Consider the following 140,141-nt stretch of genomic DNA (forward strand, 5'->3'; position numbering starts at 1 on the left):
GACAGCTACATGCACGCACTGTGGTTCTGCACTCCTGTCAGGGCTCTCTGGCAGCAGGTATGTGCCGATTTATCAGTCTGGCTTAAGGTTTCAATCACTGCCTCACCGTCACTTTGTGTGCTTGGTGACATGAGTGCCATCGATATAGAAGAAGGATTAGCATCTATCATTTTCATAACCCTTTGTATTGCCAAAAAAACTATTTTAATAAATTGGAAAAACAAGAAAAATATAAACATAAGTCAACACAGAAATCTGCTGTTTGATCATATCAGCTTGGAAAAAATGTCAGCCCAAAGCTCAAGTAACTTTGAAAGAATTCAGTCTCTCTGGTCTCCTGTGGTTGACTCCATGACTTAGGGGGTGGAGGGCCTGGTCGTCGCTGCTCCTTGCCCTTCTGCCGTGGTTTGGGGTGGGGGTCGGGGCTTCCGGTGCCTGGCGGGGGCGGTGGGGGGCTCCGTTGGTCGGGGGGTCGGGTCCGGTGCCTGGGTGGGGCGGGCTGGGGCGCTGCGTGGTCCTCTGGGCTTGGGTGTGGGGGTGCGTGGTGGGGGGGTGGGGTGGTGGTCTGGCTTGGCTTGGGGGGTGGTCCCTTTGCCTGTGCTGGGGGGGGTTGGCGGGGGGCCCTGCTCGGGTGGGGGGGGCCCAGCGGCGCCGGATGGGCTGCCCATCTGCACCTGGGGCTGGGATCGGCCCTTCCCTGGCTCTGGGACGGGACGGGGCAACCCTCTCGGGGCCCCCGGTCACTCTGGGTGTCACCCGCTTCGGCTGCGGGGTCTGGGGTGGGGTGGGGTGGGGGGCTTGTCGGCCCTGTCCTGTGGGGGGGCGTTCTGGGGGGGAGGGGGGGCCCATTATTAGTACGGGTCGGGGGGGCTAGCGGGTCGGGGTCTCCGCTGAGGCAATCAGTGGTTGCCTCGGCCGGTTGGCCTCCTCGGTCCCGTCGAGGCCTGACCAGAGCTCTTCTAGGGCCGGCGTCTGGGGGTGGGGGCCTGGGCTTGCTCCGGGGGGGGGCGACGCTTTCTGGCTCCTCTCTCTCTGTGTGGGGTGGGTGGTGCCGGGCCTGGGGTGTCGGCGCCTCCGGGGGTGGGCCCCTGGGCTGGGTGGCCCTGGCCCCTTTGCTGGGGGTGGGCTGGGGGACGGCTGTTTGACCACCGGGGGACAGTCTACCAGCTGTCCCCAACTTACCCCCTTCCTTATATAACCTCATATTAGGGTGAGGGGGTGGGGGGTTTAGCCTGCGATGCGCCTTGGGGGGGGGCTACTTGGGAGTGGTCCCCCTCCTATGGTTGCCGTATGGAGTGGGCCCCCCCTCTTTCGGTTTTATTTGCACCTTAGACACGTAGGGTCCTTGGTAGGGGGGGTGCTTGGACATCACTGCCAGCAAGCAGCAGATGTCCTCCTGGCACCCTACCCGCCAATTTTAACCGCACCTTAGACATTTAGGGCCCCTTGGTGTGGAGGGTGAGGGGACATCACTGTGAGTAATCAGGAGATGTCCCCTTAGTGCCCTACTCGCCAATTTTAACTGCACCCCCCTTAGTACACACACCCCTCCCCCTTCAATATATACATTCAAACATAAACACACACACATGCACACAAACACCCTCTCAAACACCCATACACGCACACACATTTTACAAGGAAGGTGGGACCTGGGTCCATCTGTCCCCTACCCCGTCCCTGGTGGGGGGTGTGGGCCCCTTGGCGATGGCGGCCGTGTCCCTTGGGTGCCGGCTCCCTGGGCCCGGCGGTGCTCTCTCCGCACGGTGGGGGGGTTCATATTACACCTGAGCCGGGGGTGTTCGTGTCCCTGGGGGGTGGGTCCTGGTCCTTGCCCCTGGGCGCTGGGCCCCGCCAAACTTCCAACATGGCCGAGCCTGGTCGGGCCATATTTATAACATCCCTTATGGGCCGCCCTTTTTTCCCCGGGGTTCCCCCCTCCTGGGCGGGGGCGGCGGGCCCCTGCCTTGCTCCTACCTGGACCAACCGTGGGCCGGGTGGGTGGCTGCCTGGAGTGCGGAGCGGGTCTCCCTTGGGGGGTCCTGGCTCGTACCTGGGGTCGGGGCGGGGGGATGCCCGGAACTCCTGGGTGGTGGTGGGGTGCTCGTCTGGGGCTGTGGGCGTCCCTCTCCGGTGGGGCCCTGCGTTGGGCTCTTCCGGCGCGGCGGGGGGCTGCTTTCCTGGCTGGGCTGGGGCGGCGCTCTCTTTCCCTCTGCGCCTCCCTGCTCTCTGGCTCTGGGGGCCTCGCGGCGGTCCTGCTGGCCCTGGCCTGGGTGGCGGTCTTGGTCGCCCGGGGGGCGGTTGTTCCCTGCCTGTTCCCGTGTGGCGCTGGGGGAATTCCGGCTGCCGCTGCTGCTGCGGCGGGGGTATGGGTGTGGGGGTGGCTGGGCGCTCCTCCTCCTTCTTTTCACATTCCACCATCCATTTTAGAAGAACATAAACACTCACCTGAGCACAGGTGTTAGCTCACCTTTGCACTAATAGTTTGCATGATTGAATGAATGAAAGATTTCACACTAGTTGGTTTAAAGGCATAAGTATGCGTTCGTGAACACTATCTGTTTTGTGTGCATGTTGACATGTGGACATTTCTGCGGCTAGCAGGTGTGTTGATAATATTTGAGTGTGTGTGAACAGGCCCCGCCCTTTTTGTACTACATTTGAACCGTACCGTAACGATAAACAACCAGTAAACCTGCCTGCTCTATGCTGCTTCATGGTCTTACCCCCCTTCCCCTCCTATTATCACCCTCCTACCCCCCCCTCTCTCTAACGTCCCTCTCTCTTGTTCCCCTCTTTCCTTTTCCGTCCGGTCCAACACCAAAGATTTTCAAACATGATTGAAATTAATAAAGTTTGGCCTCAATTACAAAAGGGGTTTATTCAGACATACCTTTGGTTTGTCTGAAGATGAATAACCCCTCTTGTTAGAATAAAATATGTCCAACACAAGAGGCCCTCAGCTCTCATCTGTTTGCCTAGCTGTTGGACAGGACAAGTTAAAAAAAAAAAAAAAAAAAAAAAAAAATAAAATAAAAATCATGTGCACTAGAAATTTCCCAGAATTCTCTACGAAAAACCAGTGTGGATCGATGCTCACTCGATCGGCGAATATTGCCCAGAATGCACTGCGTTCATACCAGAATGCATTGCGTGTGACCCACAATACACTGCGTTTGAATTATTCAAAGATGGCGGACGGTTGCGCTAGAAAGAGGACTTAAAAATGTAAGTATTAAAAAGTATCTTGTAGATGTTGTAAAATATATGTGTAAATACGTAAGATGAAGTGTTTAATATGTTATATTCCTCAATCGACAACCTACATTGTTTTGAAGCTCATCAATTTCGGTAATGCTAAAGCTAACGCTAGCGCGAATTAGCATTGAAGGCTAAAAACAAACGCTGTTGATAGTACATCAAAAAGCAGTGAGTTCTAACCGTAGTCATAAGTTATTAACACATTTTTTAAATGTGTTTATATATGTAGGGACAGACGAGGATGAGGAAAATTTGATCCATCTGTGGATGGAGAAAGATAGCCTGTTTGTTATCAGGCAAGCTCGTGCCGGATGGGTCGGAGTGAGAGACACTTGATCAGATTTGTATTTATTTATCATTAAACTGTAATCGTTGTCATGTTGGGGTAAAGGTTGTTGTTGAAAGAGGAGAGGAGGAAAGAGCACGAAGGGACAAAGAGTGACAGGAGAGTCTGTTAAGCTTACCTGAGTTTAAAATATTGTTCACAAAATGTAACGTCGTCGTTGTTTTTGCAATTTGTTTAATAAATGCATGAACAAAAATGAATTATTTACATGTATTATTTAAATCTGAGACATTTTTAACAATCTCAAAATATAAATATAAAATGTACATATTTACATTTTTGTTTTATATGTTAACATTTATTTTTATACATCTTAACAATAATCCTGGTCTTCTAGAGTCATGTGTGTCACAGTTGGAGCTGAAAGGAATGCAGAGATCTGTCCTCGCAGACGGACGCCACTTTACCCGTCCTACTGGTTCCTGCTGTGGCTCCCAGCAGTCCCCTTCTCTGATGCACAGATTGTGCAGAACTGAAGGTTGGTTTTACTTCCAGTGCCGCCAGAAGTATTGCTCTCCTCCTCATCTTCATAATGCCAAATGCTCTCTCCACCACAGAGCGTGCCTTGGCGAGGTGCTGGTTGTAACGGGCCTGAACCGCATTCCTCATGGGTTCCCTGTAGGGTGTCAGCAGCGTGATGGGATGAGCAATGCAGGGATACCCACCATCACCCAAAAGGATCCTTCAGGTGGGTTTGTTTGATTTACATAAATTGGGCTTTTACGTAGAACCTGTGAACTGTGGACTGATCCTTGATTCCCAACAAAAATATCTCTAAATTTGGCATTAGTCACATACAGCCTGCAGTTGAATGGAATAAAAAAGCTTCCTGTTAAAATAACAAGCTGCACTTTCTTTTAGGGCCTTTATTCTTCAGTGGCAGCTATCAATGCTCCCCAGGACCTTTTGGAAGGTGGAAGACCAAGCAAGCTGCTATAAAACCAGAGTTGACTTATGGCAGTTCATTCCCACTGGATGCTGGGTGACCCTGCTCATCAGCTGGAGGATGCGGTCTGCCGTCCTGTGGACAACGTCGCTCACGGTGGACCGTGGCATGTCAAAGGCTCTGGCTACCACACTGTATGATGTGCCACACGCCAGCCAGAAAAGAAACACCAGGACCTCAGTCTCCTGTACCCCCCCCCCCAGAGTGTGAGGAACCCGAAGCTGCTCCACCAGATGCTCAATGGTCCTGCGGGTCAACCGATCTGCAAGTCTGCCGGTCTGGTCTTGTGTGGGACTGACCGTCAGCGTTAAGGGCCACGACAGACACCTTTATGTTGGCAAAGCAGTAGAGACGTGGAAGACCCTGTAAAATGGAACAATAATTATTTCATTGAGAAAATTAAATATGATTTTTTTGAATGTTTCATTTTATTCTGATGTCTTACATTTTAGTTTATGACGTATTTATAAATGCTGGAAAATCTCGTGTTTTTTTTTTGGCTGGGTTTTTGGATTTTTATATAAATATTTAAAAATTAAAGTATTTTTGTTTAAAACAAGTGATATGGTTTGACTCTGAATAAAAAATACTAAACTTTGATCTCACAAGTGTTTCATGTAGTTAGACTATACAACTCATAATCCAGTGTTGAAAAAGAATGTTAAACTCTTACCCAGCAGGCTGTGTAACCTTGAGCACAATTAGTGACAAATGCTTAAATTGAACTAATGAAAAAACTTTAAGTTTAACTCACAAGTTATTCTGTCTGGTCAGGGCATCCAGAGGAAATCTTCTGAGACGTCTGCTTCTCCTTGCCGTCCTGTGATGCTGCATATCTGCTCGTTTTTGGTTTAATACCATGAAAAACGGTTGAATTATTGCCAGGAACACGGACAGATTCATATATAAAGCTATTTTCAGTAAGGTAGAAGAGAAAACTACAGAAAAAAAATGCCTCCTCGCAAGAGCCCGTAAATCGTTCAGCAGCACAAAAATAAATATTGCCATGGAGTAATAACATGGGGGTTTATTTATCAACAAATACATAAAATCACCACCAATGTGTTTGTAATTTTATTATTTATAAATCAGCCACATTTTCCATGATCAGAACACAGCAGATTCATAAATAGTCTTCATAAAATGTTCATATTTATTATATTTTTAATTTGACAAATGGGTGTCATTCTCCGCGTTAAATAGAAGTAGTTCCCCTCCAGACCAGGTGGTGGCGGTAATGCGCCACTTTGTTTCCGTGCCAAGCGCCATTTAAAAACACCCGAAAGAGAAAACTAGTGAGCACGGGTGTCCGAATAGGCTATATGCACACTCACTTCCGCATTCCAAGTCGGCCAGCCAGGTTACATCCGGCGTCGACGGCGCACATAGCGTCAATAACAACTATGGCATTTTTCACTCGGTCCCTTCAAGATGTCCCAAAGGTAACGGTCAACGACGTGAGTCGAATCATACAAAAGTTATGTCACACTTCGACAACCAAGAAAGAGAAGGGCTTCAAATTGTATGTGTCAAGCTACATCCACAATTTTGAAGGTAAGATCTGGACGTGTTCTGTGTTTACATGCCCATAGCATGCATGCTATCTAGTGCTAGCGCAGCAGGTGCAGCGTAGGCTATGTTTACTATTATGTGTCAATCACAGCCAATTTTCCTAACGCCTTTGTCAATGTCAGTTTCAAACAAGGATTCAAGCACAGGAGAGGTAACGATTAGGGCTGAGTGCTACAGATCTATGAGGAAAAGCCAAAAGCCTCACAGCTTAAGCGTAAGAGAAAGTTATACTGCAGGTTCAGCGCAGATTGGTTCATGGTTCATGGTTCATGAGACAGGTTACGTTTGGCAGATCAAAGTTTCTGTGAATCATTGCATCTAATAATGCTAAAGGTTATTTTAAAGACAAATTTCATTTACCATACCATAAATAACACTGGTGTGTTGGAATATTTATCGATATTTAAATATGTACACTAATCACTGGGATTCACAGAAACTGAGTTCCGTTTTGTCACTGCATTGACACACGTTCTGTGTCCACTGTTGGGGATGATGAGTAAAGTGAGATAAATAATAATATAAATAATATTGTGGCTACAATTTTAGCTCATACAAATTGTTTAGTAGTTATTAATTGTTTTAGTAGTTAATAATTATATGTCGATGGTTCAAATTTGTTTGTTTTGTTAAACATTCTCACTGTACTCATGTATTCTCTTTTTAAAAAACTGCACTTTTATTCTATTATAACAGATTTGTGTATTTTTTTAGATTGTGCTTGGGGATGCCCGTCCTGTGCAGCTACTTTTGGCAAATCCAGGGCCAGATGTTGATTTCTGGTTTAGACTGGTGTGACTTTGTTGTCTACACACAGGAGGACATGTTTATTCAGAGGATTCCCAGAGACAATGAAATCACCAAAACAATGAAAGTAAAAATTGATTTTTTTTATTTTTATTGTTACCTCTTTGCTTCCCTAAATAATTAGATTCTGATTGCCTGTCACACTTCTTTATAGAGTGCTGTTAATTTCTCTTTTCTCCATTTCTCTTACTGGCAGTAACTCTTATTAGTTCAATCCATTTCAAAATATTTGTACATATATATTGATTCAAGTTTTTATATTTTTTCTTAATTGTATTACTATGTTTCTTGTTGTATTAATACTAATCTATTATTAAATTACATGTTACATGTTCTTCCGATTAATTTTTTTGATAATTGGTTACCTAAAAATATTATTTTATAACTGTTGTTTGTAAATTGGGAGCCCTAAATAAATGTTATTCAGTAAATAATTCACTGTGCATGAAAGTATTATTCTTATATTACAGATGGCTTAAAAGCATTGGTGAGGTAAAGTACATATAACATGCAAATAATTCAGTAGTTCTTTATTCAAAGAGTATGTGCAATGTACAGCAGTGCATACATAACATTAATTATAAAATTCAATTTATACAAAGTAATTTACAAAGGTACATTTAAAGAAAGTAGTTATACAAATGGTCATAGGTTATTAATTTTTATTTTTTTCTACTGCTGCTACTCTGGATTCTTTGCCCAAGCCTTTACAAGAGGCCCGTTTTCATAGTTCGTCAGAAGACATGCAACAGTATACAGCTGATTAATGTTGCCAAAAAGCCGAAGTGGAATCTCTGTGTCAAAGAACTTGTGTTCCTTAACACGCCGTATGAGGCGCTCAACATGCACCCTGAGGCGTGCAATTGCTTGGGTCTCCCTGACCTCACAGGCAGACATCTGGGATCTTCCAGAGAGAAATGCTGGCCTATAAATCTTGCAAGGTACAAGGTCATCAACCAGAAAACCTCGGTCGACCATGATGGCCATTCCAGGTCTCAAAAGGGAGAGAATTCCAGACTCACGCGTGATCTGTTTGTCACTGATGGAACCAGCGTACAGTTGAGAAATAAATGTGACCGCCCCATGAGGAGCCACTCCAAGCAGCCCTTTGAGAGTACAGTGGGACTTGTATGCTGAGAACATTTCACTTTGGAGAAGAGGTGATGAAGGGCACTGGCACCTTAGCTCTGTGCAGTCCAGGATGACTGTAGTGTCTGCATAGTCCTTAAACTCAGCTGGCAGATGTGCCCTTATTTTCTCCTCTGGTATCCAGATCCTCACAGACCCTAGCACAGTGTACAGAAAGTTGCTCCATGTTGTAATGATCCGACTGACTGTGGACTGGTGGACTCCATACCGGTCAGCAAGATCACGCTGTTTTGAACCCAGTGCCAGGTAATTGAGAAACATGAACATCTCATCAATGGGCTGCAGGAAACGAGTCTGTTCAAAAGAAAAACAATTTGCGTTATGTTTCTCTCAACCTCTATTAGCCCTGATCTTTGTTAAAGGGATAGTTCACTTCAAAATGAAAATCATATACTCAGTGAATTTCTTTCTTTCTTCAAAATATCTTCCTTTGTGTTCAGCAGAAGAAAGAAATTCATACAGGTTTGAAACAACTTGAGGGTGAGTATATGATGACAGAATTTTAATTTTGAAGTGAACTATCCCTTTAAGTTTTATTGTATGGGCCATGTAAATAACTACTTACTACAGTGGAACTTGGCTCTGTTAAGGTGCCTCTCTGTGCTTGTGTCACACTGACCATATTTGGCAGTGATGGCTCTATTAAGGCCCAGAATCTCATCAGCAGGTCATAGGATGCAAATCTAAATAAATACAATTCAGATATAATCATTTAAATATTATATCATTGTATACTATGATATTACTTGGAAGCATTTCAAATATACAACTCTGTTAGCCTTCCTCTCTCCCTCTCTCTCTCACACACACACAAACAACTATATCTGTTGTTGCAAAAGTAACGTTACTACAGAACAATCTGATATCTTACCTTGTGAAAAAACGTATGTCCTTGTCTCAGGCAGCAAAACGATGAATTCCAAAGCGCTGATTCATTGTCAGCTTCTCGACGTGTTCCCTCAGCTTGAGAATCTCATCTCTGAGAGACATGTTGTCATCAAGGGCTAAATCAACAACTGCAGGATCTGAAGCCGAAGCGTAGTCGTGGTCCATAGGGATATCAGCTTTCTCACCTGCGTCGCCGTCATCCTCCGTCATCGGAGGCGGACGCTCTCTCCTCTCCCACACCCCCGGTCGTGAAGTGGGAAGGGTGAAATTGTTCCACTCAAACAGTGCTGGGACAGCTCCCTTGTTTAATAGCCGCCTCCCCGTCTCTGATAAGGGCTCACGAACATCATCCTTGTTAAAATGTCGGCTACATACTCGGGTATGGGGAGTAACTGTGAATTTGTCCCTCCGGATAGCTACAAGCCATTTACGCCTGATTTCCGCGTCAGATGGAAATGTATGAAAACTAAGTAAACTGTTGTACTTGCTCGAAGCTTGACACAGAGGCACACAGCAATGCTCGGCTGTACTATAGATGGTTCGCTGAAATTTGAACGTTTTCTTACTAGTCATATTGTAGTTGCTGTTATATCGCTTTGTAAACAATCGCCTCAGCGCGAGCGGAAATGGCTTAGCAGGCTGAGATTTTAGCGGAAGTACGTCATCACCTCCGTGTGCATATAGCCTATTGCTTTGAAAATTCAGAGAACTATATAGAGAACTATATAGTGCCGCACTATATAGGGTTTTAGTAGTTAGGGGTTAGGGCGGTAATTCGGACACAGCCATACTGTTGCGCAAAGCATCTGACTGATCACGTGATATGGATTGAACAGCTGAGCGGGCTGCGTCATTTATTTAATGGCGACGCACGCACTTCATTCAGGAAAAAGCACCGGCGAGACACAAGCCTTGTCAGTCCGTGCATAAAGCTTGTTTCTTACCTGTGTGCAATTGAGTGGTCCATATTCATCTGTTGAAGAGGCAGCCGGTAAGAAGAGACTTTATCCGAGCGCTAAAATTGTGCGATCACTTGTTTCCTTGTTTGTTAGGTGTGTTGTGGGACCGGAGTGTGCGCTTCACAAATGTTTGTGTGTACTTCAGGTACCAGTGGGAATTTTCAGCATTAAGGATTAGATGTTTATTTCGTCGGTGTGCTTTGTAACTTTTGTAAATTTACACTGGGAAGTTTTTTATGAATGTGAATTTTTGCTAAATAATGAGATTTTAAAGTTATTCTTGAATAAATTTGGAATTAATACATGAACTTAAATAAGAATGTTATTAACGTAAATGAGTGATGTTGCTAATTAAGTGAGGCACTTTAAATTACATAAATGTTTGTTGTTGATGTGTATGTTGAATTTGTAAATATTTATTACTGTTATTGTGTGTGTTTAAGGTTTTTACCTATTGATTGCTGCCAGATCAAATGGAAATTAATTAAAGTTTGGAAATTGATCTCAAGTGGCAGTCTGAGTAAATCGATCTTCAACGTTGGACACTCAGCCCTTTTCAAGTGTGGGAAAAGTACACAAAAAAAGTAGAAACACTTGACAGATACCTATGGGAGAAATAGGATTTAAACCACTGGAGAGCAGATCCTCTGATCCCTATGTCCTGCTCTAATCTATGGAGTAATATACTGTGGTCGAGAGTGTCAAAGGCTGCACTGAGGTCTAACAGGACCAGAATAGAAAGTAGTCCCTTTTCTGAGGCCAATAACAAGTCATTAGAGACTCTAACTAGTGCAGTTTCCGTACTGTGGTGAGGTCTAAACCCCGACTGAAAATCTTCAAAGTGGCTGTTGTCCTGTAGGTGGCAGTAAAGCTGCTTAACTACAACTCTTTCTAGGATTTTAGAAATAAAGGGCAGGTTTGATATCGGTCTATAGTTGTCAAATTGAGATGACTATTGTTGTAATATTGGGCAACATAAATAAATTTGAATTGAATAACATTTGTTAAGTTTAAGAGTCTGTTTTGTTCTGCTCCTGTGTTATCCCATCCTGATCCTACAGCTCAGTTCATGGTGGAAGTGGACGCCTCAGAGTCTGGAGTTGGGGCAGTGCTCCCTCAGCGTTCATCCTCAGATCAAAAGATGCATCCCTGCGCTTTCTTCTCACGGTAGCTTTCTCCTGCAGAGAGGAATAACGACGTAGGAAATCGAGAGTTGTTGGCAGTCATGCTGGTTTTGAAGAAATGGTGCCAATATTTGGAAGGAACATCTCAACCTTTCATACCAGCTCTTTTACCAGCTAATTCAGAATTGACAAAGCCTATTGGATAAGAGGTGAAACGTCTTCTAACTTTAAAACCAAGTCCAGATGACAGCCCCTAAACCTGCTTCTATGATCCACCTCTCTTGGTATGGACAGATCATAAGAACTTATCTTTCCTCCGTTCTGCCTGCAGATCTCCCTGGGCTCTTTCAAAAAACTTTTAAATGAACGTGAGACAAAGCTTTCAAAGTGTAAACGCTTTATTTAAGACTTTTTATTGATTGAGTGTGAGTGTAAATGAGAAATGTGTGTTATTGTTGTGCTGCTGCCTCTTGGCCAGGAGGCTCTTGGAAAAGAGATTTTTAATCTCAGTGAGTTTTTTATCCAGGTTAGATAAAGTTAAAAAAAATGAATAAAAAATAAAAGACTGAATCCCCGTCAAGCCCCCTTTTCATGGGACGCTTTAATTTCAAGGATTATTTATTGTCATTTATAGTGAACAGGGCAGATTCACAGAATAGGACTCTGCTGTGATGTTAATGTGCGACAAAAACACTTAAGAATAACAAAACAAACAACAGTAAGCAAAAAACTTACACAAAAGTCAGAACAATAAATAGAAGTACAATAGTGAAAACAGTGCAAACAGAGGATGAAGAAGGTGCACAGGACAGTGTAGTGGACCGGTGACTGGACATATAAGTGAAAGTTTAAGGGGGGAAGAGTTAAAGTGTTCATGAGTCTGACTGCAGAGGGAAAGAAACTGTTCTTGTGTCATGAGGTTCTGGTACTGATGGACCTTAGCCTCCTGCCCGAGGGGAGTAGATCAAGTAGACCATGTCCAGGGTGAGAAGGGTCGGCTGCTATCCGACCTGCACGCCCCCGGGTTCTGGAGACGTATAGGTCCTGGACAGATGGGAGGCTGCAGCCCATCACCTTCTCAGCTGAGCGCACAATACGCTGCAGTCTGTTTATGTCCCTGGTTGGGGCTCTGGCCACACCTGGATTTTTCTCTCCGTGTATCACTTAACCGATTTAAATCTATATATTCGATGGGATTCTATTTATATTATGTCTGGGTGGATTTCTATCCAGCCATTCATTTGAAAATAGATTAAAATCACCATCTACCAATATACTGTATATGGTCTGAGTGATATAAATGTTTTTACTCTGTAAAGGAGCAGAGAGAGACCCATCTGGACCTCAGAGAAGAAACACTGACACACCCTTAGACCACTCCCTCTCACCTGTGTGGTTAGCTGATGGTCACAGTTGATGATGAGCAGCTCAGGTGGGGGTGGGGGATTGTTTACCTGACAGCTTCTGATCACCTCTCTGATCGAGTGACTCTCACAAGATGTTTCTGGTCTAAGACTCAGTTTGAAAGATTATTCAAAAGTCGCAGTGCATTATGGAGTTTGTAGTTTTAATGTTTGTGTTGCTCTTATATCTGAGCTTTCTGAGTAAGTGAATCTGAAACTCCGACCTGTAGCCCAGCGCCTGGTAAGAAAGCTCACCAAGACCTCGGGGTCCAGAGGAAACCAAAGACAACTAGACAAACACACTTGTTTTCTAATTGGAAAGCAAAGATTTATTGCAGACAATAGCAAAAGCAGCTAGCTCCAGCAAAGCACATAGCAGTAGAAATGTGTCCACTTCACAAAAACTTTGCCCAAGATAAATATCAAACAGAAAAACAAGTTTTAGAACAATGATTACATGACACTTCCAAAGAAGACATTGTCTGTCGTGGGCCAATGGGTGAATGAACATTGGGTCTCTAGTGACAGTGATCTACACACAAAACCCAGGACAGGAAAAGTCCAGAAGTAATTATCACAAATGTCACAGAGACGCCTTTGGGTGGTTACAGGGTCATGATATAGTGTGTACAGGTGAGGACAGAAAATGGCTGAATGACAAAAGGAAGTTAGCATGAGTAGCTAATCAGTGGGATTCACTTTTCTGTCACGATGGTTTTAGCGTTGGTGTAGGTGACGCCTTTGTAGATCCTGCTGGTGTTGAACTTGAGGGTTTTCCCGTTGTAGCAGTTTATCTTCACCTTTCCCATGTAAGGGAGATCCACAGTGGCTCTGCCAATGGTGACTTTCACATCCACCGTCTTCCCGGGAGGAACATTGACTGGGAAGGTGAACATCTCCTTCCTCTCATCGGTGTTCTCTAGACCGTAGGAGCTTTCTGTACTGACAGTGAAGCTGAAGCCAGTAGACGCTTCGACCATCTCTGGTATCCCTGCCTTGACCTCAAATTTGAAGGTCGCTTCCATTTTGTTTGACACGGACCAGGAGGATTTCTTGGTGATGGTTTTACTGGATTCAACTGTGTAGGACTGAGGCACGCCTGTGTTATTGGTGTAAGTGACAGCCTTGATCTCCTCTGTGGCCACCTGAGGGATCACCTGGTGGAGGGTGGGGTAGTAAACGTTCATCAGCTCAGTTGACTGGATGGTGTTGATGAACACAAACCCCAGACTATCTATGTCATAACCACACCTTCCTAAAACTCCCAAACAAATCCCAGACCCAACATCAATGGGGTACTCTGTTTTCAGACCCCAGTCGGTCATCTTTGGGAAGAATTCTTGTCCTGCTGTTGTCCTGATCCTGATGGCGCCTAGGCGAGTTCCTGCACCATTGCCCCACAGCGAGAGCGATTTAATCTGCTCGCCATCCTGAAATTCCATCTGTGAAAATCCTCCTTCAGGCTTTCCAAACTCCTCGACCTGACCATCAGTCAGCCAAACCTTGATGCCCCTCACCTGCCACTCTCCCACCCACACCCACAGCTTCTTTAGCGTGGCCCCATTGCTTTCCCCGGTGAAACTAAAAGAATGACCGCCGCTTCCCCCAATGACAAGCACAGGTGCCAGGTACGACATCTTTGTGGTAGAACCTGCAAGAAGAACAAGAACAACCTCCATTTCAGTCACAGACTCAAGGTTCAGCAACAATCGAAGAGATTTCAGAGAACCAGACCGGTACCATGAAGACTCTGAAGTCACAGGAACTGCTGAGTCAGCAACACTTCAAGTGTTTGGACTTATCTGTTATGCCCTTTTTCTGTTTAGGGGTTCTAGCGGAACTTAGCCTCCACTAACCTCCCTAGATTAACATAAACAGAAGAAAACATAAAAGAAAACAGCAGTTCACCCCTACAGCTTCACTGTAAAGTAGAAATCACACTCAGCAAAAGACTACACAGAGTGGGCCTGAACACTAAACGCTGCAAAGAGTACTACATGGTAAATAAAGAACACAAAACACAGAATAAACAGAAAATTCAAACTAAATGCGTCCACAGCCATAACAATGTTTTCAACTACAGACTATAAATGGACAATCACACCAAAGCATAAATCTTTTTCCAAAAATAAAATCTAGACTTTCCTCCAGACATCCAATCTGGTGATTCAAAGACAAACTTCTTACTGTGGGATTCCATCCCAGGTTCTTACAATACTCACAGCAAAGTTAGACCTTTGATTGGACCTTGGGTTCTGGTTCTGGGCGGTGTGGCTCCCTCCTCAGTGCTGCTCAGACTGAAGCTGCTCTCTCTTATATGGACCTGAGGGTGGGGCCCAGGATGCTCGGCCTCTCCTCCAGCTGTGGATTTTTCCAGCCTGACCTCCTCAGTTTCTATTCAAATCTGCTCTATACTCTGTTCTCTACCGGTCACAACAGCCAAGTCTGAAGTCAGTAGCATTATGGTCAGGTTTACAGCCCGTTTGTCAGACCAGAATGAAAGTCTGGGTTTAAATTTTTTAATTAAATTTTCAGAGATTTTTGCATAATTAAATACAAACAACAACATACAAGAAAGAGAAAAAGCTAAAACCAACTCACCCATCTGCCCTCCTCTCCATTCACACATCCCCTCCACACACAATGAATACAGGCACCAAAAAATGACTAATGTTAGTTTGTTTTCCTGTTTCTCTCCTTTTTTTTTAATGGTAAATGGCGTATACTTATATAGCGCCTTTCTTCCTACAAGAACAAAGCGCTTTACAGTCACGACCCATTTGCCCGCCTACCACCAGAGGCAAGGTGGGGTTCAGTGTCTCGCCCAAGAACACTTCGACTCATGGGCGTGCAGGGCGGGAATTGAACCTGCAATCTTATGATCATGGGTCAGCTGCCCTACCGCTGCACCACGGCCACTCCTTTTAACATTGTCCTGTCCAACATCTGGGCAGACAGATGAGAACTGAAGGCCTCCTGTGTTGGACATATTTTACTTAAACAAGAGGGGTTATGAATCTTCTGACAAACCAGAGGTATGTCTGAATAAACCCCTTTTGGAATTGAGGCCAAACTTTATTCATTTTAATCGTATTTGAAAATCTTTTGTGTTGGACCGGACGGAAAAGGAAAGAAGGGAAGAAGAGAGAGGGATGTTAGAGAGAGGGGGGTTGAAGGGTGATAATAGAAGGGGGGGATAAGACAATGAAGCAGCATAAAGCAACAAGTTTCTGGATGTTTATCATTACGGTGATGTTCAGATATAATTATGAATCTTCAGACAAACCAGAGGTATGTCTGAATAAACCCCTTTTGTAATCGAGGCCAAACTTTATTCATTTTAATTGTACTGTATTTGAAAATCTTTTGTGTTGGACCGGACAGAAAAGAAAAGTAGGGAAGAAGAGAGAGGGATGTTAGAGAGGGGGGGGGGGGGTAGAAAGGGGATTATAGGGGGTGTAAACCATGAAGCAGCATAAGAAAACAAGTTTCTGGATGTTTATAATTACAGTGAGGTTCAGACGTAATACAAATCTAGAAGGGGCGGGGCCTATCCACACACTCAAATGAATGTTATAAACATTCCTGTTGGCTGCAAAAATGTCCACGTCAACATGTACACAATACAGATAGTGTTCACACACGCATACTCATGCCTTAAAACCAACTAGTGTGAAATATTTCATTCAATCATCCAAACTATTAGTGTAAAGGTGAGCTAACACCTGTGCTCAGGTGAATGTTTATGTTCTTCTAAAATGGATGGTGGAATGTTAAAAGAAGGAGGGAGAGTGCCCAGCCATCCCCACACCCAGACCCCCACCGCAGCAGCAGCGGCAGCCGGAATTCCCCCAACGCCACAAGGGAACCGGCAGGGAACAACCGCCCACCGGGCGACCACATCCGCCACCCAGGCCAGGGCCAGGGGAGGCATGGGGGGGAAAGAGAGCACCGCCCCAGCCCAACCAGGAGAGCAGCCCCCCCGCCGCGCCGGGAGAGCCCAACGCAGGGCCCCACCCGAGAAGGGCGCCCACAGCCCCAGACGAGCACCCCATCACCACCCCTGCACTCCAGGCAGCCACCCACCCGGCCCACGGTTGGTCCAGGGAGGAGCAAGGCAGGGGAGCATCATTGGGATCTTCAGTATCTTTAGCTCTGTTCCAAACCAGAAAACTTATGAGGAGGCTGTTCATCGTCAGTTTAGGGAATCTGATCTGACCTGGGGTGTTTTCTTAGTCATTTTTGACGAGGGAAAAGTGACAAGAAAGAAACCCTAGGTGAAATCTGAACCCCGAAACAGACGAGGAGGAGACCCAGGACAGACCCGTTTCTTAGCAGAAACTTTTCACTTTGGCATCATGAAGGTTAGATTTACAAAACAGTTTCAGCCTCATAAGCTAAAGCTAGATTTTGTTTCATTAAGAAAAAGTTTCAACAATACAACCTGAATAACTTTAAATAAACCATAATTTGGAACTTCAAACAGATCAGAACACAGCAGCAACCAGAGATCAACGAAAGCATTGAAAAAACAAGGAAACATAAAGTATAATATTTCCTTTCTTTCTCGGTTCTCGGGGAAGATGCCACGGAGGCACAGAGCAGCGGCACTTCCCAACTCTATTTACTGCAAAATAGCGTAAATACAGCGAAAAGCAATTCCTAATCATGCCCCCGAAAAAAACCTGTGTTGGAGGAATCTGAGAATATCAAGAAGTTGCTTGATTTCTACGGAAGCATTTCTGTCTCATTATTAAAAATAAAAGTCAATGCCGAGAAGGCTTTTTCATTTTCAAAATGAAGCTCTGTTTGACTCAAAAGCAGTCCTCTGGGTTGAAGGAATGATTTCATCTTTCTGTATCCTGTGTTTGGGTAACTTAGGTAAATTTCTGCAATGATGGCATCCAGCTCTGCATTAGTCAGTACTGAGTTCATGTCTGACTTCCTGGAAGAAAAAAAAGACAAAATGGTCTGAAAATAAACACAAATGGTTTGTTTTGATGTCTACACTGCTGTCAAATTATTTCCTCCATCCTGTCAGGTACAGGGGTTGATGAAGGACCCAAAATGCAGAGACTGGAGGCACACGGTTCCAAGTAGAGTCGGCCCGTTTGACACGAACGCTCCGGGGCTTGTTTGACCTTCGTGAAACAGAGTGGTACGGCACAATGGTTCGGAGCATGTGTCAGCTAGCGTAGATCACGTGGTTGATGACGTATGAAGCGCCAAATGCATCGTTTGGACGAACCACGGTTCAGGTGTCATTTGTCCTCAGGATCGTTTCAACTCGGTTTCTCCTAATAAGACAATACACTAAGTACGCTATTTATAAAGAAAAAATTTCTATCAATCTATGATGGCAAGAGTGCATAGTGGCAGTAGGGATGGCTCAGTGGTAAAGTCATTGGCATCTGCATCCACAGGTCCAGGGTTAAAGACCGGTGTTTATCCATTTTTTTTGCCTTGCGTTTATTTTCCTCATGAATGTGTGTTTTTCTGTGTCAAGAACTTCTCACAGAAAATGTCACACGCTGTGTTGTTTTATGTTGTTTTTTCATCATCATTTCCACATTGAAGTGTTACAAGGAGCTCAGTTGAAGCATATATAAGTCCAGTCCGCCACCAGATGTCGCTGTTCTGTGTGGTTTCAAAGCCCTGAATGGTTGGTTCATTTATCCGTCACAATTACATGAATGCCGTGAAAGCTTCAAGGGGGTTTATTCCCATCCCCAGTTCCAAGGCAAGGGTTTTTTACCAATCAAAAGACACTGCCAAGCAGGGAAACCAAAAAAACCCAACTGTCGGGGTAAACAGGGAAGCAGCAGGACCAGCACAGAGGAAGGCAGTGACAAGACAAAGATGCAAACAGGACTACGAGACACAGGTGAAAACGATCGGGGCAGATTGGGACAAGGGAAGTCAAACATGGCAGGGAGAACCTTCAAAAATAAAACAGGAAACAGAAACAGAACCCTAATCACAGGTCACATCCATCTTTTAATCTAGTCTTGCTGGAGCCCATCCCAGCCAGTCAAAAGCGTTGGGCGGGGTTCACCCTGGACATTATTTCCTTCTCTATCTGTAATTGTCGTTGGGTTTGTAACATAGAGGTCTATATGATGGGGCATTGTTATTATACTGATGCTAGCCTACAAATACTTAATGGATGCATACCCTCCTCCATCAACTTCTGAATGTCTCTACTTTTGCAAACAACGGGATAATAATAAAAGTAGTTAAAGGAAGTTTACCTCAATCCATTATCGTTCATCTTCCGATGTATGGTATGGCGACGTACACCAAACAACTCAGCTATTTTCTGGATGTTGAGGCCATGCAACAAATATGCAACAACCACATGGAAAGAGATGGTGATGACTGGTCGTCCGCTTCCACGTGTGAAAGACAGAGCACGTTGGCCACGATTCTTCTTCTGCATTTCCGGCAGTATGACCAACAACACAGAAGAAGAAGCGTGAGTACTGACGTCATCGCCGTGGTGCAGCGGTAGGGCGGTCGACCCATGATCGTAAGATTGCAGGTTCGATTCCCGCTTTTCACGCTCATGAGTCGAAGTGTCCTTGGGCAAGACATTGAACCCCACCTTGCCTCTGGTGGTAGGCGGGCGCCTGTGTTTGGCAGCGGAGCCGCCACCAGTGTGTGAATGTGTGAGTGAATGTGTGTGTGACTGGGTGAATGGGGCTGTGACTGTAAAGCGCTTTGTCCTTGTAGGAAGAAAGGCGCTATATAAGTATACGCCATTTACCATTTACCTCCCCCCTGGAAATGCTGACTAGAATTGAATTATGCTGTGCTTTTCGTACAGTGGATGTGAAAAAAGAAAATGCTATCTCCTCTTTGCATTATCGCTTTAATTATGTCACAAAATGACACAGTGAAGCGAGTTTGGGAAATATTAAAAAACATCATTAAAAATAGGACAAAAAGCGAACGTATCCAGATTACTTTACAGATGAGAAGGGTCATAGCTTTAACATTAGTGAAGCAGCAAACGGCCTCAATAACTATTTTATAAATGTGGGTCCAGAGTTGGCAGCAGAAATTCCAAAATGCAAAACCAGCAAAGACTATAATCCACCATCAAGAGGTTCCCACACTCAATCTTTCTTTCGGATGTGAATGAAAATCAGCTGATATCAATTGTAAATAAATTCAAGAGTAAAAAATCAAAAGATTGTGAGTATATAGATATGAAGGTGGTGATAAAGGTAATTAATAGTGTATGTTAGCCTCTAACACACATATGTAACTTATCATTACAAACAGGGAGATTCCCAAACCAAATGAAAATAGTAAAAGTGATTCCTAGTTATAAGAGTGGAGACAAACACCAATTTACAAACTATAGACCTGTTTCTCTTCTTCCACAATTCTCAAAAAAATGTAGAAAAATATTCAATGATAAATTAGTTTTATTTATTGATAAATTTAAGGATTATAAATGGAAACCAATACGGTTTTAGAGAAAACAGATCAACCTCATTGGCTATCATTGATGCTGTGGAGGAAATCACAAATGCTCTGGACAAAAAGAAATATGCAGCTGGAATTTTCATTGACTTAAAAAAGCATTTGACACTTTCAATCATGACATCCTATTTGACAAACTGGAAGTGTATGGGATAAGAGGAATAGCGCTAACTTGGGTCAAAAGCTATTTAAAGGGAAGAAAACAATTTGTCAATATTGATGAATATACATCAGAAACAAAAGAGATAAGTTGTGGTGTCCCACAAGGATCAAGTCTGGGCCCGCTGCTATTCAATATTTACATAAATGATATATTCAATGTTTCAAAGCTTATGAAACTCATATTATTTGCTGATAACACATACATATTCTCTTCTACAGAAAATCATGGGGAACTTATATATGTGATAAACAGAGTTAACCAAAATAGAATTATGGATGGATTACAACAAATTATCTTTGAACCTAGATAAAACCAAAGTGATGTTTTTTGGTAACTACAACGCAAATAAAGAGCTCTGAATTAAAATAAATAATGTGTCAATAGAAAGCGTTGCAGAAATCAAATTCTTAGGGGATTTTATTGATGTTGGGAGCCACATATCAGACACATACAAACAAAAATCTCAAAAAGTATTTCAATCATAAATAAATCTAAACATATATTAGAATACAATAGTAGAAATTTATTGTACTGTTTCGTAATACTACCATATTTCACCTACTGTATAGAAATTTGGGGGAATAATTAAAAGAGCTAACTACATCCTCTCTGTTTACTTCAAAAACAAGCCGTCAGAATTGTACATGAAGCCAGATTTCTTGATCATACAAACAATTCATTTTATCAATCTAGACTTTTACAACTGTTTGACCTTGTTGATTTTTTACACTGACCGGCTGAGTAGCTAATTACCATATCAATAGCGAGCAGTTAACATCACTCAGTGAGGGTCCTTAGGCAAGACCCTCAACGCTACTGCCTCCCGAGCGCAGTTCACCTGCAGCTCACCGCTCCCCCAGGGGATGGGTCAAATGCTGAGAATCCGAAGAAAAAAAAAAGTTTTACACCAACAACTTTTATACAGTCAGTGGGAAATTGTTACCATTCAATATCCAGAAACAGTTCTTAGAAAATGAAGGAGGACCAAACTGAGGGGATGTAGGAACTTCAAGACCAAACTAATAAGAACCACAAAGAAAAGATTCTGTGTATAAACGCCACTGGTGGGAATTTCTCAAAATATCTAACTCGTCAATTCAACCGTGCAAAATGACACCCATCTGGAACCAGAAAGGTGGTATAGGTTCTGGTCTTTGTCCCGTAGTGCCGGGCCCTGCGAAATTTCCAACTGTGGCGGAGCCTGGTCGGGCCATGTTTACAGCTCCCCTTGTGGGCCCCCTTTTCTCCTGGGTGCCGCTCTTCCTGGCCGGGGACGGCCGGCCCCTGCCTTGTCTCTTCCTGGACCAACCGTAGGCTGGGTGGGTGGCTGCCTGGAGCGCGGAGCAGGTCTACCTTGGGGGATCCTGGCTCGTGCCTGGGGTTGGGGCGGGGGGATGCCCAAAACTCCTGGGTGGTGATGAGGTGCTCGTCTAGGGCTGTGGGGCCCTGCGTTGGGCCCTCCCGGCGTGGCGGGGGGCTGCTCTCCTGGTTGGGCTGGGGCTGCACTCTCTGTCCCCCCATGCCTCCCTGCTCTCTGGCTCTGGGGGCCGCATGGCGGTCCTGCTGGCCCTGGCTTGGGTGGCGGATGTGATTTCCCGGGGGGCGATTGTTCTCTGCCTGCTGCCATGTGGCGTTGGGGGGTTCTGGCTGCTGCGGTGGGGGTCTTGGTGTGGGGATGGCTGGGCACTCTCCCTTCTTCTTTTCATATTCCACCATCCATTTTAGAAGAACATAAACACTCAATTGAGCATAGCTGTTAGCTCACCTTTGCACCAATAGTTTGCATGATCGATTGAATGAAGTATTTCACACTAGTTGGTTTGAAGGCATGAGTATGCGTGTGTGAACACTATATGTATTGTGTACATGTTGACATGTGGACATTTTTGCAGCCAACAGGAATGTTTATAACATTCATTTGAGTGTGTGGATAGGCCCCGCCCCTTCTAGATTTGTATTACGTCTGAACCTCACTGTAATTATAAACATCCAGAAACTTGTTTTCTTATTCTGCTTCATGGTTTACACCCCCTATAATCACCTTCCTACCCCCCCCCCCCTCTCTAACATCCCTCTCTCTTCTTCCCTCCTTTTCTTTTCTGTCCGGTCCAACACAAAAGATTTTCAAATACAGTACAATTAAAATGAATAAAGTTTGGCCTCGATTACAAAAGGGGTTTATTCAGACATACCTCTGGTTTGTCTGAAGATTCATAACCCCTGTTTTTAAAGTAAAATATGTCCAACACAAGAGGCCTTCAGCTCCCATCTGTCTGCCCAGCTGTTGGACAGGACAAGTAAAAAAAAAAGAAGAAATTCGGGGAAATAATTCTAAGAGTTCTCTACATCTTCTCTGTTTATCAGAATTATACATAAACCCAGATATCCTGATCATACAAACGATTCAATTGATTTATCCAGACTTCTAAACTGTATGACCTTGTTGATTTTTACACCAACAACTTCTATACAGAGTCAGTGGGAAATTGTTACCATTCAATATCCAGACACAGTTCTTAGAAAATGAAGGTGGAATTCCAAATACATGTGTGAACTTGACTGTGGTGAAACAAGTATTACATTGTAAGGTCCCATGATGATTACTGAAATGTTTTCAATTACAACCAATAAGCTATTGATTTTCTTTACAATGTGTAGCAATAATTACTAATTTAATGTGATCATGTGGTCTAATGATAATCAATGATTATTACATATCGTACCGTTACTGTTTTCTGAAATTACGTGTGAATGTTTTCTGAAGATATTCAATCATTACTAGGCACTGGATTTTGTTACTGATCATTGTATTTAGTTAAGCAAATGTGATTTAAGTGACTTTTTTGTTTTATTTATTTTTCTGTCTTTTTTAATCTATGAATTTCATAATTTCTGTAATGCGTTTGATAAATATGTGTAAATTCTTTATTGCTTTGACTACAATGCTTGAAATAAATCAACAAATAAAATCAAGTCAAATCAAACCAACTATGGTCTGAGTGATATAAATGCTTTTGCTCTGAAAAAGGGGCAGGAGACCCACCTGGACCTCAGCCCAAAAACACTGACACACCCTTAGACCACTCCCTCTCACCTGTGCGGTTAGCTGATGGTCACAGTTGATGATGAGCAGCTCAGGTGGGAGTGGGGGATTGTTTACCTGACAGCTTCTGATCAACTCTGTGATCGAGTCACTCTCACGTGATGTCTATGGTCTAAGAGTCAATAGTTTGAAAGATTATTCAAAAGTCCCAGTTTGTAGTTTTAATGTTTGTGTTGCTCTCATATCTGAGCTTTCTGAGTCAGTCAATCTGAAACTCCGAACTGTAGTCCAGCGCCTGGTTAGAAAGCTCACCAAGACCTCATTAGTTGATGCCTGGGGTCCAGAGGGAACAAAAGACAACCAGACAGACACACTTGTTTTCTTATTGGAAAGCAAAGATTTATTGCAGACAATAGCAAAAGCAGCTAGCTCCAGAACAGCACTTAGCAGTAGAAACGTGTCCGCTTTACAAAAACTTTGCCCAAGATAAAGTTCACAGATAAGTACAAGGATTAGAACAATGATTACATGACACTTCCAAGGAAGACATTGCCTGTCGTGGGCCAATGGGTCTATGCTCTAAAGACTATGGAAGACACAGTAGACCACACTGTGAACATTGGGTCTCTAGTGACAGTGATCTACACACAAAACCCAGGACAGGAAAAGGCAATCAGTAAATATCACAAATGTCACAGAGTCATCTTTGGGTGTTTACAAGGTTATGATATAGTGTGTACAGGTGAGGACAGAAAATGGCTGAATGAGGAAAAGAAGTTAGCTTGAGTAGCTAATGGGTCGGATTCACTTTTCTGTCACGATGGTTTTAGCGTTGGTGTAGGTGACGCCTTTGTAGATCCCACTGGTGTTGAACTTGAAGGGTTTCCCATTGTAGCAGGTTATCTTCACCTTTCCCATGTAAGGGAGATCCATAGTGGCTCTGCCAATGGTGACTTTCACATCCACCGTCTTCCCAGGAGGAACATTGACCGGGAAGGAGAATGTCTCCTTCCTCTCATCGGTGTTCTCTAGACCGTAGGAGCTTTCTGTACTGGCAGTGAAGCTGAAGCCAGTAGTCGCTTCGACCACCTCTGGTATCCCTGCCTTGACCTCAAATTTGAAGGTCGCTTCCATTTTGTTTAACACGGACCAGGAGGATTTCTTGGTGATGGTTTTACTGGATTCAATTGTGTACGACTGAGCCACGACGGTGTTATTGGTGTAAGTGGCAGACTTGATCTCCTCTGTGGCCACCTGCGGGATCACCTGGTGGAGGGTGGGGTAGTAAACGTCGATCAGCTCGGTTGACTTGATGGTGTTGATGAACACAAACCCCAGACTATCTATGTCATCCCCACCCTTTCCTAGAACTCCCAGACAAATCCCAGACCCAACATCAATGGGGTACTCTTTTTTCAGATCCCACTTGGTCATCTTGGGGAAGAATTCTTGTCCTGCTGTTGTCCTGATCCTGATGGCGCCTAGGCGAGTTCCTGCACCATTGCCCCACAGCGAGAGCGATTTAATCTGCTCGCCATCCTGAAATTCCATCTGTGAAAATCCTCCTTCAGGCTTTCCAAACTCCTGGACCTGACCATCAGTCAGCCAAACCTTGATGCCCCTCACCTGCCACTCTCCCACCCACACCCACAGCTTCTTTAGCGTGGCCCCATTGCTTTCCCCGGTAAAACTAAAAGAACGACCGCCTTGTCCCCCAATAGTAAGCACAGGTGCTAGGTAAGACATCTTTGTGGTAGAACCTGTAAGAAGAACAAGAACAACATCCGTGTCAGTCAGAGACTCAAGGTTCAGCAACGATTGAAGAGATTTCAGAGCACCAGACCGGTACCAAGAAGACTCTGAATTCAAGGGAACTGCTGAGTCAGCAACACTTCAAGTGTTTGGAATTATCTGCTTATCTGTTATGTCCTTTTTCTGTTTAGGGGGATATAGAGGAACATGACCTCCACTAACCTCCCTAGACTAACATAAACAGGAGAAAATATATGAAAGAAAATAGCAGTTCACCCCTAAAGCTTCACTTTAAAGTTGAAATTACACTCAACTGGGCACACTGGGCGGCAGTGGCTCAGGGGGTTGAGCAGGTTGTCCAATGATCTAGGGGTCGGCAGATCGATCCCGCGCCCCCAATTAACTGTCGTTGTATCCTTGAGCAAGACACTTCACCTTCCCTGCTTCCAGTGTGGCTCCACTGGTGTGTGCATATGAATGTCCCGTTGATGTTCAGAGCAGCCGTAGGCGCGAACTGGCAGCCAACTGGTGCCTCTGTCAGTCTGCCCCAGTGCAGCTACAACAGTAGCTTACCATCACCAAGTATGAATGAGGGGTAAATGAATAATGGACACACTATAAGAACTTGGAGCATCTGGATAAATTTAATCCATTATTATTATTATTATTATTATTATTATCAACAATTGACTACACAGAGTGGGGCTGAACACAAAACACAGCAAAGAGCACTACAAGGTAAAACACACGAGTCAGCTCAACACAGGCATGGAGAGGAGAACTGAGCTGGAGACAGGTTGCAACACATCTGCATTCTCTGGCCTCCAGGTGAAAATGTTCAGAGACAGACACGCAAAGACAAAACGAGGTCCCACTCTGACAGAAATAAAGAACACAAAAAACAATGAATAAAAAGAAATTTCTAACTAAATGCGTCCACAGCCATAACAACGTCTTCAACTACAGACTATTAATGAACAATCACACCAAAGCACAAATCTTTTTCCTGAATAAAAATCTAAACTTTCCTCCAGACATCCAATCTGGTGATTCAAAGACAAACTTCTTACTGTGGGATTCCATTCCAGGTTCTTACAATACTCACAGCAAAGTTAGACCTTTGATTGGACTTTGGGTTTTGGTGCTGGGTGGTGTGGCTCCCTCGTCAGTGCTGCTCAGACTGAAGCTGCTCTCTCTTATATAGACCTAAGGGTGGGGCCCAGGATGCTCTGCCTCTCCTCCAACTTTGGATTTTTCCAGCCTTACCTCCAAAGGTTCTGTTCAACCTGAAAGCTGACAAGAAAGACACTCAAGGTCAAATTCAAACCCGTAAACCAATGAGGAAGACCCCAGATCCAAAAGTGACAAGAAAGACACACTAGGTAAGATCTGAACCCCAAAACAGACAAGGAATCGTTTCTTCTTCAGTGTTGCAGATGGACCTGGGGTCCCCTCCTTTATTTTCTCTTTTTACTAGTTTTATATGTGTATGTATAAACATTTATTTATTTATTTATTTATTTTTAATTTTTAGTCACACTTACCATTTCATATGTCTATTATGGTTTATGTAATTATTTGTTTCTTGTTCATGTTTTAAATATATTTCAATTTTAATTTTATTCCTTTTACATTTTATTTGTAACTCCAGTGTTTTCCTCTGAGGGAATCCTCCACATCGGTCACTGACCCTTCTCAGTGAACGAGGTCGCTGCAATGGCATCTCCCAGGTCTGACTCTTTTGATCGGATCTGGGGGGTTCTGTTGTAGTGTTCTCCGTGAACTTGGGTGGGGGTCACTGATGTGGACATGTCCCCAAAATATCGTTTCCCCACTTCAGGAGGTATCCAGGGGCCTGTTTCAGAGAGGAGGTTCAACCAACTCTGAGGTTGAACTTGAACTCTGAGTTGGTCAATCGGGAGATTAACAACTCTGAGTTTTCTGTTTCAGAGAAGCTGATGGGAGTTAGGTCAATCAACTCTGAGTGGACTGATTCGGAGTTAAGCGTGCGCACCGCGACTATAAGAAGCCATTATCAATGGAGCGCAGATATCACGAGTCACCATGGCAACCGTGAAAAAAAGAGGTCTGCGTATTTTTCGCCAGCTGAACTTGACGTGCTGCTGCAGAGTTACAGTGAATATGAGCACATATTCCAGAAGAAAAGCAACACCGCTGCATCTGCAAAACAGAGACAGTTAGCGTGGAAAACATAGCTGCTCAAGTTAATGCCTAAGTTTGCATTTAAATCACTGTTATAAAATATTGACTGTAATAACTTTCTAAATAGCGTCAGGTGTGAAATAAAAATGGCGATATTTAGGTGTACTTTTGAAGTGTTATTCCTGGTGTAATTGCATGAAATGCTGCATAGTGTACAGAACCAATCTGGGGGAAAATGCATTTAACGTCGGTAATGTTTAGAGGACTTTTTTGTTAACCTTCCCCTCTTGTAAACATTGGTCAGTTTAATATTAATACATGCAATTGTGTTTTTCAAAGTGAACTTTTGTCTACTGTTGAACCTTTCGCTGCGCGAAGACTTCTCCTTTCTTTTCTCTCGTCTTTCCGACCGTGGTCAGAAGCGCAGGGGAGATTTCCTTCAGGGCTGAAGGGAATTCTCCTTCGGGGTTCACTTCCCGTTGGAAACCCTCAACCTCCAGAGCGGATTAAGAATGACTCCAAAACAGTTATTCTGGGAATGACACCTTCTCTTTATTTAACTAAGTGCTCCGTCCTCCGAACACACAATATATACCAGGCACACACCTCTGCTCCGTGCTCACCCCCCCCCCCCCATCTGCACCTGCACCTGCAATCGCACCCCGCTCAGCACACACACGCTGCAACACTACCCTTGTATTGGTCAAGTGGTATAGGTTTATATGGGATTAAGAAAGTAAGCAGTGCTAGAAAATTGTGTTTCCAAAAAGTAATTGTTACAATTATCTAATTCAATGTCCCCGATTTCATTTTCATTTAGATGCAATCCTGCAGGAATTAAAAGAACATGGCAGCAGCTAAAAATGAAGTATAAAAACATAATTCAATCAGGTATAATGTGAGCATGTCATGGATGTAGGCTTTGTTGACAATATTTGACATATGAAACATTTACATAGCAATACATATCTAATGTTGTTTTCATATGTAATTGACTGCAACGAAAAACGGTAACGCTCAAACAAAAACATATGGGGAAATGACAAAAAATCGAGTCTTCTCAAAATCCTCGTACGAGGTAAATATAATTCTCTATGAATGAATGCAGCCTCCTCGTCTATTGGGTCCTCCAAAAAAGGACAAGCCATTCTTGTCACTTAGACCGTCTCTGTGTGACGGAAATGTGGACAATGAAGGTTAAAGCGAAACATACCACTTCGTCTTTAAAAAAGGGGAGGGGACCGGCAGAAACTTTGAGTTTGGAGAATAAAACCTGCTCCCAACCAGGTTAGGTTCACAGCGTAAGTAACCATGGACACTGACTCCGAGTATAAGTTACCTCTCTTTCAGAAAAGGGTTTGACCTACTCTGCTTTCTCTGGTTTAACAAACCTCCCATTCTGAAACAGAAAACCCAGGGTTTCCCTGATTTCAGGGTTAACGCACTCAGAGTTTACACTTAACCTCCTTTCTGAAACAGGCCCCTGGTCTCTACATTCCAGCATTTTATCACTTTTTTATCATGGTGTGCGTATGTGTGTCTGTGTGTGTGTTTGGCGGCGGGGGGGCGGCTGGGTGGCCCTGTCGGCACTGTTTGTATTGTCATTGTTTTTAAATATTATTATTTATTCTTTTTTAACTTGTCCTGTCCAACAGCTGGGCAGGCAGATGAGAGCTGAGGGCCTCTTGTGTTGGACATATTTTACTTAAACAAGAGGGGTTATTAATCTTCAGACAAACCAGAGGTATGTCTGAATAAACCCCTTTTGTAATTGAGGCCAAACTTTATTCCTTTCAACCATGATTGAAAATCTTTGGTGTTGGACCGGACGGAAAAGGAAAGAAGGGAAGAGGGAGGGATGTCAGATGGGGGGGGTGTGATAGTGAGGGGGGGGGTTGAGACCATGAAGCAGCATAGAGCAGACAGGTTTACTGGCTGTTTATCATTACGGTACGGTTCAAATGTAGTACAAAAAGGGCGGGGCATGTTCACACACACTCAAATATTATCAACACACCTGCTAGCTGCAAAAAATGTTCACATGTCAACATGTACACAAAACAGATAGTGTTCACGAACGCATACCTATGCCTTTAAACCAACTAGTGTGAAATCTTTCATTCATTCAATCATGCAAATTATTAGTGCAAAGGTGAGCTAACACCTGTGCTCAGGTGAGTGTTTATGTTCTTCTAAAATGGATGGTGGAATGTGAAAAGAAGGAGGAGGAGCGCCCAGCCACCCCCACACCCAGACCCCCGCCGCAGCAGCAGCGGCAGCCGGAATTCCCCCAACGCCACAAGGGAACAGGCAGGGAACAACCGCCCCCCCCGGGCGACCAAGACCGCCACCCAGGCCAGGGCCAGCAGGACCGCCGCGAGGCCCCCAGAGCCAAAGAGCATGGAGGAGCGGAGGAAAAGAGAGCGCCGCCCCAGCCCAGCCAGGAAAGCAGCCCCGCCGCCGCGCCGGAAGAGCCCAACGCAGGGCCCCACCGGAGAGGGACGCCCACAGCCCCAGACGAGCACCCCACCACCACCCAGGAGTTCCGGGCATCCCCCCGCCCCGACCCCAGGTACGAGCAAGGACCCCCCAAGGGAGACCCGCTCCGCAGTCCAGGCAGCCACCCACCCGGCCCACGGTTGGTCCAGGTAGGAGCAAGGCAGGGACCCGCCGCCCCCGCCCAGGAGGGGGGAACCCCGGGGAAAAAATGGGTGGCCCACAAGGGGTGTTATAAATATGGCCCGACCAGGCTCGGCCATGTTGGAAGTTTGGCGGGGCCCAGCGCTCAGGGGCAAGGACCAGGACCCACCCCCCAGGGACACGAACACCCCCGGCTCAGGTGTAATATGAACCCCCCCACCGTGCGGAGAGAGCACCGCCGGGCCCAGGGAGCCGGCACCCAAAGGGACACGGCCGCCATCGCCAAGAGGCCCGCACCCCCCACCAGGAAAGGGGTAGGGGACAGATGGACCCAGGTCCCACCTTCCTTGCAAAATGTGTGTGCGTGTATGTGTGTTTGAGAGGGTGTGTGTGTGCATTTGTGTGTGTTTATGTTGGAATGTATATATTGAAGGGGGAGGGGTGTGTGTACTAAGGGGGGTGCAGTTAAAATTGGCGAGTAGGGCACTAAGGGGACATCTCCTGATTACTCCCAGTGACGTCCCCTCACCTTCCCCACCAAGGGGCCCTAAATGTCTAAGGTGCGGTTAAAATTGGCGGGTAGGGTGCCAGGAGGACATCTGCTGCTTGCTTGCAGTGATGTCCAAGCACCCCCCCTACCAAGGACCCTACATGTCTAAGGTGCAAATAAAACCGAAAGAGGGGGGGCCCACTCCATACGGCAACCATAGGAGGGGGGCCACTGCCAAGTAGCCCCCCCCCCCCCCCCCCCAAGGCGCATCGCAGGCTAGACCCCCCACCCCCTCACCCTAATATGAGGTTATATGAGGAAGGGGGTAAGTTGGGGACAGCTGGTAGACTGTCCCCCGGTGGTCAAACAGCTGTCCCCCAGCCCCCCCCCCCCCCCCCCCCCCCCCCCAGCAAAGGGGCCAGGGCCACCCAGCCCAGGGGCCCCACCCCCGGAGGCGCAGACACCCCAGGCCCGGCACCTAAGAACCTAAGGGTGGTTCTTCAATCCCAGAGACAACCTGCAACAGATGTGAGTAACACTCCACGCTCAGCTTGGAGTGAGGCCTCCTTGTTGCCGCTCCCAACACCAGTGCCCCCACATTGTCGAGAAGATAGCGATGAAGTTGACATGGACATGACTGCTGCACCCTCCATGGTGCAACCACCGCCCTTCCGTCAGATGGACCCCAAGATGCTACCATATCGGCCTGAGGAAGATATTGAAAACGTTTTACTCCGTTCTGAGGGGATTGCAAAGACTTGGGGTTGGGCGTACACTGGATGGGCATACAGACTTGTACCTTTGTTAACTGGAAAGGCTCTAGCAGCCTACTCAGCGAGGGATGAGGACCTCTCAGACTCCTATCCTTATATCAAGCAGGCTTTGTCGGCCAAATTTAATGTTTCAGCTGAGACCTGCAGACAATGTTTCAGAGACACTAATGTCCCACCAAGGGAGTTGCCTACAGAGATTTATCATCGTCTTGGGGGTTTATATCATTGATGGATTCCCAGCTCGTGGCTGGAAATGGAAAGCATTTGACACTTTCAATCATGACATCCTATTTGACAAACTGGAAGTGTATGGGATAAGAGGAATAGCGCTAACTTGGGTCAAAAGCTATTTAAATGGAAGAATACAATTTGTCAAGATTGATGAATTTACATCAGAAACAAAAGAGATAAGTTTTGGTGTCCCACAAGGATCAAGTCTGGGCCCGCTGCTATTTAATATTTACATAAATGAAATATTCAATGTTTCAAAGCTTATTAACTCGTCAATTCAACCGTGCAAAATGACACCCATCTGGAACCAGGAAGGTGGGACCTTGGACCATCTGTCCCCTACCCCATCCCTGGTAGGGGGTACTGGGCCCTTGGCAACGGTGGCCGCGTCCCCTGGGTGCTGGTTTTCTGGGCCCGGTGGTGCTCTCTCCACGCAGGGAGGGGGATCCCTGAGCTTTCTGGTAAGGCCAGAAGCCGGGGATCACATCACACCTGAGCCGGGGGTGTATGTGTCGCTGTGGTATAGGTTCTGGTCCTTGTCCCTGAGTACCAGGCCCCGCGAAATTTCCAACTGTGGCCGAGCCCTCCCGGCGTGGCGGGGGGCTGCTCTCCTGGTTGGGCTGGGGCTGCACTCTCTGTCCCCCCATGCCCCCCTGCTCTCTGGCTCTGGGGGCCTCGTGGCGGTCTTGCTGGCCCTGGCTTGGGTGGGGGATGTGATTTTCCGGGGGGCGGTTGTTTTCTGCCTGCTGCCATGTGGCGTTGGGGGGTTCTGGCTGCCGCGGTGGGGGTTTTGGTGTGGGGATGGCTGGGCACTCTCCCTCCTTCTTTTCATATTCCACCATCCATTTTAGAAGAACATAAACACTCAATTGAGCATAGCTGTTAGCTCACCTTTGCACCAATAGTTTGCATGATCGATTGAAGTATTTCACACTAGTTGGTTTGAAGGCATGAGTATGCGTGTGTGAACACTATCTGTATTTTGTACATGTTGACATGTGGACATTTTTGCAGCCAACAGGAATGTTTATAGCATTCATTTGAGTGTGTGGATAGGCCCCGCCCCTTGTAGATTTGTATTACGTCTGAACCTCACTGTAATTATAAACATCCAGAAACTTGTTTTCTTATTCTGCTTCATGGTTTACACCCCCTATAATCACCTTCCTACCCCCCCCCCCTCTCTAACATCCCTCTGAAGATTCATAACCGCTGTTTTTAAAGTAAAATATGTCCAACACAAGAGGCCTTCAGCTCCCATCTGTCTGCCCAGCTGTTGGACAGGACAAGTAAAAAAAAAAAAAAGAAATTCGGGGAAATAATTCTAAGAGTTCTCTACATCTTCTCTGTTTATCAGAATTATACATAAACCCAGATATCCTGATCATACAAACGATTCATTTGATTTATCCAGACTTCTAAACTGTATGACCTTGTTGATTTTTACACCAACAACTTCTATACAGAGTCAGTGGGAAATTGTTACCATTCAATATCCAGACACAGTTCTTAGAAAATGAATGTGGAACAAACTGAGGGGATGTAGGAACTTCAAGATCAAACTGATAATGACCACAAAGAAAAGTTTCTGTGTGTCAGTGTGTGGCATTATACTTTGGAACAGGTTCAGTAATGAGCTCAAACATTGTTCAAATATCCAAATATTCATGAAAATGTAGAAAGAAACTCTTAAATATGAAGATACAGGGAGTTAAGGATCAACAGGTGTTTGAATAATTCCAAATACATGTGTGAACTTGACTGTGGTGAAACAAGTATTACATTGTAAGGTCCCATGATGATTACTGAAATGTTTTCAATTACAATCAATAAGCTATTGATTTTCTTTACAATGTGTAGCAATAATTACTGATTTAATGTGATCATGTGGTCTAATGATGATCAATGATTGTTACATATCGTACCGTTACTGTTTTCTGAAATAACGTGTGAATGTTTTCTGAAGATATTCAATCATTACTAGGCACTGGATTTTGTTACTGATCATTGTATTTAGTTAAGCAAATGTGATGTAAGTGACTTTTTTGTTTTATTTATTTTTCTGTTTTTTTTTATCTATGAATTTCATAATTTCTGTAATGCGTTTGATAAATATGTGTAAATTCTTTATTGCTTTGACTTCAATGCTTGAAAAAAATCAACAAATAAAATCAAGTCAAATCAAACCAACTATGGTCTGAGTGATATAAATGCTTTTACTCTGAAAAAGGGGCAGGAGACCCACCTGGACCTCAGCGCAAAAACACTGACACAACCTTAGACTACTCCCTCTCACCTGTGCGGTTAGCTGATGGTCACAGTTGATGATGAGCAGCTCAGGTGGGAGTGGGGGATTGTTTACCTGACAGCTTCTGATCAACTCTGTGATCGAGTCACTCTCACGTGATGTCTATGGTCTAAGAGTCAATAGTTTGAAAGATTATTCAAAAGTCCCAGTTGTTTCATCATGGCGACGGCGCGTGCACACGCAGCGGCTCGGCACTCGTCACCTTTTCGTGGATTTTTTATCGCGTTTGTCCGTTTGTTTGTCTTTTTGTTTTGTGTTATTACTGTGGAGGCTCACATTGAGTACAGCCGAGACGAACTACTCTGCTTAGGGAACACATATTGGACGTGCAAAGACTCGCTGCTTGCTTTGCCGGACGACATTCCACCAGAGATCAGGTTCCCAGGGGGCTCCTCGGCAACCTTCCCTCTCCCTCCCCTGAGACGCCGCAGGCGGCGCAGACAACGACGGCAGAAACGAGGCAAGAGAGGCGGCCTGCGGGCTTGGTTAAGAGCTAACCCACACAGACCAGCGCTCTCGAGTCTGTTCCTGTCCAACTGCCGGTCACTTGTCAATAAGATCGACGAAATAAGACTGAGGATATTCTCCGACAAGACCTGCAGGTGTGTGTCGGTGTTCACGAAGACTTGGCTGGAAAACAACGTTCCTGACGAGGCTATCGGGATTGCCGGCTGCACTGTTTACCGGGCCGACAGGACGGCCTGCTCCTGTAAGAAGAAAGGCGGAGGCGTGTGTGTGTACATAAAAAACAACTGGTGCACAGCTACGGATACAAACGGGATTTACTGCTCACCAGACCTGGAATATCTGGCAGTGAAATGTAGACCAGTCTACTTGCCGAGAGAGTTTTCAATCATCCAGATCATTGCTGTTTACATCCCACCACAGGCTAACGCTAAGCTAGCGCTAGAAGAGCTGCACGGCCTTGTGAGCAGCAAGCTAAATGCACATCCAGAGGGAGTAATTATTGTGGGAGGAGACTTAAATCATGTAGATCTTAAAACAGCACTGCCAAAGCTGCACAAATACATTGACTTCCCCACAAGAGACGGCAATATTCTGGATCAGGTGTACACAAAAATCAAGGGAGCCTACAAACCTGCAGCAGACCCCCACTTAGGTCTATCAGACCACATCTCTTTACTACTGACCCCATCCTACAGACCAGTGGCGTGCAGAAGCAGACCCACCATAAACACTGTACAGGTGTGGAGTGAGGAGGCCACCGCATCACTCCAACACTGTTTTGAAGTTACGGACGGGGATGTGTTTGCTGAGGGATCTGACCTGGAGGGCTACACAACTGCTGTGCTGGACCACATCAAGTTCTGTGCAGAGGAAGCAGTACCCAAAAAAACCATCAGAACATTCCCAAATCAGAAGCCCTGGTTTAATGGAACAGTTCGGGCACTGCTAAAGGCCAGGAACACCGCCTACAGGTCGGGAAATCAGCTAGAATACAGCACAGCCCGGAAAAATCTGACAAAAGGGATCAAGAAACCCAAAGACAACTACAGACAATGGATAGAGGAACACTTTAGGAACAACGACCCTCGCAGCATGTGGAAAGGAATCAGGACACTGACTGACTACAACAGAACCACCACACAGGTCAGTCAGGACAGGGATCTCCCAGACACACTGAACCTCTTCTTCGCCCGCTTTGACAAGCAGCAGGGAAGACTCCAGCCTGCTAACAGGAAGCAGCCTGAGGGGGAGCCAACACTCACGCTTGAGGTGCACCAGGTGAGATCCACCCTGAAAAAGATCAACGCCGCAAAAGCAGCTGGACCGGATGGGGTGACAGGCTGTCTATTGAAGTCCTGCGCTGACCAGCTGGCTGGCGTGCTTACAAATATTTTCAACCTCTCCCTTCAGCTCTCCATAGTCCCCACCTGCCTCAAATCCACAACCATTGTTCCTGTGCCCAAAAAGCCTGCTGTCACAACACTCAATGACTACAGTCCAGTTGCCCTCACCCCGGTGATAATGAAATGTTTTGAGAGGATTGTCTTAGAACACATCAAAGATAACATCCCTGCAAACCTTGACAAACATCAGTTTGCTAACCGGGCAAATAGATCTGCAGAGGCATTTCCACGAGAATCCACACAGCCCTGACCCACCTGGAGCAGCCAAAGACCTACGTCAGGATGCTCTTTGTGGACTTCAGCAGTGCATTCAATACTGTGATCCCCCATAAACTGGTTCACAAACTCCTCAATCTCGGACTCTCATCCACGCTTTGTTCATAGATTATGGACTTCCTGACCAACAGGCCTCAGAATGTCAGGATGGGGAGCCTGACATCTGACACCATAATCCTGAGCACAGGCGCACCACAGGGCTATGTGCTCAGTCCAGCCCTCTTCACACTCTACACTATGGACTGTACTCCCATCCACTCTTCCAACACTATAGTGAAATTTGCGGATGACACTACAGTGGTGGGCCTCATTACTGACAATAATGAGACCTGGTACAGGCAGGAGATCCAACACTTGGAAGAGTGGTGTTCAGCCAGCGATCTGGTCCTCAACCCCACCAAAACCAAGGAGGTCATCATAGACTTCAGGAGGACCAGGACAACGACTCAACCCCCACTTCACATCAGAGGTGAGGAGGTGGAACAGGCCGACTCCGTCAGGTTTCTTGGCAACCACATCTCCAAGAACCTGATATGGACACTGAACACCTCCAAACTGGTGAAAAGGACCCATCAGAGGATGTTCTTCCTGAGGAAGCTGAGGAAGGCGGGTCTGGCTCCGGGACTTCTCAGAAAGATCTACAGGAGCATCGTGGAGAGCATCCTCTGCCAGGGCTGTACAGTGTGGTACAGCAGCTGCACAGCAGAAGAGAGGAGAGACCTGTCCAGGGGGGGGGGGGGGACAGCGCAGAGGATTGTGGGAGCCAAGCTCCCAGACCTGGACGTTATCAATAAAGAGCGCCTACAGAGAAGAGCACGGGCCATAAGCATGGACAGTGGCCACCCTGGACACTCCCTGTTTGTGCCGCTGCAATCGGGCAAAAGATACCGGGTAGTCTCCATCACCCCCCCGCTTTCCATCTCCCATTGACTTAATCGTATCCATCAGAGACACCCCTCAGTACAACACACAACTATATGTGCAATAAAACTGTTTAATTTATTTATCATGACATCTTTATTTAAAGCTTCCTAACTTTTTTTACGGGTTTTTTATATTCTTATATTTCTTTTTTCTTTTACTAATCCTTGATGTTTACCTCTTTTTGACTGAGCTTGAATCTTGTAGTTTTATTGTTTGTGTTGCTTTAATTGCTGAGCTTTCTGAGTCAGTCAATCTGAAACTCCGACCTGTAGTCCAGCGCCTGGTAAGAAAGCTCACCAAGACCTCTGGTTCCAGAGGGAACCAAAGACAACCAGACAGACAGACTTGTTTTCTTATTGAAAAGCAAAGATTTATTGCAGACAATAGCAAAAGCAGCTAGCTCCATAACAGCACTTAGCAGTAGAAACGTGTCCGCTTCACAAAAACTTTGCCCAAGATAAAGTTCACAGATAAGTACAAGGATTAGAACAATGATTACATGACACTTCCAAAAAAGACTTTGCCTGTTGTGGGCCAATGGGTCTATGCTCTAAAGACTATGGAAGACACAGTAGACCACACTGTGAACATTGGGTCTCTAGTGACAGTGATCTACACACAAAACCCAGGACAGGAAATACAATCCCGAATACAAGCGGCTGAAATGAGCTTCCTCCGTAGGGTGGCTGGGCGCTCCCTTAGAGATAGGGTGAGAAGCTCGGTCACCCGCGGGGAGCTCGGAGTAGAACCGCTTCTCCTCCACATCGAAAGGAGCCAGCTGAGGTGGCTCGGGCATCTATTCCGGATGCCCCCTGGACGCCTCCCTCGAGAGGTGTTCCGGGCATGTCCCACTGGGCGGAGGCCCCGGGGAAGACCCAGGACACGCTGGAGAGACTACGTCTCTCGGCTGGCCTGGGAACGCCTCGGGAACCCCCCAGAGGAGCTGGAGGAAGTGGCTGGGGTGAGGGAAGTCTGGGCATCTCTGCTCAGTCTGCTGCCCCCGCGACCCGGTCCCGGATAAGCGGAGGAAGATGGATGGATGGATGGATGGATGGAGGATAAGGCAATCAGTAAATATCACAAATGTCACAGAGTCATCTTTGGGTGGTTACAAGGTTATGATATAGTGTGTACAGGTGAGGACAGAAAATGGCTGAATGAGGAAAAGAAGTTAGCTTGAGAAGCTAATCGGTGGGATTCACTTTTGTGTCACGATGGTTTTAGCGTTGGTGTAGGTGACGCCTTTGTAGATCCCACTGGTGTTGAACTTGAGGGTTTTCCCGTTGTAGCAGGTTATGTTCACCTTTCCCATGTAAGGGAGATCCATAGTGGCTCTGCCAATAGTGACTTTCACATCCACCGTCTTCCCGGGAGGAACATTGACCGGGAAGGAGAACGTCTCCTTCCTCTCATCGGTGTTCTCTAGACCGTAGGAGCTTTCTGTACTGGCAGTGAAGCTGAAGCCAGTAGTCGCTTCGACCACCTCTGGTATCCCTGCCTTGACCTCAAATTTGAAGGTCGCTTCCATTTTGTTTGACACGGACCAGGAGGATTTCTTGGTGATGGTTTTACTTGATTCAATTGTGTAGGACTGAGCCACGGCGGTGTTATTGGTGTAAGTGACAGCCTTGATCTCCTCTGTGGCCACCTGAGGGATCGCCTGGTGGAGGGTGGGGTAGTAAACGTCGATCAGCTCGGTTGACTTGATGGTGTTGATGAACACAAACCCCAGACTATCTATGTCATCCCCACCCTTTCCTAGAACTCCCAAACAAATCCCAGACCCAACATCAATGGGGTATTCTTTTTTCAGATCCCACTTGGTCATCTTGGGGAAGAATTCTTGTCCTGCTGTTGTCCTGATCCTGATGGCACCTAGGCGAGTTCCTGCACCATTGCCCCACAGCGAGAGCGATTTAATCTGCTCCCCATCCTGAAATTCCATCTGTGAAAATCCTCCTTCAGGCTTTCCAAACTCCTGGACCTGACCATCGGTCAGCCAAACCTTAATGCCCCTCACCTGCCACTCTCCCACCCACACCCACAGCTTCTTTAGCGTGGCCCCATTGCTTTCCCCGGTAAAACTAAAAGAACGACCGCCTTGTCCCCCAATAGTAAGCACAGGTGCTAGGTAAGACATCTTTGTGGTAGAACCTGAAAGAAGAACAAGAACAACATCCGTGTCAGTCAGAGACTCAAGGTTCAGCAACGATTGAAGAGATTTCAAAGCACCAGACCGGTACCATGAAGACTCTGAATTCAAGGGAACTGCTGAGTCAGCAACACTTCAAGTGTTTGGAATTATCTGCTTATCTGTTATGCCCTTTTTCTGTTTAGGGGGATATAGAGGAACATGACCTCCACTAACCTCCCTAGACTAACATAAACAGGAGAAAATATATGAAAGAAAATAGCAGTTCACCCCTAAAGCTTCACTTTAAAGTTGAAATTACACTCAACTGGGCACACTGGGCGGCAGTGGCTCAGGGGGTTGAGCAGGTTGTCCAATGATCTAGGGGTCGGCAGATCGATCCCGCGCCCCCAATTAACTGTCGTTGTATCCTTGAGCAAGACACTTCACCTTCCCTGCTTCCAGTGTGGCTCCACTGGTGTGTGCATATGAATGTCCCGTTGATGTTCAGAGCAGCCGTAGGCGCGAACTGGCAGCCAACTGGTGCCTCTGTCAGTCTGCCCCAGTGCAGCTACAACAGTAGCTTACCATCACCAAGTATGAATGAGGGGTAAATGAATAATGGACACACTATAAGAACTTGGAGCATCTGGATAAATTTAATCCATTATTATTATTATTATTATTATTATTATCAACAATTGACTACACAGAGTGGGGCTGAACACAAAACACAGCAAAGAGCATTACAAGGTAAAACACACGAGTCAGCTCAACACAGGCATGGAGAGGAGAACTGAGCTGGAGACAGGTTGCAACACATCTGCATTCTCTGGCCTCCAGGTGAAAATGTTCAGAGACAGACACACAAAGACAAAACGAGGTCCCACTCTGACAGAAATAAAGAACACAAAAAACAATGAATAAAAAGAAATTTCTAACTAAATGCGTCCACAGCCATAACAACGTCTTCAACTACAGACTATTAATGAACAATCACACCAAAGCACAAATCTTTTTCCTGAATAAAAATCTAAACTTTCCTCCAGACATCCAATCTGGTGATTCAAAGACAAACTTCTTACTGTGGGATTCCATTCCAGGTTCTTACAATACTCACAGCAAAGTTAGACCTTTGATTGGACTTTGGGTTTTGGTGCTGGGTGGTGTGGCTCCCTCGTCAGTGCTGCTCAGACTGAAGCTGCTCTCTCTTATATAGACCTAAGGGTGGGGCCCAGGATGCTCTGCCTCTCCTCCAACTTTGGATTTTTCCAGCCTTACCTCCAAAGGTTCTGTTCAACCTGAAAGCTGACAAGAAAGACACTCAAGGTCAAATTCAAACCCGTAAACCAATGAGGAAGACCCCAGATCCAAAAGTGACAAGAAAGACACACTAGGTAAGATCTGAACCCCAAAACAGACAAGGAATTGTTTCTTCTTCAGTGTTGCAGATGGACCTGGGGTCCCCTCCTTTATTTTCTCTTTTTACTAGTTTTATATGTGTATGTATAAACATTTATTTATTTATTTATTTTTAATTTTTTAGTCACACTTACCATTTCATATGTCTATTTAAGGTTTATGTAATTATTTGTTTCTTGTTCATGTTTTAAATATATTTCAATTTTAATTTTATTCCTTTTACATTTTATTTGTAACTCCAGTGTTTTCCTCTGAGGGAATCCTCCACATCGGTCACTGACCCTTCTCAGTGAACGAGGTCGCTGCAATGGCATCTCCCAGGTCTGACTCTTTTGATCGGATCTGGGGGGTTCTGTTGTAGTGTTCTCCGTGAACTTGGGTGGGGGTCACTGATGTGGACATGTCCCCAAAATATCGTTTCCCCACTTCAGGAGGTATCCAGGTCTCTACATTCCAGCATTTCATCACTTTTTTATCATGGTGTGCGTATGTGTGTCTGTGTGTGTGTGTGTGTTTGGCGGCGGGGGGGCGGCTGGGTGGCCCTGTCGGCACTGTTTGTATTGTCATTGTTTTTAAATATTATTGTATTTTATGCACAGCACTTTGAGTGACATGTGTTGTTGTAAAAGTGCTTTCTAAATAAAGGTTGATTTGTTTTGATCAGTTTTGACCAAGGACACGAGGTTTTTTGTAGGTTTTTTAAAGAAAAGTATGCCAGTGGTGAAAAAGAAACCCAGAAAGATTAGGATCTCTCACATAAATAAAGAAGGTGCTTCACTGTTTCTATACCATCACAGCAGAAGGTCCATGTGTTTGTGTGAATATTGAATTCATCGTGAAGATAATCATTTGATGGATACGATTCTAAAGTGATTTTATTTTGCTGCTGGTGCCTGCTGGTGTCAAAAAGTTTTGATTGTACTCTCTAAAATTGTCATAATTTTGATCTTTCTTTTTATTTAAGATGTGAAATGATGTTGGGTAAAATGACCAGAGAAGAGGGTTTGTTGGCTGAACTGAAGAACCTAAGGGTGGTTCTCCAATCCCAGAGACAACCTGCAACAGATGTGAGTAACTCTCCACGCTCAGCTTGGAGTGAGGCCTCCTTGTTGCCGCTCCCAACACCAGTGCCCCCACATTGTCGAGAAGATAGCGATGAAGTTGACATGGACATGACTGCTGTACCCTCCATGGTGCAACCACCGCCCTTCCGTCAGATGGACCCCAAGATGCTACCATATCGGCCTGAGGAAGATATTGAAAACGTTTTACTCCGTTTTGAGGGGATTGCAAAGACTTGGGGTTGGGCGTACACTGAATGGGCATACAGACTTGTACCTTTGTTAACTGGAAAGGCTCTAGCAGCCTACTCAGCGAGGGTTGAAGACCTCTCAGACTCCTATCCTAATATCAAGGAGGCTTTATTGGCCAAATTTAATCTTTCAGCTGAGACGTACAGACAATGTTTCAGAGACACTAATGTCCCACCAAGGGAGTTGCCTACAGAGACTTATCGTCTTAGGGGTTTATATCATTGATGGATTCCCAGCTCATGGAAGAGAGGCCGACACAGTTTCTACATTCAAATTTAGACTTGAACCCTTTCTCTTTAGACAGGCTTATTGTCAGACTAGCTAGTATTCAGAGAATATTTACTTTACTGTTAAATTGTTTAAATTAAACTTAACAATAACAATAAAGTTGTCACCAGGCTGCTAGAAATTTGAAGCTGGGGTAACTATGGTGCTCTGGGGTTCTGTCCTCTTTTCTCATCTACTTCTACCCTTCCTCTCTTCTCTATTTTTGATCATTTATTTATCATTTTGTTCCCCATGTCTCTGTTTGGTGCAGTGTGATTCTTGTACTTTCCCTCTTTTCCCACTACCCTCCTGACCAACGTGGTATAGAAGACATTGGACAAATCATCATCTTGGAACAGTTTCTTCACACCTTACCTCCTGATGTACGTACGTGGGTGAAGGTGTTCCTTTAAGTATTTTGTTAGACAGTGGCAGTTCTAAGTTTTTGGTAAAGAAATGTTATATAACAGACCATATTCTCGACTATAAGAACAAAACTGTAATTCAGTGTATCCATGGAGATGGCTGGACAACATGCCAGCTGATTGTGTAATTGGGAGGGATTGTCCTCTTTTGTGGAACTCACTCTGGGACAAAAGACAAACCAATGTTGTTGCTGTAATCCAATCCAATCCAATCTACTCTATTTATTTAGCACATTTCCCAAACATGCACTTTCCAAAGTGCTGTACAGTGACCAAAACCAGACAAAAGATTACCAAACAAAATAAAAACAAAAACAACACCAATGAAATGAAAAAAATGAAAATAAAAACACTGATAAAAATACAGATAGGAACACAGAGATCCACACAACTCACAGCGTTAAAAATTAGAGAATAAAAATGTGTTTTAAGATGGGACTTAAAACACTCCACAGAGGGCGCTGTTCTGACATGCGAAGGCAGGGCGTTCCACATCTTAGGGCCGACAACAGAGAATGCTCTGTCTGCTCTAGTTTTGAGCCTCGTTATGGGCTCCACAAGCTGGAGCTGGCCCTCTGACCTCATGGCACGAGCTGTAGTCACAATGTCACAGGTTAAGGCCGGTTTGGAACCTCTTTCAGAATTTTAAGGTGATCTTTGTGAGGGCAGCTACAGAGGCCAAAAGAAATCATGGCGCCAAACCCATCAGAGTACCACACAACTCATGCAGTGTTAAAAGCTAAAGAAAAAAAATGTGTTGTTGTTTTTACTTGTCCTGTCCAATAGTAAAGCAAACAGATGAGAGCTGAAGGCCTCTTGTGTTGGACATATTTTACTTTAACAACAGGGGTTCTGAATCTTCTGACAAACCAGAGGTATTTCTGAATAAACCCCTTTTGGAATCGAGGCCAAACTTTATTCATTTTAATCATATTTGAAAATCATTTGTGTTGCACCAGACGGAAAAGGAAAAGAGGAAGAGATAGGGGTGTTGGGGGAGGGTGTTCACACGTCAACATGTACACAATACAAATTCAGTTCACACTAGCATACCTATGCATTCAAACCAACTAGTGTGAAATATTTCATTTGATCACGCAAAATATTTGTGCTCAGGTGAGTGTTTATGTTCTTCTAAAATGGATGATGGAATGTAGAAAGAAGGAGGGAGAGTGCCCAGTAATCCAGTGGCTGCCAGAACCCCCCAACACCCGCACGGCAGCAGATAGAAAACAACCGCCCCCCGGGTGATCACATCCGCCACCCCGGCCAGGGCCAGCAGGACCGCCATGGGGGCCCCCTAAAGCCAGAGAGCAGGGAGGCATGGGGGGGACAGAGAGTGCAAGCTCCAGCCTAATCAGGAGAGCAGCCTGGTTAGGCTGGGGGGGATGAAGAGCGCCAGAAGCACCCACAGCCCCAGACAAGCACCCCACCCCAACCCCAGGAGTTCTGGGCATCCCCCCAACCCTAGGCACTAGCCAGGACCCCCAAAGTGAGACCCGCCCCACGCTCCAGGCAGCCACCTACCCGATCCTACCTTCACGATTGGTCCAGGAGAGAGCAAGGCAGGGGCCAGCCGTCCCCGCCCAGGAGGAGGACCCCCAGGGGAAGAGGGGGTCCACAAGAAGTGTTGTAACCATGGCCCAACCAGGCTTGCCCACAGTTGGAAATTTGGCGAGGCCCAGTGCTGAGGGACCAGAATCCACACCACAGGGACACGGACACCCCCCAGCTCAGATGTGATGTTATCCCCGGCTCTTAGTCTTTCCAGAGAACTTAGGGATCCCTCCCCATGTGGAGAGAGGACTGCCGGGCCCAGGAAGCCAGCACCCAGGGAACACGGCCGCCATTACCAAGGGCCTACCATGTGGTAGGGGGTATTGGATGGGGTAGGGGACAGATGGTCTGAGGTCCTACCTTCCTTATGAAATGCATGTGTGTGTGTTTGTGAGGGCGTGTGTGTGCATGCATGTGTGTTTGTGTTAGAGTGTACATTTTGAGGGTTAAAGGGTGTGTGTACTAAGGGGATGCAGTTAAAATTGACGGGTAGGGCACTGAGAGGACATTTCCTAATTACTCACAGTGATGTCAAATTACCCTCCCCACAGAGGGGCCCTAAATGTCTACGGTGCAGTTAAAATTGGTGTTAAGGCCGCTAAAGGACATCTGCTGCTTACTGGCAGTGATGTCCAAGCACCCCCCTTACCAAGAGTACTTCACATCTAAGGTGCAATTAATACCAAGAGGGGGGGGGGGCTATTCCATATGGCAACCATGGGAGAGGGACCTCTGCCAAGTAGCTCCTCCCCCCAAGGTACATCACAGACTGAACCCCCCCCCTCCATCACCCTAATAAGAGATTATATGAGGAGAGGGTAAGTCAGGGACAGCTGGTAGACTCTTACCCGGTGGTCAAACAACCCCCCCAGCATAGGGCCCAGGTCCCCTCAGCCTAGGGGGTCCCATCCCCCAAAGCGCTGACCCCCAGGCCCCACACCACCCACCCCACACAGAGAGATAGGAGCCAGAAAGCTCCGCCCCCCTTAGCAAGCCCAGGCCCCACCCCCAGGCACCGCCCCTGGGAGAGCTCTGGTCAGAACTTGACGGGACTGAGGCAGCCAATCAGCCGGGGCGACCACCGATTGCCTCAGCAGAGACCCTGACCCGTAAAACCTCCAAGGTCCGGCTCCATGGAGCCCAAAATTGCTTTTTTTTAGTTCTTCTTTAATCTATAAGTGGAGGTGTGCTCTTCAGGTCCCATTATGCAATTTCATAACGAGAAAACAAGTTTTACCATTTGGTGTGATCCAAGAAATTTGAGAAACTCCTGGATTTTTCTCTCCATTTATCACTTAAATGACTTGAATCTATACATTTGGTGGTATTCTTTTGATATTATGTCCAAGAGGGTCTCTATCCAGCCATTCATTTGAAAATAGATTAAAATAACCATCTACTAATATAAATGGTCTAAATCAGTGGTCCCTAACCACCGGGCATTTGGAAATTTTAACGCACAGAAAGAAAAAAATAATTTCCATTGTTTTCTTCGAAAGAAACGTTTTATTTTGAAAAGTGACCGGATTCTCTCTGTTACATCCGTAACACTTAACGCAAGTCAAAGTCGCGACATCAAACATCACGTGATACACACCTTGCGTTGCACCTCAGCCCCCCCCCCTACCTGTCCGCGGTAAACGTGCCTTGCGTTGTACCGGTCCGCGGTGACAAAAAGGTTGGGGACCACTGGTCTGAGTGATGTAAATGCTTTTACTCTGTAAAGCGGCAGGAGACCCACCTGGACCTCAGTGCAGAAACACCGACACAACCTTTGACCACTCCCTCTCACCTGTGCGGTTAGCTGATGGTCACAGTTGATGATGAGCAGCTCAGGTGGGTGGGGTTGTTTACCTGACAGCTTCTGATCACCTCTGTGATCGAGTCACTCTCACGTGATGTTTATGGTCTAAGACTCAGTAGTTTGAAAGATTATTCACAAGTCTCAGTGCATTATGGAGTTTGTAGTTTTAATGTTTGTGTTGCTTTTATTGCTGAGCTTTCTGCGTCAGTGAATCTGAAACTCCGACCTGTAGTCCAGCGCCTGGTAAGAAAGCTCACCAAGACCTCGGGGTCCAGAGGGAACCAAAGACAACCAGACAGACACACTTGTTTTCTAATTGGAAAGCAAAGATTTATTGCAGATGATAGCAAAAGCAGCTAGCTCCAGCACAGCACTTAGCAGTAGAAACGTGTCCGCTTCACAAAAACTTTGCCCAAGATAAAGTTCACAGATAAGTACAAGGATTAGAACAATGATTACATGACACTTCCAAGGAAGACATTGCCTGTCGTGGGCCAATGGGTCTATCCTCTAAAGACTATGGAAGACACAGTAGACCACACTGTGAACATTGGGTCTCTAGTGACAGTGATCTACACACAAAACCCAGGACAGGAAAAGTCAAGAAGTAATTATCACAAATGTCACAGAGTCATCTTTGGGTTGTTCCATGGTTATGATATAGTGTGTACAGGGGAGGACAGAAAATGGCTGAATGAGGAAAAGAAGTTAGCATGAGTAGCTAATCGGTCGGATTCACTTTTCTGTCACGATGCTTTTAGCGTTGGTGTAGGTGACGCCTTTGTAGATCCCGCTGGTGTAGAACTTGAGGGTTTTCCCGTTGTAGCAGGTTATCTTCACCCTTCCCATGTAAGGGAGATCCACAGTGGCTCTGCCAATGGTGACTTTCACATCCACCGTCTTCCCAGGAGGAACATTGACTGGGAAGGAGAACGTCTCCTTCCTCTCATCGGTGTTCTCTAGACCGTAGGAGCTTTCTGTACTTTCAGTGAAGCTGAAGCCAGTAGACACTTCGACCACCTCTGGTATCCCTGCCTTGACCTCAAAACTGAAGGTCTTTTCCATTTTGTTTGACACAGACCAGGAGGATTTCTTGGTGATGGTTTTACTGGATTCAACTGTGTAGGACTGAGCCACGCCTGTGTTATTAGTGTAAGTGGCAGACTTGATCTCATCTGTTGCCACCTGCGGGATCACCTGGTGGAGGGTGGGGTAGTAAACGTCGATCAGCTCGGTTGACTTGATGGTGTTGATTAACACAAACCCCAGACAATCTATGTCAATATCACCATTTCCTAAAACTCCCAAACAAATCCCAGACCCAACATCAACGGGGTACTCTTTTTTTAGACCCCACTTGGTCATCTTGGGGAAGAATTCTTGGGATGCTGTTGTCCTGATCCTGATGGCGCCTAGGCGAGTTCCTGCACCATTGCCCCACAGCGAGAGTGACTTAATCTGCTCGCCATCCTGAAATTCCATCTCTGAAAATCCTCCTTCAGGCTTTCCAAACTCCTGAACCTCACCATCGGTCAGCCAAACCTTGATGCCCCTCACCTGCCACTCTCCCACCCACACCCACAGCTTCTTTAGCGTGGCCCCATTGCTTTCCCCGGTGAAAGTAAAAGAACCACCACCGTTTCCCCCAATAATAAGGACAGGTGCCAGGTATGACATCTTTGTGGTAGAACCTGCAAGAAGAACAAGAATAACCTCTGTTTCAGTGAGAGACTCAAGGTTCAGCAACGATTGAAGAGATTTCAGAGCAACAGACCGGTACCATGAAGACTCTGAAGTCACAGAAACGGCTGAGTCAGCAACACTTCAAGTGTCTGGACTTATCTGTTATGCCCTTTTTCTGTCTAGGGGGATCTAGAGGAACATGACCTCCACTAACCTCCCTAGATTAACATAAACAGGAGAAAATATATGAAAGAAAATAGCAGTTCTGTCACGGGTCCTCCGTCAGCTGCCTCCCTCCTCCCTACTCTGCTCATTGGAACCAGCTGCACCTGATCACCTCATCACCAGAAGACCTTCATAAGGAGATCCATCCCAGCAGTCTACGCCAGTCCGTTACACTCTCTCCGGTGCTTATGCCTGGCTTCAAGCTAAGTCTCGTGTTTCCCAAGTCAAGTCACGCTCTTACCTTGTCTTGTCCTACGCCTTCAGGTTCTACTCTCCACGGATGCCGCTGGTCCCTCCACGCCTCAGGCCGTTCAAGCCACGCAGTCCTCCTCGCAGTGCTCAGGATCATCCGCCACTGCGCGTCCTCGCACTCACAGGATTCTCGCCGCTGTACCACAGACGCTCTTCTGGAAACCCCTCTGGAACTTCCTACCAGACTCTCGTGCTCTACGTTTATTCCTTGGAAGTTTAATATTAATTAAACTTACAACCAAGTCCCTGAGTCCTAGCCTCCTTCCGGGTTTCAGCGACTGGGTCTGTTTCGTCATCGCGACCATGACAAGTTCACCCCTAAAGCTTCACTTTAAACTAGAAATCACACTCAGCAAAAGACTACACAGAATGGCCTGAACACATAACTTTGGAAAACTTTTGTCCATCCATCCATTCATCTTCTTGACCGTTTGTCCCTTTCGGGGTCACGGGGTTGCCGGAGCCTATCCCGGCCACTTGGGCGTAGGCAAGGGATGCCCTGGACTGGTTGCCAGTCTGTCGCAGGGTAGAATATCCTCAATCACACATCCATTCACTCTCACACTCACACCTATGGACAATTTAGGGTTGCCAATCAACCTATGAAGCATGTTTTTGGACGGTGGGAGGAAGCCGGAGATCCCGGAGAAAACCCACGCATGCACGGGGAGAACATGCAAACTCCACACAGAAAGGTCCCCCATTGATGTTGTGTTTTTCATGTCCCCCAGCCGGGACTTGAACCGGGGGCCTTCTTGCTGTGAGGCAAGAGCGCTAACCACTGCGCCACCGTGCAGCCCGAAAACTTTTGTAGCATGATTAAAAATAAAAGCCAATACTAGAAATGCTTTTTCATTTTCACAATAAAGCTGTGTTTGTTGACTCAAAATTAAAATGAAAAAGCGATCCACCAAACTGCTTTTTCTTTTTCTTCTTCTACACCGCTCACTCTGTCACTTAATTAAAATGATGAAGAAAATAGTATTTGACATTTAATTTTCAAAAAGTTCTCTAGTAAATGTGTAGCAAATTTCAATGAGAAAACGTGGATGAACTTTAACTTGGTGCGGTCAATGCCGCAATGAGCATCATGGATGTAAATATTTGGGAATAACTTCAGCCTATATTTTGTCTGGACATGATTGGTGTAGGTGCCATTAATTAACTTGGGTTTTTATTAGGGTGAATTATTATTATTTTTGTTTATGTTTTGATTCTAGGTCATTGTGTAGGTAATCAGCTGGTGGATCACATGTTTGTGGGCGGAGGCATTAATGGATTGATTTTAACTCACCTGTGGTTTTTCCCTGTGTAAGATGGAAGGGGGGGGGTGGGCGGGGTTGTCGTATTTTTTGTTGACCGCTTTTTTCATTTTTGTGATTTTTCTTGATACTTTGCTTTTTCTCTTTTTGATCACAATATAATGAGTGGATTTAATTACCTTTTTCTTTTTTCCCTTTATTTAGAGTTCAGGATCTGTTATGCTTCATGGTTTTTTTCTGAGCGCGTCCTTCAATGACCGGACCCAGCATCAGCCTCTCATTGACTGTTTTTGAAGTCGCTCCAACTGGAAGCATGAATTCACATGATTGTTAAACGGTTTCTCAGGTCTGCATAGCTGCATTTCTGCCTTCTGGACCGGAACTTCCTAACGCAGCCAGTCTGCGGTCCGTCTGCGGCTTCAGACGATCTTTGTGTTAGCGGGTAGGGGAGGGTGTTTGGATGGGCGCTCCGTCCAAAGACGAAGGTAGTCCGGGGGAAGCATCTGGCTGGGCAGGGTGCTGGTCACACCGTAACAAAGCACCTTCCCCTGGCCGCTAACACGAAGCTACGAGCCTGTGTGAGTACTGACATCATCGCCACACCTCCCCCCTGGAAATGCTAACCGGAATTCAATTATGCTACACTTTTAACACGGTGGATGTGAAAAAATGCAATCTCCTCTTTGCATTATGGCTTTAATTATGACACAGAATAAGCGTTTTTTAAGTAAAGAATGAAAACGCATTTTGGAGGATTTATTTTTACATTTATTTATGAGTCATCTGATGCAGTTACATTGTGAAAATAAAAAAGCATTTCTGTTAATCTATTTTGTCAAATTAGATATTTCTAATTGAAATTTGCTACATATTTACTGTTTGAAAATGAAATGTCAAATACAACTTTCTTTATCATTTTTATTAAGTGACTGAATTACCTGTGTTGAAAAAAATAGAAGTTTGGTGGATTGCTTTTTCTTTTTAATTTTGACTAAACAAATGCAGCCTAATTTTGAGAATGAAACAGCATTTTTAGTATTGACTTTTAGTTTGAATTATGCTACAGAAATGCTTCCATACAAACACTCCAGAGAGCAACACACGGTAAAACACACGAGTCAGCTGAACGCAGTCATGGTGGAGAGAGCTGAGCTGGAGACAGGTTACAACACATCTGCATTCTCTGGCCTCCAGGTGAAAATGTTCAGAGACAGACACGCAAGAAAAAATGAGGTTCCACTCTGACAGAAATAAAGAACACAAAACACAGAATATAAAGAAAATTCAAACTCAATGCAGCCAAAGACAACAATGTCTTCAACTACAGACTATAAACAGACAATCACACCAAAGCACAAATCTTTTTCCTAATATCAAATCTAAACTTTCCTCCAGACATCCAATCTGGTGATTCAAAGACAAACTTCTTACTGTGGGATTCCATCCCCGGTTCTTACAATACTCACAGCAAAGTTACACCTTTGATTGGACCTTGGGTTCTGGTTCTGGGTGGTGTGGCTCCCTCCTCAGTGCTGCTCAGACTGAAGCTGCTCTCTCTTATATAGACCTGAGGGTGGGGCCCAGGATGTTCTGCCTCTCCTCCAGCTGTGGATCAGCACCAACCTCAGGGTTGTGGGTTTGATTCCTGACTGACTCTGAGCCCCTTAGTTTATACTGTGGGTTTAGTCATGGAGGTGTGTGAGTGAACAGATGGAGAATCTTCACTGTAGACCAGGCGTCAGCAACATTTACAACATGAAAAACCAATTCTAAATGTTTTCCTTCACAGTTTCATCATCAGTAAATGGAGTGGTGATCAGCTGTGGTTTTATTTCATACCTTGATCACATTTCATATTGATATTTGATGGAATATAAAGAAATTCTGGGTTTAATCTGACCTTGATTGGTTATTATCCAACAAACTGAACTCATCAATCAATCAAGCTTTATTTAAAAAAAAAGTACTTGTCATGCCTGCAGTTCAGAGTGTTTTACACAATTAAACACAAACAATAAAACACAAAAAGAAAAAGCTAAAACCAACTCACCCCTTAGCCCTCCCCTTCATTTCCTTCTAAAAATTTGAGCAGCATTTAGTATGACAAATAATCTCATGCGTGAAACTTTCTTTGGCTAATTTATGATTAATTAGAACTTTTGACTAGAACGATGAATTTAAGGAGGAATTTCAGGCCTTTTTTGGATTATGTTATTGTATTTCCTGCTCTGCTAAGATAACTGCAGCATTGTTAGAAGTAAGTGTTATGATGAAAGAATTCATGAAACGTCACTAAACTAAACTCTTATGCTTTTTTCAGCCTGGCTTGTATTGACAGTGTGATCAAATGTCAAACTTTCGTTGAATCAAACATCAAATGTTCCAGCCTTAGCACAAAGTTAGCATCAAATCGAGCATTTTAGCAGAAATGAATCCATCAGGCTTTCTGGATAGATTTTAATTTTAGTAAAGATTTCTGAGTTCCATCTGAGTCGTCCAGAATTGTCCTGCGTCAGCTTGTATGACCCCCCCTATCAGTGAGGGGGTGTGACACCTCTGTTTTTTTGGACGCTACCGGGTGTGGGATGAGGTGAACTCCTCAAACTTTCCATGGGAGAGCGAGGAGCAGAGGAGAACAGGTTTGCTGACTCTAAGGAGAACGTGTCGGTACAGAGAGCTTTGTCACTCATCCTAGTGATCTACCTTGTGAGACACCACAGGTCAGGCCACCCCATCAAATCTGCGTAGACTGGTTTTAAGCATCCACCAAGAAACAACAACAAGGTGCATGGACCTGTGAGGACCTGCAGGGTTTCAGAACCAAGTCAAGTTTCTCGAGAACCACGGTTTATGAATTTCCTGATTAAAAAGTTTGTCTAACATTAAAATTTGTTCTTCCTGATCAGCTTGTTCAGTCTGTTGGTGTCACTGACTGCAATGCTGCTTCCCCAGCAGACCACAGAGGAGAACAAGGTGCTGGCCACCACAGATTGGTAGAAGATCCCCAGCATCTTGCTGCTCACATTAAAGGACCTCAGCTTCCTTAGGAAGTAGTGTCTGCTGCAGGCCTTTCTGTACACAGCAGTACTGTAGCTCCTCCAGCTCAGTCTGCTGTCACAGTCACACCCAGGTATTTGTACTCCACCACCACCTCCACATCCCTGCCCAGGATGCAGAGAGGCTGCAGACTGTCCCCTTCCTTCTGAAGTCGATCACCATCTCCCTGGTCTCGTCCACGTTGAGCAGCAGGTGATTCTCTCCAGCCCACTCCAAAAATCCGGGAGGCTGAGGCACTCAGAGAGCTAAACCTGTTGAAAATGGTGTCAAACTCGTCTGCTCTCTACTTGCAGCCTGTGATGGGTCTGCTTCTCCTCCCACATCCTGTGATCTTCTTCATTCCAGACCACACCGCTCTCATGTTGTCCTGCTGGAGTTTGGATTCCAGCTTCGTCCTGTAGGAATTTCTCCCCTTTGAGTCTCCCCGTCGTTGGTTCTGTACTTTCTTCAGCTCCTCCCGATCTCCATATGTATGCATCCTTTGCATTTGCATACAGCGCATCCAGAGTTTTAATTTTCCCGAGAAGGACGGTTCACATACTGAGTGAAGTCCCAAGTGCTCTGTCCATGTTGATTTGGTCAAAGCAGTGGACCGCTATACTTACGTATCGTCGGCATAACAATAAAAAAAAATCTGTTTCCTGATTATGTTTCCTAATGGAAGCATGTATCATAAACAGGTGGGTCCTGAAACTGAGCCCTGTGGGGGGGTGGTCTGGCTTGGCTTGGGGGGGTGGTCCCTTTGCCTGTGCTGGGGGGGTTGGCGGGGGGCGCTAGATGGGCTGCCCATCTGCACCTGGGGCTGGGATCGGCCCTTCCCTGGCTCTGGGACGGAACGGGACAACCCTCTCGGGGCCCCCGGTCGCTCTGGGTGTCATCCGCTTTGGCTGCGGGGTCTGGGGTGGGGCGGGGTGGGGGGCTTGTCGGCCCTGTCCTGTGGGGGGGCGTTCTGGGGGGGAGGAGGGGCCCATTATTGGTACGGGGCGGGGGGGCTGACGGGTCGGGGTCTCCGCTGAGGCAATCGGTGGTTGCCTCGGCCAGTTGGTTGCCTCGGTCCCGTCAAGGCCTGACCAAAGCTCTTCTAGGGCCGGCGTTTGGGGGTGGGGGCCTGGGCTTGCTCCGGGGGGGGCAACGCTTTCTGGCTCCTCTCTCTCTGTGTGGGGTGGGTGGTGCCGGGCCTGGGGTGTCGGCGCCTTCGGGGGTGGGGCCCCTGGGCTGGGTGGGCCTGGCCCGTTTGCTGAGGGGGGGGGGGGGCTGGGGGACAGCTGTTCGACCACCAGGGGACAGTCTACCAGCTGTCCCCAACTTACCCCCTTCCTCATATAACCTCATATTAGGGTGAGGGGGTTGGGGTTCTAGCCTGCGATGCGCCTTGGCAGTGGCCCCCCTCCTATTGTTGCTATATGGAGTGCCCCCCCCCCCCTCTTTCGGTTTTATTTGCACCTTAGACATGTAGGGTCCTTGGTAGTGGGGGTGCTTGGACATCACTGCCAGCAAGCAGCAGATGTCCTCCTAGCACCCTACCCGCCAATTTTAATCGCACCTTAGACATTTAGGGCCCCTTGGTGGGGAGGGTGAGGGGACGTCACTGTGAGTAATCAGGAGATGTCCCCTTAGTGCCCTACTCGCCAATTTTAACTGCACCCCCCTTAGTACACACACCCCTCCCCCTTCAATATATACATTCCAACATAAACACACACACATGCACACACACACCCTGTCAAACACACATACACGCACACACATTTTCCAAGGAAGGTGGGACCTGGGTCCATCTGTCCCCTACCCCTTCCCTGGTGGGGGGTGCGGGCCCCTTGGCGACGGTGGCCGTGTCCCCTGGGTGCCGGCTTCCTGGGCCCGGCGGTGCTCTCTCCGCACGGTGGAGGGTTCACATTACACCTGAGCCGGGGGTGTTCGTGTCCCTGGGGGGTGGGTCCTGGTCCTTGCCCCTGAGCGCTGGGCCCCGCCAAACTTCCAAAAGTGGCCGAGCCTGGTCGGGCCATATTTACAACACCCCTTGTGGGCCCCCTTTTTTCCCCGGGGTTCCCCCCTCCTGGGCGGGGCGGCGGGCCCCTGCCTTGCTCCTCCCTGGACCAACCGTGGGCCGGGTGGGTGGCTGCCTGGAGTGCAGAGCGGGTCTCCCTTGGGGGTGTTCTGGCTCGTACCTGGGGTTGGGGCCGTGGGATGCCCGGAACTCCTGGGTGGTGGTGGGGTGCTCGTCTGGGGCTGTGGGCGTCCTTCTCCGGTGGGGCCCTGCGTTGGGCTCTCCCGGCGCGTTGGGGGGGCTGCTTTCCTGGTTTGGCTGGGGCGGCGCTCTCTTTCCCTCCGCGCCTCCCCACTCTCTGGCTCTGGGGGCCTCGCTGCGGTCCGGCTGGCCCTGGCCTGGGTGGCGGTCTTGGTCGCCCGGGGGGCGGTTGTTCCTTGTCTGTTCCCATGTGGCGTTGGAGGGATTCTGGCTGCCCCTGCTGCTGCGGGGGTCTGGGTGTGGGGGTGGCTGGGCGCTCCTCCTCCTTCTTTTCACATTCCACCATCCATTTTAGAAGAACATAAACATTCACCTGAGCACAGGTGTTAGCTCACCTTTGCACTAATAGTTTGCATGATTGAATGAATGAAAGATTATAGAGCACAAGATGGCGGCGCGCGTAGGCGCTGCGGCTCTCGGCTCCCCATTCAGTGCTTCCTTTTCTATATTTTCTTTATTCCTTTTCTATACATTCTCGTTTTTATTTTTATTCTTGGGCGTTGTTAACACCCACTACACTCGTCAGACGCTATTGGACATCGGAAACCGACATCAAGTCGCTGTTTCCAGCAACTTCCACCACGAGCACAACATTCCGAGCTACATAGCGAGACCCCCGGGCTCACCTTGGATTGTTGTCGGTACTGGCAGACGACGCAGGCGGAGGAGGGAGAGGAAGCAGAAGCGAGGCTGCAGGTCTGGCGTCGTGCTAAGACTACGGAAACAACCACACAAGCCCCCTCTACCGAGCCTTTTCCTCTCAAATGCCAGATCGCTGGTTCACAAAATGGACAACTTGAGATTACAGCTGGTCGGAAATTATCATGTCAACAACTGCTGTGCGCTCATCATCACAGAAACTTGGCTTCACCCAGACATACCCGACGCTAGCGTGCAACTCGAAGGCCGCACTCTGCTTCGCGGGGACAGAACAAAGGACTCCGGTAAGAGCAGAGGGGGGGGACTCTGTGTTTATGTGCACGAAAACTGGTGCAACAACAGAACGATCGTCGATCAGCTGTGCACCCCCGACGTGGAGCTCATGTCTGTTAGATGTCGGCCTTTTTTTCTTCCGAGAGAGCTGACTGTTGTTATCATCACGGCTGTGTACATCCCGCCGGACGCCAACGTAAACACAGCTCTCTCTCTCTCCTGCTGAGCGCCATAAACAAACAGCAGCGGGCTCACCCCGATGGCGTTCACATTGTGGCAGGAGACTTTAATAAGGCCAACTTAAAGACTGTTCTCCCGAAGTTCTACCAGCATGTGAAGTGTTCTACAAGGGGGGAGAACACTCTGGATCATGTTTACACTAACATCAAGCATGCATACAGAGCCTTCCCCCTCCCCCACCTCGGGCAGTCAGACCACCTTTCCCTTCTGCTTTTCCCGGCCTACACCCCCCTCATACGCCGATCCAGGCCCACCACAAAGACCATCACAACCTGGCATAAGGATGCTCTCCCCATGCTGCAGGACTGCTTCCAACAGACAAACTGGGACTTATTCCACCACCAGGAGCTGGAGACACTCACAGGAACAGTGTTGGACTACATACAGTTCTGCATTGGAAATGTGACTGTGGACAAAACCATCAGGGTTTTTCCAAACCAGAAACCCTGGATGACCAGCTAAGTCTGCTCCCTCCTCAGAGCTCGTGACGCTGCCTTCAGGTCAGGGGACGGAGCAGTATACAGTGCTGCCCGTGCTGACCTGAAAAGAGGAGTAAAAGCAGCAAAGGCAGACCACAGGATGCGCATGGAGGCCCACATTTCCAGCAACAACCTGCGAGAAGTTTGGCGAGGCATCCAGGACATCACCAACTTCAGGGGCTGTGATGTGTCCACAGCAGCTCCAGATGCTACACAGGCAGAGGAGCTCAACTGCTTCTTTGCTCGCCATGAAACAGTCCAACACCACCCCACCACGCCGGAACCACCCCCAACCCCCACCGGTCCCAGCACACCCCCACTCACTTTACAGGAGCACGACGTCAGACGGGTGCTCTTAGCAGTGAACCCCAAGAAGGCTGCTGGCCCCGACGGAGTTCCAGGCAAAGTGCTCAGGGCGTGCGCCCATCAGCTCGCCCCCACCTTCACAAAGATCTTCAACCTCTCCCTGGCCCAGGCAGTAATACCATCCTGCCTGAAATCAGCAACCATAATCCCTGTGCCAAAAACATCTACTACCACCAGCCTCAATGACTATCGCCCAGTGGCCCTCACACCAGTCATAATGAAGTGCTTTGAAAGGCTGATGCTCCAGCACATCAGAGACCACCTCCCTACTGACTTGGACACCCACCAGTTCGCATACCGCAAGAACAGATCCACAGAGGACGCCGTAGCCGTGGCTCTCCACTCCGCACTGAAACACCTGGAGCAGCAGCAGAGCTACGTCCGGATGCTCTTTGTGGATTACAGTTCTGCTTTCAACACAATAATCCCGGACAGACTCTGCAATAAACTGCTCACTCTCAGCCTCCCACCCCTCACATGCAACTGGATTAACAACTTCCTCACAAACCGAACACAAACTGTGAGACTTGGCCCCCACCACTCCTCCACCCGCACACTGAACATTGGGGCCCCACAGGGCTGTGTGCTGAGCCCCCTGCTGTACTGCCTCTACACTTATGACTGCAGTCCGGCCCACAACAACAACTGCATCATCAAGTTTGCCGACGACACCACGGTGGTCGGACTCATTCCCAGGGGGGAGGAGTCTGCCTACAGAGTTGACAACCTGGTCCTCAGAGAACAACCTCACCCTTAACACCAACAAAACCAGGGAGATCATAGTCGACTTCAGGAAACATGGTGCGGACCCAGCCCCCCTCCTTATTAATGGGGAGCATGTGGAGAGGGTCCACACCTTCAAGTTCCTCGGCATCACCATCTCTGCAGACCTTTCCTGGACAGCCAACACCACCGCCATCATCAAGAAGGCTCAGCAGCGTCTGCACTTCCTGAGGGTCCTCAGGAAGAACAAAATTAGCACCAACCTGCTGCTGACCTTCTACCAGTCATCCATCCAGAGCCTGCTCACATACTGCATAACTGTTTGGTTCGGCAGCTGCACGGCCGCGGATAAAAAGAGACTGCAGAGAGTCGTAGAGACAGCTCAGAAAATCATTGGGTGCCCTCTCCCCACCCTGATGGACATCTACTCCGCGCGCTGTCTCACTAGGGCTCAAAACATCATTAAGGACAGTTCACACCCCGGTTCAGACCTGTTCAACCTGATGCACTCTGGGAGGCGCTACAGAGGAATCAGAAGCAAAACGAACAGACTAAAAAACAGCTTCTTTCCAAAGGCAATAACCATCCTCAATTCCCAAATGCACAGATGAAAAAAAAAACAAAAAAAAAACACATTCCTGTTTACTCCAACTATCTACCTCATTGCCACCTCTGCACTTTGACATGTCTACGCACAGTTTTTTCATACGCAATTTTTGCACAATTATCTCGGCACTCTTCAATACAGTTTACAGCTTATATTGCACACTTGTATATACTGTTTGTTTGCTTTTTTGATTTTATTATATTACAATGTTTTATTTACTACCTTTCCCTCCCTTACTGTTCTTGCACTGATGGTGATGCTTAAATCTCATTGTACTATGCACAATGACAATAAAGCTATTCTATTCTATTCTATTCTATTTCACACTAGTTGGTTTAAAGGCATAGGTATGCGTTTGTGAACACTGTTTTGTGTACATGTTGACATGTGGACATTTTTGCAGCTAGCAGGTGTGTTGATAACATTTGAGTGTGTGTGTAGACAGGCCCCGCCCTTTTTGTACTACATCTGAACCTCACTGCAATGATAAACATCCAGTAACTTGTTGCTTTATGCTGCTTCATGGTTTTACCCCCCCTCCTATTATCACCCTCCTACCTCCCCCCCCTCTCTAACATCCCTCTCTCTTCTTCCCTTCTTTCCTTTTCCGTCCAGTCCAACACCAAAGATTTTCAAACATGGTTAAAATTAATAAAGTTTGGCCTCAATTACAAAAGGGGTTTATTCAGACATACTTTTGGTTTGTCTGAAGATTAATAACCCCTCTTGTTAAAATAAAATATGTCCAACACAAGAGGCCCTCAGCTCTCATCTGCCTGCCTAGCTGTTGGACAGGACAAGGTAAAAAAAAAAATAAATAAATAAAAAAAAATTCTCTAACTAGAGCAGTTTCCGTACTGTGGTGGGGTCTAAACCCCGACTGAAAGTCTTCAAATGGTAAATGGCGTATACTTATATAGCGCCTTTCTTCCTACAAGGACAAAGCGCTTTACAGTCACAGACCCATTCACCCAGTCACACACACATTTACTCACACATTCAGACACTGGTGGCGGCTCCGCTGCCAAACACAGGCGCCCGCCCACCACCAAAGTGGCTGTTGTCCTGTAGGTGGCAGTAAAGATGCTTAACTACAACTCTTTCTAGGATTTTAGAAATAAAGGGGAGGTTTGATATTGGTCTATAGTTGGCCAAGATGCTAGGATCCAAACTGGGCTTTTTCAGAGGAGGTTTAACAACTGCATATTTAAAAGACTGTGGCACGTAACCCGTTTCCAGAGAGGTATTTATCATTGTTAATATGGAATCATTAATTAGGGGAAAAGTTTCTTTAAAAAGTCTAGTGGGAATTGGGTCTAACAGACACGATGAAGATTTGGAGGACGTAATAACTGATGTTAAGAGTCCTGTTACATGGCCTATCCGTCCTGGGGGAGGATTGCTCCTTTATGTGGACACCCCGAGGTCTCTTTTTTTCCGGAATTCGTTTTTCTTTTAGGGGTTTTCCTTACAGAGAAGTAGGGTCTAAGGCAGAGGTGGGTACTGAGGGTCGCATTCCTGCATGTTTTCTAACATACCCTGCTCTGGCATGTTCTGATTGGCTGGACACACCTGAACCAGGTAATCAGCCATGAGTAGGGCACAAATATCTGGAAATCATGCAGACACACCGGCCCTCGGGGCCTGGAATTGCCCACCTCTGGCCTAAGGGCATGTTAGTTGTCCAGTTTAGGTTTCTCTGTTTAGTTAGCTCGCAAAGGTCAAGGATATAAAACCATCTCTAAGCTGCTTGAAGTTCCTGTGACGACAGTGGCACATATCATTCAGAAGTTTAAGACCCACAGGACAGTAGCCAACCTCCCTGGACATGGCCGGAAGAGGAAAATTGACGACAAATTGAGGAGACGGATAGTTGGAACTGTATCCAAAGAGCCCAGAACAACCTCCAAAGACATTAAAGGTGATCTCCTAGATCAAGGTACATCAGTGTCAGATCGCACCATTCGTCGTTGTTTGAGCCAGAGTGGACTTCATGGGAGACGACCATGGAGGACACCACTGTTGAAAGGAAATCATAAAAAAGCCAGACTGGAATTTACAAAAATGCATGTTGACAAGCCACAAAGCTTCTGGGAAAATGTCCTTTGGACAGATGAGACAAAACCAGAGCTTTTTGGTAAGGAACATCAGCTCTATGTTGGTAGACTCAAAAATGAAGCATCCAACCAAAAGAACACTGTCCCTACTGTGAAACATGGAGGAGGCTCAGTTCTGTTTTGGGGCTGCTTTGCTGCATCTGCCACAGGGTGTCTTGAAGTTGGGCAAGGTCAAATGAAATCTCAAGATTATCAAGGCATTCTGGGTAGAAATGTGCTGCCTAGTGTCAGAAAGCTTGGTCTCAGTCGCAGGTCATGGATCTTCCAACAGGACAATGATCCAAAACACACAGCCAAAAAAACCCAAGAATGGCTAAGAGAAAAGCGATGGACTATTCTGAAATGGATTTTATGAGCCCAGATCTGAATCCCATTGAACATTTGTGGAAGGAGCTGAAACATGCCATTTGGAGAAGACACCCGTCAAACCTGAGACAACTGGAGCAGGTTGCTCATGAGGAGTGGGCCAAAATACCTGTGGACAGGTGCAGAAGGCTGGAGCAGGTTGCTCATGAGGAGTGGGCCAAAATGCCTGTGGACAGGTGCAGAAGGCTCATTGACAAATACAGAAACCGTTTCATTGCACTGATTGCCTCAAAAGGTTGTGCAACAAAATATAAAGTTATGGGTACCGGGGGAGAAACTATAAACTTATTTAATGTTTATTTCCTTTGCTTCTGTTGGTCATAATTCATTTTGTTCCACTTTTGATGATTTTTCTCTTGCACTTAGAGACCAAGTTTTGTGTTTAGTCTTGTCTATATAGTCTTTGTTAAACGTCTGTGTAGTCATGTTAGTTTCCCCCCCATGTTTCTCAAGTGGTCTAATCAGCCACTATGTATGTTCCCCTGTTGTGTCTTTGGTTAGGTCAGTTTGTTTCTGTTACTTGGTCTGTTCAGTTGGTTAAGTTAAAGTTATTGCCTGAGTTAATCATGTTTCTGTTTACCTCTTTTAATGTTAGGGTTTGGGTTAGGGTTAGAGCACAGGCTTTAGTTTTGCTGAAAACGTCATGTAAATCGTGATAACAGGCAGGGATATTTTCCAAATTGACAGCAGTGGAAAGTTCAGGGGATTGCCGATGAGTGGAGGGTATAGCGGATGAAAGGCAGTTAGCCAAACAGCATGCGCTCCAATTGGTGATCTGCCCAAGGCTCCAATTGAACTGTGGGTTGTGGAGCTTTAACCAAGAAAACCCCAGGATAATCGGGGTGTGCGTGGAACGTGTGACGAAGAATTGGAGGGTTTCTCTGTGATTACCGGAAGTGAGTAGCTGGACGGGTTTGGTGCGGTGTGTTATCCGAGAAAGGCGCTGACTTCCCAAGTCGGAGGCCTCAACGGGGGGATCCAAAGGTTCTGTGGGGCGAAGTTGTTTAGTGACGAGATCCAGATCAATCAGACTTTGTTCGGCACCAGAGTCTATGACGGCCTTGGTGCTATGGACTTCAGTTTTCGCACAGAGTTTAACAGGAATGTAGAGGAAATTAAGAGTAGTATAAACGGTGGAACATTCCCCCCGCGACCTGTCACTTAGCGGGGAATTAGGGAGTTTACGTAGCGGGCATTTAGAAACTAAATGTCCCAGAAAACCACAGTAATAGCACGAACCTTCTTTGTGACGCCACTTTCGTTCCTCCGCCGACATGTTGGATTGTCCAACCTGCATAAGTTCCTCAGAAGTTTTAGGGAACGTGGAATGATCTGCTTTGGGTGGTGACTGGAGCGGAATAACAGAGACATAGGGTTGGCTAGTGGATTTGTGTTGGTTACTCTGGCGATCAATATGCCGTTCACAGAGCCGGGTATCAGACCTGAGAGCTGCAGAAACAAGCTCTTCCAACTAGTTAGCATCTGGTTGGGTGCACAGATGATCCTTAATGGATTCGTTTAGAGACTGGTAGAATATTCCTTTTAATGCTATATCCGGCCAGCCAGCTTCAACTGCCAGGATTCGAAAATCTATAACTTCTTTCTCTTTCGGCTTTTCCCATCAGGGGTCGCCACAGCGAATCATCCTTTTCCACCTCACTCTATCATGGACATCTTCTACCCTAACATTAGCCAATTTCATGTCCTCTGATAAGACATCCATATATCTCCTCTTCGGCCGTCCTCTTGCCCTCCTGCCAGGCAGTTCCATCTCCAACATCCTTCTACCAATAAATCCACTGTCCCTCCTCTGAACATGTCCAAACCATCTCAGTCTGGCTTCTCTGACTTTGTCGCTAACACAGGCAACATGAGCCGTCCCTCTGATGTGCTCGTTCCTTATCCTGTCCAACCTGGTCACTCCTAAGGAGAACCTCAACATCTTCATCTCCGCTACTTCCATATCAGCCTCTTGTCTCTGTCTCACTGCTACCGTCTCTAACCCATAGAGCAGAGCTGGTCTCACCACTGTCTTGTACACCTTTCCTTTGAGTCTTGCTGACACTCTTCTGTCACACAACACTCCTGACACTTTCCTCCAACCGCTCCAACCTGCCTGCACTCGCCTCTTCACCTCTTTTCCACACTCCCCATCACACTGAACTGTTGACCCCAAGTACTTAAACTCCTGCACCTTCTTCACCTCAGCCCCCTGTAACCTTATGCTTCTACCTTGATCCCTCTCGTTCAGACACATGTATTCTGTCTTACTACGACTGACCTTCATGCCTCTTCTTTCCAGAGCAAACCTCCACCTCTCTAGCTGTTCCTCCACCTGCTCTCTATTCTCACTGCAAATTACAATGTCATCCGCAAACATCATTGTCCAGGGAGATTCCTGTCTTACCTCGTCTGTCAGCCTGTCCATCAGCATAGCAAACAAAAAAGGACTCAAAGCTGATCCTTGGTGTAGTCCCACCTCCACCTTGAACTCCTCTGTCTGACCTACAGCACATCTTACCACCGTCATACTTCTCTCATACATGTCCTGAACTACTCTGACATACTTCTCTGCCACTCCAGACGACCTCATACAGTACCACAGCTCCTCCCTCGGCACCCTGTCATACGCCTTCTCTAAATCTACGAACACACAATGCAGGTCCTTCTGACCATCTCTGTACTTTTCCATCAACATTCTCAAAGCAAAAATGGCATCAGTGGTGCTCTTACGGGGCATGAAACCATACTGCTGCTCACAAATCTCCACCTTCTTCCTAAGCCTGGCTTCCACTACTCTTTCCCACAGCTTCATTGTGTGGCTCATCAACTTTATTCCTCTATAGTTGCTGCAGTTTTGCGTGTCACCCTTGTTCTTAAGGATCGGGACCAGAACGCTTCTCCTCCATTCCTCAGGCATCTTCTCACTCTCTAGAATCCTATTGAACAAACTCGTTAGAAATTCCACTGCTGTCTCTCCTAAGCACTTCCATACCTCCACAGGTACGTCATCAGGACCAACGGCCTTTCCGCTCTTCATCCTTTTCAGAGCCTTCCTAACCTCATCCTTTCCAATCTCTGCTACGTCCTGCTCCACAACAACCACATTTTCCTCCCTTCTTTCCCTGTCATTTTCCTCGTTCATCAGCTCCTCAAAATACTCCTTCCATCTTTTCTGTACACTCTCCTGGGTTGTTAGCACCTTTCCATCTCTGTCCTTAATCACCCTTATCTGTTGCACGTCCTTCCCATCTCTGTCTCTCTGTCTGGCTAGCCTGTACAAGTCCTTCTCTCATTCCTTTGTGTCTAACCTGTCATATAGCTCATCGTAAGCTTTCTGTTTGGCCTTTGCCACCTCTCTCTTCACTGTACGCTGCGCTTCCTTGTACTCCTGTCTACCTTCCTCAGTCCTTTCTCTCCATCATGTCTGCCAGCTCTCTGCCTTTCCCTGTCATTGTGCCAACGTGTTAGGAATGATTAGAAACAGAATAGTTAGACACTCCCTTTTGCATTTTATTAAACTAACTTTTACCTTTTATTACATTAATGGCTTAACCTCGATTTACTATGTATTATCATCTCAAAATTATATTACACTCCAGACAGAGCACAACCAAGACTATTGTCTCGCAACATTCCTTTAACATCCTCCCTTTTTCATCTTTGTGGGTTCTGGCAAATGTCTGCAAGAGATCTGACACTTTAGGTGCTCTGACCTTCGAGCATCTAGCCTGCAACAGTCTGTGGGTGTGTTTTTCACACCATGATCCATCGAATGAGGTTCTGAATATGCAAATGCCAGGTATATATACCAAGCCCTTTTCTGAGTGTCTTTGTTCAGACTTTGAATGCACTTTGTTCATCTGTCTGTAACCCTGCGTACAAATCTGTGGTCTTTGTGCGGAGTAAATCTACAAAAGCTAAGTAACAGTCTCTGAGTCGTTATTCATTATTTCTGTGTGCAAGAAACTGACGGGTACGAACTAATACAAATACAGTCCTTTCTAGAAAATCCAGTTTCTTCACATTTGCCCATCACCTCCTCATCACCTCTATTCCCCTCACCAACATGTCCATTAAAGTCTGCTCCAATAACAACTCTCTCTCCTCTGGGGATACTCTCTATGACCTCATCCAACTCACTCCAGAATCTCTCCTTCACTTCTAACTCACAGCCAACCTGTGGCGCATACCCACTGACTACATTCACCATCACCCCTTCAATTTCTAACTTTAGGCTCATCATCCTGTCTGAGACTCTTTTCACCTCTAGAACACTGTTTACAAACTCCCCCTTCAGAATCACTCCTACCCCGTTTCTCTTCCTATCAACACCATGATAGAACAGTTTGTATCCTCCTCCAATACTACGTGCCTTGCTGCCCTTCCACCTTGTCTCCTGCACACACAGTACATCTACCTTCCTTCTCTCCATCATGTCTGCCAGCTCTCTGCCTTTCCCTGTCATTGTGCCAACGTTAAGAGTCCCTATTCTCAAACCTATGTTCCTGCCTTTTCCCTTCTCTCTCTGGCCACGGACCCTTCTGCCTCCCCTCCTTCTTCGACCAACAGCAGTCAAATTTCCACCGACACCCTGTAGGTTAACAGCATCGGTGGCGGTCGTTGTTAACCCGGGCCTCGACCGATCCAGTATGTCTAAAATGTTGTGGATGATTCGCATGGTTATTTTGGCAATTTTTACGCCGGATGCCCTTCCTGACGCAACCCTCTCTATTTATCCGGGCTTGGGACCGGCACAGAAGCAACTGGCTTGCAACCCCTGTGGCTAGATTATTCGAAAATCTATAACGTGGTCACTTAATGACCGACCATGCTGTTTTAAATTTAACAGGTGGCTTCCTTTTGCTTGAGGGGTTGACTAAAAATTAGGCGATATTCATTATTAAAAAGTTCATAACGAACATGAGTAATGGGATTAGCTGATATGAAGGCTAGAGCCCATTGTAGGGCTTTATTTCTGAGTGAGTTGATGATGAGAGTGATTTTGCTGTGGTCTGAGTGATAAAATCTGGGAGCATGTTGAAATATGAGCTGACACTGTAATAGGAAGCCGCCGCAGGCTTTGACGTCACCTAGAAACGGCTCAGGTTGGAGTCGGGAGTTTTCCGTAGCATGGGTGGGATCGGAAGCGGAAGCGGGGCTGTTGCCGGAAGATGGAAGGTGAGTAACTGTAGCAGAGTTAGCATATTGTCCGGTTAATTCAATGAAAGCTTGCGTCATACCATCTAGACGGCGGAAGAAGTCCTGCTGAGCCGACGCCATTTGAGTGAGGGTGTTAGCTTGACGTCCAAGCATATTCCCTTGCTGGGTAACGGCAAAGGGGGAATTCCATCCGGGTCGGCTGGCTCGTGAGGCGGCTTGGCGCTTGGCGAGGCTTCCCACAGAGGTAAGTAGTTCCGGATGGACTTCTGCTCGGCGAGTCCAGATTCAGGCGTCGACTCGTGGGCATGAGATTCCATTAGAGGCAACGAACTGGCGTTGAATCCTGGTCGTGGAGCTCCTTATGAAGGTCTGGCAGGCTGATGAGTTGAGTGGACGCAGCTGAGGTGAATGAGGCCAAGCAGAGAGGGGAGGGGGAGGAGTCTGAAAGACGCACCTTGACAGGGTGACCACGTCCACCACCCAGGCCAGGGCCAGCAGGACCGCCACGAGGCCCCCAGAGCCAGAGAGCAGGGAGGCATGGGGAGAAAGAGAGAGCCACTCCAGCCCAACCAAGAGAGCAGCCCCCCGCCGCGCCAGGAGGGCCCAACGCCGAGCCCCACCCAAGAGGGGTGCCCCCAGACGAGCACCCCATCACCACCCAGGGGTTCCGGGCATCCCCCCACCCCAACCCCAGGTACGAGCCAGGACCCCCCCAAGGGAGAACCGCTCCGCGCTCCAGGCAGCCATCCACCAGACCCACGGTTGGTCCAGAAAGGTGCAAGACAGGGGCCAGCCGCCCCCGCCCAGGAGGGGGGCACCCCAGGGAGAAGGGGGCCCACAAGGGTTGTTGTAGACATGGCCCGACCAGGCTCGGCCACAGATGGAAGTTTGGCGAGGCCCAGCACCCGGCGGCAAGGACCAGAACCCACCCCACAGGGACACAGACACCCGCGGCTCAGGTGTGATATGATCCCCGGCTTCTGGCCTTGCTAAAAAGCTCAGGGATCCCTCTCCCTGCTTGGAGAGAGCACCACCGGGCCCCGCACGCCCCACAAGGGATGGGGTGGGGGACAGATGGTCCAAGGTGCCACCTTCCTTAGGAAAGTGTGTGCGTGTGTGTTACTGAGGTCGTGTGTGTGCATGTGTGTGTGTTTATGTTGGAATGTATATTTTGAGGGGGGAAGGGTGTGTGTACAAAGGGGGTGCAGTTAAAATTGGCCGGTAGGGCACTGAGGGGACATCTGATTACTCACAGTGATGTCCCATCACCCTCCCCACCAAGGGGCCCTAAATGTCTAAGGTGCAGTTAAAATTGGCGGGTAGGGTGCTAAAAGGACATCTGCTGCTTGCTGGCAGTGATGTCCAAGCACCCCCTCTACCAAGGGCCCTACATGTCTAAGGTGCAAATAAAACCGAGAGGGGGGGGCCTACTCCATACGGCAACCATGGGAGGGGGACCAATGCCAAGTAGCTCCCCCCCAAGGCGCAACGCTGGCTAAACCCCCCACCCTCTCACCCTAATATGAGATTTTATGAGGAAGGGGGTAAGTTGGGGAGAGCTGGTAGACTGCCCCCAGTGATCAAACAGCTTCCCCAGCCGCCCCCCCCCCCCCCGCAGCAATGCGCCCAGGACCCCCAGCCCCGAGGCCCTATTCCCCGAGGACGCCGACGCCCCAGGCCCAGGACCACCCACCCCACACAGAGAGACAGGAGCCAGAAAGCCCCCCCCCCCCCCGAGCAAATCCAGGCCCCCACCCCCAAGCGCCGGCCCTGGGAGAGCTCTGGTCAGGCCTCGACGGGAACGAGGCTCCCAACCGGCCAGGGCAACCGCCGATTGCCTCAGCGGAGACTCCGACCCGTCGAACCCCCAAGGTCCCGTACCGATTGTGGGAACACCACCCCCAGAAAGCTCCCCCCACAGGATGGGGCCGACAAGCCCCCCCCCCACACACACACCCAGACCCCGCAGCCCCAGTGGATGACACCCAGAGCGACCGGGGGCCCCATGAGGGTTGCCCCGCCCCATCCCAGAGCCAGGGAAGGGTTGATCCCAGCCCCAGGTGTAGATGGGCAGCCCGCCCAGCACTGCTGGACCTCCCCCCCCAAGCAGGACCCCCTGGCAACCCCCTCGAGCATGGCGAAAGAGATCACCCCCCAAGCCGAACCACCACTCAACCTCCCCCACCACACACCCCCCACACTCGCGCCCAGAAGACCACGCAGAGCCTCAGCCCGCCCCACCCAGGCACTGGACCCGGCCCCCAGACCAACGGAGTCCCCACCACCCGTCGCCGGGCATTGGAGGCCCCGACCCCCACACCCACCCCCGGCAGAAGGGCAAGGAGCAGTGACGACCAGGCCCCCCCACCCCCTAAGTCATGGAGAGAGACTGAATTCTTTCAAAGTTACTTGAACTTTGGGCTGACATTTTTTCCAAGCTGATTTGATAAAACAGCAGATTTCTGTATTGACTTATGTTTATATTTTTCTTGTTTTTCAGCAATACAAAGAGTTATGAAAATGATAGAGCCTAATCCTCCTTCTATATCAATGGCACTCATGTCACCAAGCACACAAAGTGACGGTGAAGCCGTGATTGAAACCTTAAGCCAGACTGATAGATCGGCACATACCTGCTGCCAGAGAGCCTGGACAGGCGTGCAGAACCACAGTGCATGCATGTAACTGTCGGGTAGATTACTGTCACAGTGCTCGCAAATGTCTGAGTTACTGAGACCCATCTTGAACATCCTCTGTCCAGTGTAGTAAATTCTGTGAAGAGTTTTGAGATGGATTAGCTGCAGATTTGGACTTTTTGTCAGTTTAAAGGTGTTTAGACAAAGTTTTGACCAGAAGCTTTCATCTGTGCTGATGCTCAAATCTGCATTCTATTTTGTTATTGGAAGTGAAATATTATTATCTAAATTGCATAAGAGTTTGTATATTTTGGAGAGAGTTTTATTCATTGAGAGATTAATCAGAGAGGTAACTACTTCTGGTGGCTTTAAATCGTTGTCTTTATATTTAAACTTTTTAGTAATAATAGATTTGAGTATATTCCCAGAAGTTATTTATTCCATGTTTGTCTTGAAGTTCCTGGGGAGTTATGAATCTTCTATCAATAATTATGTGCTCTAGTTGTTTTATCCCCCCTTCTTGCCAAGATGGGAAGTGTATCATTTTTTTGTTTATAAGGATGTCCGGGTTGTTCCAGATGGGTGTCATTCTGCACGGTTGAAATGGCGAGTCAGATATTTGTAGAAATTCCCACCAGGCTGTTAAAGTGGCATTTATATTAATACTTTGTAAACAGTCCTGTTTTTTAACTGTTTGGCTAATAAATGGTAGCTGTGACAGGTTGATCTTTCCACATAACGCCTGTTCCAAGTCTAACCATGAGTTGGTTTCTGAATTATTTTTTAACCATTTTAAGATGTATTGTAATCTATTTGCAAGAAAGTATTTGTGGAAGTTGGGTAATTCCAAGCCTCCACTGCTTTTTGCAGATTTTAAAGTTTTTAGACTAATTCTTGCAGGTTTGTAGTTCCATAAAAACCTTTGTATTTGGAATTGTTTATGATGTCATTTAATTGAAGCTTTAATTTTTTCAGATCTGCCAGAATGTGTTCCTGTGCAGAAGCAGCATAAGCAGTCTCCAGGGTTTTGATTTTCTTTTCTAGTTCTTATAAATCTGCTTTCTCTTTGCATTTTTTATGCGTTGAATAAGAAATGATTTTCCCTCTCATGACTGCCTTTGCTGTTTCCCCAAGAAGACATGGTGAAATATCCGGAGTATTGTTGAATTCTAAGAAGGTTGCCCACTCTATTTTAAAGAATTCAATACATTTTTGGTCCTTTAAAAGAGACGTGTTAAACCTCCAGGTCGTACCAGAGGGTGTGGATATTTCCTTAAATTATTTTTATAGAAACTGGTGCATGATCACTGATAATAATTGGATGAATGTTGGAACTTTGGATATCTTGTCAGAGAGAGTTACTAATTAATAAATAGTCTAAACGGGAGTGTGAATGGTGAACTGGAGAGAAAAAGGTGAACCCTTTAGTGCTTAGATGACGTGAGCGCCACGCGTCGCAGAGACCCGGATCATTCATGTACTGCTTTAAAATACCTGCAGACCGCCATGTATGCTGGTTTGCTGCTGTGCTGAGTCTGTCAAGTTCAGGGTACACAATCAGGTTGATGTCTCCTCCTATAATGATTGTGGAGTCAGAGTGAACCGAAAGTGAGGTGAAGAATCTGTGAAAGAAGGAAAAGTCGTCAACATTCGGGCCATAGATACTGGCTATGCAAAAGTCCTTATTCTGAATGGATACATTAATAATTACAAATCTGCCAAAAGGGAAACGCCAATGACAGTATGTTTTTAACCAAATGTGAAGCTGACAGACGCGTGAGAACATGTCTCCATAACGTGGTGCAGGTAGTGGTCCAGATATGATACAGTTTAACTGTTGGATAGTATGAAACAGATGGATGAAGTCCATTTTCAGAGTCTCTGATTGCTGTAGTTTCAGGTTGTTGGTGCCTGCATGTATGATAAAAGTCTCCGCAGAGGGGTGTTTAACAGAGAGTTGGTGGGCAGAGTTTTTAATGTCATTGACGACCGCTCTAGAAAGTGAGTGTGTGTGGCACCTTCTGACCCGGTCATGCCGGACAACGGAGTCTCCCTCGATGACCATGGGCTGCTGCACAGGTCCGGGTATCCCAGCAGGTCTCCCCGCGACAGCAGCGGGGTGATGAGCAGCGGCCTCCGCTCCAGCTTGCTCAGCTGAAGAAATGTGAGCTCCAGAGCGATGTTTCCGGGCAGACAGTAATTCAACGTGAAGACCTGGTTTTGATGTGGAGAGTGGGTCCCCTGGAGCCGGTGAAACGCAGGATGCGGCGCCCGAACCCTGGGAAAGCTCGCCTGTGCGTCGGGCCACCACCTCTTTCAGCAGACGCCTGCGTTTCCCCCTCATGGCAGGCGCCAGTGGAATAGCGGAGGATCCGAGCGGCTGGGCCAGTGCCGCGGCTCCAGGAAGGAGCGCAAGCCGGTCAGGCTCCAGCAAAGCGGGCCCCGAAACAGCAGACGCCGTTGGACAGGTTAGCCCGGTCGGGTCGCTGACGCCGCGGTGGGGTCTTCAGCCAGCGGGGCAAAGCGGTTGGTCAGCGCTAGGTTCCCCGAGCTGGCAGTGTCGGGTTTGGATCCACAGATCCTCTGGCCACGACGTGTCACATCAGCCCACGACTGCTTGGGCGTAGAGCAGAGGGCTGGAGCCCTGGGTCCATCATCGGCCTGGTCTTCATGGAGGTCCTGTGGACTCCTGGCCTCCACTGCAGAGCTGGTGTTGGTGGTGCTCCGAGCCCCGTCCGTCTGCTCCCACCCGTTGTTTTTACGGCCACATATTTGAATGATGTTACTGTCCGTGGCGGTGGAATGGGCTTCAGCGAGAAATTCTCCATACCATGGAAGGGTTTGAGACAGGGAGGGGTTGGTGTTGATGGAAAGCTGCAGTTGTTGGATGTACATAGACTGGGAAGCAGATACTGAAAGAATTTTCTCTATCAGAGCAGATTTTTCTCTGAGTTCCAGACCAAGTTTCTGAACAGTTTCCTTAAATTGGCAATGTCCTGGGTCACAGTCGTCGGGAGTGCATGACACTCCGTCTCGAGCGGCAGCCATCTTGGTTCATCACTGCACGTCACTGAGTAGTTCAAGTAGTTCAGTGGGTCATGTGCATATCTGGATGACATTGTTGTTTACAGCACAACGTGAGATGAACATTTAGAAAACCTTAAGAAAGTTCTAGAGTGTCTACATTCAGCGGGACTGACAGTCAATCCAGCCAAGTGAGTTCTTGCCCAGACTGAAACAGAGTACCTGGGTTTTACTATTGGAGGTGGGTCCAGTAGCGGTTTTAGAAACGGGCAATACAGGCTATTGCAAGGGGGCGCAAAATGAAGGGGGGCGGCGCCGGCGGCTCAGCCCTTGTAAAAAAAGATATGCACCACTATTCATTCATTCATTTTCTATTCCGTTTCTCGGTCACGGGGCTGCTGGAGCCTATATCGGCCACTTGTGGGCGAAGAAAGGGGACATCTTAGACAAGTCGCCAGTCTGTCGCAGGGTGGAATGTCCACAATCACACATCCATGAGAAAACCCACACATGCACAGGGAGAACATGCAAACTCCACACAGAAAGGTCCCCCCATTGATGTTGTGTTTTTCATGTCTCCCAGCCGGGACTTGAACCGGGGGCCTTCTTGCTGTGAGGCAAGAGTGCTAACCACTGTGACACCATGCAGCCCTGCACCACTATTGGTTTACTTATGTCACAGAGTTTGTAACAGCCTGAAACCTGGCGGCGCCCCCACCCCGCAGCGGCGCGCTCTCCTGTCTTTAAGAAGTAGACGCAAATGTGTGTGAAGAAGGAGAAGGGAGGGGGCGCGGGGTGAAGGGTGCAGGCTGAGAGGTGAGCACGGACCGCGTTTAAACCTGGCTGGATCATCTTCAACGGGGGGGGGGGGGCGACGGTCGCGGGCCACGGCTCAGTGCTTGATGAAAAAATAAAAATAAATTGTGACAGCGCCGCGAATTGGCGAATTTGCGCCCCTGGCTGCAGCTGCACACTTTCCTGGAAATGTGTGACAAAAGGGGGGGGGGGGGGGGGGGGGGGCTACGGGGCATCAGTTCATCTGCAGTACACTTCCAAATGAAGTGGCCAGGTGGGGGACAAGGGCGGGGGATGTAATCTACTTCATAAAACTTTTTTAAAAGTCAGTCATACGGTGACATTCTATAACCTACATTTTATTAAATTTATAATTATCATGCTTTTTTGGGTTAATTTTTGAGTGAAATGGGAACACAAAACAATGTTGTCACTAAGGTGACAGTTGGTTTAGTCGACGGACTTGATGCCTTCCTGAGGACATTTATTGCTAAACTGAAATATGGACAAAAAAAGGTCAAAACCATCTGGTGCCTAAAGAAAGGAGAGAAAAGAAGAATAGGAGAAAAGAGATAAAGAAAAGGGTCCTCACAGCTAGAGGCACGTTTTCTAAAGCTACCTGGCCCTGCAGCAATGAACTGATTAAAACTTTCTTTTGGTCGATGATGTAGAAAATGTATGTTTTAATATCTTATTCTTCATTATGTTATAGCTTTATCTTTAGTGTGAAGTGAACTCATTTTGAACTCAACAGGACTTATTCTCCAGTGACCTTCACTTGTGCTTTGTAGTTGCAGCAGCAACTAGGACTTCTTTGTGCAAATCTAGGAGTTTCCAGAGACGCAATAAATATGTCATGGACTACATTTCTACTATCTGGGTTGAACACCTTATCCTTGGGAAAGTGTTCAGGTTCGTGTTCTCATGTGGAGGATGAAGCTGACCTCTGATCTCGTGCCGGCGATGGAGTATTCGTTTGGCTGGTATGATTTACTTTGGACCAGAGGAGGACTCCTTTTGATCATGGATTGTGTGCGCCGGTGAATGGCCCCCACCCCTGGAAAGGCGGAGCGGATCTGGACTTTGCAACCTTCAGCTATTGGCCGGTGGAAGCAGGCGGGCTATCAGCTGACAAATCAGAGTGTTCCGGGGCGGAGGATCAGCGACCATGATCTTTCCGGAAGGCGGAGATTCAAACACATCTTAAAAAGACTGGTTTTAAAGTTTTCCATTGTTCTTAGGAAAATCTACGAGTAATTCGCATGTAACTTGTGCGTCAGTAGATCTTTACTTGAGAATCCAGATATATCTGCATTAATGTTTTAATCTGTGCTTTAGAACTATTGTCAGGGAAATAAACTCCGTGTATTTTTAAACCGGTTGAATCCTTGTTTGTTTTACCACTCTCGACTATCGAACACGCATGGATGGAAAGAACCCAAAAACGGACGATTCTCTTTCCTTCAATTTGGTGACCCCGACGTGATGTCGGGGGTGAATAGGAAACGCGGACCAGACCGGTTGGACCACATCATAGTGGCTTATTACGAGATTTCTGAGACTTTCGACGTAAAGTCTGGGGATCCTTCCTGCCATGGGGTCGACTTCTTCAGAGGCCTCATTCATAATCATGGTGAGCAGAGCCTTTTGTAAAGTCTGCGTATTGATGATCTCAAATTAAAGGAGAAGTCGATTGTATGGGTGGCACAGTGTACCCTATACGAACGAACGGGCGAGCGCACCCCAGTAAATAAGTGTTGGGTTCACCCTCCCTAGAACAGCGAATTGAACGGTGGCAAAATATACACTTTGGGCGGCAGTAAAAGATTTTGAAAAATTGGACAATTATAATTATGCAGGTTTTTCGTCTGTTCGGCCTGTACAAAATTGAACGTTGGCAAATTGGGAGCTTGTGATATTTGGAAAGCAGCAAATTGACTAGGTTTGTGTCTGTTCAACCTGTTAAGAAATCCCTTACGAAAAACAGAGTTATTATAGGAACTAATTTTGCGCGTCTAGGATTTTCGGAAACACCAAGGAGGCTTCGGCCTCTACAAATTATTTTTTTATACGCGGAGAGAAACCAAAGAAGGATTCAAAATAAACATGAGCGCTGAATTGACAGAAGATGAGGAAAATTGTGCATTTTGTCAGGACAAAAACGACAACATGACTTGACGACTGACTGATGACAATACAGACGTGATCGCTGATGAACGGACTGAATGTATGAGATTTTGGAGACGTGACTGCTTATGAATGAAATGTATGCATGAGATTTTGGAAAGTATGGGATGAAAAACTGTTTGAAAGCAGCGAATTTTGGCTTTATTTTCCATGTTTCTGTGTGAAATGTTTTCTCTATGGACGTGGCCATCTTGTTTCGAATTAGCCAATAACGGGACGTTTTAGTTTCTTTCGAATGCGTCGACAGCTCTGATTGGCTTTGTTTGTACCATGTGGTCGGCGTGACGGCGTCCATGGAGACCAGAATGTTCAACCTGCGCTAAACTTTCACGTAACAAGGCTTAAGAGTTTGCGAACTAATTTGTGGTAAAATAACAACTGACATTGTAGTTATTGAGCGTGGTCATGACCTCGGTTGTAAGACGTCGATAAAAACAAATTTCAGTGGTCTTAGTTCGACGAAAAAGATTTTTAAGTAGAAAGGCGTCTATGAGCAGCGCTTCCGACGGAAGTTTCAGCCACAACAGCAGCTTGACTACACATGCAGCTGCAGCCTGCAGCAACAGTCTCTGTTCTGCCTCTGTTCGAACGTAGCCTAACTTTCTCTGGAATTTGCCTAAAGTTGGGCAAATCTTTCTAAAACACAGTAAGATAATATCGGTCCAATATATTTTGTGTAAAATGATTTTGCAATTATTTCGGTTTTCTTATTTTGAATAAATGTCTCTACTTTATTTTGTAATTCCTAATTACCATGATTTAGTTAAGTTTTGCTAAAAAGTAATGTTATTGACACTAATTGTAAGTATTTGTTGGTTTAGATCCGGACTCCCTTTAAAAGAATGTTTGCAATGTTTAATTTATTTTATATGTTTATATGTTTTGATATTTCTCAGATTACTTAGTGTTGGTGTTAAAGGATTTATTGGTGTTTAAAGATGAAAGTTAAAGCAGATCCCATGTTTTGATGTAATTATAGTTTGAAAACGGTGTAAGTGGATGTTGTACAGAATGGGGAAAGGACAAAGCAGTGAATTAAAGTAGAAATGAACGGCATAGGAAGTGATAGAGGGTCTGTGGACACAGAAAGGTATGGTAAGGTAAGGAAAGGTGCTGGTTCTAGTAGAACAGAAGAAGGGAGAACATGAATGTTAATGCTAGTGATAAACGATTCATTTCAGTGAAATGGTTTATCTTGTTTATCTGTAAGGTGCCTAATTTGTTGTGTTATGTCTTTTGGTGTGGTTTTGAGAAAACGGTTAAAAGTTATTGTCTGCGTATTGATTGTCTGTGTTTTAACGAACCTGTTGTGGTTTAGAGTGTGAATTGTGTTTTTAGTTAAATAAGGAAAAGCTTAAATTGTGGAATTTTGTTGCTTTTAGCACTTCTCCAAATTCTTTTTGTAGGACAGCAAGTCCTTAATAGTAAGTCAAAACAATTTGTCTTTTTTTTTCTGGATTAAAAGTGAATGATTAGCTGCCAGTATGCACCAGAATGCATCTAAGACAATGTATTTTTCGAAGATTTTGCTCCACATCCATCATATAGTTCAGAGAAAAGTTTAGGGATTTTTTCCTTTGCTGATTTTCATCATTGATTAACTGACTTTAGCATCCATAGAGTTGGTGATGGTGAAAAGAAAGCATGACAGTAACAAATCTGCTTTAACAACATGTTTTTTCCAAGCAGCACATAGCTTTAATGTTGCAGGAAAGGCACAGAGCAGAGCAGTCCTGAGACCTCATAAATCTTTACACAGCAAACCCCCTCTGCTTCATTGGGTGAGTGACAAAAAGAGCATTTCTCAGTACTCTGGCTTCACAGGAAGGAGCCGTGTTAGGAGTGGCTTCATTTGATTAGCTCCGCTAATCAAATGAAGCCATGACTGCATGCATGGAGAATGCATCGGAGCGTCTGCGAGGTGATAAGAGTCGATTTAAAATGCATCTGATTCATCACTACAGAGCACATTTGCAGAAAAAGGGCAAAGGGAGGAGTTGAACAACTGAAAAACAGTTATTTATACTGCAGGAAAAATCCACACGGGATAATGAAGTTGTTTCAAAAAAAAAAAAAAAGCAAATAACATGATGAGTTTAAATACCCTCAGGACCCGTAGCAATGTTCAGGTATCGGAGGCCAGGACAGGAGGACGGGTATCCCCTCCTGGAAGGCGTGAGCCACCCAGGGACCCCCAGCAGCAGCTGGAAATGGCATCTGTGGCGCTCAGGACAAATGGCAACGACTGCCCACAACAAGGTACCCAACAGCAGAATGCACAAACCAGGAGCAGAGGACATGAACAGCACCCACAACCGCTCCAAGCTCCTCCACCGTGGCGAGGACCACAGGTGGCAAGTTGGACAATACCACTTGGTGATGCAGGAGCCATGGTCCCTTTCAAGCTCAGAGGTAACCCATGACGAGTCTAGTGGACAATCCATCTGCTCTGACAAATGAACATATGACTCCACAAAACCTGCAAAAGACCATCTGACTGACTTTTGACCAGATGGTGGAACATTCATTTGTGCATTCACCACACACGCCTGTGAATCTGTTGGGACGGAACGTTTTTGTCAAAACAGGAGCCAGCATTTTTTCAGACTGGATGCCATGCCACACCCCACAGCCAACCCCTACTGCTGACACCTGCTGGATCCAGAGGGCCCTGAAACGCCAGGTGTGTCCATGTATTTCGGGTTTGGATGCCATGAGTCCTGTCCTAGAAGCAATATTTTTCCGCCTCCGATGACCTGAACTGCGCATTCTATTATGACAGAGAGGATGATCGACTGTACCGAGAAGCATTTCATCAGGTAGACAGCCATACGTGGTATTTAAACTACACTGACATATAAATTGGTCAAGAGGGTGTATAGTTTATTTTGTATTCACACACTCACATTTGCAATGATACCGGAAGTTAGTCACACCTGTATTGCACATAGAATTAGCACTCCACTGGTCATGAAGTTCGACAACTCAGACCCATGACTGAGAGGGATGTAAACAAAACAACTGTCTAAACTGTGATTTTCAGGTGTTCACTTCTCTCCCTCAATAAAAATGTACAGGATAACTTTGCATTCAAGAGCTAACTCCGCAGCTCTGGAGCATTTCTGCATTGTCAGTCATCGCAGCAGATAGAAGACAGATCATGAAGATGCAGAGGTGATGTTCAAACGCTCTCTGATGCTTCATGGTCAAGAGGTTCATTTGATGTTTGTTCATTCTCCACCGCTTCCCCGGTGGAGATTCAGGTAACTGCAGGAGCAAATGTTTTTAGATCTCAGTGCAGCTGAGTGAAGGATGCAGATGAAGGAAATTCTGATTGGTTTGTGGAACTCTGGTGTAATTGAGTATTCATATTTTTCACAGTTTACTCTTTTGAGACCGGTTTTACAAGCAGATAATAAAACTTATCGCATGGCACATGATTTAAGGGCTGTTAGTGAAGTCATCATTACTCCAGTCCTCCCTGTGCCTGATCCACATAGCATGCTGTCAACTTTAACCCCACAATGTGTGTGGTTTGTGTGTGGTTCACTGCTGTTGATTTAGCAAACGCCTTCTTTTGCATTCCATTACATGAGAACAGCAGACACCTCTTCGCATTGCAGTATAAAGGTGTCCGCTTGCAGTACACACGCTTGCCACAAGGATTTAAAAATTCTCCTGGCATTTTCAATCACTTTTTGAAGTGTCTAACAGGAATTTGCAACGTTGCAGAAGGGAAGTCACATTTTTAGGTACAACTGTTTCCAGCGCAGGATCTTCGATGTCTATGGAGCATAGAAAGTCTGTTTTGCAGCATAAATGTCCAGAGACAGTAAGAGAAATTATGGTTTTCTTGAGTCTTTGTGGTTATGGAAGACATTTTCTTCTTTGTTTTGTGGAACCTACTGCTCCTTGAGGTCAATGCTAAACGACAAGGGTGTGACAGACCTCACGGCTCCAAGGCAACGACAATAAGTGGTTTCATTTCTTCACCTTGTGATCTTGCCTTTCACAGGGGCATGGACAGGACGCCTGTTAATCTAAACGGTGCACTGAACTGTTTGTTGTTCTCCTATTTTATGTTCAATTTTTATTCAATTTATATTTTTCCTTTCAATATTATCTGGTTTTGTGTTTGTGCCTTATCTCTGTTTGACTCTGCAATGTTTCCACTCCAAGAGAGGGAGATGGACATTAGGGAGTCTTAAGGAAATTGTTTTATTATCATCGTCAAATTGTTTTATTATTATCATTTGAATGTATTTGTTTAGAAGGGATGTTTAAATGGTAACTCAGATTGACCTTTTTCACTTTTTCTACAGCTTTGTTTGTGTGTTCTTCTGGTTCACTCATCCTCAGCAAGGATGAGGAAGTTTTACGACACTGTCCTGGGTTGATAAGGCAGTTATACGACTGTCTCTAATGAACTTTTCTTTTTGTCTTGAATTTTTTCTTCCCCACTTGTGTTCTTAATGACAGCATGAGGAGAAGCAGACCTTTGAGAAGAGAAACACTGATGGACTTTTTCCCATCACATTTGCTGCTCTCCCCTCCGCAGGCGTAACATGATTCTTGTGTCTTGTGTTTTGTTTTTCTGATATGGTTTTTGGTTATTGTTTTTTATTTTAAAGTTCCTGACCCTAACGCTAATCAATATTTAGATCCACAGCAGATTCATCTTGGGGAGAAGGTACGTATGTGTGGACACTCCAAGCTCTTTCACGCTGTTCTGTTGTATCTTCTGTATCAGATCTCTAATTACCAGGTTTATTGAGAAGTTCATAGGATGCCTGGTCCAAGCTGGTCAGCGCTTGTGGGACATACAGAAGGACGCGAGTGTTCGAGGCCCTGAAGGACCTTTTGGATTTTGTTGCATTTTACGTATTGCTATTCTTATTTAGGTAGAACAATGTATCACAGCCCCTCCAATGGGACCCCATGGAGGAGATGGAAGTACTTTCCTGAATTACGCTTGCTGTTATGTTTAACAATTCTGTTTTTCTTTTAGTCATCTGTGTGATTTTGTTCTGCCTTAACATGTCTCGCTTTCCTCCCCCTTAATTCCAGGTGTTCTTTTGCTTTACAGGAACTGTTATCTTTTTTACGGTTATGCTTTTTTTTTTTTTTTTTTTACTATTTGACTTTGACTTACACTGAATTAGACTTTGAATTTGTTTTATTTACCTTGTTTACTACTTTAGTTTTTGTACTATGTAACTTTACTTAATGACATTGTGCCAAGGGGTTAGGTCGATCTTGTAAGCATGGGCATCCTTCGGGGTGGTTGTCGCAGGAGCACGGAACCGTCGCGAGACTTTTCCTGTCAGACTACACACTGAATGTTTAACTGATGCTCCAGACAGGTTTCGCTCGCACGTTCATGCATGGACGCCTAACTCCTTTGAAATATTTTGTGTTCCAGATTGTGCGGGCTTCAGACCACAGCTGTCAGGTTAGGTTAGGTTTGTAATGTTTTGTTGTTTTGAGTGTTGTAGTGTTAAATCTTTTAGGTGATCACACTTTGTGTGATCAAGAGAGGGAAATGTAGAAAATGTATGTTTTAATATCTTATTCTTCATTATGTTATAGCTTTATCTTTAGTGTGAAGTGAACTCATTTTGAACTCAACAGGACTTATTCTCCAGTGACCTTCACTTGTGCTTTGTAGTTGCAGCAGCAACTAGGACTTCTTTGTGCAAATCTAGGAGTTTCCAGAGACGCAATAAATATGTCATGGACTACATTTCTACTATCTGGGTTGAACACCTTATCCTTGGGAAAGTGTTCAGGTTCGTGTTCTCATGTGGAGGATGAAGCTGACCTCTGATCTCGTGCCGGCGATGGAGTATTCGTTTGGCTGGTATGATTTACTTTGGACCAGAGGAGGACTCCTTTTGATCATGGATTGTGTGCGCCGGTGAATGGCCCCCACCCCTGGAAAGGCGGAGCGGATCTGGACTTTGCAACCTTCAGCTATTGGCCGGTGGAAGCAGGCGGGCTATCAGCTGACAAATCAGAGTGTTCCGGGGCGGAGGATCAGCGACCATGATCTTTCCGGAAGGCGGAGATTCAAACACATCTTAAAAAGACTGGTTTTAAAGTTTTCCATTGTTCTTAGGAAAATCTACGAGTAATTCGCATGTAACTTGTGCATCAGTAGATCTTTACTTGAGAATCCAGATATATCTGCATTAATGTTTTAATCTGTGCTTTAGAACTATTGTCAGGGAAATAAACTCCGTGTATTTTTAAACCGGTTGAATCCTTGTTTGTTTTACCACTCTCGACTATCGAACACGCATGGATGGAAAGAACCCAAAAACGGACGATTCTCTTTCCTTCAATGACCAAAACTGAAGTAGGCCCAAATGTTGCAAATAACGTCACTGTTTACTTTTTTATGTGTTAAGTGTTTGCTCTGCCTTAACTTGTAACATTAGTTATGATTCACGTGTCTGTCTGCTCTGCTGTAACGCAAAGGTTTTGTTGTGTTTTGCTGTTGTACATAAATGTTAAATGAGCTGTGATGGTAGTATGCTGCTGCTGCTGCTGCCATAACATGCTGATGGGGCAAATAACCTCAGATTGGCTATTACTTCAATAATCATTTGTGGCAGCCTAAACGTTTTCACAATGTTTTTTACCAGTTAACTGGGGATTTAGGGGTTAATTTTAAGCCTGCATGTATGAAGTTCATTTTTATTTATTTACAAATGTTGGGTTATAATAGAAGTCAATAGGATTTTCATAAATCTGTAGGTAGTTTTAAAGATGTATATTTACCATTTACTACAACTCTATGATGACAAAACATACTGTAACAGGTCATAACTAAAAATGTGCCAATGAAAGGATTGAAAACAGCAAACATTAGCTAATTCTTCTCTGAAGTAGAGATCGATATAGAACATGAAAATTTAAATTTTCAATTCATAAATATTTTTTACAAGGCCTATATTGCAGATGAGGAGCTGATTGAGCAATGCGAGGCACTAGACGACATACTGCATTTTGAAGGGAACTGTAATTTGGACAGTAGAGAGCTTGTTCAGGAAATCAAGAACTTTCCTAACTTGCCATCAACGACTCTAAGTCTCCTTGAGTTTATCACTTTCATGTCTCATATGGATCTATCAGAAATATATCCCAACCTTTGGACTGCTCTCAGGATTGCACTCACCTCCCAGTCACTGTGGCTCAAGCAGAGAGGAGCTTTTCAAAACTCAAGTTGATCAAGTCATACCTAAGGTCACCAATGTCTCAGGAGCGACTCACCTTGCTGTTGTTTGTTGTTGTTGTTAGTATCAATCATTCAGTAGGGGAGCAGATTTCATATGATGACATTCGAAGAGTTTGCATCAAGGCAAGCTAGAAAGGTTAGGTTTTAGTGTTTTCTGTTCTTAGTGCAATGGTCCTGCAGTTATATTTATTTTAGCGTCTTATTTGTGTGATAAAAGACTTGTTATTATATATTATTTATTCAATATTGTGTTTGATTAAATATTTTCCTACTTTACATAATTTTTTGCCATGCTTATGGTCTCTTATTTTTTATGTTCTGATAACTGTTATGCAGAATTCTGATAAACGTCTTTTGTATCAATTTCTTAATTTCAATGAAAATAAAACATGTAAGTTGACATGGACGAAATGACTGTATGGGGGCGGGGGGGGGGGGGGTCTTGCCCGGGGAGTGATTCAGGGTAGAACCGCCACTGGGTGGGTTGATAAGGCCACAGGTTAACAAAGTTCAAGCAATTGAGTCCTGTCCTCTTCCCAAAACCAGGAAGCAGCTGAGGTCATTTCTTGGCATTGCGGGCTTTTACCACCGGTTTATTCCGAACTTCTCAGCCCGAGCTGCTCTGCTCACAGACCTGACTGGCTCAAGATCTCCATATCAGATTCGATGGACCACCAGGGCTGAGGCGGCCTTCCGGGACATTCAGAGTTCATTAAGTACCAGCCCAGTACTTCACAGCCCAGACTTTTGAGCTGAGCTTCTCCAGGGAGCTCCAGGAGACCAACATCCAGTGGCTTACATAAGTCGGAAGCTGATGCCCAGAAAAACTCCCTATTCAACCGTCGAGATCAAGTGGGACATGGACTCTTTCAAATATTACCTTTTAGGGACAGAGTTTACCCTGGAGACTGACCACAAGGCGTTATCCTGGCTGGAGCGGATGAAGGATACCAATGGACGGATCACAACACGGTATCTTGCTATGCAGCCCTTCTGCTATAAAGTGAAGTACATCCCAGGCAAGGACAACGCCACTGCTACCTCTCTCATTCTACCAGCAATAGTTTGGAAGGGGAGGGGAGTGTGATGGCAGCATACCCTGCCACACCCACAACAAAATGGTAGTAACCTCCTCCCAGCATTGCACACTTTCTTTTATAAATCTGCAAATTTCTTTGAGTTAATATATAGATTTTTTTCTGTTTTCAATCATGTGTAGCACATGTACATTTGTTTGGTATACTTATTTTGGTTTGTTTAATTAATGTCACCTGTTTTTTGAGTTGCCAGTGCTGAGGGTGCTTCTGGTCCCTACGGGTGTGGCTGAGGTTCTGCTCCTGGCGCTGTGCTGTGAGGACTGGCAAAGGAGGAGCTCAAGTCTTCACAGCATTTAAATATTCCAGTCAGACAATTGGGCAGGCGCCATCTACAGAAGCCTCCCGGGGAGAAACCATGGACTTATTTAATGTTTATTTCCTTTGCTTCTGTTGGTCATTATTCATTTTGTTCCACTTTTGATGATTTTTCTCTTGCACTTAGAGACCAAGTTTTGTATTTAGTCTTGTCTATATAGTCTTTGTTAAACGTCTGTGAAGTCATGTTAGTTTCCCCCCCATGTTTCTCAAGTGGTCTAATCAGCCACTATGTATGTTCCCCTGTTGTGTCTTTGGTTAGGTCAGTTTGTTTCTGTTACTTGGTCTGTTCAGTTGGTTAAGTTAAAGTTATTGCCTGAGTTAATCATGTTTCTGTTTACCTCTTTTAATGTTAGGGTTAGGATTAGGGTTAGGGTTACTTTGTTCATCTTTTTACATTTTTTTGAGAAAAATTAAAACTTTCATTTTTTGATAAACTTCTGTTGTCCTCTTTGGCCGCTTGATCCCCTTACAGTGGGATTCTATTTATATTATGTCTGGGAGGATCTCTATCCAGCCATTCATTTGAAAATAGATTAAAATCACCATCTATCAATATATATTGTCTGAGTGATATAAATGCTTTTACTCTGTAAAGGAGCAGGAAACCCACCTGGACCTCAGAGAAGCAACACTGACACACCCTTAGACCACTCCCTCTCACCTGTGTGGTTAGCTGATGGTCACAGTTGATGATGAGCAGCTCAGGTGGGGGTGGGGTTGTTTACCTGACAGCTTCTGATCACCTCTGTGATTGAGTCACTCTCACGTGGTGTTTAATTCAATTCAATTCAATTCAATTTTATTTGTATAGCCAAAAATCACAACAACAGTCGTCTCGATGGGCTTCGAAGTAAAACATGAACTCAAAAGAATCATGAATACAAAGAGTTCAATAGGAAAATACTAAAATGAACTAACAAACTGACTAAGCTATACTGGCATCCCTGCCCTTAGACCCCCCTTCGCGGTAAGGAAAAACTCCCAAAAAAAACGGATTCCGGAAAAAACGAAGAAACCTCAGGGGTGCCCACATGAAGGAGGGATCCTCCCCCAGGACGGACAGGCGATTTACCAGAACTCTTAGAGAAGAATTAACTTATCTAAATCTACAACACATACATAAAGTCCAGCAGACGAGCTTCATCCAGCCGTGGTTGGGGGGACAGTCAAAGGCGCAAGTCGAGCCGGAGACAGGAACCACAGCCAGGTGTAGGAGCAGAGACGAGGTACTCGGTCAGGAACTGGAGCACAGATGAAACAACTGGAGTCTGTAAGCACTCCCACTCCCCAGGAGGGAAGAGGAAAAGAGGGACAATACATGAATCACTGTACCAAACAGAGGCATGGAGAACTAAATGATAAATTATGATCAAGAATAGAGGAGAGGAAGGGTAGAAGTAAAAAAGGAAAGAGGACAGAACCCCAGTGCACCATAGTTACCCCAGCTTCAACTTCTAGCAGCCTTTTAAAAGAAATAGTTATTATTAAGTTTAATTTAAACACATTAACATTAAGTTAAATAATCTCTGAATACTAACTAGTCTGATAATAATCCTGTCCACAGAGGAATGTTTTCAGTCTAACTTTGAATGTAGAAACTGAGTCGGCCTCTCTTACATGAGCTGGGAGTTTATTCCATAAAACAGGGGCTTGGTGGCTAAACGCTCTACCTCCAACCGTACTTTTACTAATTCTAGGAACCACAAGCAGTCCTGCATTTTGCGAGCGAAGTGTTCTCATTGGATGGTAAGGGACTATGAGGTCCTTAATTTAGGACGGGGCCATACCATGTAAGGCCTTCTAGGTTAACAGGAGGATCTTGAACTTGATTCTAGAATCAACTGGGAGCCAATGGAGCGAAACCAACACAGGAGTGATGTGATCTCTTCTGCTAGTTCCTGCTAACAATCTAGCTGCTGCGTTCTGAACAAGCTGGAGACTTCTGGAGACAATTAATTACCTCCTCTTGAACCCAGAAAAAACTGAGGTCATTATACTTGGTCCTAAAAACCTCAGTTTTTTCTGGGTTCATGAGGAGGTAATTAATTGTCATCCAGGTCTTGATGTCACTGATGCAGGCGTTCAGTTTCTCTATCTGGTCATTCTGGTCAGGCTTCATGGATAAATACAACTGCGTATCGTCGGTATAACAATGAAAATTAATGCTGTGTTTCCTGATTATGTTTCCTAGGGGTAGCATATAAAGCGTAAACAGGATCGGTCCCAAGACTGAGCCCTGTGGGACTCCATAGTTAACTCGAGTGCACTGAGAGGAATGGCCATTTACATTAACGAACTGATACCTATCAGACAGATAGGATTTAAACCACTGGAGAGCAGATCCTCTGATCCCAATGTCCTGCTCTAATCTATGGAGTAAAATACCGTGGTCGATAGTGTCAAAGGCTGCACTGAGGTCCAACAGGACCAGAATAGAAAGTAGTCCCTTTTCTGAGGCCAATAACAAGTCATTAGAGACTCTAACTAGTGCAGTTTCCGTACTGTGGTGAGGTCTAAACCCCGACTGAAAGTCTTCAAAGTGGCTGTTGTCCTGTAGGTGGCGGTAAAGCTGCTTAACTACAACTCTTTCTAGGATTTTAGAAATAAAGGGCAGGTTTGATATCGGTCTATAGTTGGCCAAGATGCTAGGATCCAAACTGGGCTTTTTCAGAAGAGGTTTAACAACTGCATATTTAAAAGACTGTGGCACGTAACCCGTTTCCAGAGAGGCATTTATCATTGTTAATATGGGATCATTAATTAGGGGAAAAGTTTCTTTAAAAAGTCTAGTGGGAATTGGGTCTAACAGACACGTTGAGGATTTGGAGGACGTAATAATTGATGTTATTTCCGCTTGATCCACAATAGTGAAGCAGTCCAATGTTACAGAGGTTTCTATGGATGCCTCCATTTCTACCGCTTCAGCCTGTTCTGGGCTGATAGTAGGAATAACTTGATTTAACTTATGTCTAATATTTGAGATTTTACTGTCGAAAAATGTAAGAAAATCATCAGAGCTGAGAGAAACAGGAACATGTGGTTCTACTGAGCTCTGACTGCGAGTTAATTTAGCAATAGTGCTAAAAAGAAATCTTGGATTGTTTCCATTCTCTGATATTAAGGTTGAATAGTACTGGCTTATAGCTCTACGCAGAGCTTTTTTATAATTTAATAGGCTATGTTTCCCGTTATCCAGAGACTGCTCTGGTGGGGGTGGGGTTGTTTACCTGACAGCTTCTGATCACCTCTGTGATTGAGTCACTCTCACGTGGTGTTTATGGTCTAAAACTCAGTAGTTTGAAATATTATTCAAAAGTCCCAGTGCATTTTGGAGTTTTTAGTTTTAATGTTTGTGTTGCTCTTATGTCTGAGCTTTCAGTGAATCTGAAACTGACCTGTAGTCCAGCGCCTGGTAAGAAAGCTCACCAAGACCTCTATGGCTGATGCCTGGGGGCCAGAGGGAATCAAAGACAACCAGACAGACACACTTGTTTTCTTATTGGAAAGCAAAGATTTATTGCAGACGATAGCAAAAGCAGCTAGCTGCAGCACAGCACATAGCAGTAGAAACGTGTCAGCTTCACAAAAACTTTGCCCAAGATAAAGATCACAGCTATGAACAGGGGTCACAGGGTTGCCTTTGGGTTGTCACAGGGTCATGAAATAGTGTGTACAGGTGAGGACAGAAAATGGCTGAATGAGGAAAGGAATTTAGCACGAGTAGCTAATCGGTGGGATTCACTTTTCTGTCACGATGGTTTTAGCGTCAGTGTAGGTGACGCCTTTGTAGATCCCGCTGGTGTTGAACTTGAAGGGCATCCCGTTGCAGCAGGTTATCTTCACCTTTCCCATGTAAGGGAGATCCACAGTGGCTCTGCCAATGGTGACTTTCACATCCACCGTCTTCCCAGGAGGAACATTGACCGGGAAGGAGAACGTCTCCTTCCTCTCATCGGTGTTCTCTAGACCGTAGGAGCTTTCTGTACTGGTGGTGAAGCTGAAGCCAGTAGACGATTCGACCACCTCTGGTATCCCTGCCTTGACCTCAAAACTGAAGGTCGCTTCCATTTTGTTTGACACGGACCAGGAGGATTTCTTGGTGATGGTTTTACTGGATTCAATTGTGTAGGACTGAGGCACGCCTGTGTTATTGGTGTAAGTGACAGCCTTGATCTCCTCTGTGGCCACCTGAGGGATCACCTGGTGGAGGGTGGGGTAGTAAACGTCGATCAGCTCAGTTGACTTGATGGTGTTGATGAACACAAACCCCAGACTATCTATGTCAACCTCACACCTTCCTATAACTCCCAAACAAATCCCAGACCCAACATCAATGGGGTACTCTGTTTTCAGACCCCAGTCGGTCATCTGTGGGAAGAATTCTTGTCCTGCTGTTGTCCTGATCCTGATGGCGCCTAGGCGAGTTCCTGCACCATTGCCCCACAGCGAGAGCGACTTAATCTGCTCGCCATCCTGAAATTCCATCTCTGAAAATCCTCCTTCAGCCCTTCCAAACTGCCTGACCCGACCATCGGTCAGCCAAACCTTGATGCCCTTCACCTGCCACCCTCCCACCCACACCCACAGCTTCTTTAGCGTGGCCCCGTTGCTTTCCCCGGTGAAATTAAAAGAATCACCGCCTTGTCCACCAATCATTTTCATAGGTACCAGGTACAACATCTTTGCGGTAGAACCTGCAAGAAGAACAAGAACAACCTCCGTGTCAGTCAGACACTCAAGGTTCAGCAACGACTGAAGAGATTTCAGAGCAACAGACCGGTGCCATGAAGACTCTGAAGTCACAGAAACTAATGAGTCAGCAACACTTCAAGTGTCTGGACTTATCTGTTATGTTATTTTTCTGTCTAGGGGTTCTAGAGGAACATGACCTCCACTAACTTCCCTAGACTAACATAAACAGGAGAAAGAAAGAAAATCAGTTCACCCCTAAAGCTTCCCTTTTAATTATAAATCTGTTAAGTGCATGTATTTTCTATATTATTCAAACTTCTGTTTTTAAGACAGTTTTTATGTTCTGTTTTTTTTACACAATTATAGTCCTTTTTCGTTGGGATTTTTCCGTGTGCCATTTCAGAAAAAGTGATCACTTCAGCCGAACAGAAAGAAGTGTTTGGAATGTGAGATGATTAGATCATGAAAGACAGAACTTCCTGTTATTACAGCAGAAAATGATTAACAACTGCCTTGTGACCTAAAGATAATTCACTCACCATGTTACTAGGGAGACCTGATTTTAAATAAAAGTGCGAGGTTGGAACAGACACCCTGAGAAGAGCGGTTTGGAGCAGAAAGGTGGTCTGTTTCTAGGAAATTTCCAAGAAATCGTACCTGGTTCTTGGTGTCTGTTTCCTTTGTTAATACTGTCTTGTGTTTTCAGGAATAACCTTGACAAAATCACTCAACACACTCAACTGGGAACACTGGGTGCCAGTGGGTCAGGAGGTTGAGCAGGTCGTCCAATGATCCTCGCTCCCCCTAGTCAACTGTCGTCGTGTCTTTGAGCAAGACACTTCACCCTCCTTGCCTCTAGTGTTGCTCCACTGTTGTGTGAATGCATATGAATGTCCTGGTGATGGTCGGAGCAGTCCTAGGCGCAAACTGGCAGCCAACTGGCAACTGGGGCTACAACAGTAGCTACCATCACCAAGTATAAATGACGGGTGAATGAATAATAAACACACTATAAGAACTTTGAGTGTCTGGAAAAGACCGGATAAATCAAATCAATTATTATTATCAACAAAAGACTACACAGAATGAGCCTGAACACAAAACACTGCCGAGAGCATAGTGAGGAGAGCTGGAGACTGTTTGCAACACATCTGCGTTCTCTGGCCTCCACGTGAAAATGTTTAGAGACAGACACGCAAAGAAAAAACGAGGTCCCACTCTGACAGAAATAAAGAACACAGAATAAAATAAAATTCTAACTAAATGTGGCCACAGCCATACCAACATCTTCAACTACAGACTATAAATGGAAAATCACACCAAAGCACAAATCTTTTTCCTAAAATAAATTCTAAACTTTCCTCCAGACATCCAATCTGGTGATTCAAAGACAAACTTCTTACTGTGGGATTCCATCCCAGGTTCTTACAATACTCACAGCAAAGTTAGACCTTTCATTGAACCTTGGGTTTTGTTGCTGGGCGGTGTGGCTCCCTCCTCAGTGCTGCACAGACTGAATCTGCTCTCTCTTATATAGACCTGAGGGTGGGGCCCATGATGCTCTGGCTCTCCTCCAGCTGTGGATTTTTCCAGCCTGACCTCCTCAAGTTCTGTTCAGATCTGCTCTCTGCTCTGTTCTCTACCGGCCACAACAGCCAAGTCCCCACACTCGACATTTGTGAGAACAGAAAGAAAGTCTGGGTTTAATCTGACCATGATTGGTTAATTTTCAGAGCGTTTTGCATAATTAAATACAAACAACAAAATACAAGAAAGAGAAAATTCTGAAACCAGCTCACCCATTTGCCCTCCCCTCTATTCACAAATCCACTTCACACAAAATGCAAACGGGCGCAAAAAAATGACTGATTATAATAGATGTGCGGCGTGGCTGTGGATTGAGGAAACAATACATCAGGAATCTCTTATACAAAGACCAGCTCAGCCACAGAACATAAGCCCAAACAGACATGAACTCGTCTGTAGTAGAACACAAAATACACACAAAAACACACAGCGCTAACCGCAAGAACTTTCTACATTGTTTCTGGAGTGTTTATTATGGCCTGCAGCAGACAAGGACTGGAAGTACCATGTTGTTTTCATCTGATCAGAACCCCAAAAGTGACAAGAAAGATACCCTACATGAGATCTAAACCCGTACCCTGACGAGAAAGACATCCCGGGTCAGATCCGAACCTGAAACCTGACAAGAAAGACACTCAAGGTCAGATCCAAACCCCAATAACCAACGAGGATGACACCCCAGATCGGAAACCCAGAAGTAACAAGAAAGACATCCTAGGTAAAATCTGAACCACAAAACGGACGAGGAGTTGTTTTGTCTTCAGTTTTGCAGTTCAGATCTGACCTGGGGGTTTGACAAAGGAGACAAGGTTTTTTGTAGGTTTTTTAAAGAAAAGTATACCAGTGGTGAAAAAGAAACCCAGAAAGATTAGGATCTCTCACATAAATAAAGAAGGTGCTTCACTGTTTCTGTACCATCACAGCAGAAGGTCCATGTGTTTATGTCAATATTGGATTTATCGTGAAGAGAATCGTTAGACTGATACGATTACGAGGTGATTTGCTTTTGCTTATGGAGGAATTGGAAATTAAGTATATCTTGTCAAAAAGTTTTGATTGTACTCTCTAAAATTGTCATAATTTTGATCTTTCTTTTTATTTAACATGTGAAAAAATGTTGGGTAAAATTACAAGAGAAGAGGGTTTGTTGGCTGAACTGAAGAACCCAAGGGTGGTTCTCCAATCCCAGAGACAACCTGCAACAGATGTGAGTAACTCTCCACGCTCAGCTTGGAGTGAGGCCTCCTTGTTGCCGCTCCCAACGACAGTGCCCTGACATTGTCGAGAAGATAGCGATGTAGTTGACATGGACATGACTGCTGTACCCTCCATGGTGCAACCACCGCCCTTCCGTCAGATGGACCCCAAGATGCTACCATATCGGCCTGAGGAAGATATTGAAAATGTTTTACTCCGTTTTGAGGGGATTGCAAAGACTTGGGGTTGGGCGTACACTGAATGGGCATACAGACTTGTACCTTTGTTAACTGGAAAGGCTCTAGCAGCCTACTCAGCGAGGGATGAAGACCTCTCAGACTCATATCCTGATATCAAGGAGGCTTTTTTGGCCAAATTTAATCTTTCAGCTGAGACTACAGACAATGTTTCAGAGACACTAATGTCTCACCAGGGGAGTTGCCTACAGAGACTTATCATCGTCTTAGTGGTTTATATTGTCGACGGATAAGGCCTGACCAACGTGGTATGGAAGACATCGGAGAAATCATCATATTGGAAAAATTGTTTCGCACCTTACCTCCTGATGTACTTACGTGGGTGAAGGAGCATGAACAACCAACAGGGATGGAAGCAGCTAACCTTGCAACCCAGTCCATTAATGCTCACAGAACAACTGGCCAAGGACACAGCAGCGAGTCTTTCATCACACCCTTGGAGATGGGCGGCGGCCGGTTGACAAAAGTCCAGAGGCTCAGAGATCCAGCAGTAGTGTGAGGAAGACTTTACCTCGTGGTGACAATGGGGGACAGCATTTAATCTGCGATTTGTCAGCCGCCTGAACATAAAGCTTTGTTCCATCCTCTTAAAAAGCCCAAAATGTCTGTGTCATGGGTCCCTCAGGGAAATAAAGGCAGAGGAGCCAAGTTGAGAAAGTCCTTTCTTTATTAAAAGAACCTGAACACTACAATTGTTCCACGTAGGGCACATCAGCATGTCACTCTCCAACTCTCTCTTTTTACTTCCTGTGACACTCCCTTTGAAATGATAAACCCCTACTATTGGGCGCTGCTATTCATTACATCACAGGTTACATCACAGGAAACATTTTACGTCTTACATTGTCTAGCAAGACATTTAAACCTAAAATAAATAAACAGTGTGGATACCACCACCAGTTGACGTTGCCACACAGTCACAGTCCGGTTATTGTTGTGTGCTACAGATAAGTGTTACCAAGTTGCAAGATCCATGTTCAGACCCTACTTCCTTTTACCCAGTGACTGGTAATGGTGTTCCTTTAACTGCTTTGTTAGACAGTGGCAGTTCTAAGTCTTTGGTAAAGAAATGTTATATAACAGACCATGTTCTCAACTATAAGAACAAAACTGTTATTGAGTGTGTCCATGGACATGGCAAAGTGTATCCCACTGCTGAAGTTACTTTGGATCTGGATGATCAAGCATCTGTTTTGCAAGTTGCAGTGTAGGACAAAATGCCAGTTGATTGTGGTATTGGGAGGGATTATCCTCTTTTGTGGGACTTACTCAGGGACAAAAGACAAACCAATGTTATTGCTGTAATCAATCCAATCCAATCCACTTTATTTATGTAGCACATTTCCCAAACATGCAGTTTCCAAAGTTCTGTACAGTGACCAAAACCAGACAAAAGATTATCAAACAAAATAAAAGCAAAGTACAGTAATAAAATGAATACAAATAAAAACAAGATACAAACACTGATAAAAATACAGATAAAAATACAGATAAAAACCCTGAGGATCACACAACTCACACGGTGTTACAAGCAAGAAACAAAAATGTGTTTTAAGACGGGACTTAAAACACTCCACAGAGGGCGCTGTTCTGACATGCAAAGGCAGACAGAGAATGCTCTGTATCTTCTAGTTTTGAGCCTCGTTATGGGCTCCACAGGTTGAAGCTGGCCCTCTGACCTCATGGCACGAGCTGTAGTCACAATGTCACAGGTTAAGGCTGGTTTGGAACCTCTTCCAGGTTTTCATGATGATCTTTGTGAGGGCGGCTACAAAGGCCAAAAGAAATCACAGCGCCAACTCCATCAAGAAAAGCGTTGAGGGTCTTTTGAAACTCTTATGCAGAAACCTCAATGTTAGAATTTGTTTGGGATGTACCAAATGATATTAGACATTTACAGTTGACTGACACTTCTTTGGCTTTTCTGTACAATCAAGTTGAAACCAAAACTGACAATGTCGCTACAGATACAAAATGTGTATTAGATCAGTGTTTTTCAACCAGTGTGCAGTGTGGCGTGGGAGATGGTCAAGTGCGCCGTGGGAAATTGCCCTCATTCACTAAAAACAAAACTAAAAACATTTTCCATCTCCAAGAAATCAGCTCTCTGTGTATCCAAACAGGCCCTGTTAAACACTGAGTAGTTAGGAATATAAAAGATCTTAAAATTTCTTTTTCTTTGTGTTTATTTAATTCTATTAAAGACATTTTGATGAGAATCACGGTACCGCGATTTAGCTGCAGCTATAACTGTGTAAAGAAAAGTCCCGCCCCTTTAACTGTCTCCGCCAATCATTCTTGAAGGCTTAATCACATGTCATCAGTTTGACCAATCAGAAGTGGTTAAAGTCTTCACTTCCTTGTTCTTAATTCTGCTGATAAAGTCGCTCAGTTCTGACAAAAATACCAGCTAAAGCTCGCCTTTAGCTGGTGGTTCATCTCTTAAAAAAAACAGCCGCAACTTCCTGCTTTTTCTGCCACAATTATCACAAAAATCCACGTGAGATTGCGGGGGGGCGGGGGCGGCTGTCAATCAATACAGACCGTGAATTTCTGCTTTTTTTTTTTGGATGCTGGTGTGCCGCGGGATTTTTGTCAGGGTTAAAGTGTGCCGTGGCTCAAAAAAGGTTGAAAAACACTGTATTAGATAACCATATTTTATATATTCAGGGAGAGACGGGTAAGCGGTTGGTAGTGCCTACTGTATCCAGATCTATAGTTTTGCACCTAGCCCAGTTCCATGGGCAGGACACCTGGGTCATCTAAAAATTTATTCAAGATTAGCAAAGCGCTTTTACTTGCCAGGTATGTTTAAACATGTAAGAGAGTTTTGTGCTTCATGCCCTTAAACAAGCACCGCTACATCCTCTGGCAGTTATTAGTACCCATTTCCAGATTATTGGATATTGTACGACCACAGAAGAGAAGCAGTTCTGGATACAAATATATTCTGGTCATGTTTGATTGTGCAACCCATTTTCCGGAAGCTTTCCCTTTATGTACCATCAAAACAAAGGCAATAATAAATGCTCTTGTTCAGCTTTTTTCTCATGTAGAGTGCCGAATGGTTGCCTTTTCTCTTGTTTGCATTCAGAGACTTTCTCCAGGCTTCCACAGGTTACTCCCCATTTGAGCTCCTGTAAGGGTGGCCAGTCCAGGGACCCTTGGATTTGTTTAGAAAAGAACGGGACACAAGAAAGGAACCAGTGGCTGAGGGAATCCTGTCCTATGTACTTCAGATGAGGAATCATTCGGAAATGTACAGAGAACTGGCACAAGAGAACCTCAACAGAGCCCAAAGTGATCAAAAAACAGCGAACGAGTTCGCTTTTCAGGCAGCCAAAACTCTGCAGTCTATTCCCCCCCCTAGGGCGGTAGTTAATTAACTCACCTGTTCAGCGTTCTATTTAAGTCCAGGTGTGCAGCCGTTCATTCTCTTTCTTACCGCAGCGCTGCATTCGTCGCATGTTCTCCATGCTGTCGGTGGTTTTCCTGGCGTGTTTTTGCGTTGTGATGTCTGCCCCGCTTTTGTGTTCGGACAGTGATAATCCTCCGTATTCAGATGGGGAGTTTTCCGTCATTCCTGCGACTGCTCCTCCTGTTTCCATCTCCCCCGGTGGTTCCGCCTCTGCTTCGCGTCCTCAGCGCCGTAGCTCCCGCATTTCGTCTAGGCGCTTAAGGGACTGGCCTGTCCACCGTCTTTTGGAGGCTCTGTACGAGCAGGGCGTTCCGGTGCCCAACGGTCTGACTCACGAAGACATATTCCAGTACTTTTGGCTCAAGTCGATGGTTCGGGCGATCAGGGTGCCGGTGTCACTTGCTCAAAAGGGAAAGGGAAGGCTCCCTCCCGCAAGCGCCCTGTTTCGGCGACGTCCTGAGCCGCCGCCGTGCTTCCCGAGTCTTCCCGTGACGCTATCTCTACGTCCCCGACCGAGGCTTCCATCATCTCCTCTCTCGTGGATATTAAAGGTTCTCTGGATAGCATGAATGCTCGGATATCCTTGGTGAAGCGTGCCGTGATGCCCCCCCTTTCCTCCCTCGAGGCCAGGTACATTTTCGGCCCCGATTTCGTTCCCCCATTTGTCATAATTTCAATGAAGGTGTTTGTGTGTTTCCTAATTGTAGATTTGTACAGGTTTGTAGCCTGTGTGCGGACAGTCATCCCCGCTCTGTATGCCCCCGGAGGGTCCGGCCCAAGTCTTCCGGGAATTAAAATTTGGACATCCTTCTACACCCGTGAACATGTCAGCTCTCTCTGCTGCCCTGGCTTCTCACCCTGACAGTTGCTTTGTGAACTACCTCAATACCGGTTTGGTTCAGGGTTTTATGGCTGGTATGTGTTTTCCCCCTTATGTTTGCGGGAACCTGCTGTCAGCCCGTAATGAGCCTGACGTTGTGGATTCTCTCCTAGCTAAGGAGGTTTCCAATGGCTATATGATCGGACCTTTTTCCAGAGTTCCGTTTCCGGTGTTTCGGGTTAGCCCCTTAGGTGTGGCCACTCGGAAATATTCCGGGAAGAAGCGCCTCATTATAGACCTCTCCGGTCCTCATAATTCTTCCGTTCCGAGTGGTAACAGTTTGATTCCCAAGGGGGTGGGGGGTCTAGCCTGCGATGCGCCTTGGGGGGGGCTACTTGGGAGTGGCCCCCCTCCTATGGTTGCCGTATGGAGTGGGCCCCCCCTCTTTCGGTTTTATTTGCACCTTAGACATGTAGGGTCCTTGGTAGGGGGGGTGCTTGGACATCACTGCAAGCAAGCAGCAGATGTCCTCCTGGCACCCTACTCGCCAATTTTAACCGCACCTTAGACATTTAGGGCCCCTTGGTGTGGAGGGTGAGGGGACATCACTGTGAGTAATCAGGAGATGTCCCCTTAGTGCCCTACTCGCCAATTTTAACTGCACCCCCCTTAGTACACACACCCCTCCCCCTTCAATATATACATTCAAACATAAACACACACACGTGCACACAAACACCCTCCCAAACACCCATACACGCACACACATTTTACAAGGAAGGTGGGACCTGGGTCCATCTGTCCCCTACCCCTTCCCTGGTGGGGGGTGCGGGCCCCTTGGCGATGGCGGCCGTGTCCCTTGGGTGCCGGCTCCCTGGGCCCGGCGGTGCTCTCTCCGCACGGTGGGGGGGTTCATATTACACCTGAGCCGGGGGTGTTCGTGTCCCTTGGGGGTGGGTCCTGGTCCTTGCCCCTGGGCGCTGGGCCCCGCCAAACTTCCAACATGGCCGAGCCTGGTCGGGCCATATTTATAACACCCCTTGTGGGCCGCCCTTTTTTCCCCGGGGTTCCCCCCTGCTGGGCGGGGGCGGCGGGCCCCTGCCTTGCTCCTACCTGGACCAACCGTGGGCCGGGTGGGTGGCTGCCTGGAGTGCGGAGCGGGTCTCCCTTGGGGGGTCCTGGGGTCGGGGCCGGGGGATGCCCGGAACTCCTGGGTGGTGGTGGGGTGCTCGTCTGGGGCTGTGGGCGTCCCTCTCCGGCGGGGCCCTGCGTTGGGCTCTTCCGGCGCGGCGGGGGGCTGCTTTCCTGGCTGGGCTGGGGCGGCGCTCTCTTTCCCTCTGCGCCTCCCTGCTCTCTGGCTCTGGGGGCCTCGCGGCGGTCCTGCTGGCCCTGGCCTGGGTGGCGGTCTTGGTCGCCCGGGGGGCGGTTGTTCCCTGCCTGTTCCCGTATGGCGTTGGGGGAATTCCGGCTGCCGCTGCTGCTGCGGCGGGGGTCTGGGTGTGGGGGTGGCTGGGCGCTCCTCCTCCTTCTTTTCACATTCCACCATCCATTTTAGAAGAACATAAACACTCACTTGAGCACAGGTGTTGGCTCACCTTTGCACTAATAGTTTGCATGATTGAATGAATGAAAGATTTCACACTAGTTGGTTTAAAGGCATAGGTATGCGTTCGTGAACACTATCTGTTTTGTGTACATGTTGACATGTGGACATTTTTGCAGCTAGCAGGTGTGTTGATAATATTTGAGTGTGTGTGAACAGGCCCCGCCCTTTTTGTACTACATTTGAACCGTACCGTAACGATAAACAACCAGTAAACCTGTCTGCTCTATGCTGCTTCATGGTCTTACCCCCCTTCCCCTCCTATTATCACCCTCCTACCCCCCCCTCTCTCTAACGTCCCTCTCTCTTCTTCCCCTCTTTCCTTTTCCGTCCGGTCCAACACCAAAGATTTTCAAACATGATTGAAATTAATAAAGTTTGGCCTCAATTTCAAAAGGGGTTTATTCAGACATACCTTTGGTTTGTCTGAAGATGAATAACCCCTCTTGTTAAAATAAAATATGTCCAACACAAGAGGCCCTCAGCTCTCATCTGTTTGCCTAGCTGTTGGACAGGACAAGTTAAAAAAAAACAAAAAAACAAAAACAAAAAAAAAAAAACAGTTTGATTCCCCGTGAGCCCTTTTCTCTTTTCTACGCTTCGGTCAACAATGCTATCTCTATGATAATTTCCGCTGGACGTGGTGCATGGTTGGGGAAGGCTGATATATCAGATGCATTCAAGATTATGCCTTTGCATCCCTCACAAAGGTATATTTTCGGAGTTAGATGGCGCTCTAGGTATTATTTTTCTGTTCGTTTGCCTTTAGGTTGCCGTAGCAGTCCTCGCATATTTGATTCTTTGTCGGAGGCCCTGTGCTGGATTTTGTATAATTCCTTCAGGCTTCCCTATGTTTTGCATCTTTTGGATGATTTTTTGGTAATTGATTTTCCTTCCTCACCCCCATATCATTGTATTTCTACGGTCTTGTCGCTTTTTTCCCATTTAGGCGTCCCTCTCTCCCCTGAGAAAACATGCAGTCCTTCCACTCATTTGGAATTTCTGGGTATTGTTCTTGATAGTGCTTTGATGCAGGCTTCTTTGCCCCCCGATAAGCTCACTCGCATTCGTGAAGCCGTGTCGTCTTTTCTGTCTATCAGTCATGTGACTAAGAGGGATTTGCTGTACCTTTTGGGTCATCTGAATTTCGCTATGAGCATTATTCCCCATGGTCGCTCTTTCATTTCTCGCCTTCTTGTTATTGCCGGTTCAGTTCCCGACCTCCATGATCTCGTGGTTCTGGATGACGGTTCTCTGTCAGATTTGCGTTTTTGGTCTCTTCTTTTGGTTGCTTGGAATGGCATTTCTTTCTTTTATAATGTTCGTTTCGAGTCTTCTGACTCCCTTCATTTTTTTACTGACTCTGCTCCGTCCGTTGGTTTTGGGGGTATTTTCGACGACGAGTGGTTCGCAGACATTTGGCATCAGAACTTATGGAAGCTGCACCCCAATCTACGGCTTTGTTTGAGCTTTATCCAATCGTAATAGCATGCTCGCTATGGGGAAAGAAATGGTCGAGAAAGCGGATAACAGTGTTTTGCGACAATGCACCTGCAGTGGAAATAATCAAAGGTCGCTCTAAATGTGCGTTGATAAATAGTCTCATGAGGCGGTTGACTTGGTTTAGCGTTTTACATAGTTTTATTCTTCGGACTACCTTTATTCCTGGCCATGTGAACGTTGTCGCTGATGCTCTCTCTCGCTTCAAACTTTAGGAGTTCAGTACTCTGTGTCCAAAAGCCGATCCTCACAGCCTCCCCTGCCCAGCGTTCCGACAGATGGATTAAGTTTTTCCCAATGAGTGATTTGCTGTTATCCGCTGCCGAATATATGAGGTTTGGTTTAGCCGACAATACAATTAAAGCTTATGATTCATCCTGGACATCCTACAGCTCTTTCTGTGCTAGTATTCATGTGCCCCCACTGCCAATTAATGTACCACTGGTCTGCGCTTTTGCTGTACATCTATTCGAGAATCCCCAGTATCAAGTTCAGAGCATCAAGTCCTGCCTAGCTGCTATCCAGTTCCACACAAGATGCTGGTCTTCGTCATCTACAAGTCTTCTTGGACACCCTGCCATTCGCCCTCTCCTCAATGGTTTTCTGAAGGCTCGTCCATCCGGAAATGATAAAAGGTTACCACTTACTCTATCTTTAATGCATAAGATAGTGATGAGATTACGAGCTGGTTTCGTTTCCCCTTATGTAGACTCTTTATTAGAAGCTGTAATTTTAATGGCTTTTTGTGGTTTCCTAAGATGTAGTGAATTCACTACTACAACTCTGTCTTTCAACCCTCAGCCGGACCTCACTTTTTCTGACTTATCATTCACTGAGCATTTTTATGTTCTTAATCTTAAACATTCTAAAACTGACAAACTTTGCAAAGGTGTTCAAGTTTTTATTGCAAAAATTGATACTGTTTTCTGCCCGTTTTCTTCAATGCAACGCTATCCGAGCCACCGACCTACCACACCCTGGTCAGCACCTCTGTTTCTCGTGGATGGCGTTAAACCCCTGACTAGAAGTTGGATGGCTTCCAAGTTCCGCAGCCTCTGCTCGTCCTGCGGTCTCCAGGCTGATCATTACACCTTGCACTCCCTTACAATTGGTGCTGCAACGACCGCTGCTCTTCATGTGCCTACTTCTACTTTGAAAGCTATGGGGCGCTGGTCCTCTTCCGCTTTTCAGAGATACGTTAGATTTAAAACAGACGATATTTTAGCAGCTCAAAGGAAAATTAGTCATGTCTGAATGGTGAATATGTAGCCGGGTGGAAGCCTTAAGAATGAGTAATTAAATGCCTTAAATTGCAACCAAATACGAGTAATTAGGTTGGCTCCTTGTTTGTTTATTTTGTTTGTTCATCTTGTTGACTCTTTCTCTCCTGCAGATAGTATGTTCCCCTAGTGGTTCACGAACGGGAGCGGCCCAACGGTCAAAGGTGCCGGGTCACACATAGCAGTTCCACTAGATAGTGTGTCCCCTTCGAGGCGCTGTACTCGAACGGGGGCGGCCCAACGGTCAAAGGTGCCGCGTCACACATAGCAATTCCACTACATAATATGTCCCCTTCGAGGCGCTGTACTTGAACGGGGGCGGCCCAACGGTCAAAGGTGCCAGGTCACACATAGCAGTTCCACTAGATAGTGTGTCCCCTTCGAGGCGCTGTACTCGAATAAAAGAAATGAAAAGAAGGGGGCAGCCCAACGGTCAAAGGTGCCGGGTCACACATAGCAGTCTTACTTTAAATGGAATGGAATGAAATGAAATGAAAATGGAATGCCGCCGAAACACACCTCATCTTATGACACACTGATTATACATTTACATTCTTTCTTCTTGTTGATCTTTGGTTTTGGGGGTTTCTTACCCTAAAGTTTATGGAAATTATCTCATGGAATTGTACGTAGCCTTATGCCAATCAAAGTTTGTTAATGCCAACTAAGCTGTAAATTAAGTATGTGAAAATAAATGTATTCTACTGCAAGAATTTTGTCTGACTGAAATCCTGGTATGACAAGAAAGCGTGATGTAACCCGGGTGATCTCCTCCTTCTGTTCGTCCTGCCCAAATGCGTACGAGTTATCGCGAGACATGCGCATGCTCCCGGTACTTCCCACGTGACCGCGGTGCCTCTTAAAAATGGCGCAGCACAGACGGCCGTGGGAGGCTACTCTGAGCTGCTGCTACCAGGAACGTCTGTCTGTGTGCCAGTTATTTGTGTTACCGGGATTTGTCGGATTTGAGAGGGACCTGGCCAGGTTCCATCCCCATTCCATCCCTATTTCCATCTCCATTTTCTTGTCCTTCGATGGCGAGCTGCCTGGAAATTGCCTAGAACCAGTGCGGTAAGGGGTGCAGCAACCCTGTCCTCTTCCCACTTCACATTGCCTTCATCAAAGGCACAGAGTGTCTGTTTACCTGGACAATAGAACCTGGATTAACATCTTGGTGTTTCAACAATCAGCTGTTATGGAACCCATGAACTCATGATCTCTTTCAAGCCCTGTAATTGGGGAATAACTACATAAATTTGCACTTCCTGCACCGTAGCCATTTGTTGTGTGTTGTTTGAGCTCTTCACCTCCCTCCCTGAGACGAACCAAGATATTGCAGACGCTAGCCTAAACAAGAACCCTCAATGAAAAGCATAACTTAGAAGTATCCTCATTCGGGCTACATGTTAAAGTGAGTCAGCGTGATTTGAAACCAAGTAAAAAAGTTTTTCATACTTTTACAGCTGACAGCAAAAAAACTTTGGCTAAATGGCAGGGTCCACATGAATTGATTAGACAGGTTAGTCAAGTAACATGAAATAGCACACCCAGAAAAAGGAAAGCAGAGTAAAACATATCACATTGATTTGCTGAAAGAGTGGACAGACTGTGAGCAACCACCTTCTCAACAGACATTACTAGTGTGCAAAATACACGATGATGGTGATGACCCTATTACCTGTATGCCAGATATTTCCTCTTCTGTGCAGCCTCGATAAACTTTCACTTTAGCAGAAACAGGAGTCTAATCTACTGGCACAAGTACCTGACCTGTTTAAAGATGGACCTAGGAGGACTTTGCTAGTCAAACATACCATCAATCTAAAATATTCTGCACCTATTCTACCGGGGCCTTACAGCATCCCTGAGTGTCTGACACACTCTCTTAAGGAGCAGATCAAGAAAATGATAGACTTGGGGGGTCATTGAGCCGTCTGAAAGTGAATGGTCCAGACCAGTGGTGATGGTTCCAAAGAAGGATGGGTCCCAGCGTCTTTGCATTAATTTTAGAAAGGTGAGTGTTGTGTCCCGCTTTGATGCATGTTGATGACCTGATAAAGCATATCTTGCCTGAAGGCCCCTTCTAATGGAATCTGCCAATAGCCCTTACATAGGTCTAATGTGGTCAGATAGTGTGCTTTTCCGATACGCTTTATCAGGTCATCAACACGAGGCGTGCGGTATGCATCAAATCGGGACACAACACTCACCTTTCTAAAATGAATGCAAAGGCGCTGGGACCCATCCTTCTTTGGAACCATCACCACTGGTCTGGACCATTCACTTTCAGATGGCTCAAGCGTATCGGAAAAGCACACGATCTGACCACATTAGACTTATGTAAGGGCTATTGGCAGATTCCATTAGAAGGGGCCTTCAGGCAAGACACAGCTTTTGGAACACCACTGGGTTTGTATCAATTCGCAGTGATGCCATTTGGGCTCCATGGAGCCCAAAAAAGCTTTTTTTTTTGGGTTATATTTTTGGGTTATATTTTTATTTGTAAGTGGAGCTGTGCTCCTCAGGTCTTTTTACGCCGTTTCATAACAAAAAAACAAGTTTTACCATTACGTTTGATCCAAGGAAATTGAGAAACTCCTGGATTTTTCTCTCCATTTATCACTTAAATGACATGAATCTATTTATTCAGTGGGATTCTATTGATATTATGTCTGGGGGGATCTCTATCCAGCCATTTAATAGAAAATAGATTAAAATCCCCACCTACCAATATAAATCCTCTGAGTGATATAAATGCTTTTACTCTGAAAAGGAACAAGACACCCATATGGTCCTCAGGGCAGAAATACTGTCACACCCTTAGACCACTCCCTCTTACCTGTGCGGTTGTTCAAAAGGCCCAGTTTGTAGTTTTAATGTTTGTGTTGCTTTGATTGCTGAGCTTTCTGAGTCAGTGAATCTGAAACTCCGACCTGTAGTCCAGCGCCTGATAAGAAAGCTCACCAAGACCTCATTAGCTGATGCCTGGGGTCCAGAGGGAACCACAGACAACCAGACAGACACACTTGTTTTCTAATTGGAAGGCAAAGATTTATTGCAGACGACAGCAAAAGCAGCTAGCTCCAGCAAAGCACATAGCAGAAGAAACATGTCTGCTTCAAAAACTTTGCCCAAGATAAAGAACACAGATAAGAACAAGGATTAGAACAATGATTACATGACATTTCCAAAGAAGACATTGCCTGTCGTGGGCCAATCCTCTAAAGACAATGGAAGACACAGTAGACCACACTGTGAACATTGGGTTTCTAGTGTCGGTGATCTAACACACAAAATCCAGGACAGGAAAAGTCCAGCAGTAATTATCACAAAGGTCACAGAGACGCCTTTGGGTTGTCCATGATATAGTGTGTACAGGTGAGGACAGAAAATGGCTGTGAGGAAAGAAAGTTAGCACGAGTAGCTAATCGGTGGTATTCACTTTTGTGTCACGATGCTTTTAGGGTTGGTGTAGGTGACGCCTTTGTAGATCCCGCTGGTGTTGAACTTAAGGGTTTTCCCGTTGTAGCAGGTTATCTTCACCTTTCCCATGTAAGGGAGATCCACAGTGGCTCTGCCAATGGTGACTTTCACATCCACCGTCTTCCCAGGAGGAACATTGACCGGGAAGGAGAACGTCTCCTTCCTCTCATCAGTGTTCTCTAGACCGTAGGAGCTTTCTGTACTGACAGTGAAGCTGAAGCCAGTAGTCGCTTCGACCACCTCTGGTATCCCTGCCTTGACCTCAAAACTGAAGGTCGCTTCCATTTTGTTTAACACGGACCAGGAGGATTTCTTGGTGAGGGTTTTACTGGATTCAACTGTGTAGGACTGAGGCACGGCGGTGTTATTGGTGTAAGTGACAGCCTTGATCTCCTCTGTGGCCACCTGAGGGATCACCTGGTGGAGGGTGGGGTAGTAAACGTCGATCAGCTCGGTTGACTTGATGGTGTTGATGAACACAAACCCCAGACTATCTATGTCATCCCCACCCTTTCCTAGAACTCCCAGACAAATCCCAGACCCAACATCAATGGGGTACTCTGTTTTCAGACCCCAGTCTGTCATCTTTGGGAAGAATTCTTGTCCTGATGTTGTCCTGATCCTGATGGCGCCTAGGCGAGTTCCTGCACCATTGCCCCACAGCGAGAGCAACTTAATCTGCTCGCCATCCTGAAATTCCATCTCTGAAAATCCTCCTTCAGGCTTTCCAAACTCCTGGGCCTGACCATCAGTCAGCTAAACCTTGTTGCCCTTCACCTGCCACCCTCCCACCCACACCCACAGCTTCTTTAGCGTGGCCCTGTTGCTTTCCCCGGTGAAACTAAAAGAATATCCGCCATGTCCCCCAATGACAGTCACAGGTGCTAGGTAAGACATCTTTGTGGTAGAACCTGCAAAAAGAAAAAGAACAACTTCCATTTCAGTCACAGACTCAATGTTCAGCAACAATTGAAGAGATTTCAGAGAACCAGACCGGTACCATGAAGACTCTGAAGTCACAGGAACAGCTGAGTCAGCAACACTTCAAGTGTCTGGACTTATCTGTTATGCCCTTTTTCTGTCTAGGGGTTCTAGCGGAACTTAGCCTCCACTAACCTCCCTAGATTAACATAAACAGAAGAAAACATAAAAGAAAACAGCAGTTCACCCCTACAGCTTCACTGTAAAGTAGAAATCACACTCAGCAAAAGACTACACAGAGTGGGCCTGAACACTAAACGCTGCAAAGAGTACTACATGGTAAATAAAGAACACAAAACACAGAATAAACAGAAAATTCAAACTAAATGCGTCCACAGCCATAACAATGTTTTCAACTACAGACTATAAATGGACAATCACACCAAAGCATAAATCTTTTTCCAAAAATAAAATCTAGACTTTCCTCCAGACATCCAATCTGGTGATTCAAAGACAAACTTCTTACTGTGGGATTCCATCCCAGGTTCTTACAATACTCACAGCAAAGTTAGACCTTTGATTGGACCTTGGGTTCTGGTTCTGGGCGGTGTGGCTCCCTCCTCAGTGCTGCTCAGACTGAAGCTGCTCTCTCTTATATGGACCTGAGGGTGGGGCCCAGGATGCTCGGCCTCTCCTCCAGCTGTGGATTTTTCCAGCCTGACCTCCTCAGTTTCTATTCAAATCTGCTCTATACTCTGTTCTCTACCGGTCACAACAGCCAAGTCTGAAGTCAGTAGCATTATGGTCAGGTTTACAGCCCGTTTGTCAGACCAGAATGAAAGTCTGGGTTTAAATTTTTTAATTAAATTTTCAGAGATTTTTGCATAATTAAATACAAACAACAACATACAAGAAAGAGAAAAAGCTAAAACCAACTCACCCATCTGCCCTCCTCTCCATTCACACATCCCCTCCACACACAATGAATACAGGCACCAAAAAATGACTAATGTTAGTTTGTTTTCCTGTTTCTCTCCTTTTTTTTAATGGTAAATGGCGTATACTTATATAGCGCCTTTCTTCCTACAAGAACAAAGCGCTTTACAGTCCGCCTACCACCAGAGGCAAGGTGGGGTTCAGTGTCTCGCCCAAGAACACTTCGACTCATGGGCGTGCAGGGCGGGAATTGAACCTGCAATCTTATGATCATGGGTTAGCTGCCCTACCGCTGCACCACGGCCACTCCTTTTTACATTGCCCTGTCCAGCAGCTGGGCAGACAGATGAGAACTGAAGGCCTCCTGTGTTGGACATATTTTACTTAAACAAGAGGGGTTATGAATCTTCTGACAAACCAGAGGTATGTCTGAATAAACCCCTTTTGGAATTGAGGCCAAACTTTATTCATTTTAATCGTATTTGAAAATCTTTTGTGTTGGACCGGACGGAAAAGGAAAGAAGGGAAGAAGAGAGAGGGATGTTAGAGAGAGGGGGGTTGAAGGGTGATAATAGGAGGGGGGGATAAGACAATGAAGCAGCATAAAGCAACAAGTTTCTGGATGTTTATCATTACCGTGATGTTCAGATATAATACAAATCTCAAAGGGGCGGGGCCTGTCCACTCACGCTCAAATGAATGTTATAAACATACCTGTTGGCTCCAAAAATGTCCACGTCAACATGTCCACAATACAGATAGTGTTCACACACGCATACTTAGGCCTTCAAACCAACTGGTGTGAAATATTTCATTCAACCACGAAAACTATTAGTGCAAAGGTGAGCTAACACCTGTGCTCAGGTGAGAGTTTATGTTCTTCTAAATGGATGGTGGAACGTGAAAAGAAGGAGGAGGAGCACCCAGCCACCCCCACACCAAGACCCCCGCTGCGGCAGCCAGAACCCCCCCAACACCCGCAAGGCAGCAGGTAGAGGATAACCGCCCCCCCTGCTACCACATCCGCCACCCAGGCCAGGGCCAGCAGGACCGCCGCGAGGCCCCAGAGCCAGAGAGCAGGGAGGCATGGGGGGGAAAGAGAGTGCAGCCCCCCCCGCCGCGCCGGGAGGGCCCCACCCGAGAAGACTGTTTCTCTTTATTTCTTTATTTATGGTAACCTCCACCGTTTTTGCACTTAACTCTTTCTAGAATTTTAAACCTATTTTTACCAATTTAGAGACGTGCTGTGAGGAAACAACACATCAGGAATCTCTTCTACCAGGAACAGCTCAGCCACAGAACATAAGCTAAACAGACATGAACAGTGTGTAGTAGAACACAAAATACACACAGACTTTTAGAATGTTTCTGGAATGTTTATTTATTTCAAATTATGGTCTGCAGCAGCCGAGGACTGCAACAGGTGAAAAATGTCTGACCCTGAGGCTGCCATGCAAAGCTGCAGCTCCTGCATGGCCTCCTCCTGCAGAGAAACGCAAACAGTTAGGAGCAAACAGGAGGCGCTTTGGGATGCAGATTAACTTTATTGCTGAGGAAGTTTGAATGCTGGCTGGACGCTGCTGCTCCGGTCCACTAAACACACAGGATGGAAAACGGCAGCAGGAGGAGAGACGTGATATCAGACCAGAAACGCCAGAACAGAAGCTCCAACGCGACTGTCTGAGGATGAGAAACTCTGTTTTAGGAAAAGACAAACTTTAGAATCCATTCCCTCTGATAATGTGAGCAGCATTCAGCAGGACAAAGAATCTCATGCATGAAACTTTCTTTAGCCAATTTATGATTTATTTGAACCAGAATGAAGAATTCTAGGAGGAATTTCAGGCCTTTTTTGGATTCTTTTATTGTATTTCCTGCTCTGCTAAGATAACTGCAGCATTGTTGGTCGTTAGTTTTATGAAGAAAGAATTCATGAAACGTCACTAAACCAAACTCTCATGCTTTTTTCAGCCTGGTTTGTATTGATAGTTTGTTCATATGTCAAACTTTCTTTGAATAAAACATCAAATGTTCCAGCTTTAGCACAAAGTCAGCATCAAATCGAGCATTTTAGCACTCATCCTTGTGATCCGAGCTCCTTCTGTAGCTCTTCCTCTTCATTTTCTTGAAGGGGGTGAAGCTGGGGAGGGACTCCTGCTGGTCTCTGACCTCCTCTGCATCCTGCTGGGTCTTTCCAGCAGCCTTGTTGTCCTCCTCCTCTTCCTCAGCCAGGTGACTGAGGTGCAGTCTCTTCTCCTTTCCTTGCTGGTCTGACTCAGAGATTTCTTCCTTGAACGCTCGTTTGGGTTTAGAGAAGACCACCTTTTGCTGCTGGTCGTGGGGGGGTTCACCGGGGGGGCGGTTGCCCTCTTCAGGCCGCAGACTGGACAGGAAGTTGTGCGCCGCCCTGCGGTTCTCCTGATCAGTGGTCTCCTTCACGTCCTCCAGGCTGTAGCGCGTCCAGCGATCAGGGTGCAGCAGGTAGTCCGGGACCCCCCTCTTCTTTGCAGGAGGGGGACATTTGGGAGGGGGCATGCTCTCCTCGGGGAGCAGAGGTGCCGTCTGCCTCTCGACGCCATCCAGGCAGTCGAAGACGCTGCGGCTGCGGTCGGAGAACGCAGAGTTCCCTCCGCTCAAGACGAACGTGCTCGCAGTTGAGCGGGTGGCGCCGAGAGCGCACGCCTCCTCGCCCCCGTCGTCGCTGTCATCCAGCTCCGGGTCAAAGGGCGCCCGGCTCAGCTCTTCCTCGGGCTCCGACTCGTCACTGGCCGACAGCTCAAAGCCTTCTTGGTCGTCGCCGCAGCTCTGGACGCATTTCTGCTGCGACATCTTCAGCCGCGGCTGCAGCCGAACCCCGAGCCGCGAGGAAGACAAACCCGGTCAGGTGGGAACCCCAAAACTGTAGAGGAAGACACCAAAGGTCAGGCCACCCCATCAAACCTGCATGGACTGGTTTTAACATCTACCAAAACAACAACAAGCTGCTAGGACCTGTGAGGACGGACCACCGAGCATCCAACAGTAAATATGAGGGTTTTGGAAATAACCTGTAAAATAATAATGATCCTCTATGTTTACATCCATTTTAAAAGCAAGCATAATTATTTAAGTCCTAATTCTGTTCAATTCAAAACAAACTTGAAATAAATGTTTTGAAATAATGACCCAATAAAAGGTCAATAATTACAAGAATGCGCACGTGCAGCCAGTGCTGAACGTTGTCATTGGCTGCACGGACCCACAGGAAGGGTCAAGGTTAGGATTTCGGTAAGTTCAGGCAGGTATCCAGGAAGCACGTTTAAACTAGCCTGACTTTAAGCCTGAACTCTGGCTGAAATCCGCCTGAACTTGCTTACTCTGGGTATGTCGGTATGACCAGATTTGAGTTAGTGTAATTACGCTGGACTTGGTAACCCTAACTCAAACTCCCCAACCATCAAATCAGAGAATATTTGAATGAAACGTCCTTTCCCTACATCTCAAATTCAAATTATATAACCCAATATTTCAATAATTCAGAAAAGAAACAAATACGAACCAAATATTTCAAACTCCCCATCCCTCCTAAAGCCAAGGAAGTCAATTTTAAAACCTTTTCAGGTATTTTACCCTTCCAAGGAATTACTAAGAAAACGGTTTGGAATTCCTGAAAACTGCTGTTCTTTTTGTCATGATGACATTGAAACAACTGAGCATCTTTTCTTTGAATGTTTTGACTCTAATGTCTTTTGGAATTATTGGCTTTTCCCCCAAATCCCACATTTAGCAGACTTTTCTATTAAGGACATCATTTTTGGGTTTAATTTAAAAAACAAAAAAACACAGAACTTATTTTAAATGTTGTAATTATTTTGGGTAAATTCTATATACATAAATGTCAATTCCTTGAAATCCAACCATATTCTTTTACATTTCATAAAGAACTCTGCTCTTTTTTTCATCTGCAAACTTCATGGAAATCAAACTTGCTATGGAACTTCAAAGTATTATATGTAACTTGCAGCTTTTTGAGAACCCCCCAAGTCAAGAATCATTAAAATGTCTATGTGACCCCCTTTTTATTTTAATTTCTTTTATTTAATTTTTTTTCGGTATTATTGTTATATTTTTATTTTATCCTGCCTATGTTGTTTGTTCATGTCCTGTACTTTTTCTACTTTTCTATACTTGTCATAATTGTATACAATTGTTACAAATTGTAAACCTCAAGTGTTTTTTCAATTAAAAAAAAAGCTAAAAATAAAGAAAATACCCCCCTGGTTCCTGAGCGGCTGTTTCTGCAGCTCTCCGCTCCTCCAGGATCAAAGTACAATTTTCTCACAGTTAATGGGATTTTAACTTTAAATATGTTTTCCATAACTTTGTTTTCTAGTAAAAATACGTGCGAACAACAATAATAACATCATCATGATCATCAGCCTTAACAGCGCATGAATTAAAACATCTGTTTCATCTCATATATGAATTTTTTTTGTGCCTAAAAAACTAAAGCTTTTGTTTTGATTTTATTTAAAAAGATTGGCAATAAAAATAAAAATAACTCGGAATATTGACTTCGTAAAAACAAGATTCAGACTGAAGTTAGTTAGCATGCTAAGTAGCACGATGCTAGTAGTAGCGCGACATGCTAACAACGTTACAAATGCTTATAAACAAAACAAAAATGCTGTCTAGCCGAAAAGAGCTGCGAAATGCGCTGTTGTTTACATGACAAATATTTATATAATACGCGTAGTTTTGACTTAAATCCCGTTTGTACCTTTGAAATAGCGCAGACCGCCGGCCGAAACCCTCTTCTTCTACGGTAGATCGTGTAATGTTTACGTCATTACTGCCCCCTAACGATTGTCCTGTGGTACTGCAGACCGAGCCGATCCGCGCATGTAAAAAAACAAGGGCGGGTCTTTATATAGCTCCCTGCTGTGATTGGCTGAGCTGCAGCAGACCGGGATCTTTTGAAAGTGTCAGGGCGTGGGCTCAGAACTCCGCTTGTTGTTTCAAAGCTCCAAGTGCCGCGTGATCCTCATTTAATCCCGTTAAACCGAGACTCTGGCGAGCGTTTCAATGGAGTTCGAAGCCCTGGAAACCGGGTGTACCGTCAGCGACGTGTCGGACTTGGTGGTGGTCGATCTGGATCCTCAGGTCGAGACGGACAGCGTTTGCTCCGCGGGACCCGGTTTATTGGATGTAGCGCAAGGTTTGTTACGTTACCGTTTTTGGTTTGAGTTTTCTTTCCTCCGAGTCGGTGTATGAGACAAGCTAACCGCTGCCGTCGAGGTTTGCTAGCTTGGAGATTTAGCAGACTTTTTATCCGAGTTTCCGGCGGTCTGTGAACGCAGCGTCTTCATATGTCGTCAGCCTGAGCTGCATTCTCGGAACTGTCAATCTTGCAGGATTTTCCAAACTTAACCCAAATACGACAAATAATTATATTTCACTCTCATCTGAGTAGACATTAACGGATGTTGAAATAAACAAATAACACAATTATGTTATTACAAAAACAAAATATACCTATAGAAGACCGCAAAAGGGGTGTCAGACTGTTTCTTTTTTTTTTTTTAAGATATCCTGCCTTATCTGCTACTGATTACCTGGATCAGGTGTGCTTCATGGCAGGTTGGTTGGACAACATGTAGGACACCGGCCCTCGAGGCCTGGAGTTTGACACCTGGAAAACGGGGGTGTAAATAAATTCATTTATTTGTGTATGTAGACACAGTATTTGTGACTCTTTTGTTGATTCTATGAAGTTGTTTAACAGATTGTTAAATAAAAGAGAAGAGAAAATATCTGCTTTCATGAGGATTTTGACACAGGAGGACCGGAAAAAGCCTTAAAACCTGTTAACTTACTAAAAATACAGCAATTAAGGACAAAAATAACATTTAAAATGCCTATGAAATTATTATTAAAATTAGAGTTGAAAGCATATTTTTTAAAATAGCAAAATAACTTTATAAATGAGTTAAATCAATGCAAACATTTTTTTTAAAGTCCTTCAAAGTTTAAAAAAGCATTAACAGTCTTTTATTTTGAAAAGTGGCGCTGGACAAACTTTCACAGCCATCATTCATGACCTCCGCTGGGTTCTGCAGCTCTGTTCCAGAACGATGATGCTGGAGACGTCAGTGACGAAGACGAGGATGACGACGACGACAGCGGGACAGACCACCAGAACTCTGAGAGGTCGGGGACGCAGCTGCAGAGGTCGGAGCGGCGGTCAGGAGCGACTCTGCCGGACACCTTCCAGACCGGCAGCCTGCTGTTCTACGAGAGGTTCAAGGCGTACCAGGACTACATGCTGGGTAACGGGGGACCCCAACGCTCGCATGGAGGCGGTTATATTACAGTACAATCATGCAAAACACCCACGACGGTGTAGAAAGAGCTGCAGATGGCGTTCAAACTTTATTGTTCACAACAGTGATGACAAAGCTTAGGCAGAGGCTTCAAAATAAAAACGGTTGGAGGTCAGACTCCCTCTGGCTGAAAGAAACCTCCAGCAGATTTAGGTTCTGACTGGTTTGGGTCGAGTCTGTTTTAATACAAAGGAGGGTGGGCCGGGTCCTGGGCCGACAAGGTCCTGGACGGACAGAGTCCTGGCTGGACCTGCATTGGTCAAACCTTTAGAACTTCCTGGAAGTCTTGTAAATGGCAAAGATCTCCTGGTTTATGTAAAGCCGAGTATCATCAGCCTAGCATGACGCCTGATAATGTTACCTAATGACAGTAGTGGGCCCAGCACAAAGCCCTGTGGGACACCGTCCCTGTGAAGAGGACCTGACCTGGACCCCGTTTTGTCGTTTGTCTTCAGGAGACTGCAAGCCCTCAGAGGTGAAGGCCTTCACTGCAGATTACCTGGAGAAAGTTCTGGAGCCGTGCGACTGGTTGGCTCTGTGGTCCACCGACATCTTTGACGTTCTGGTGGAGGTGAGCCGCCGGGTTCTCTGGGAGGTTTTGGTTCTGGGCAGAGAGGCTCACAGAGCCGCTCCGGTTTCAGGTGCAGGACCTGGACGTGAAGAATCTGAGGGCGTGCGTGAAGCTGGTGCTGCCGCTGCGGTGCGACGGCAGAGGCTGCCGGCTGGACGAGGACGCCATGACCTCCGTCCTGGAGGCCACGCAGCACCGAGTCCCCCTGCAGGAGCTGCAGGTGGTCTACGATGAGTCCGGAGACTTTGACCAGACCGCTCTGGCCTTGGAACATCTCAGGTAGGGACCCGCTGATCCACCTTCAGGCTCCTCAGTGGTTCCAGATGTTCTTGAAGCGTTCCTGCCTCCACAGGTTCTTCTTTAAACACATCTGGCGGGAATGGGACGAGGAAGACGAGGACGACGACTTTGATTACTTTGTTCGTTGCGTGGAGCCCCGCCTCAGACTGTGAGAACACGCCCCCACAGATCCTTCAGTTCTCCACACTTGGTTTTGAGTTTTCTTGGGCTTCTAGGTACTACGATGTTCTGGAAGACCGGGTCCCGGCAGGCCTGGTGTCGGAGTACCACGCCCTACAGGAGAGCTGCTCCCGCTGCTTCCGGCAGTTCTCCGAGCTGCGCAGCGGCCTCAGCGCCGACTCCGACTCCGAGCTGGACAACGTGTCCATGGTGGAGGGCCTGAAGCTGTGCGAGCAGCTGGAGACGCTCAAACGCAAACTGCACATCATCGAGAACCCGCTGCTGAGGTGGGTCCCGCCGCGGAGGCTCTCGGCGTCCCAGCCGGACGCCCGCACACCGTCTCCTCGTCTGCTGTGTCCAGGTACGTCCTGGCCTACAAGGGCAACAGCCGGCAGCAGTGCGCGCAGAGCCGCGGGCCCAGAGCGTCGGGGCTGACGGCGGTTCACGTGGTGACGGAGTCCTGCAGCTCCATCCAGCTCCAGTCGCTGCTGAGCGTCCGCCTGGCGCCGCTGTGCTCCTCAGAGGACCACCAGATCCAGGTCAGCGGGACCCCTCTGCTCGCTCTTATACTGAGGAACCGGGTTCTTCTGAGAACGGCGAGCTCTGAGCTTCTCGGTCACTTCCTCAGTTCCACAGGGATCCGGTGTCGGCTGTGGATTCCTGTCACCATGGAGACGTGGTCATCATTCTGCCCGGCAACTACAGCGTCAGCAGCTCCATCTTCATCCCAGACTCCATCACTATAGAAGGTATGAGAGCCCCGCCCATTTGAGGGGAAGTGGGCGGAGCTAATGCTTTCTCATCACATTGAGGGGACTTTTCAACACAAAAAGGAGGAAGAACAACAGAGAGCGTAAGAGAAAATAATTTATAAAGGAATAAATACAAAGATCACTGACGAAGGATGAGCAGCATTCTGGAGAGACGGGAACCAAAGAAATTCAGTTTCATTTATGCTCAGAAGCATCAACAGTCGTGGTTCTATGTGTAAAATATCTGTGATCGGATCAAAGATCGGATCAGCCGTAAACAGACGAGCTGCAGCAGAGACCAGGGGCCTGTTTCAGAAAGGAGGTTAAGTGTAAACTCTGAGTGCATTAACCCTGACATCAGGGAAACCCTGGGTTTTCTGTTTCAGAATGGGAGGTTTGTTAAACCAGAGAAAGCAGAGTAAGTCAAACCCGTTTCTGAAAGAGAGGTAACTTATACTCTGAGTCAGTATCCATGGTTACTTATGCTGTGAACCTAACCTGGTCGGGAGCAGGTTTTATTCTCCAAACTCAAAGTTTATGCCGGTCTCCTCCCCTTTTTAAAGACGAAGCGGTATTTTTCGCTTTAACCTTCATTGCCCACATTTCCGTCACACAGAGACGGTCTAAGTGACAAGAATGGCTTGTCCTTTTTTGGAGGACCCAATAGACGAGGAGGCTGCATTAATTCATAGAGAATTATATTTACCTCGTACGAAGACTCGTTTTTTTTTTCATTTTTAGCTGCTGCCATGTTCTTGTAATTCCTGCAGGATTGCATCTACGTGAAAATTAAATCAGGGACATTGAATTAGATTAATGTAACAATTACTTTTTGGAAACACAATTTTCTAGCACTGCTTACTTTCTTAATCCCATATAAACCTATACCACTTGATCAATACAAGGGTAGTGTTGCAGCGTGTGTGTGCTGAGCGGGGTGCGAGCCACGAGAGAGAAGGGGAGGGGCGACTGCAGGTGCAGATGGGGGGGGGGGGTGAGCACGGAGCGGAGGTGTGTGCGTGGTATATATTGTGTGTTTGGAGGACGGAGCACTTAGTTACATAAAGAGAAGGTGTCATTCCCAGAATAACTGTTTTGGATTCATTCTTAATCCGCTCTGGAGGTTGAGGGTTTCCAACGGGAAATGAACCCCGAAGGAGAATTCCCTTCGGCCCTGAAGGAAATCTCCCCTGCGCTTCTGACCACGGTCGGAAAGACGAGAGAAAAGAAAGGAGAAGTCTTCGCGCAGCGAAACGTTCAACAGTAGACAAAAGTTCACTGTTAAAAACACAATTGCATGTACAGTGATCCCTTGATTATCGCGGGGGTTACGTTCCAAATAGAACCCGTGATAAGCAAAACCCGTGAAGTAGAAACCTTTATTTTTTTTACAATTATTATACAATGAAATACACTATTATACATTGAAAAGAAAGAACAAACCATTTAACAGGCTAAATCAATTGTTTTTTAACAAATAAAAGTACTTTAGAAACGTTTTTTCAACAAATAACTTCTGTAGTGTGCTGTCAAATAATAATTTCAATCATCGATAAGAACAGAAGGCTTTAAATTGCGGAGATTAGCCCCGCCCACCGCGACCCGAGTGGATTAAACGGAAGAAAATTTAAAATGATTATGAAAAAAATAAAAAAGTACAGTGGGACAGATAGTGACTCCGGTCTACTTTTTCACTGCTCTTCATACTGAGCCGCTGCATCCTCTGCAGCGTTTTTTCCTTTTGAAGCCCGCGGTGCAGCTGGAGGTGTGTTTGTTCGGGAGAGGAACATAGTGATAGGCAGTTGTTGTCGCTCTTTTTTCTTCTTTGCTAAAGATCCTTATACACCGACATGCCACCATCGATTATGTCGGAGAACTGTAATGAACGGCTCATCAAAGGGTCCCATTCTTGAGCTACTCGCTGAGTGACTTTTTTAGCCAATCAGAATGCAGGACACAATGCACAATCCAAATCCGTGAAGTAGCGAAACCGTGAAAAGTAAACCGTGATATAGCAAGGGATCACTGTATTAATATTAAACTGACCAACGTTTGCAAGAGGGGAAGGTTAACAAAAAAGTCCTCTAAACATTACCGACGTTAAATGCATTTCCCCCCCAGATTGGTTCTGTACACTATGCAGCATTTCATGCAATTACACCAGGAAGAACACTTCAAAAGTACACCTAAATATCCCCATTTTTTATTTCACACCTTACGCTATTTAAAAAATTATTACAGTCAATATTTTATAACAGTGATTTAAATGCAAACTTAGGCATTAACTTGAGCAGCTATGTTTTCCACGCTAACTGTCTCTGTTTTGCAGATGCAGCGGTGTTGCTTTTCTTCTGGAATATGTGCTCATATTCACTGTAACTCTGCAGCAGCACGTCAAGTTCAGCTGCCGAAAAATACGCAGACCTCTTTTTTTCACGGTTGCCATGGTGACTCGTGATATCTGCACTCCATTGATAATGGCTTCTTATAGTCGCGGTGCGCACGCTTAACTCCGAATCAGTCCACTCAGAATTGATTGACCTAACTCCCATCAGCTTCTCTGAAACAGAAAACTCAGAGTTGTTAATCTCTCGATTGACCAACTCAGAGTTCAACCTCAGAGTTGGTCGAACCTCCTTTCTGAAACAGGCCCCTGATGATCTCCTGAAGGGGATTTTATTATTGATTATTATGAAGTGCTGGTCCACTCATTATTTTTTTTAATTGTGACTTTTCTTCTTGGCGGGGCGGAGCAGGAAGAAGGGTTAGGGTTAGCTAACAGGTGCTAACAAGAACATTTAGCCGTGGATGCAGTTAGAATCCATGGAGCAAAGCTTCAGTCTGCATCTTTTCCTCATGTAAACATGTGGGAATAACTTCAGCCTTTATTCTGTCTGGACACCACTGGAAACATGAATCCACCTGATTGTTTACGCGGTTCCTCAGGACTGAGCGGCATTTCTGCATCCGTTAGCTCACACACCGTCCCAGAGCCGTGGTTCTACCGGGAGAACATCGGCATGACCACCGATCTCCATCGGAAGGGGCGGAGCATTCTGAACGGCGTTTACATGACGCACCTTTATTCCGATCAGGCGTTCATTCCGATCACTTCTGTCCGTGCAAACGCAGCTATTCAGCCGTTTTTCCTCATTCCCAGAGCGGGTGGTCGTCCACAGAAAGGTTACGGTGTGTTTTCCAGAGGTCAAAAGGAGGAACGTCAAAAATCCGGACAAAAAAGAAGACAGATTCAGTTCTGTGGCTTAACTAGAAAACTCAAAACTTTAGAAAGTTCCACAACATTTTGGAATCGGTCATTGCAAACGCCGATTTTTCAGCGACCTGCAGCTCCTGCAGCTTCAACACAAAATAACTTGTTTTTTTCCAGAAGCCAGTATAACACTTTTCCTGCTCTGACGCCGTCTTCCGTTCAGGTGTGTTTCTCCAGGTAGACGCTGCAGCTCTCAGGTGTTTTGTCTGTCTTTAGGTTTCGGCTTTCCGGACGAAGTTGTAATCGAGAAGAACAGCAAAGGCGACACGTTCGTGGAGACGTCAGCCGCCGACGTCCGACTGTCCAACATCAAGTTCATCCAGCACGACGCCATCGAGGGCATCCTGTGTGAGTGCGGCCGCCGTCACGCGGCTCTCAGACGCTTTGCAACACGCCGACCGCAGATGGAGATGTGGTCCCATGTCAGGTTTCTGTCAGAGAAGATCCGGATGCAGGTGTTTGTGGGAGGGGCTGAGTCACTGGCTGCGGCATGGCCTGACTCTTCTGTTGGAAGTAATTCTCCCAAAAGTTTCGGATTTCATCCCGTTGATCTGATCTAAAGTGAAAGTCCCATCGGTGTCACAACTGTCTCAGTATTCGCCCCTCCCTCAGGAACCATTTGATGGTTTAACTCCCCAGTCCTACCCTGTGGGCGTCACCACGCTTTCAGACGGCGTGGTTCCATTAGAGTCTATGAGCTCGCCTGAGCGTTTCTGCGTTAGCATGTTTTCTGACGTGGGATTCCGTGAGCACGAAGTCATAAAAACACCTGAGCTGCAGCTCCAGTGTCCACGACCTTTGAATTCATGGAACCGTTTCAAGTTTTACGCAATCAACGCAATTCCACCGGATTCTGAAGCGGAGAAAAGCAGCTCGGCACAGTCTTCGTCATTAATGTGAAGCAAAGGCGCAAAACCGCTTTTCTCCACGACAGAATCCGTTGGTTCGTGTTAAGCTGCACAATAAATAACAAATGCTTCGTTATCGCGATATCAAGCTGTTCAATACGTATATCACAGAAGTCGACAAACATTGCAGTAAATTGTAATCTTGTTGTAAAACAATCTCAAAGTATTTAACGAATCAAATCAATCCCTGATGTTAGATGTTCACTTCTGTATACGAGGATCGTCTGGAGCAGAAGTTATGTTGACTCTTATTTCAATTCAACTGTTGCAGTGAAATGGAAATATTGAATTTAGATGTTTTGTTCATGTATCGCAAGTTATATCGTCATCGCTATATTGATCCCTAATATCGCAAAATGCGAGTTTTCCTCAGATGGTGCAGCCCTAAACAGTCGAAGAATTTGTTATTCGCCGTCACCGGTGACATTTCCGGTGTTAAAGGGTTAAAGATGACCTCCCAGATTTTAGCAACATTCAGGATTTAGCATGATGAACTTCAAAAAATCATAAACACAACAAGCTGGAAGAAAAGCATCAGCTGATGTTCAGAGAGACGAAAACATGCTAGAACAAACCTGGGAGGAGCAGCTCCCGTTTGGCCTCCCTGGGCCTCCTCCGGGCCTCCTCCGGGCCTCTATTTGACCTCCTCCGGGCCTCCTCCGGGCCTCCTCCGGGCCTCTATTTGACCTCCTCTGGGCCTCCTCCGGGCCTCTATTTGACCTCCTCCGGGCCTCCACCGGGCCTCCTCCGGGCCTCTATTTGACCTTCTCCGGGCCTCCTCCGGGCCCGCTCCGGGCCTCCTCCGGGCCTCTATTTGACCTCCTCTGGGCCTCCTCAGGGCCTCTCAGTGGCCTCCTCTGGGCCTCCTCCTGCGTGCGTAGGTGACTTCCTGATGCGCCTCCTCACCGCCGTGTGTTTCTGTGGGACAGGCGTCCGTCAGGGAACTCTGAACATGGAGAACTGCGTCCTGCAGTGCGAGACCACCGGCGTGATCGTTCGCACGTCTGCGCGCCTCACCATGAACATGTGCGACCTGTACGGCTCCAAGGTGAGGCCGGCCTCCTCTGATTACCCCCCCCCGCCTGGTCGATCCTCAGCTGACCGGCTCTCCGTCTGCAGGGGGCGGGCGTGGAGATCTACCCCGGCAGCGTCTGCTGCCTGGTGGGGAACGACATTCATCACTGTAAGGACGGGATCCTCATCAAGGTGAGGCTGAACCGCAGCTCGGTGGAGGGAAACTCCGCCTCCGCGACCTCCAGCCTGAGCCCAGCCTCCATTTAAATAAGGTCTGTTTGATTTGAAGGACTTTGCCAACGAGCTGGACGGGATGCCGTCCATCACGCTGGAGAACAACGTGATCCACAATAACGAAGGCTACGGCGTGATTCTGGTGAAGCCTGGCGGGGAGGCCGGTCCCGCTGACAGGAGCGAAGGTGGGCGGAGCTCCGGTGTCTCAGCATCTTTCTGCGTGAGCGACACTGACTTGATGGTTGTTTTTTTTCCCCCAGAAGACCCCGCTGCAGTCACAGCCGACGACGGGCAGCAGGATCCGCCCACAGAGCCGCGCTCTTCCCCGGTTCCTCAGGCAGAGCCGGCGGACGCCAGCACGGCGGGCAGCGACTCGGCCGCCGGCAGGAAGTGGCAGTTCGGCCGCCAGCTGAGCAGAGCCAAGGAGGCGACGTGCAGCCGCGCAGTCCAGGACCTGATGGAGCACCAGATCTTCGTTTCCGTTCAGGGGAACCAGTTCAAGCGCAACAACAGGGGGGACTTCGGCACCTTTTTCTACTGACCTCGTTTCACCATCCTGCTGTTTGCGGGTCAGAACCGCCTGTGTGGAACTGACCCGTGAGGAGAACCGCAGAGATTTGCAGTTTGCACAGACGCTTTGATGTCTTATTTTACGTTTAGCGCCGTTTTAACACTACCTGGTTCTGGAGTTTTTGCACCATCAGCTTATAAGGTTGAGATGTTCACCTTTTGAAAAGGTTGGGGGGGGGGGGCTGTTTTATGGTTAAGTGTTTGGTTGAAATAGTTTTGTTCACGAGTTTTCTGCAGATTAAAAAGCGGCTAAACAAACTTTGCTGCTGCTTGATGTTTGAAATGAGGTCATGTTCTGGAAAAGTCTTATTTTGAAAGGTTGTTGATATTCTAGCGTGTAAAACCTTATTTTGTATTATTTTACCGGACCTAATGAATGAAATAAACCCCCCAGGTTTATTTTTAACCTTCAAATTTTGAAAGCAGTTTTCCTTTTAAAAAACAAAACAGGAAAATCTAAAACTTGATTTGACATTAAAAAATATTCAACATAAGCTTCTGATTGTAATGTAGTCGTCATTGCAGTTGCTCCAATGAGCACTAGGGGCGCTGAACGTCTAAAAACAAAGTAAAAATATGGTCATGTAAAAACCGTTGTGGTTCTGCATCCTAAATCATTTCATGGATGTTCTGTTTAATAAAAACTGGCTTTCAAAGATTTCTGAATCTGTCTTAAAACATAACCACGGCGTTTCCATGGCAACCATGTAAAGTTTATGTGCATAAAGTTTTCTAAACAGTAAAGCGCCGCAGTACCAAACTGATCTCTAAAACCAGACGTGGCCAATGATCGTATTATTGAAATGACATTTGAACTAAACTCAAATCACAGATTTTTCTTAAATCAGAGAAAAACGCGCCGATAATGAACTTGGTTTTTGTGATTTATCATAAGTGAGGTCAGGTTCCTGTTTTTACCCACAAACAGTTGGAGCATTTTCCTTTCATGGCTCCGCCCCTCCATCGGTCATGTGACAGCTGCTCTGCCGGAGGAACTTCAAAACATTTAAATTGATGGATTCTTCTCTAAACTAAAAATTCCCATGGAAGCTGGCCTTCATGTCGAGCGCCTCCTACAGTCAAACTGACATTACCACATCAACTAAAAAAAAACCTGTTCATCGGGTGACCACAAGGGGGCGCACTGGAGCACCGGGGAGGCCCCAAAACATCCAATCCCATAGATTCTGTCTGGAGGTGATAATCAGTTCTGTGGGGGCGTGGCCTTTTGATTGACAGGTGATCTATGACAGCCTTAGGGATTATATTAGCTCCTCCCCCTCATGGTCAGTGAACCCCAATCTTTCCAATACTGTGACACTCTAAGACTTCAGTTAATAAGTTGACTGTCACTCAAAGGCCACGCCCCCATTCTAAACCAATCGGTTTGATGAGAAACATTTTTTATAGAAATATGGACTCCAACCATGAAATGAAGGATCTTTTTGGAACCGGGGGGGAAAAGAGGCTCTTCTGTTCTGAAGTTGGAGGGGATCTTTTTACCAAACCCCCTGGTGGTCACCTGGTGAACTGACCAGGTTCCACTTTCCTGTCAGCCTCAAGGCCGCTCAAAGTGGAACGAATCGGTCACAGACGCAGGGGGTTGGCGCCGGCCGGAGAAGGTCCCGTTTCTAAGCCGGTTCCTCCACGTTCTCCCAGCTGACCTTTGGTTTCCATGGAAACCAGAATGAAGGCCTTTGACGTGGCGACAGAGACGCCTGCAGGTGTTTCCCGGCTGCAGACGTCTGTGCTGCGTCGTATTCACGAATGTGTTCACAGGAAGCCTGAGGAGCTTCTGTCCCGCAGCCAGATTACATTCAGGACGCCTTCAGACCGGAGAACCCGTGATTTATTCCAACAACAATCATAAATAAAACCTCTGAAATGACGGCGGCGGGATTTGCTTTTTCCCAAACGGCTCCAGGAAGCAGCTGAGAGGTTCTTGTCCAGCATTTGGACCCGAGACGTAAAAGAAAACATGAAGATCAAACAAAGGTTCTTTTCCAAAAGAGAGAAGAAGAATCTGCTGCTCGTCCCGACGCCTCCTGTTCAGCATCAGGTCAGTGCAGCGACAGACCGCCGCGGTTCGCCGCCGCCGCGGTTGAGTTCTCTTAAGGCAAAGTGTTGAGAGTTTGTAAAGCAAAAATATGAAAATATCTTCTGTCCAGTAAAAATATCATCTGTCAGGAAGCTCCTGCTGCAAGGAGGCGGCGCCTCGGCTCATTGGTCGTCGTCAGAGTCCTGGCGGCTGGCGTGGACTTCCAGCTCTTCGGCGTTGATCATGTCAGGACTGATGGCGGCGAATCTCGTCCCGTGGAACTGCCGCAGGTGAATCTGAGGAAGAAAGGGATCAAACTCGCTGAACTGCAGTAGAAACATCTGGAGGCGTTTCCCGCTCCGGCGTGCGGCGTCACCTGGATATAGAGGTTGACCTCGGCGCTCCGGCACAGGTACGGGAAGTTCCCCCCGGTCTTCAGGTGAGCTCTCCTGGCGTTGGGATACAGTTTGTACATCTCCTCTTTGGCCTCCAGCGACAGAGCGCTTTGGTCAAACACCTCAACAGGAACAGGAAGTGACAGTCAGGCGGCGGCGGCACTGATGGTGAGCGCGGAGCGGTGGGGAGGGCGGGAACACTTACATCTATGATGGTCACAGCCACGTCTTTTATTTTGTGCGGCTCCACGTAGGAGTTCTGACAGTTGAGCGTTAGCCGTGAAGCTAACTCGCTTTGGTTGAGACTCTCCAGCTGCAGACGCACAAGAGGAGAAGCTCAACAACCGGAACACAACCGCACAACAAGGACGCCGGCTTGGTTAGAAAATCCCCACAGAGCTCAGAGACGGTCCGCAGCAGACCGCCACGGCGTCCACGTACCCGGTCCACCATGAAGTCGATGCCGTCGGCCATCTTGGGGTCCATGGGTCCTCGGGCAAAGTTCCCCAGAACGATCTTCTTCAGCAGGAAGGCCGGCATGAGCCAGAAGCTGAAACAGAGACAGACGTGAACGCCAGAAGACGGCAAGCTCCCCCTGCCGACGAGCGGAGAGCGCCACCTGTTGGCCGTCCACGTCTGGTTGAAGATGGAGGTGTCGCTGAAGGAGTTGCACAGGACCAGCGAGTGCACTCTGGGAGACTTGTGGGTGTACTCCGCAAACTTCTGGGCCAGGAACCCGCCCAGTGAGGCGCCGAACAGGTGGACCTGTGAGGGGGAGGGGGCACAGGAATCTCATCAGTCCACGCCCCCACGGGTTTGGACCCAACACAGTTTCACCTCAGAACCACACAGGTACCTTGTCCAGCTGCAGGTGATCCAGGAGCTTCCTGAAGCCGTCGCAGAACTCCAGCAGGTCCCAGTAGACCGGGTACTGCAGCTGAAACCAGAACAGAGGAACCGTCAAGTCCAGACGCTCAGGGAAACGCTGCACCATCCGTTCAGGCCGGACTCTTCATCAGAACCTTCATCAGCGACCGGAATCAACCGATGCGGATAAATGACATGTAAACATAAAGGATTGAGTTAACGTGAAGATGTGCAGGAGAACAGGATGAACCTGCTTACCGAGATGACCCGGTACCCCCAGCCCGTCAGGGCCAGAACCTGCTGGAAGAAGACCTCGGCCGTCCCGCTGACCGGCGGGAGGAAGATGATGGGACAGCGCACGCTCTTCGGGCCGGCGTCGTACAGAGACCACACCTTACTGTCGTCGTCATCCACGATGATCTGGAGGAAACAGGAAACCAGAGAACTCGCCTCAGAGAGGGCGGGGAACCAACGGAACCAACGGAACCAGAAGAGAACGCTCCAAAGAAAGAAATGCTAAAATCTAAAATCACAAAAGTTTAACAAAAGAGGAAAAATGTGAAAAGTGCAGCGAGAAGCAGAAACATGCCAAACAAGGCCAAAAAAAAGCAAATACAAATGAATCTCTAAATACTACGAAAATACAACAGCGTCATGACGGTCCATAAAGGGTTCGGTTGTTTGTTCATCACACGGGTTCTGTTGTAAAAAATAACCTGCGATGGATGAAAATGGCGGCGTTAGAGTCTAGATGTTTGAAGGCAGAAAACTCCTGACTGAAGACTTTCTAGACGTTTCACTCTGACAGGTCAGACCTTTGGAGAAACATGAGACGATAGCAGGAGAACAACCATCTGATGGGTTCTGTTCAGGAGACGGACTGACGACAGCCAATCAGGAAGCAGAACACTAAACGATCAGCAGCACAAACGTCAGAAGTGAACCGCGACCACAAGAAGAACTCAAAAGGCCGAGTTCAACCAAAATGATCAACCGGAGCCAAAGGCTGAAAAACACCAACTAAAAAAAGAAAAAGAAAATTCTGCATCTTAAAAAGCAAAACCAGAACAAATAGCATCCAGTTGAAGAATTCATGTGCTAACAGCTAAAATGTTAGCATTGACGCTTTGTTCTATGGCAGCCCCTCCCACCAATCAGGAGTGAGCTTGTTGGAAGGCCACGCCCCTACCACTGGAAAGCTGTAAACGTTTTGAACACTGGACAAGGGGGTCAACAGGCTCCGCCTACTTTTATTGAGGCGTCTGATTGGCCAGTTAATGACTTGACTAACTTGAGATACAGGAAAAAAAAAGAGTTTTATCAAGTAGATGTTTAAAAACAAAAAGGTATCCGATCCAGAACGGTTCTTCTGACCAACAGAATGACAGCTGTTGATTTGCAGATACTTCCTGTTTGTAGCAAAGGGGAGGGGCCCCTCCGTCCAGTTCCGGTATACAGTCAGTGGTAACAAAAGAATCTGCAGAGAGGTTTTTCTGAAAATCTTAAATCCTTCAGATCAAACTTGTCTGGGGGGTTTTAAGCCGTGCTGCCAGAAGCTGACCTGCATCAGTCACTCAACCTCTCTGTCCCAGAATGCATCTCTCCTGAAGTGCATGAGTGAGCAGAGGGAAAACGAGTGGATTCGTGCCAGTAAAAGCAGCACATGTGATGCCCGTGTGAAGCTGAGGGAAGCATGTGACGGCTGGGTGATGAACGCCGTCACATGACTCTCCACCTCTCAGAGCCTCAGCAGCAGCGGCTCAACCTCCAGCTGCGGGAACCAGCCGGGTGTCGGCTCCAACGCCAAACAAATCCCCATTTTTAAGAGATCTGTGAGCTAAAAACCCGACGGGAATAATCGTCTTATTCCAAAAGACAACGCGAGCCGTTGTTCCACCAAACAGCAGATCCGAGGACCAAACCCGTTTTCTGAAAGCTAATCTCATCTTAATCCAAGAGGGCGATCCGTGCCGCTGAAATCCAGCCTCAGATTTCTCATTTTCACGCAGAACTCAACACAAAAGTCATGAACTAAAGCAATCAGAACGATTGTTTAAGCAATAATTGACCACAAATCTTGAAAAAAACCTAACAAACTAAATGCAGAGACGCCTGACACTCATGAGGGGATTTGTGAGGTTTAAATTAAACATCTTTAGCAGAAAACGTTGTGATATTTTCTTAGACTAAAATAGAAACACAGCTGTCAGGCTCCAAGCTTCCTTTTTCCAAGGTAAAACCTTTTTTTTCTGCTGTGGAATGAGATGCAGAGTCTTCCTACTATATTCACTAACCACAAAAACAATGTTTACAACAATCTGAATGTAAATAAAATTTGAAAAAAGACAACATTTGAGCAAAATCATAAAAACTTTATGATTTTATCAAACATCTGTTTGAGCGGAGCTTCATTTTTCCAAACTGTGGTTCTCCAGAAAAACCATAAACCAGTTTAAAAAGTGAATACAGGAAACAGGTGAGACAGAAGGGACAAAATGAAAACACGTAATGGCGAAGGGGCGTGGTCTAAGCAGTGCGTTCTTGGTCTTATTTTGTTGTTTGTCAACTGTTTTCATGGTGATTTTATTGAACAGAAGGGAAGCAGGTCACAAGATCAAGTATTAGTGCATAACATTTGTAAAACGTTTCTTAGACAGCGTGACAAGCTAACGTGTGCTTTAGAGACCATGATACTACCACCACCTGTCAGCTTAAAGACCACGCCCTCATTTCCATATAAAGTAATCCTCAACCTTTGAATAGGAGGGCTTTAAAACCAGGTACGGTAAAGAACACGGGCGCTAAAGCCACGGCGATTAAAGGGTTCATTTACAGAACCAACCGAATTCTACGACAGAGTCAGTCACAAAAGTCTGGAGGACATTTCACAGCAAGCCTCCTCCGACTGTAGGTTGAGGCTAGTAAACAGAAGAAGAAGAAGAAGAAGCCCCTCCCTGCAGGCGCAGTGTGAACACCTGGTCTGAACGGTGTGCATGTAGTTTCAGAAAAATAACCTCTCTGGGTTTAAGGAGTTCAGCTGTGTTTGTCCTGAAGCTCGGTTCTGAACAGGTTCGGCTCATCAGAACCTGAAGGTTGATCCAGCAGGACAGAATCCCGATGACCCGTCACGGAATGGACCCCTTCACACCTGGGGTGCTTTTGTATCACGTGACCACGAGAGCAGGTGTTTCATAAGAATTTCAACGCGCGCGAGCGTTAGCCCTCATCGCATCGGCGACGGTCCAGCTGCTCCGGAGTGAGGCGCGTGACGAGGCGGGAACTTACCCTCTTAAGTGGCACGGTGCTTCGGAACCAGTTGTAGTCTGGAGACACCTTGATCTCCTCCATCTGCGGACACAGAGACGGTGACTCAAGTGTGTGTGCGGGGGTGTCCGGGCTCAGCTGCTTCCGCGCGGGGGCAGCTGTTAGCCATAATAGCGGCTAGCTGCTAAACGAACCCCGCGGTAACCCCGTTAACGGCGTAGAAACCGACCGCCCCGCCAGCCCCACTCACCGTGGACGTCACCGTGTCAGAGCCCACGCCGCTGCTCGGTGAAGGGTCACCGTGTCCGGAGACGTTTGTCCATGTCGGGTAGCGCTTGGAGCGGCTGCAGCTCGGTCATGTGATTTTCCTTTCACACACTTCCGCAAGTAGCCTCTCCGGTGCTGCGTTCGCGGTCGCTCTGAAAATCCTGTTCTCCGGCAGTAAGAAAGCCGCTTTGGTTTCTTAAGTCTTGCTTAATTTCTGTTGTCGTTACAGTTTTCATCCTATACAATGTAGCACTCAAATGTATTCAATGTTTGTCTGAATATGGAATCAATAGAAATGTAAGAAGACATTACAGACTCGAGATTCTTTCCACACAAAACCCAACGAATCTCCGAATCCCCGTTTTTCTCAAACGCATCGGTCAAACCTCAAGGTAATTCTTCTCATAATTTTAACTTCAGTCATCAAAATATTTGGATGAAAAACTTTCTAAAACAAACTTAATTCTTGAATGAAATGCGTTTTTGTTCGTAAATTGTTCTGAAATTACAATTCATACAAGTAAAATGGAATAATTTACATCTTCAGTGTGGATCAGTCTTTCATTGAAATCCTGTCTGTTCTCATTTTTTTGTGGTTTAACCTGGACAGGAAACTGAAATGACAAGATGTGTAGATTGGTTCCGTTTCCCAGAGCGGTGTTGGTGTGTCGTTCAGACTTTGGCCCCCATCGGTTCTCCAGCTGTTTCTTTAAAAGCTTCATCTGAAATCGTTTAACCACCTCCAAGTGTGTCTGACGTGACGCAGAGAAGATCAGTTATGGAAGGTTTAAACTGCTTCCTCAGGTCGTCCCCACTGTGAAGGTCAGTTTATTGGAAATGTTTTCTTCCCATTTGGAACTTAAAGGCAGCTTTAAAGCTTGTGAAACATGAGCGTAACCCCAAAGTGAATTTATTTACCCTAAACTGTTTAGCTGTTTAACAAACGTTTGATAATGAAGATAAAAAGGAGGAAAACCACAAAAAGACAACAGTAGAAATGATTTTTTTACCAAACTTTATAAAGTTGAGGGAAGTCCTGGAGCCCCAAACAGACTTAAGGACACATTAAGGGAAGAAGCTGCATCAGATTCTCTTCCAGGCACATCAGCGTCTCAATGACAAACGTTTTGGCAGTGAAAGCTCCAGAAGACAGAAGAAGTGCTTTAAGACGTTGGAATCTCCCATCCGACACATGCAGAACGGTCCTGTGCAGCAGCGTTCTGCACTGCTGAAGGTCTGAAGGATGGACGCATTTGAACTCATTCACCAATGTCCAAAGGTCAAAACCTTAGTGAGGGGGCGGGGCCAGAGCCCAGACCCACTGTGGTTAGTCTAGAACACGTTTGAGTCTCCTGGAAAGTATCAAACGTACAGAATCACAGAGAGCAGAAAATCCCACTAACCAATCCCTGCTCAGAATATGAAAAGCCCCGCCCACATCACACAATTTAAAGTAAAAAAAAAAAGTACCAACAGATGTAGAAATACACAAGTCGTGTATTTCTACTTTTCCCTAAAGGTATAAATGCACATTTGGATGAACGTTTCCGTCCGTTAGTCCTTCAGCTGCTAAGCCGATGTGGAAGTTTGAAAAAGCTGGAAGTTTTCTAAGGTGCTCAGTGTGAAAACACACACAAACACACACATTTAACGCTGTGACACATCAGTGCAGAAACACCTTTGCTTCCATGTCAAGCAGGTAAAAACGGCGACTCCACGGCGGAGCAAATCTTCTCCAGACTGGAACACGGCGAGCAGAGCGGCGACAGCGGCACGGAGCCTAGAACTGTTCTGACAGCAGCTGGCAGAGCCTCTGGGAGACGGAGTCCCTGCTGGTCCGGAGGGTGAGGCGGTACATCTGGGGACACAGTCACGCATAAGCATGGCCACCCCGGGGAGGTCAAAGGTCAGAGTGGAGGCCGTCTTACCTGCGCGTGCGTGTTGGGCTCCAGCCGGAGCAGGCAGCCCACCTGAGCGCTCTTGCTGTGAATGATCCCGGCTCCCACGAAGTTGGCGGGGTTTGGATCCACGCCCTCCAGCAGCGCCACGCCGAACCCCAGGAGCTGCAGGATTCGCACAGGAAGCGGGTCAGACGTTTGTGCAGCGCTACTGACTGTCCCACAGACCCACAGACCTCTGCAGGGCCACACAGACTGGTTTCCATGACGGTGATGGCGTGGCATGATGGCGGTTAACCAGTCAAAAATAGACCTAAAGTCTAAGGTTCGTGGTTGAAAGCCAACCAAGACGGTAAACGGCGAACAGTCACACACTGATGGCGGCTCCACTGCCAAACGCCAACCCATAACCACCAGGAGCTATGTGGGGTTCAGTGTCTTGCCCAAGGACACTTCAACACATGGGTTGGCAAGGCGGAAATCGAACCCGCAGCATTCCAACCAGAGGTCGCCCGCCGTACCTCTGGACCATGGCTGCCACAAGTGACAGGACCACGCTGACGGTATGGGCGTGGCCACTTTCAAGGTCCTGTGCTTGCTACGGCGCTGACCATGAGCTGACAGCGGTCCTGCAGGTGAGGGGCAGGTCCTCCTCACCTTGGCTTTGGCGGCGTCCGTTTCCATTGGATGTTGAGCCTTGAAGATCTTCTGGACTTCCTGCTGGGGTCTGAGGACACAGTGAAGGTGGAAAATGATGGACAGAAGGTGCAGGTGAAACGCTGTGACGTTTCAAACCAACATGGAGAAAGCTTCAGCACCAGAACCTCTGGCCAGGAAGGCGGGGCCCGTCGTTAGCATTAGCATGTGAGGTTAGCATCAGCTGAACTAATCGGGTTGTGATTGACATGGGGAGATGGGGGCGTTCCCACAAAAACGTCTCCAGATCTCAAACATCTGAATAAACTAAAGTTTCAATTCTCCTCTCAGGCCCCAAAAGCAGAATCTGATGGTCTGGAACCAGTGAAAACGTTTTAAGGCGTGCTGATGGAGGTCAGAGGTGAGGACGCTTACGCTCCAAGCTGCTTCCAGCGCTGGAAGAAGTCCTGGGATGTCATCTCTGTGGGCTGAAAAAACTTGTTCAGCATCACAGGAAGTTTGACTTCAATGTTCTGCAAAGTCCCAGCGTATCTGCTCTGGCATACAGAGTCAGAGGTTAGCACGTCTGTCCGGGGCCGGGCCTTTCACAATAAGAGCGCGGCTAAACACCCACCTGAACTGGACGTTGAGCACGGGGACGTCAGAGAAATCTGTCACGCACTCGATGTTCAGGACCTGCTGGACCTGGGCTCCGCCCTCGATGACGGGCTCCACGGCTTTGGCGTGGACGTTCAGCTGTGGAGGCGGCGGTCAAGGTTCCATCTGCTCGGGGCTGGAGGGCGGCGCCGGCGTCCTCGGGGATCGTAAAGGATATGAGTCTTCAGGACGTCGCTGCTGCTCACCCACGAGCTGAAGCTGAGGAACGAAGACGACGTCTTGTTGCCGTAGAAGACGTAGATGCGACCTGGGAGGAAGAGAGAAGGACGTTCTGCTGGGTGGAAGGTCAGAGGTCATGAATTCCTTGCCTACCCACTCTATAGTGCGTTCTCCATTTCTAGTGCCGTCCGAATCTTCAAATTCCCAAATCCAAAGCCCTGGAAATTTCCCACAAGTCTCTGCGATAAACCAGTGTGCATCGATGCTCACTAGGGTCGTGTCTGATTTCCCGCCCTAACTACTAAAAATCTACAAAGTGCGGCTCTATGTAGAGCCCTGGACGCTCACTACTATTTTCTTTAAACAGCAGATATGACATCATTGATTTCAGGAAGTTACAATCTAATTAATATGAGCGTTTTATTTATGATCCACTGTCTTCTGAAGATAAAAACGTTGATGGTTTATTAAAAATTACATTCAAATACATTTTTTTGGTAAAAATTGTTCCGACGCAATGCATTGTGGTCTATATTCGCCGATCTAGTGACCATCGATGCACACTGGTTTTTCAGAGACTTCGGGGAAATTTCTAAGGCTCTGGATTTTGGAATTGTAGATTCAGACAAACTAGAACCTGGAGAAAGCGCTATATAAGGGTTAGAGTGGGAATTCAGACACAGCCTAGATCTGCAAATATAGACCACAATGCATTGCGTCGGAACAATTTTAACAAAAAAATGTATTTGAATGTAATTTTTAATAAACTACCAAGGTTTTTCTCTTCAGAAGACAGTGGATCATAAACACTCAGTCCGACACTCACCCAGGTTCTGACGGTACTCGGACTTCAGTCCCACCTGCAGGAGCTGGCTCTCGTACAGAACGCCGTTGTTCTTGCAGACGAACCTGAGGAGACGCGGCAGAACGTCAGGCCGAGTCTGATGAGGGGGCGGGCGGGGGAGGGGGACCACTCACCTGGACAGGTGGTCCTCCGCCACAGCGGTGGGGGCCGACAGGTCTGAAAAGACGTCCACCAGCAGGCTATGTGCTGCTGCCGGGGGGGTCGGGTTCAGGGCCAGCACTTCTGTGGGGGGAGGGGGGGACGCCTGGGGGGGCATCAGCAATTTTACAATCAACACTTTTATCCTGCTGGTTTTTCTTCACTTATGATTGTCTGGCTGAATCCTCAACTCTGATTGGCTGCTAAGTGATAAAACGCGCATAAAAAGTAGTTCCGGTCACACTGCCTGAACGTTCTGTATCACTGCGCCGGCTTCTTTCAGACAAACTTTAGCTTCTTCATTTGGACAAAAGAAAGGTAGCAACAAGACATAAGCGGGTTAACAGCCTTTAAGTCTGCATCATCAGAAATTAACGCACGCCGCCAACAGACTTAAAGACGATTCTTCTCTTCCGGCTTCACCGTTAAGACGACACTTGAACTTATCAAGTTCTTCGCTTCTCGCCGTTTTAGAGGGAAATTCTGCAGAGATACCAAACCCAAAAACAATTCACTTTCTTTCAGAACTAAAATCCTTCTGGGCCTGAAAACCGGAGCCGGTCCAGTTCTCAGATCTGCTACACGTTAATGGAGACCCGAGCATCGGGACTCTGAAGGTCTGTGGGTGGAGAGAAGGTCTGATGGACAAACAGAGGAGCTCCGAGGCGGCGAGCGCGCCCTGCAGGTGGCCCTGTGGCTGCACCGGACCTTGTTGGCGGCAGCAGGCTCCTCGGCGTGCAGCTCGGCGTTGCCGTTCACGTTCTCGGGCAGCTTGCCCGATCCCTTCTTCTTCTTCAGCTTGGCCAGGATGGAGGACTCCCTCTCTGGGAACGGAGGCATTTCTTCTAAGACGGTCGCCTGCAGACACGGAGAGGCGGGTCAGAGCTCCACGCCTTTCTGGCAATCTCTGACCAAAGGGGGGCGCTCTTCACAAACACCTCAGATCAAAAACCTATTTTTTTTTTATTCCTGCCTCAATGGGAAGACCATTGAAGTCCTGCCTGCACCGTTGCCATGACGACGCGTGAGGCAGAGAAAGATCTGGGCTGGAACAAACGTTATGAAACAGGCTGCAGCTGAGTGGAGGTCAGGCCGTCTGACCACATCAGACCGGCCGGCGTGCAGGAGCGCCCCCCAACTCACCAGGATGTCGGCGCTGGCGATGCAGCTGAGCCGCAGGTACTCCACGGCGCGCTGCTGCAGCTCCACGTCGGCGTTCCTCAGCTGGCTGTCGGAGCGCAGCACGTCCTGGATGGTGGCTTTGACCTCGGGGAACAGGTTGATGAACTTGATGTAGGCGGACAGCAGGAGGGCCCGGGTCGGGACGGAGCACAGGTGGAACTTGGAGTGGAGGAGGTTGAACTGGACCAGAGGGCTGAAGGAGAAACGGTCAGAGGAGCTGCAGCCATCGTGGCGTCCAGCAGCGGAGCCGCTTAGCTTGATGGTTCAGACTAACAAAGCTTTTTCTGGGTCACCAAACTTTAGCCATGGGAAAAATCCAAAGCGGCGTTTGTAAAGATGGCGGCCATTCACTCAATGGTTACAAAAACATTCAGTCTATTTGCCCCGGTCTGAACAAAATGGACCGTTTATGAGCAAAGCGCGTCTTTAAACTTGAAGGGTGCCTATAGAATATATTTACATGCTTTTCTGAAAAAGGGGACCCATTGGTGCTTGTATCACAACATGCACCATGTCAGGGTTGATGGCTGACGAAGGGAAATTATCAGAAATGAACGCACGCCGCCGAAGCCTGAAGCGTCCGGCGCCAAGCGGATTCACTTCATTGGCTGGAAAACAATGACGCGTTTCCACACATGAATCACAGGGTCGGGCCTGGTCCGTACCTGGAGCGGGGGTCCCCGGCGATCAGGTTCCCGAACTCTCCCAGGATGTAACCGCCCACCTTCACCAGGTTCTCGTGGCAGGCGGGGGCCTGGAGGGCCTGAGGACCAGCAACAGCGTTTGAACCCTCTAAACTTATCAACCACGTTTAGCAAAATACTCTTTGATGAATGTACTTGTAATAACTAACATTTCATTGATTTGTCACATTTTTCTGAAGACAATCTTTTACTTTGCTGCTGCTCTATTATATTATTTTGAGTTGATAAAAATTTGTTTTTTCCTTCCTATCAGATTATTTATATTAAATCACATTTAGCAAACATTTAAAACATCAATTTTGATATTAATTTAAAAAGGCTTTTATTTTGTAAACCTTCTGCAGGCTCAATAGTAGAAGTTGTTCTCGTCGTGTGACGAAGGAAACAGTTCTTCTCTGCAGGTTCAGATTCTGAAGCTCCGCCTCTCACCTCGAACACGGTTTTGGCGGCGTAGCCTTGGACGTCGTCCCGGTTGATGACGATCTGGATGACGCGGTACCACACCTCCTCGCTGACGTGGTCCCCCGCGATGCGGATCAGGTTGAGGATGGTGTCCACGTACCAGGTGTAGTCCACCGCGTACTTCTCCGCCAGGATGGCCACCTTCAGCACCTGCGGCAGAAAGTCCAGCTGCTCAAAGACCGCCGGTGTCTCAGAGCCGGCGGCGGCGAGCGGTACCGACGGCGACCCACGATCTCCTCTCTGATGGAGTAGTCGGCCGTCTCCAGGTAGCCCAGCATCTCTGCCACGATCTGCCTGGCGTTGCTGCGGTCGCACATGGCGTACAGCAGGTCCACGGCGCGCTGCCGGACGCTCACGTCTCGCTCCGTCTGTTCAGGAAGGAGAGGTGATGCGGATGAGAGCTTTCATCCTGATGAAGGATAGCAGTCATTTCTGGAAATGTTCCTATGCGCTTTGCTTATGGGGGATTATTTTAGGCCGTTTTTTGTGAGTTTAGTCACATTTGATTCACTGTAAATTCGTAATACTTCCTTTAACGATATCAAGAATACATATTTATGCTAACATAGGTGAACAGACGAATCACATCTGTCCACCACCGTCCTCTCCCTCTGGATCACGGAGCATAAACCACATTCCCCATACAACACCTGCTGCAGGGCGGGAGGCAGGTTCTGCAGCCGTTACTACGACAACGCATCACACAAACAGTCTGCTTCTTATAAAAAATGATTTAACCATAAAAAAGTCCTAATATCTGCTGGTAGAGGACATTCCTAAAGCCGAACATCTTCAACCACTGAACCCCTCCTGGTTTCTACGTTTGAGGCTTTTCAATGATACCAAGGGTGAAGGACTCTGGGAAATGTAGTTTTAGGTGGATTTTCAGAATAAATGGCGTGGAAACGTGGAAAGATCAGAGCTCATCTGTCGCGGGTTATTTTAGAACACTGCTTTTTATTGGTGGAGCTTTTCTTTGACCCGTCTAGAACTTTTATATTAATTCCAACCTAGTTTGGATATTTTCAGCATCAATGTTTTCCTGTTATTGTTGATCTTGTTGTGTCAGTAAAACATTTTTGCAGATTCACCAGAATTCTGTCAGACCCCCCGGCTTTGATGGGGTCAGGACGGAGGGGATCGTGAGGAGAAACCCACCTTCAGAGCGCTGATGACCGTCTCGATGTGAGTCTTCACCGCCTCGTGGGAGAACTCGGAGCTGGCCAGCGTGCACATGCTCTCCAGCGCCAGGTAGCGCAGGTTGGTCTCCCGGTGCTGCAGGAACTGGCCCAGCTGGTTGCAGGCGCGGACCAGCAGGGTGGGTTCACTGGCAGCAAAGCCCAACATCAGCCAGAAGAGCAGCGTAGAGGAAAAACCAGAGCAGCCGTCGGGTAAAAGGGCAATGTGGCTCACCTGTCGTGGTGGATGATGAGGGCGATGGCTTCCAGCAGAACGGCGTTTCTGGCGTTGGAGTGCTGCACCTTCTTGGACTTGGGCGGCTCCTGAGCTTTGTTGAGGATCGTCTCCAGACACTCGGTCAGGCGACTTCGCAGGGCCGTGTCCTCTGTAACCACGGTAACACGTTTCATGCCTTTGAAGTCACAGGACTGAGCCGCAGACGTGACTTAAAACCAACTCAGAGGAAAAACTACCACCATAGAGGGGGGTGACAATAACCGCATCACCGCACATTTCTTTTTTTTAAAGTGACAGGACTGCATTTGGTGTGTGATTTGAACTATAATAAACACATTCATCTTTGCTAATAATCTACTTTTTCTGTGAGTCCTGTGTTCAAACCTCAAGGGCTTCTGGGGGGAAAAGCTGCATCCTCCTGTGCAAAGGAGGGACAGTCCATTAAACACTATGGGGGATTTTTTTTAGTGAGTGTCTGATTTTTAATTAACTGCTCGCCATGTTTCAGTACTTGTAATGTTTACAGATAATGTTAAACGAAATAAACACAAACACGGGCATAAAAGACAACAGCGTCACTAAAACAAAAAGAAGATATTTGCAGGAGGAAGCCCCCCCCCCATCTGCACTCTGATCCGCTGGCCTGGAGGCGATAATCAGACTCGAGTCCCTCTTCTGTCAAGAGTGGCAAGAAAATATTTGTCCGTATGCGCTACGAGCACGCCATCGGAGCACGCCATCGGAGCGTGTACTCGGTGCGCCTGGAAACATCGTCACCCCGTTAAGATCCTCGCTGAACCGCGATTATTGCTGCTTCATCACCGCGGTGATCAAAAATCCCACACCGACACAACTCTACCACTATATGCCGATGATGTGACGCGCTTCAGTCAGATTATTGGAGTTTTTCTTCTCTTCTGGACTCAAAGGTCCTCAAATCCCCCAATTTCTGTCGTTGTGAACATCTTCAGGAAAGTTTAACTTCTGTACTTGTCCTGGTTTCAAATTGTTCAATTCCTGCTTGTCCTTATTGGTGGTTTTAGAAAAATCCAACTATTTTATACTCAAACAAAATGAGAAAAGCCTGAAGTCCTCCTATTGATTCTGTTTGAGAGCCGATCCCTTCAGGAAACGTCCAGCTAAAAACAAATATCCTCCAGACTTTAATCTTTCAGTGGAGATCCAGATGTTTACCATTTTCAGCTTTTTACACTTAAAGCTGCTAATACAGAAAACCACTTTGATCGTTTTACTTTTTCTTTTTTCCCTCTCTTTAAGACTTTTTCACGTCTTCAGATCTCCATCCCTTTCATGCAGCATTTTACTGCATTTCTGCTGCATGTCTGTGACTTTCTTGCAGCTTTTCAGCCTCTTTAGCTGAGAACATATGGGACAGGACATGGAAAAGGTCCAGGCGGCACAGCTGAAACCCACCGGGTGGGGGGTAGCACTGCAGCAGGCGCAGCAGCTTGACGGACAGCCACGGCGCAGCCACAAAGTAGTAGGTGTAGTCCTGCAGGTCGATGGAGGCGGACGTGACGATCTGAGCGACAGAAGGAGAAGTTAGACCCTCAGCGTGACCAGGACAAGCAGACGTCCAGACAGAACCCCACCCTGCTGAGGCGAGTCACCGCCAGCGACACCGACGTCTTGAAGTCATCCGGACTCTTCTGGGCCAAAGTGATGATGAGGCTGGTGGCGGCCGTGACCACGCCCTGAAAACCGGCAGACGTGGAGAAAAATAACTTAACAAAACGTAACATAAATCCAAATGTATCCTAAATCCGCTAAATGCTAAGAGGAACCACATCTACAACAAACCCCATAGACATTTTCATGACTGTGATAACTCCGCCCCCAAACCGTCTCCATAACAACCAACAACAAAAATGACCAAACGGGGAAGAATGAACTTCTACATGTGCACGCAGAGGGCGCCACCCTGAGAACTGAGATGGAGAGTCCCTGGATGGAGAGACCACCAGGTCATGTGACCAGAGGGCGGGTCTTACCAGGTGCTGGTCGTTGAGCAGATGCACCACCCGCGCCGTCCACTCCTCCATGGGGACGAGGTCCGGGGACGTCCTGTTGAGTCTCAGCAGACAGAGCGCCGCGCTCTGCTTCACGCTGTCCATGGAGTCTCTGGAGAAGCAGCAACCAATCAGAACAACCGTCAACCTGAACTACTGTTTCTACAGGTAAGACACCTGTGGCTAAAGGGGAGGAGCCAAAACACAGGGCGTCGTCTGGATTCATCAGTTCCTCCTCAATAAAACCAATTATTTTAATTAATCTTCTCTTTTAAAAATAGAACTGCTTTAATTTTTTAGTCTATTTTTCAAACAAAACATGTTTTTGGTTTTAGTTTTGTTCAGTTTAATTCTGAAAACAGTTTTTATAAACAAACTAAATGAGACAGATTCATCGATTCATGTTAAATCACAAACCGGGTTCTTCTGGACAGAACCGGTCTTGAGTTCTGCAGAGACACTGGTCGGGTCTGCAGATGGCGGCGTGGATCCTCGTCACGCGGCGTTGGACTTACCCCGCCACCAGGATCCTGGGAATTTCCGAGGCGAAGGCCTCCGCCATCTCTCTGCTGCCCACATTGGCGATGCAGTGCAGGGCCAGGTTCATGAAGGTGGGGTTCCGGCTGGCGAGGTCGTTCTTGATGGCGTTGTTGATCAGTCTGATCAGGTCGCTGTTGGAGTTCACCAGCACTGAGATGAAGAGGTAACCCTGAAACACGTCAAAGAGACGGCGTCAGCGACCCATCTCTGCCGCTCGTGGACAAACCCCCACGGCGTCCTTACGATCTGCTTCTCCGTGTACTTGTTGGAGCTGAGCAGGTTGACGGCCTCCATGTGTCCAAAGTCGATGTCGTGACCCAGCAGGAAGATGAAGAGCAGCTTGCAGACGTACTTCTTCTTGCTGTAGCCGTCCAGAGCCTTGTCTCCTGTCCACACAGGAGGAGGAGCAGTGAGACAGACCGTCTGAAGGTGAAGACTACCTCTCTGTGGACCACGGATGGCGGTCAGCAAACGCCCCTCACCTGGGAGCGGGTGGTGCCACATGCACACCGGGCATGTGACGCGCGTTCAAACACCAGTTCTTAGCCCATTGTGTTCACACTGGACGGTCACTACTCCATACTGACGCATGTTGGAAGTGTCCGAGTGGAGTAAATCTTTTTTTCCTTCTCAGCTCGATTCCGATAAATGAAAGACGACCGGCTCAAACCCTTAATTACTCATTTCTCCTCCATGATCAATCCCTAAACGGATGGCTAAAAACCAAACCTGAAAGGTCAAAGTTCAACTGGTTTAACTTTCATGGGGCGTTCGCTGGTTCCGTGTTTCGTACATAGAGTCTGAAAACGGACTCAAAACGACGCGTGAATGCAAGCGTTGTGAACTCGGCAGCACAACACGCATGTTCGTATGTTAACATGGACTCTGAATGGAAGTGGCCGCCTGAGCGCGTCGCAGAGGGCGGCGTGAACAAAGCCTCTAGCGTTGGACCAGCACACTTTGCCTCTGGAAAAACGTTTCATTCAACAACTACAGTAATGATTACGGTAATGAAGTGTCGCTGTGACGCCTTAAAAAACTTCAGATGCTCTTCAGTCTCCGTGGTTCTACATAGCAACCAATATTTTAATCATGAAGACTTTTGTGCTTCTTTGATGGAATAAATCTGGAAAATTATCTCAGCAACCACTTTGCACATTAGCCACGCCCATTTTGTGATGGACACCTGAAAAATAAGTTCCAGTCAAACAGCCAGAATCTTGAATGTTATTGTGATGGCCTAAACACCGGTTGGTAACCGTAGCAACAGAAACCTAGGTGGACAGATGCAATTCCACAGTTTATCACAACAGCAAGACGGAAGAAAAGACGTCCGTCCGTCAGATGTCAGCTACTATCGTGATCTGATATGGATTTATTGTGTAAGTGACCGTGGTGTGAGCGGCATAACAGCCGTTTTCTGAGATGAGTAGACTTTGGAGAAGCACCTCGCTAAGACATTATCCCTTAGAACCCATTTCCCTCCACAGAGACGAGTTTGAATGTTTATCCTTCAGTCTAAAGACCTGCTGTCATCGCCTGTTCTAATGTCCAGACAAAGGTCAGAACCACAGGAGCTGTACTCAGAACCCAAACGGACTCAACAGATGTGCTGAGTCGCCCCTGAAGGAAACCGGACCGCCACGAAGGAAAAAGGAACTGACAGACGAACAAACGGATATTCCAGGTACGAACGCGTGATCCAGACACAAGAATTCAAAATGTGTCGCCTTCTTTCCTGTTCTGCCCTGGAGCTGCTTTGCTCCAGCCACTGAGGTCCAGAGCCTTGCCCAAGGGCACCACAGTGAGGTAATAAAAGCAGAGTACTGCTGGACAGGGACCTGAACCAGCAGCCCCCTTCAGAGATCCCTGCACCACTGCCGAGCAGTTCCGCTCAGTTAGGAACCGAATGTTAGGGTTCATGGAAGCCGCTTTGGACCCATTCCAGGTGCGACGAGGACTTTGATCCACCCGGAAGACAAACCGTTGACTCACCTTTGAACTTGGAACGGATGTTGGCCAGCTCTTTGTTGATCCTCTTGACTTCTGCCTCCTTGCTTTTACCTGAAACAGAGCAAACAGGTGAGGCGGACGTCTTCATCGGACGCAGCCCACTGCTGTATGCAGAAGATAATAATTTGTCCTGAAGATCGATCTAAAGATAAACCACTCTGGTCATAGATGAAACCTTTAGCTCATTTGATACATGACATAACATTATCAACTACCACGAAAACTCCATTGTTTATTCAGATGAAAATGGTGTTTTTAACCTGATTTTATAGAATCTTTCTGATGACGGACATGTAGAAAGAGATTAAGATTAAAACTGAGGATTTGTTTAGTAGCAGACAAAAAAAAGGAAAAGAAAAATATGGTATTTGTGATGTAGAAAATACGCTGGGCGGGGCCACACTCTCCCTGCTGATGCATCCACCAGCAGACAAATAGATCCATCAGGTAGGGAGGGGGGGCTGTAAGCTAGCAGGAGAGAGAACTAAGAGCTCGCAGCAACAGGGAGGGGGGGCAGAGGTGCTCTGAATTGTTCATGAACTCTCGCTGCGTTTGCAGAAACGATGTCCTGACTTTAAGGAGCAGTGTGTGGGTCCAGAGCCTGATTGCAGGCGCCTGTTAAAGCCCATATCAACACACTTCCTCCTCCGTTTCATGTCCGGGTTTACCTGCCCAGGTGTGAACGTTTGTAAACCCAGACGGTGAGGCTGAGGTTGTCCTGTAGTACTTCAGAAACTAAACGTCCATCAAATCTGTGAGTTTATCTAATAAACCCGGTCTGGGAAGACACAAAAGATCCACAGACCCATCAGAACCTGCGGTGCCGGTTCCGTCAGAAGGTCAAAACACATCAAAGTGTTTGCAGGTTATCTCCAAATGTTGTGTGGCAGGCAGAGGGCCACTTGATTGAGATCACCTGGCACACCAGCTGCTTCATCAGCAGAGGGCTGATAAAAGCCTCTGTCAGTAGAGCTTCAGGCAGAGACCTGCTGCAGCAGCCTTTGGCTGTGTGTAGGGCCTTAACCATAGCCGGGTAGGTTTGTGCTTTGTTCACCTCCAAGTTGCTGCCGCACCATCATTATCACTGTGTAGATCGCAGGCAGTGTCTGGCCGCTCATGCGACACTATGGAGAGTCCTCTTAAGCTGCGGGATCAGGTATGTGTGTGTGTTTATATTTGGTTATTTGTGTTAATTTACACTTATTTTTGTAGGTGCCGCTGTTTCTGTTTGTATGTTTTCATCACTGATCTGCCCAACCCGGTGACCCCTTGGTGCACCGTGGTCCAAGTACGGTGCCACGGCCGGCATTTTGGGGATCGTGTGTGCTCCAGAGTCAGGGACTGCTGTCTATCCACGCATTGGCGAGCGGCGTGACGGAGCTGAGTCGACGGATTTCGGAGCGAGTTCCTCCTTCCGGCCTTCTATCCCTCAAGCACAACCTGAGGCCAGTGTCCCACCACCTTGGACTGGAGTCGGTTACTGCCACTGGACGCAAGGGGCGTGGGCATTGAGCCGGGTGCGCCACAACAGGGGGCGCACAGCTGGGTGCAGCTGACTTTGTGGGCTGGGCATGATCGCCCTTATGGTTTGGGTAACTATGTTTCGTGTCTTTTTAGAATAGGAATTTTAACACTTTCTAATAAAGGTTGTCTATTTCTTTAAAAGCAGTCTTGGTTTCCTGTGTCGAAGAGTCCTGTGTTTTTGGTTTTCTGCTGGCGGCATCCACGCTGCCACAGTTGTAATTCTGATGTCATGACAGTGATTTCACTCTGGATACGTCTCTGATCAGGATGAAATTTCTCCTGATTCCGTCCGTGCCTGCGTGCACGCGGGTCCACGCCCGTTAACGTCACCTTATGATCACGGAGCTAACGGCTGAGAGAAACTTCACAGCCCGGTTGAAGGAGTCCAACGCGGAGGCGGTCACGGACGGAGCAGGACCGGGTTGCCCCGTCCGGGCGGAGCCGCGGATGCTAAGCCTTAAGAGCGGAGGACTGGGGAGCAAACTTTTCTTATGACAGTAAACTCACAGTTCCTGATGTCGGAGATGAAGACCGCAAGGCCGCGCATGCCGTCCCCCTTAGACACCGCCGGCATCTTTGCTCGGTTAGTCCGACCTTCCTATGGCGAAGGGTTCCGGGAAAACCGCTCCGTGGTCCCGCGAGGAACTTTTGAAAAAGTTGTTTTGCTAACCGGCTAAAAGCTAGCTCGTTCTATTTCCGCCTTCTTCTATGGT

The 140,141-nt window shown here is 46.6% G+C and overlaps 10 protein-coding genes, 3 long non-coding RNA genes and 1 pseudogene across 18 annotated transcripts in view; 4 read left to right on the forward strand and 10 right to left on the reverse strand.

The window, feature by feature from the left end:
- Positions 1-5,842: 5,842 nt before the first annotated feature.
- Positions 5,843-7,360, forward strand: LOC111947182. Its single transcript, XR_002873005.1, has 2 exons — positions 5,843-6,107; positions 6,840-7,360. It is a non-coding gene; the product is annotated as an uncharacterized LOC111947182 (long non-coding RNA).
- An 87-nt stretch (positions 7,361-7,447) lies between these two features.
- Positions 7,448-9,678, reverse strand: LOC111947181. 2 transcript variants are annotated; one of them, XM_023953750.1, is made up of 3 exons: positions 8,953-9,678; positions 8,647-8,764; positions 7,448-8,375 (listed from the first exon to the last, which is right to left on the reverse strand). In XM_023953750.1, the coding sequence occupies exons 2-3, from the start codon at positions 8,740-8,742 to the stop codon at positions 7,614-7,616; spliced, it is 858 nt and encodes a 285-aa protein (XP_023809518.1). In that variant the 5' UTR covers positions 8,743-8,764; positions 8,953-9,678; the 3' UTR covers positions 7,448-7,613. The 2 variants fall into 2 exon arrangements, with proteins under 2 accessions (XP_023809518.1, XP_023809517.1); XM_023953749.1 differs by lacking the exon at positions 8,953-9,678 and having other exon boundaries at positions 8,647-8,812.
- A 3,235-nt stretch (positions 9,679-12,913) lies between these two features.
- On the reverse strand, positions 12,914-14,924 carry LOC101163707 (aerolysin-like protein). The gene is made up of 2 exons (XM_004084072.4): positions 14,678-14,924; positions 12,914-14,106 (listed from the first exon to the last, which is right to left on the reverse strand). Exon 2 carries the CDS (start codon positions 14,090-14,092, stop codon positions 13,151-13,153), a length of 942 nt encoding a protein of 313 aa, XP_004084120.1. The 5' UTR covers positions 14,093-14,106; positions 14,678-14,924; the 3' UTR covers positions 12,914-13,150.
- An 8,602-nt stretch (positions 14,925-23,526) lies between these two features.
- LOC111946271 (aerolysin-like protein) lies at positions 23,527-26,172 on the reverse strand. The gene is made up of 2 exons (XM_023953751.1): positions 26,010-26,172; positions 23,527-24,912 (listed from the first exon to the last, which is right to left on the reverse strand). Exon 2 carries the CDS (start codon positions 24,896-24,898, stop codon positions 23,957-23,959), a length of 942 nt encoding a protein of 313 aa, XP_023809519.1. The 5' UTR covers positions 24,899-24,912; positions 26,010-26,172; the 3' UTR covers positions 23,527-23,956.
- Positions 26,173-36,771: 10,599 nt separating this feature from the next.
- LOC101162895 (aerolysin-like protein) lies at positions 36,772-40,007 on the reverse strand. Its single transcript, XM_023953755.1, has 2 exons — positions 39,832-40,007; positions 36,772-38,734 (listed from the first exon to the last, which is right to left on the reverse strand). The coding sequence occupies exon 2, from the start codon at positions 38,718-38,720 to the stop codon at positions 37,779-37,781; it is 942 nt and encodes a 313-aa protein (XP_023809523.1). The 5' UTR covers positions 38,721-38,734; positions 39,832-40,007; the 3' UTR covers positions 36,772-37,778.
- A 5,797-nt stretch (positions 40,008-45,804) lies between these two features.
- LOC110013331 (aerolysin-like protein) lies at positions 45,805-50,463 on the reverse strand. The gene is made up of 2 exons (XM_020700214.2): positions 50,388-50,463; positions 45,805-47,190 (listed from the first exon to the last, which is right to left on the reverse strand). Exon 2 carries the CDS (start codon positions 47,174-47,176, stop codon positions 46,235-46,237), a length of 942 nt encoding a protein of 313 aa, XP_020555873.1. The 5' UTR covers positions 47,177-47,190; positions 50,388-50,463; the 3' UTR covers positions 45,805-46,234.
- A 1,006-nt stretch (positions 50,464-51,469) lies between these two features.
- On the reverse strand, positions 51,470-109,068 carry tssc4 (tumor suppressing subtransferable candidate 4). 2 transcript variants are annotated; one of them, XM_023953757.1, is made up of 3 exons: positions 108,971-109,068; positions 106,294-107,110; positions 51,470-51,612 (listed from the first exon to the last, which is right to left on the reverse strand). In XM_023953757.1, the coding sequence occupies exons 2-3, from the start codon at positions 107,038-107,040 to the stop codon at positions 51,604-51,606; spliced, it is 756 nt and encodes a 251-aa protein (XP_023809525.1). In that variant the 5' UTR covers positions 107,041-107,110; positions 108,971-109,068; the 3' UTR covers positions 51,470-51,603. The 2 variants fall into 2 exon arrangements, with proteins under 2 accessions (XP_023809525.1, XP_004086108.1); XM_004086060.4 differs by lacking the exon at positions 51,470-51,612 and having other exon boundaries at positions 105,574-107,110; positions 108,971-109,067.
- Positions 86,006-103,873, reverse strand: LOC101160881 (aerolysin-like protein). 2 transcript variants are annotated; one of them, XM_023953756.1, is made up of 2 exons: positions 103,837-103,873; positions 86,006-87,211 (listed from the first exon to the last, which is right to left on the reverse strand). In XM_023953756.1, exon 2 carries the CDS (start codon positions 87,195-87,197, stop codon positions 86,256-86,258), a length of 942 nt encoding a protein of 313 aa, XP_023809524.1. In that variant the 5' UTR covers positions 87,198-87,211; positions 103,837-103,873; the 3' UTR covers positions 86,006-86,255. The 2 variants fall into 2 exon arrangements, with proteins under 2 accessions (XP_023809524.1, XP_004086107.1); XM_004086059.3 differs by lacking the exon at positions 103,837-103,873 and adding an exon at positions 88,648-88,751.
- On the reverse strand, positions 102,261-103,265 carry LOC111947183 (annotated as a pseudogene).
- A 98-nt stretch (positions 109,069-109,166) lies between the features above and the next one.
- Positions 109,167-119,010, forward strand: shcbp1 (SHC binding and spindle associated 1). Of its 2 annotated transcripts, none has more exons than XM_004086075.4 (13): positions 109,167-109,408; positions 110,310-110,519; positions 111,029-111,144; positions 111,215-111,423; positions 111,497-111,592; positions 111,660-111,890; positions 111,965-112,142; positions 112,232-112,352; positions 115,843-115,974; positions 117,464-117,582; positions 117,654-117,740; positions 117,838-117,967; positions 118,043-119,010. In XM_004086075.4, exons 1-13 carry the CDS (start codon positions 109,276-109,278, stop codon positions 118,321-118,323), a joined length of 2,043 nt encoding a protein of 680 aa, XP_004086123.1. In that variant the 5' UTR covers positions 109,167-109,275; the 3' UTR covers positions 118,324-119,010. The 2 variants fall into 2 exon arrangements, with proteins under 2 accessions (XP_004086123.1, XP_011492831.1); XM_011494529.3 differs by having other exon boundaries at positions 118,046-119,010.
- A 1,173-nt stretch (positions 119,011-120,183) lies between these two features.
- Positions 120,184-125,300, reverse strand: spg21 (SPG21, maspardin). The gene is made up of 9 exons (XM_004086061.4): positions 125,167-125,300; positions 124,938-125,000; positions 121,911-122,072; positions 121,642-121,722; positions 121,405-121,550; positions 121,227-121,335; positions 120,991-121,098; positions 120,767-120,907; positions 120,184-120,686 (listed from the first exon to the last, which is right to left on the reverse strand). Exons 2-9 carry the CDS (start codon positions 124,998-125,000, stop codon positions 120,573-120,575), a joined length of 924 nt encoding a protein of 307 aa, XP_004086109.1. The 5' UTR covers positions 125,167-125,300; the 3' UTR covers positions 120,184-120,572.
- Positions 125,301-125,446: 146 nt separating this feature from the next.
- LOC111947184 lies at positions 125,447-126,657 on the forward strand. Its single transcript, XR_002873006.1, has 2 exons — positions 125,447-125,575; positions 125,794-126,657. It is a non-coding gene; the product is annotated as an uncharacterized LOC111947184 (long non-coding RNA).
- The window catches only part of LOC101164872 (AP-2 complex subunit alpha-2), a 14,554-nt gene continuing 597 nt past the window's right edge, over positions 126,185-140,141 (reverse strand). The window contains exons 1-22 of one of the 2 annotated variants that reach the window (XM_023953752.1): positions 139,936-140,141; positions 137,887-137,955; positions 136,135-136,277; positions 135,867-136,060; positions 135,334-135,463; positions 134,935-135,036; positions 134,756-134,864; positions 133,319-133,469; positions 133,064-133,232; positions 132,136-132,273; positions 131,873-132,055; positions 131,405-131,502; positions 130,701-130,932; positions 130,266-130,415; positions 129,533-129,663; positions 129,381-129,463; positions 128,553-128,642; positions 128,352-128,475; positions 128,153-128,269; positions 127,739-127,808; positions 127,112-127,246; positions 126,185-127,041 (exon numbers count right to left, since the gene is read on the reverse strand). The exon at positions 139,936-140,141 is cut by the window's right edge and continues 146 nt beyond it. In XM_023953752.1, coding sequence (XP_023809520.1) covers positions 126,964-127,041; positions 127,112-127,246; positions 127,739-127,808; positions 128,153-128,269; positions 128,352-128,475; positions 128,553-128,642; positions 129,381-129,463; positions 129,533-129,663; positions 130,266-130,415; positions 130,701-130,932; positions 131,405-131,502; positions 131,873-132,055; positions 132,136-132,273; positions 133,064-133,232; positions 133,319-133,469; positions 134,756-134,864; positions 134,935-135,036; positions 135,334-135,463; positions 135,867-136,060; positions 136,135-136,277; positions 137,887-137,955; positions 139,936-140,002 — 2,763 coding nt within the window. In that variant the 5' untranslated portion in view covers positions 140,003-140,141 and the 3' untranslated portion in view covers positions 126,185-126,963. The remainder of the gene's footprint in view (positions 127,042-127,111; positions 127,247-127,738; positions 127,809-128,152; positions 128,270-128,351; positions 128,476-128,552; positions 128,643-129,380; positions 129,464-129,532; positions 129,664-130,265; positions 130,416-130,700; positions 130,933-131,404; positions 131,503-131,872; positions 132,056-132,135; positions 132,274-133,063; positions 133,233-133,318; positions 133,470-134,755; positions 134,865-134,934; positions 135,037-135,333; positions 135,464-135,866; positions 136,061-136,134; positions 136,278-137,886; positions 137,956-139,935) is intronic. The other variant, XM_023953753.1, reaches the window with a different exon arrangement.
- LOC105358855 lies at positions 138,859-139,569 on the forward strand. Its single transcript, XR_912355.3, has 2 exons — positions 138,859-139,060; positions 139,117-139,569. It is a non-coding gene; the product is annotated as an uncharacterized LOC105358855 (long non-coding RNA).

This window comes from Oryzias latipes, chromosome 3 (assembly GCF_002234675.1).
Source record: "Oryzias latipes chromosome 3, ASM223467v1".
Taxonomy (NCBI): Eukaryota; Metazoa; Chordata; class Actinopteri; order Beloniformes; family Adrianichthyidae; genus Oryzias; species Oryzias latipes.

Bases quoted from the DNA above. Each gene is read 5' to 3' on its own strand.
- LOC111946271 (XM_023953751.1), bottom strand. From the start codon at position 24,898: ATGTCTTACCTAGCACCTGTGCTTACTATTGGGGGACAAGGCGGTCGT.
- LOC101162895 (XM_023953755.1), bottom strand. From the start codon at position 38,720: ATGTCTTACCTAGCACCTGTGCTTACTATTGGGGGACAAGGCGGTCGT.
- shcbp1 (XM_004086075.4), top strand. From the start codon at position 109,276: ATGGAGTTCGAAGCCCTGGAAACCGGGTGTACCGTCAGCGACGTGTCG. The intron at 110,520-111,028 runs GTAACGGGGGAC...GTTTGTCTTCAG, and splicing joins GTACCAGGACTACATGCTGG to GAGACTGCAAGCCCTCAGAG. The intron at 115,975-117,463 runs GTGAGTGCGGCC...TCTGTGGGACAG, and splicing joins CGCCATCGAGGGCATCCTGT to GCGTCCGTCAGGGAACTCTG.
- LOC111947181 (XM_023953749.1), bottom strand. From the start codon at position 8,793: ATGATTATATCTGAATTGTATTTATTTAGATTTGCATCCTATGACCTG. The intron at 8,376-8,646 runs GTAAGTAGTTAT...TCTTTTGAACAG, and splicing joins CAGAGCCAAGTTCCACTGTA to ACTCGTTTCCTGCAGCCCAT.
- spg21 (XM_004086061.4), bottom strand. From the start codon at position 125,000: ATGGAGGAGATCAAGGTGTCTCCAGACTACAACTGGTTCCGAAGCACC. The intron at 121,336-121,404 runs GTGGCGCTCTCC...TCTCTGTTTCAG, and splicing joins CAGACGTGGACGGCCAACAG to CTTCTGGCTCATGCCGGCCT. The intron at 120,908-120,990 runs GTAAGTGTTCCC...GTTCCTGTTGAG, and splicing joins TGGCTGTGACCATCATAGAT to GTGTTTGACCAAAGCGCTCT.
- tssc4 (XM_004086060.4), bottom strand. From the start codon at position 107,040: ATGTCGCAGCAGAAATGCGTCCAGAGCTGCGGCGACGACCAAGAAGGC.
- LOC101160881 (XM_023953756.1), bottom strand. From the start codon at position 87,197: ATGTTGTACCTGGTACCTATGAAAATGATTGGTGGACAAGGCGGTGAT.
- LOC101163707 (XM_004084072.4), bottom strand. From the start codon at position 14,092: ATGTCGTACCTGGCACCTGTGCTTGTCATTGGGGGAAGCGGCGGTCAT.
- LOC110013331 (XM_020700214.2), bottom strand. From the start codon at position 47,176: ATGTCATACCTGGCACCTGTCCTTATTATTGGGGGAAACGGTGGTGGT.